Consider the following 144179-nt stretch of genomic DNA (forward strand, 5'->3'; position numbering starts at 1 on the left):
GATTTTGCTATTCATATATTTACCATAATATAAAATAATAGTAAGGAAAGAAATGCTCAGGAACCTACTATACCCACTGTTCCTAATAATTCTTCTGTTCCTTCACCCTCTTACTGACGGGTTTGCTATTTTTCAGAGAGTTGAGTCCAGCACCCGTGGACCCCATGTGCTCTTTTCTCCCTGTTTTTCTCTCTGGAATTACTAGGGAGGGGAACTGAAGAGAATCCATGGACATTGTTAGAGAAATTGACAATAGCAGTAATATTTGACAGCACACTATGTGTCTAATTCTGTTCTGAATGCCTTACATGTATGCCTTTATAAAAGGGGAACATTATTCCTTTAAAATATTTATTTGCACATATAATCTTCCTGATAAATCTTTATATTAAAAAAATGTTTAGCCTAGTGGAGTACTGACCAAGTGAAAAAACACACAGAAACGGTATATATAAATGACTGTGTGCAAAACAAGAAGAATCCTAGTGGCACAGTGGTTAAGCACTCGACTGCTCACAAAAACATCCGTGGTTCAAACCCACACGTCAATCTTCAGGAGAATGATGTGTCTGTCAGCATCCATAATGAATTTGGAAATTCTTTGGGACAGTTCTATCTTGTCTTATTGGGTTGCTATGAGTCAGAATAGACTCAACTGTATTGGGCTTCTAGGGGATAGAAAGGGGATGACGACAAGGAAGCAAGTAATAGAATATCTGTTTTATTAGATTATTTTGTTTGCATTTATCTTTCTCTGTGTAAGGGGGTGGGGAGGGGATAAGAACGTTATACATATCCTCTATTGTGAGAGAATCAAGAGCTACCTGACCATGTAGCTAGAAATTAATTTATAAAAGATAATTATAATACTTGGACATTCTTTACAGTGTATTATGTTACTGATGATAACTCAAACAACAAAAGCATTTGGAAGTGATCTAAACGGTAGACGTTCCTAACCACCAGCCACAGTGTGGGAGGGAGAAAGACGAGGCTACCTCGTCCCTTATCGAACTTTTGTTCTTCTCAGGTTCCTTGAAACCAATTTTGACTTACGGACAACAGAACAAGATATGCTCAAGCCTGTAATATGCTCACAATTGTTGCAATATTTCACCCTAATTTTGCAGCCATGTGTCAATCCATCACATTGAGGGATTTTGTTTCTATGTTTAGCATACCAGTGCTTACTTGACAATGTTACCCGGGACATATAACTAAAAAAAGAAAACCGACCTCCCTGTCATTGAGTCAATTGCGACTCTAGTGACCCCATAGACCAAGGGTGAACCTCCCTGTGGGTTTCTAAGGCTACACATCTTCACTTGATCAGAAAAACTCAACTTTCTTCTATGGAGCAGCTGGTGGATTTGAACCATTGACCTTGCTTTTAGCAGCTCAATGTATAACCACTATGCCACCAAGGCTCCTTCTTATTATCAAAGAAGAAGATATAATAGGAAACATATTATTAGTGGTTCTTTAGGAATACAGAGAACTTCGTCAAAATGGCAGTATGTGTAATTGTTCCAGCCTGATTCACAACAGTCTATTTTGTGATAATTATGGATCTCAGAGTAATTGTGATTCAATCCCTCCCACATTTTCAGTGATATTCTGGAAAATATATTCCATGAATACTCTAAATCTTAAAGGCTCCAACACATTCTGTGTTTAGCCAGTTACTTCTGGCAGCAAAGAAATGTGGTTTCAGACCTCTGCAGGGAATTTTCTTTCTTGGCCAGAACTTAAAAACTAGGTTCCAAAGCAGAAATAAATCAATAAAGCTCTCTACACTAGAATTTCCTTTATAGAAAGAAAATTGTGAAGAAAAATGAGGTGTAGGATTTTATTTCTTCTTTTTTTAGTGTGTCTTTTTAAGTCTAGTTCATGCTTTTGGCCATTTTTTGCTTTCCAAAATGTTCATGTTCTTGGCCCAAACTTCTCCAGATTCATTAGTTCTTGCTTAATCACCCCCTTCTTCAATGTATATCTTCTTTTCACTTCCTATATTCTCTAGAGAATTTGGAGACTAAATGGCTCTGTGTATATATGTAAGCATTCAAACACATGCACACATATTTGCAATTCAGAATGTTTCACATTGTGGAAGTTGGGGCAGAGTAACCAGAGATAGGGAAGCCATACTGTCGAAAAGCCACCATTTACTATTGAACCAGAGATTCAGCAGGGTAAAATCTGCCTTCTGTCATCTCAAGGCTCCACACAGAACCCCCTAAGCATGGGGCTCTTGATGTCAAGGATCTGTCCACTATCCTACGTGCAGGTCCCTTTAAAAAATGTTAGAAAACGTAGTCATAGAAATTCAAGATTAATTTTCTACCCTGCAATTTCCTCCAACACCAATTTGGAGATACCAAATTCTTCTTGAATTTATCTACGGACAAATGAGTTCACAAAGTTTGAAGCACAGAAGAAAAATAAAGAAAAGGAAGTCAACCCTTCAGAAAGGAGTCGGGTGATGTTACCCGAGACTCTCATCCAAAGGTTCAAGGAGTACAGTCAGGCTCGGCGGAGGAATTGCTTGGTTTAGAATTTCTCAGAATTCCTTTAATCTGACTGCTCTGCATCTGCTAGTGATTGAAGGCAAATGGGGAGCTTTGTGCAAGGCCCCTGTTTGAAAAATATAGAGTGCACACGGCTATTGTGAAAGTAAACACCGCAAATCGCAGCCGACCCCGTCTGAATAATAAACGCCGGGAAGTCTCCACCATATGGGAAACTGATGCTTTAATAGACGCAGAAGGAGTTTCCAAAAATGTGCCAGAGAGAAAAATAACGGAAATAACTTATTGCAAAGATGTGTGTATGTTAGTTCCTATGCTATCCTCAATATTTAGTCTGTTACAAAGTACAGAGAAAGCGATATATTTACAATTAAACTCTCTGGAGAACTCCCCCACCATTTCTAGTGCTTTAACTTTCTAAATATTTTTCTGAGGCAGACTGTGTGATGACATAATAGATGTCTGATTATCTTGGAAACCTTTACAAGCATTCAAACCAATATTACTGGCACATCGAATTGGAAAGATTCCCATATGGGCTTGAAATGGGTTTGTGATTAATTTAAAAAAAATAAAATTTGCATAGAATGGATAAAACCAAGGAGTTTTACCCATAAGGAAAAAAAAAAGACAAAGCATGGCTAAACTTTGCACTTATCTTACTAGATTAACCTACAAATTACTGAAAATGATTTTGTCTTTCCTGAAATGTCAATTTTAAAGACACTTGTGCCTGACCTTCAGTGGGGAGTGCAACTGTGAAGGCAGCAGTGGTTTTCATTTTGATCAAGAAGGATTCTTCCAATCCAAAGGTTGAATAAGAATCTTTGATCCAGGCCAAATGTGTCCTAAGCCAGAAAATTTCCGGCTCAATTCAGAACTGTCCTAAGCCAGAAAAAGTCTGGTTCACCTCAAAGCTGTCATGAGTTAGCTTCAAATTTAGACTTGCATGAGAGGGTAGAGAAAAGAACAGAAGAGGAGGCAGAAGGAAAGGGGCAGAGGGAAGATGAGGGAGAAGAGAGTGAAGAGAAGAGAGAGACCATTATGAAAAACAAGTTTAATCTAAAGAGAATGAAGACAGAAAATGTACTATTTGCAATACTCACATGCTTAGAAAAATGAGAGATTAATTATAACATTCATTTTGATATCCTCTCACTCGTGTTTCTTTCTAAATAACCAAGTGCACAATACACTGATATTAACCCACTGAATGTCTTAACGTCAATCACTTCCAACTCTTCCTCCGAGAGTCTGATGGCATTACTAATTCTCTATAATTAATCCTGAAAAGGTGCGCGCGTGTGTGTATGTGTGTGTAAGGAAAAGTGGTTCATCATCAGCTTTACATCGAGTGACCTCCTTCAAAAAACCCAAACAAAATTCACTGCCATCTAATCAATTCTGACTCCAGGACAAGGCAGTACTGCCTCTGTGAGTTTCTGAAGCTGATACTGTTCATAGGAGGAGTAAATCTCATATTCCTGCTGTGGATTCACACTGCCACATGCTAACCTTGGGATTGGCAGCCCCGGTCATAACCAATGCACCCTCTGGGCTCCTGGGGACCTTCTAGAACTGAAATACCTTGCATGATACCATCACTGGAATATATTACATATAATGAATATTGTCAAATCACTTTTCCCCTGGGAACATTTTTACTCTAATGTAAGCTCAAGATAAAATTAATATTTGAAAATTAACTGTTCCAAAATGTAGTTTTCAAATGGATAAAATGGGTCAACCTGAAGGAAAAGGTCAAACTCTTAAACTATTAAAGAATGTTTGGCATTTTTTGGAAAGAATTTAAATAGCTGCATCATGTAAGTGAATAAAGAGTAATAATAAAAGGATTTGTTGCAGTCATGTTCATGTCACATTCAAGAGCCTGTGAAATTGTTTTTCACGGGAATCTAAAATGCTAGACTAATTCTTGGCATAACTCAAAAGCGAGCACTTACTTATGAGTATTCACACTGCTTGGTCTCTTCTAAAAATAACAAAAGCAGCTTTGAAAACTCTTCTGCAAGCAAAATATCTTGGAGGAAATTTTCTCATTTTAATTCTAGCTGTAGGACTTAGATCAGTTTGGAGGAACCTATGCCTATTACAAATGTATTCTCATTTATTAACTACAGATTTCACTTTGAAAAATGAATGAATCACAGAAATGTGTCTTGTTTTCAGAAAAAAGTATTAAAAAACAAAAAAAAATCAAAACCAAGCTCCAGTGTATGGATAATGAAAAGAAAAATCCTTGGAACGGATAAAATAACCCAATTGATATGACCAGTCTTTCTCGTGAGTCTTATGGTTTGCTTTCATTTTTGCTTCCCTTTCTCCCGCTTTGTTACTTCACACCTTATTCACCCCCAAGAAGTCCATCTTCCCCTGCTGGCTTAAAAAAAACTTAAACCATCTTCGCCATCCCCTTAACAAGTGCACCACGTTGGAAAAGTCCAGTATGGAATTTTAAGATTAAGCGCTAAACTAAGTTGACAAAGCTAAAAAGCCATCTTTATTTGTAGGCCTAGGATCACAATTCCCAAGTGAGCTCAGAAAGAAAGATAGTTCTCAGGCTTCATGCTTACGAGAAATGATCCATGTGGGGCAGGCACTCCCCCAAACAGACAGGATAGTCAAATGACATGCAACCGAAAACAGGATAAATGTCAAATCTAGGCCCTGCTTTGGCTTTGCTAACTTCAAAACACATTCCCCTTTAATAGTTAAATATCCCAACATGTTACTGCTTCTCAAAAATGTGTCTTCCCTGTCCTTATAAAGAGTAACAATAAAAAATCTCAGTGTATCCAGTATTATTCTTCTGTTCTCAGCATGATGTAATCTTGGTAGACTAACCCGAGGGTCCAGGTATGATACTTCCCCAACACGCCCTCAGGAAGCTATTCAAATTCGCTTTGATGCCAACAATTTTAACTCTCTCTGAATTTGTATGTCTTTCTATTCACAGAACAACTCACCCTTTGGTATCAACTAACTCACTCTTTGGTATCAACTACAAACACAGTTCTCTTCTTCTGACTCATTTCAGGAGGATATTATATTGAGAATAAAAGTTCTCTAGACTTCCTAGTCTCCCCAAGACTTTAGATGACAGCCGCAAGCCTTGGGAGTCCCCATGATATCCTCACTAATGAATTGTTGGTTATAAACCTATATACCAACCCAAAACTTTGCATTTCTTCCCTCCCCTCACTTGAGGCTTGCTAGTATCCACCTTTGAGTTTGGTAATGCCCAGAAGTTATGATGGTAGCTTTATTATAACAAAAAGAAGAAAAATGAAGAAACCCATAAGGCAAAGTCTACGAGGATTTCAGCACAGTTTTCATATCCCTAAGGACACATTACCTTCTTGTGTGTGATAAACTCTTTCATGGGAAAGTCCTAGAAGTTGAAAATCCAGAGCTTTTATGACTATCCCATAAAGTAGGCAATTCCCCAAGTGGTTGAACTTAAGCTCCAGTGCCTCTTCCTTAGATCAAGCTAAAATCACACAGATCTTTTGGCCTGGCCGGCTCCCACATAAGAATCACTTAATTAACATAAATGTGGGATGGGTTCTGGAGGCTCAAAGGAAACAGATTCTTCTATCACTGAGGAAAACCAAAGTTCTAGAGCAGCGGTTTTCAACCTGTGAGTCGCAACCCTCTGGGAATAGAACCACCCTTTCACAGGGGTCGCCCGATTCATAACAGTAGCAAAATGGCAGTGATGAAGTAGCAACGACAATAACTTTAGGGCTGGGGTCACCAGAACAAGAGGAACTGTCTGAAAGGGTTGCAGAATTAGGAAGGGTGAGAACCGCTGCCCTAGAGGTTCTCTCAGGAAGCATGGGAACTAGTGGCCTAGTGGTTTGCTGACTACAAAGTGAGTGGCTCCCCCCATCATCCTCCCCCCAGCCACTCCTTGGGAAAGATGAGGCTGTCCGCACCTGTAGAGATTTACGTCTCAGAAATCTAAAGAGGCTTGCCTACACTGCCATATCGAGTCGCTTTGAGTCAAAATTGACTCGATGGCAGTGAGTTTGCTCTTCCCTCTGGAAACAAATGCAAAGGTCACATTTTAATAAAGTTCATTGTTAATGTCACGATAGTCTTCATGATGGGAACTTCGAGAAGGAACAGTGAGAGGGAAATGATGGCAATAAAGACAATTTTGGTATACAGCACACATGTTTTTAAAATAATGACGTCATAGCTGGAATTAATAACCTCATTGTCCCATAATTCTTTCTGTATTTCATTTGCCTGTTTCCAGTCATACCTTGGTTGGTTTGAGTTCTTTTTCTGGGGAGATTATTCAAATGCCCTATAAGGGATCTTCCACTGTGATATTCCATAATCTTTAAAAGTCAATGCTGTAATAGGATATGCTTCTATTGCAATGTAGGAATTCTTGCCCTCCAGGCAATTTGGAAAGAATAACCTCAGTGTGCACTGAAATCCTCTTTTTGCTGATTTATTGAGTAGCATGAAGTAGCTGTATGCATAGTGGCACTTTCGTTGGAAACAGTACTGTAGTCCTTGGTGAAATACTTGGTTCTTATTGCTCTAGATGGTTCTAGGCAACAGGTACAGGTGATGTGGAACAAAAATTTGGACATTGACTCATTAACCATGGGAACAAAGAATCCACTCTTGGTTCCGTCCGCTTCATTGCCCAGACCTGTGTTTTCTGGCCATTATTTTGTTCTATACCACACATGACAATCTCTTAAGATTTTCCAGGACATGCAGAAATGCAATCTTTAATAGACCTGTTAATTTCCCTTAAAACCAAGCACTTTATACATAATGATGGATTAGGTGCTTAATAATGTAATAGGTTCATTCATAGAAGCCTGGTGATCTGGTGATTGTAAATAGGAAACCTAAATGAAGTAAGTTACTCATTTCAGAGGAGAATTAGTCCATATAGTCAAACTTGTGGTCCTGGGCATCTGTTCACTGTGAGTCGGAACTTATTGGACAGCACCTACCAATATCATCATCAGATGGCTGATGACTTCATTAAGATATGGACTATAGCAGTATCAAAAGACCACATTGATCCCTGTCGCTAGAAAATGTATCACTTATCCATGATGATAAGTCACTTTGATAAGAGTAAATATATGCTAGTGAGCTCAGACAAAATACTGCCACACACACACACACACACACACACAATCTTATTGCTCATATAGTTCATAATGTCTTTGAAAAAGCACTGACATGGAGGGAGTTTCCTCTTTGGGGAGCAGGTTGCGAAGTCCAGCTAGGTAAATCTTATGCCATCAGTCACAAATCACCCTCCTCGCCCACAGTCTTACTCTTTTTACAAGTAATTATAACTTGTTTCTCCTGTATTGGTGCGTATTAGTGCCTTAAGGCTTTTCTTTAACAATCAAATGGATACGCAGATGGGATTCTTGAAATTATCACCACGGGGAGGGATTTTCTTTCTCGTGTCCTTCAGTTGCACAAGCCTTAACAAACCACATCCGACTGAGGTCCACCTGGAGGGAAACCGTGGCTACCATCCAGATTTTAATGGCTAGTCCTTCAGGTCTACTAGGAAACTGCTAGGGAATCCATTTGTATTGACTGAGGGAAGTGAGCCCAGTCGCACTGATCACATTACTTCTTTATTATAATTTTAAACTATGCTTAAACAACTTTTGTATCTGTTATTGCCAGGTACCGTCCAATTAGTTCCAACTCGTAGTGATCCTAAGTACAGATGACCACATTCCTCTTCCCATGGTCCAGTGGGTCTTAGACTATTTGCTGAGCACACAGACTGAACAGATATGGTGAGAGGATTGGATCCTGGTGCCCACTTTTTCTAATCTTAAACAGTACAGTATTTCCTTACTTCAGCTGAACAACTTGCTTTAGGAACAGCTGCTACAAGATCACCATGAAATGTTCTGGGGTCCTGTTATTAGCAATGCTCAGTTTATTGGGAGCCACATAATCACATGTCTTTGCAAAGTCAATAAGACACAATGAATCCTCTTTTCAGTACTCTCTGCTTTTAGGTAAGACCCTCCAGACGGTAGCAATGACATCCTTTGCTCCATGCCATCTTTTGAAGTCTGCTTCCATTTTTGGCAGCGCCCTGTGGATGTGCTGCTGCCACTATTTTAAAAAATTATCTAAAGAGAAAATTCACTTGCATTAATGCTATTAATGATATTATTTTATAAATTGCACATTCTATTGGGTCGCTTTTCTTTGGACCAGACACAAACAGCTCTCTTTCAGCTGGTGACCAGGTTGCTGCCTTCTACATTTCTTGGCTTGATTAGTGAGTGCTCCCAGCATTGCAAAAGTTGATGTGTTTTGATTAGTGGTCTATAAATTCTTGGAGCCCCAAGTTTCATCAATACCTTCAAGGTAGTGGGCATTGCTTTTTTCAATACTTGATTCTTGGTCATGGTGGACACACACCAGTTCCTCTTTACAGTGTCTCTGTGTACTCTGATCTTATAATATTTTGTCCATAGCATCCTTCAATAGATGTGACTCCAGGGTTTCTTTTCAAAATGTTATTTCTTTAACGTTGGGAAATGCTGAGCTTATGGGTTTAAAGCTTCAAGACTCTGGAAATTTTATTATGATCATTTGCTTTGTCTTCTCAAACTGCCAGGAGCCCTGGTGCTGTGGGTCACTAGCTGGGCTGTTAACCACAAGATCGGCAATTTGGGAACAGCAGACACTCCAGGAGAGAAAAATGAGGCTTTCTAATCCTATAAAGACTTATGGTCTCAGAAAATCACAGGGCAGCTGTCCTACTTTGCTCAACAGGTTGCTATGAGAGGGAATTGCCTCAATAGCAGGGAGTTTTTGGTTATTTCAAGCTGCCCTTTGAAGTTTTCTGTTCAGATATCAACCTGTATGTATCCATTTCAATTTTATATTTCAAATACTCCTAGATTCATACCTCAAACATTCCACATTATAACTGTTAATGTATGTTCAGAGCTTTTTTGTTCTCTCATTTTGAGTTGTAATACATCAGCACACGAAGGTCCCAAGAGATTTGCTCCATCTACAACATGAGTGTATTGAGGCAGCTTTCCCTAATGTCTTTTGAGTGCCTTCCAAGTTGAAGGGCTTATCTTCTGGCACTATGAGACAACATTTCACTGCTAGTTATAAAGTGTTCAATAGCTTCTATTTCTTAAGTGGTTTACCTCTTGCTTCACCTAGAAATTCCTCTTAATGACCTCAGAAAGAGAAGAGCCAGTCAGGGAGCAGTATAGCACCGATGAAACACACAACCTTCCTCAAGTTCTTTAATGTTTACTCCACCCCTGACTACCATGTCCCCAATTCTGTTCTACAAATTTAGCTAGACCAGAACATGTACACTGATACAGATCAGAGCTCACAACAACGGAATCCAGAACAGACAAACCCCTCTGGACCAATAAAGGGAGTAGCAATACTAGGAGGATATGGGTGGGGGGAGGCGAGTAAGGGGGGACGGATCACAATTATCAACATATGGCCCCCATCCTAGGGGGACAGACAGGAGAAAAATGGGTGAAATGAGACAGAAGTTGGTGTAAGACATGACATTTTTAAATAAATTATCAAGGGGGAGGGAAGTGGGGAGGTGGGGAAATGAGGAGCTGATGCCAGGGGCTCAAGTAGAAAGAAAATGTTTTGAAAAAGATGATGACAACATATGCACAGATGTGTCTGACAAAATGGATATATGTATGGGTTGTGATAAGATCTGTAAGAGCCCCCAATTAAAAAAAAGTCTCCACCATGGGTGATCGTGCTGGCATCTGAAATACTGAGAGCCTAGCTTCCAGCATTACAGCAAAATGCATGATAGCAGTGTAACAAACTGACAGACAAATGTGGTAGGCTCTGCCTATAGAGACCTTCAGTGTTCGGCCTTGAGGCTTAAATTGTGTTTCCTGTTAGTTCAGCTTGAGTAAAACCTTTATGTTTTCTAGCTTCAAGTTGCCGCACATGTTATAATTTTTACTTTGTCTTCCCAAGCCACCTTTTGAAAATTTTAATTAAACTCTTTGCATCATCATTTATTCCATTTGCTTTAGTTAATCTACGTTTAAGTGCATTTTCAGAGCCTCTTCTGACATTCAGGTTGTTTTCTTTCCTGTGCTTTAAATGATCTTTTGCTTTCATCATGCATGATATCCCTGATATCATCCCATAATTTGTTGGATTTTTGGTCATTAATATTCAATACATATAATCTCTTTGTAATATGGTCTCAGAATTCAGGTGGATATACTCAGTGCTGGAGTTTGGCTCTGAGGGACTTCTTTTAATTTTATACAGCATCTACTTGAGCTTGCATAAAAGCAATTGATGGTCTCTCTGTTTCTGTCAAGATCGATGTGCATAGTTACCATGTGGGTTGTTGAGAAAAAAAACTATTTTCAATGAATAAGTCATTGGTCTTGACGTCCACTTTGATCTCTTCTTTTACTCCTGTCTTTTAAATGAACATCACTGCACAGCCGGTCACTAGTGTTCAATGGCTCTGATCCATTCTTGATATATTGCCAAATTCATGTAGAATATACTCAAGGTCATATTTTGGCTGTTCTGGACTTGTTTTAATTTTCAACTTCAACTTGAATTTACACATAAGCAAGTGATTATCTGCACTACAGTCAGCCCTTAGCATCATTTTTGCTGCTGATATTGAGATTCTCCACCAGCTCTTCCCATAGGTATGGTCCATTGGAGGTCTGTGTATTCCACGTGGAAAAATCCATGTGTACAGTCACTGTGCATGTTGGGAAAGGTATTTGTAACGAAGAAGTAATTGCTCTTACAAAATTCCATCATGCAATCCCCAGCTTCATTTCCGTCACCAAAGCCATATTCTATAATTACCATTCTTTTCTCTTTGTTTCCAACTTCCAAATCTCAGTTGCCAATAGATATCAATGCATCTTAATTGCATGATTTAGCAATTTCAGATGAAGACTTTGATAGAATCCTTCACTTCTTCATCACTAGCTTTAGTGGTTGATGCATAAATTTTAATGACAGTTGTATTGACAAACTTTCCTTGTATGTGAATAGAAACTATCCTAGCAAAGATAGCACTGTACTTCAAAATGGTTCTTGGATGTTCTTTTGGAAAATGGATAGGACACTATTCCTCTTGAATTTGTCATTCCTGTCACACTAAACCTTCCTTGTCATCAGTTTTCAGTCTGGAAGTTCTACTGGAACCTACTTTCCTTGCTGGAATTTGAAATATCAGTGACTTAGCTTCCAGCTTCACAGCATCTTGCAAGCACAGCAGTACAACAAACTGACAAACAAGTGACAACAGTAATCATACTGGTGCCCAGAATATTCATGACTCTCTAAATACTATAAACATATCAATATAGCTGCTACAGGTTCGTAATATCAGTCTGTCAGATAAAAATGAGGAACTTCTCATACTCCTTGTTATTGATATAAAGAAAAAATATATAAGCTATTTGACAATGCAAAGGCTCTATAACAGTTACCAAGATGTGGTGTGCATATTGACCCTAATTAAGATACCACATATGAAACAACATCTATCATGGAAGCTATCACTGTATTGAACGCATAATAACAACTCTCATAATCCTCAGCTCTCAAAACTCACAGCCAGTAAGTAGATCCCTACTCATAGCGACCCTATAGGTCAGAGTAGAATTGTTTCTGTGGGTTTCTGAGACTTTAACAGTTTAAGGGCGAAGAAAATTCATCATTCTCTCTAGAGAGGCTGCCGGTTTCAAACTGCTGACCTTGTGGATTTCAGTTCAATGCATAACTACTGTGCTTCATTAATTCACAGCAGAACTCCCATTAATTCATAATCCTAGGCCAGCAAATCTTTAGCACAGGTCAACCAATGAGTCAAATGGGGTTATGAAGAAAATCCTTGCTCAGACCTCTTTCAAACAAACTATCTCCAACCTTCAAGTCAGGGCACCGAATCCACAATGTATTTTATGTGCATTAAAAAAAATCATAGAGATGTAAATCATGTCTCTCTTTCACTCCACCCTTTTGCCGATATACAGCAAACTGTCTAATTCCAAGTATGATCTTGTAATTATTTTCTTATTACATTGTGGGATATGAATTTTTTTCATGTATTTCTTTTTCTTTTTAAGATAATTTTATTAGGGGTTCAGACAACTCTCATCAGAATCCATCCATCCATTGTGTCAAGCTCATTTGTACATTTGTTGTCATTATCATTCTCAGAACATTTTCATTCTACTTGAACCCTTGCTATCAGTTCCTTGTTTTTTCCCTCCCCACCACACCCCCCTTTCCTCACGAACCGTTGATAATTTAGAAAGTGTTATTACTTTGTCATGTCCTACACTGTCCGTCTCCCTTCACCCACTTTTCTGTTGTCCGTCCTTCAAGGAGGGGGTTATATGTAGATCACTGTGATCGGTTCCACCTTTCTTCCCCACCTTCCCCGTCCCCTCCTGGTATCACTACTCTCATTATTGGTCCTGAGGGGTTTATCTGTCTTGGATTCCTTGCGTTTCCAGCTCTTATCTGTAGAAGCGTGCATGCTCTGACCTAACCATATTTATAAGGTGGAATTGGTATCATGATAGAAGGGTGGGCGGAAGCATTAAAGAACCGCAGGAAAGTTGTATGTTTCATTGTTGCTATGTTGCGCCATAACTCACTCGACTCCTCCCTGCGACCATTCTATAAAGGGATGTCCAGTTGCCTACAGATGGGCTTTGTGTCTCCACTCCACACACACCCTCATTCACAATGATATGATTTTTTGTTCTTTGATGCCTGATACCTGATCCCATTGACACTCCTTGATCACACAAGCTGGTGTGCTTCTTCCATGTAGGCTTTGTTGCTTCTCAACTAGATGGCCACTTGTTCACTTTGAAACCTTTAAGAGCCCAGATGCTGTATCTTTTGATAGCCGGGCACCATGAGCTTCATCACATTTTCTTATGCATCCACTTTGTCTTCAGAGATTGTGTCGGGAAGGTGAGCATTATGGAAGGCCAATTTCATAGAAAAAGGTGTTGTTGCATTGAGGGTGTACTTGATCAAGCCTTACCAGGCCTCCGACACCCTCCTCATCATCTATTTTGGATCACTTGTTTTTCCCTTATCACAGGGTTTGTTAACACCCACTTCCTTACTCCCACCTCTCCCTCTCCCATGTCCCCCTGGAACCTTCGGTCCCATTGTTTTCTCCTCCAGTTTGTTTATCCCGCCTATCTTATCTAGATAGACCTGCAGAAATAATAATATGCACAAAAAACAAGAAAGAGCAAAGCAAAGCAATAAAAGAAAACAAACCAACAATAAAAACCAATGACAAACTGAACCTAATGGGGTGCCACACCATGACCCAAAGTCTATTTTTGTTATTCCCTTGGAACTTCCTTGCTCTGCTCCCTTTGCTGTTTTGTTGCATGTCCTGAGTGTTTTTCCTCAGTATAGTGGGGTCAGATCAGGCACATTCCTGCACTGTGTCTCCAGTAGCGTTATGGGTCATTGAGGGATGTCATGTCTCATAGCAGGGCTGGCCATATGGTCTTCTCTGTGGCTCTGAGCAGGGATATCATCCTAAAGGCTTGGTGGGCCACGATGTGCTCTACTCTCTTCCTTCCACTCCATTTGCTCCCATGTGCTCTGATCAGACATGTCCCTCTCCCTGAGCTGTAATTTGAGTGCTGTCCTCTGAAGTAAATTCTTCTGTATGTGTGGGGATGGGGGTGGGTGAAGGGGTGGGGCGCTGTCCACATAGTTGGGATTGGGACTTGCCCCTAGATCTCTCCATTGGTTCCCTGCTTCATGCTGGTATATTGCATTCACATCTTGGAGCACCAGGTTGAGGTCTAGTCCCTCTTTCCCTGTGGAGATATAAATAATACTCTCCCTTGGGGTGGGTTAGTGCCCTGTTTCCCTGCTACCCATGTCTTTTCACCCCCTTTTCCCCTCCTTCTTTTTAGTTGGCTACAATATGTATCCCTGAATTTGGTCTTGCCCCTGTCATACTACATGGACCTCACCCCAGGAATGTTTGTATACTGTAGCTTTATTCTCTATGAACTTTTGCATTTTTTAAGCTAACCTCAGCAGACTCATGTTGTACTTGTCTTTTTGTGCTTGGCTTACTCCACTTAGCATAATTTCCTCCAGTTATCCCCATATATCAATGTTCTTCATGCATTCATCACTGCTTTTTAGGGATGTGTAGTACTCCATTGTATGTATGCACCACAGCTTTTTAATCCATTTGTATATTGATGGAAATTTGCATTGAGGGTGTACTTGATCAAGCCCTACCAGGCCTCCGACACCCTCCTCATCATCTATTTTGGATCACTTGTTTTTCCCTTATCACAGGGTTTGTTAACACCCACTTCCAACTTCTTGCAATTGTGAACTGTGCCACTATGAACACTGGAACACCAATGTCTGGCTGTGGTTTGTTTCATGCCTCTTCTGGGTATATGCCCAGTAGGGGGATTGCTGGGTTGTATGGTAACTCGATTTTCATCTGTTTTAGATATAGCCAAATCGATTTCCACAGTGGCTGTACATACCTACAGGTTCGCCAGCATTGGATGAGAGTTCCTGTCTCCCCACAGCCCCTCCAACACTTGTTTTCTGATTTTTTTACTTGGGCTAGCTTTGAGGGTGTTGGGTGGTATCTCATTGTTTTAATTTGCATTTCTCTTATGGCTAATGATCAGGAATATTTTCTCATAGGTTTATTGGCCATTCAGATTTCTGCCCTTGTGAAACTCCTGTTTAGGTCCTTTGCCTACCTCTTCAGTGGGCAATTAGTTTGTTGTTGTTTTTTCTTTTTAGAAGGTAGCAGAGGATAGTAGAGATTTTAGTAATAAGGTCTTTGTCTGATGTGTCATTGCTAGCGATGTTTTCTCAGTCCGTGGGTTCTCTTATTACTATCTTGGTGAATTATTTCGATGTACACAGGTGTTTTATCTTCAGTAGTGGGATATGACATTTATTTTATTTTATTGCTGTTGTTGACAATATATACACAGAAAAACACCCTAAATCAAATGCATATACCCATACAGTTCAGTCATACTGATTACATTTTGTAGTGATTGTTGCCCTTCTTTTCTGAGTGGTTGTTCACCATGAACATAAACTCACTGCCTTCCAAGTTTCTGATCTAACCTTTGGAAATGCTGTTGCAATTTTGATCTCATATAAATAGTTCTTAAGAGAGCATAATGCTCGGGCTAGACATTTTAATAGTTAAGCCAAAGAGTTATTTTGTTTTAAGAAGATTTTACAGGATATTTTTGGCTTCGGGTTTTAATTTTATCACCAGGTCATCTAACCTCCTTGACTCCATAGTCTGGTCCATAAGAGTTTTGAATTCTACCGTTCACACTTCTTCTTTTCATCAGGATCCTTCTCTATGTCCTCTGATCAAAATGTTTAGTGATGGTAATCTGACACCATGCAGTCTTGCTGTGATCATGGAGAGGCAGCTGTTCATGGAGGCCATTAGCCATACATTCCATACATACCCCTAGTCTTCCATCTGCATCCTCCTTTCCTGCTACAGGCAAACACAGACCAATTATTGTACTTAGGATGGCTATTTCCAAGCTTTAAAGGCCCCAGACCATCACTAGGAGGTAGAGCGGAAGCACTAAGCATTTTATTGGGTCCATACTTTAGGGTATCAGTTGAAATTGTGACCCTAAAGCTCCAAAGCAATGAGCCAAATCCCATTAGGATTTTGGTCACACACAATTAGCCTCAGACTCTCCTCTTACCTGATCGGACTTTTGACAAAAGTATGGAATCAATGAAAATAATGGAGGTGGGACATGAGCAGTACTGTCTTATTCTTCAATGATGACCACAGGTAAGGTCAAATTAAGCTATTCCAGAGTCAAAGGCAAAGCTTCAAAAGGGATTGGGTAAGAGATTGTTGTCAAGGAGTAACTGCTTCATGGTATTTTTAGTCATCCAACACTGATTCATATGTTTTTATTCCATTATTTATGTTACACCACATTCTCATATAGTCGATAATCAGTAGTACATGAGAAAAGAGGAGTTAGGAAATTTGTTATTTTTTTTTATTTGTAGCTTAGAGATAAGTGGTAAGAAAAAGACAAAAAAGTTACAGAGAAAGTAATTTCACTGAATGAAAATTTCCTCTTGCTCTCATCAGATTATAAAGTAAACCATTTTTTGTTTGTTTAACTATATGTGGTGGACAAAGCAATTCTACACTGTCTTATAGGGTTGCTAGGAATTGGCTTCGAAGAGATGGAATTGAGTTTGTTTGGGTTTGACAATTTTATGTTTTATTAGATGGAAGACTGATTTACAGAATAGAAGACTTCTGAAAGAAATTAATTGCAAAACGAGATTTAGAAATAAATTTTCAAATTAAATAACCATTCTATAATGACACTAGGGGACTCCAGGGCACGCTTTGCTGGACTATTAATGCATGCCTAGAGGAGGTGAAGGCACCCAAGGCATGCATTAATAGACACTGAAACACACCCTGTCATGCTCGAGTGTTAAATTAATTAAGCAATAACTTGACCTATATGCAGGTCTTTCATGGTCAAGAAATTGCTGAATGAAAGAGATAAAAGTAATTTTCAACACTGTTTGACCAAATAATTGTTTGTTTGCATAAATGAACAGCAAAAATGATTTTTAAGGTGGTTCTACTCCCTGCCACAGTAAAAAGGTAGTTTAAGAAAACTCGTTTCAGTACAAAAAAGGAATATTATTTAGTACTTTGATGCCATAGCTCTCTCAGGTGTTTAAAGTGTTACTTTTAAAGCTTACAAATATAAAAACATACATGGGGATGTTGGCTTCACACACTTGAATTTTTATATGAATATTGTTAGACTGACTAATAAAATATAAATATTTGAGAAAAGCATATTCACAATACCTATGTGTTTGCTGTATAGGAAGCAAGTTACAACTAACTGAGTTCTCCACAAGACTTACAAATGTTCTCCATTCATGTTTATTTTAAATCTAGTTCTGTTGATACGCAATTTTTCTAAATCCAGCTTCAAAATTACTCTTATTGAGAAAAAGCTCTCATATATTTTAAATGATAATTACTTTTTAAATATGGATACCACTCTTCACCTAAAATCAAGATTGTAAAATTACACATTAAGCAATCCATTTAGTTTATAGAAAGACTCATAATTCAGTTTCCCCACAATTTTGGAAGAGGATTATTGTCTGCTTTGTACATTGATGTACCCCAAATTTCTAAATAAAAGTATTTGATATACAAAAGCTTTTCAATAAACATGTATTGAATGAATGTGTAAATAAAAGTATGCTTTGTATGTCCCGAGTATTATAAGTAAATTGAAACAAAAATAGATTATCCTTGCCATCTAATTGCCCACAACCTCTCAAAACTTAATTTTTTAAAGTAATTATGATACAATCTTATCTTTTCTAACCATTTTAATTGTAAAATTCATTTTAAGGACGATTTTGGAAGGATTCATGGTGCCTACCTTGAGCGTGTGCAAGTTTTCAAACAGGCTGGGTATAAAGGTACATTTCAGGCAAAGAAAAGCAAAACGGGACAAAGGAGTGGAAGCTCACAGTGACGGTAGGGTCTGGGCATGAGTGTGGGCATTTAAAAATAAATGTCAGAGTTGAGAACATATTTTAAGTTTCAACTTGGATAGTGGAATGTCCTGAGCATCTGTTATGATTTTTCACAGTAATGTAGTGCTCAGCAGTGCTCGAGGTTGCCTTTGACTTAAAATATGAAGATCAAGAAATATTGGATGACCATTGTAAGAATGTGTTTAATCAACTGGCAGCTAAAACCACAGAACTGAGGAGTAAATAGGATGGCAATGAAAACGTTGAAGAAGTGAAAGGAGGGAGGATCACTCTCCTAATTAAACTAAAATCGTGCCACTATGGTAATCACCTCAGTGCAATATTGAAGAATTGACATGAAGCTCAATTAAGAACCAGGAACGATACTCATGCATCATATTGGAAAGTGATATATGAAGGAGGTCCCATCACAAAGTATTTTGCAAAGCATGAGCCAATCAGTAAGGGATGCTGGAATAACATAAAGCTGCATCCACACTTTACGCATGCACACACACACCAAAACAAGCACACTCAAAACCATTTCAGAGAAATCAGAAACCTGTAACTAAGAAAGAAAACGTTTAGAGTAAAATATCTATTATAGCAGTAGAGAAGATTTCTTACTACTATCCATAAAGCATAAATACCCCTTAAACATTATTTGACACTGAAATTTTGTTTTTAAGTTCATGGCTGAAGACATAATGAACCCAATTTAAAGACAAGTCACATGCAGGATCAAGTTATTTGCAATCCGATATATTCAGAACTAGTCTTAAGACATATAAATAAATCCTTTAAATCAATATAAGTAATCCAACAGGAAATGGAAAATATGTTAAAAAGTATTTATAAAAGAAGAGCTATACATATGCCACTAATTATAAGAAGAATTATTTACCCTCATTGACTCTGCACAAATTTTAAAAAGGAAATACCATTTTATCTGATCTAACTGACAAAGCTAGAATTGTCTGATGGCGATGGGAAATTTAACAATACCTTCAAAATTACATTTGTATAAACCACAATAACCAGCAATTCTGTTTTTTGATATACCATTGTGGGAAACATAATACAAGTATTAAATAAAACATGACAGAAAATTAGAAAGAATATAATTGTTCACTGATGGAGCAATGGGTGAATAAACTGGTGATGATTCCTCATGGAGAATACCTTAAGGTAATGAAAATTTATCACTGGGATAAATATGAAACATGATAGTGAATGAAAAGAGTAATTTATCAAAGACAATGCACAGAATTATAGCATTTATTAAAAATTATAGCTAAATAACAATATTTTTGTGACCACATATACAGCATCATTTCTTGTCTTTGTTTGTCCTACTGTGATGGCCTGTGTTTGCTGTGATGATGGAAACTATGTCACTGGTATTTCAAATGCCACCAAAGTCACCCAAAGTGGTCAGGTTTCAACAGAGCTGTCAAATAAGAACATAATCAAGCTTAGAGTTAGAAAACCAGCAAGGAAGAGCATGCTCAGCATATTTTAAACTGAAAGAACTCAAGAAAATCCAAGTTGCAATATTGAACTATTTTATTGGTAAAATATTTAATAACGCTTAAAGGATTGAAAGGAGAAGGAAAGAACAAAAAGTCACAGTACTAAAAAGAACTCTTCGACATCCCATGATTGTAGGAAGCGCCAATGGTGCTGAAGGAAGAGGTCCAGGCTGAAAGGAAAGTGTCAGCCAAAACAAGCCGCCAGGAGTTGGCTGCTTACAGATTGAAATGTTTCAACAAGCTGATAAGTACTGGCAGCACATACTGGTCGATGCCAGGAGATGTGGAAGACAGCTACTTAGCCAGCTGACTAGATGAAATCCATATTTTTACTCATTCCAAAGAGAGGTGACAGAATGCTCAGAGTATAGGACAATATTGATGGAGCATGCAAATAAAATTTTCCTGAGGGTCATCCAACAACGGGTACCGCACTGCATTGACAGGGAACTACTAGAGGTACAGGTCAGAGTCTGAGGAGAACACGGATCAAGGGATATCATGGCAGATGGCAGATGGATCTTGGTGAAAAGCAGAGAATAACAGAAAGATGTTTACTTTGTTTTGTTGACAATGCCAAGGTATTCGAGTGTGTGGATCATAACAAGCTATAGAAAGCCTTGAGAAGAATGAGAATTCCAGGACACTTCATTGCGCTCTACGTGAACCAAGAAGTTGTGGAAATGTAACAAGAGAGTACTACATGGTTTACTAGCACTAAAACTAAACCAGGAAAAGTGTATGCCAGGGTTGTATTCTGTCATGACACTTATTCAATTTGCATGCTGGAAAAAAATCATTGCAGGATCTGGAGTATATAAAGAAAAATGTGACATCAAATTTCAGGAAGGCATTTGGAGGAAGCCTTACTAATAACCCGAAATATGCGGATGACACAGTTGTGCCTGCTGAAATTGAAGTGAACTTGAATAACTTGCTGAAAAACATCAAGGATTGCACCCTTCAGTATGGATTATAACTCAATGAAAATAAGGCCCAAATCCTCACAAATGGACCAATGGGTAATATGAGAAATGGAGAAAATATTGAAGTTGTCCAGGATTTTGTCTTGCTTGGATCCACAATCAAAGCAGCAGTCCAGAGATCCAAAGATGTATTGCATTAGCTACGTCTGCTGTTCAAGACCTCTCTAGAGGACTGAGGAGCAGGGATGTTACTTTGGGGACTAAGGTGTGACTGACCCAAGCCATGCTATTTTCAATTGTCTCACATGCATGTGAAAGTTAGACGTTAAGTAAGGAAGACTGAAGAAGAATTGATGGATTTGAATTGTGACGCGGGAGAAGAATATTGAAAGTACCATTGACTGCTAAAGGACAAACCAATCTATCTTGGAAAAAGTATAGCCAGAATGTTACTTAGAGACAAAGATGCCAAGACTTTGTCTGAGATACTTTGAACGTGTGGTCAGGAGAGATCAGTCCCTGGAGAAGAAGCGCATCTCGCTTAGTGTAGTAAAGAAGCAGCACAAAAGAGGAAGACCATTCAGGAGGTGGCTTGACAGCGTGGCTGCAACCATGGGCCGACGCACAGAGAGAATAGTGGGGACGGTGCTGGACCAGGCAGTGTTTCATTCTGTTGTGCATAGGGGTGCTATCTATGGGCCAGAGCCAACACCCTGGCACCTAACAACAACAACATATATATGGCAGGATATTATGATGCCTGAGTATAATCTATTCTAGGGCATTTAGGACTTTGGTTAACACTGGAGGGAGGGGTCAGGAATAAAACTGTAAAACAAGTGTTATCAGAAAAGGATCACATTAGAAGTTTCGAGACAGAGTGGGAGTCAGATAGAGACTGGCGGAATCCTAAAGACTATGGCCCTCACTCACCCGTTGTGTCTAGGGTGAGGTCTCATCCTCTACCCCGATAGTCAGCCAAACAATAGACAGGGAACGTGAACACTGATGAGGTACACACATCTCAGAATAACCAGCCACAGGAGATCACAGTGGTGGATTAGGTTAGGTGAGAGTTAGTTAGGTGAGAAAAATGAGTGGAGGCATGAAACACAGAAAAGGGGAGGAAAAAAAGAAGAGGAGGAATGAGGGAATGGCAAAGAATAAGATGAAACAAAATGATATTTTCATTGAAAGTAAAACATGATTTTCTTTACACACCACCACTTAATTTATACTAAAATAAAATTTTAAAATAGAGCTGAGAGACTACCATTTTATGAATTAAACGTATCTAAATGATAATTACATTCTTATATATACCACGAGTTATATGTTATCAATGATAGCATGTCACCATTCAAAGTTATATAAAATAAGGTTGAAAGAAATACATAAAGATTTTGTTACAACACTTTGGGTTAAATAATTTCTAAATCAAAATTTAAGATTATATATAGATAGTGTTTAAAATGATAAATACTTAATCTCTATATCAGCAAAAGCAATTTTTAAAATAAACCCGCCATGATTTATTTAACATTCTAGACCTTATCTATTCAATGAGGCAGAGACCTATTCTCTTAAACTACTGTGTAGATGGTAGTTCTAAGCAATTTAGTAAAATGGCTTAAGTAAAGTAAATATGCCTAATCCACAAGTAATTAGAGAAAAGGCTGTGGATTTCTTTGTTGAACTAATTTTATAATTACAGTTGAATGCGTTTCATGTTCCGGTGACACTTCAAATCCTGAAGATCTAGCTTAAGAAAAAGCAAACAAGACAAAAACGCTTGCCTTCACGAAACTTATATTCTATTCTATTGAAATAGACAGTAAACATATTGAATAAACAAAATTAAGTGATAAGAATTTGCTTGTAAAAGAAAGATACTAAAAAATATGTGAGACTGGTAATGAGACTGAAGGAAAAATGTCGCCAAGCATGTGTTTCCTGGAAGCCAGGGGGCGGACGTCTGTTCCGAAGAATGGTGTGATCCCCTTTGTTCAGTGCTGCTCTCAGCTAGGGGATATGGATTAGCAAACTGAATTTCAAATGATGACCTACACAGGAGCATTTCTCTTCCAGGAACGAGGGAAGAGCCTACACTGAAAAGATGCTAAATAATGAAAACTTTCTGTGGTAGTTAAATGACAACGCTACACTCCTGTCTAAGGGTGGACTCAAACCTGTCAGTCAGATCACAGCCTGATGCTATCTCTTTGCGGGCATGAACTCATCCTCAGGAGGACACTTCACACCTCCTCTCTCTCCCACTGTACTTTCCAGCTTGCTGGCCACCCTTGGAACTCCAGAGTCCTCCCATGTTGCCACCAACCTTGGATCGACACAACTCTGCCCCCACCGGCCTAGGTTCTTCCTGCAGTCTGTCACTGCATGAGCCTGGAGAGGGACTGATGGGCGTGAACTGGTATTGGACTTGCATTGGACTGAACTGGGATGCTCTCTTGATATATAATTATCTCTTGATATAATGCTCTTCCTTATACAGATAAGAATGTTACTGTATTTGTTTCTCTGGTCAGCCTGGCCTACCTAACACACTATCTTGAGAAGCTTTTTGTTTGTTTTGTAAAGGGAAACCCACAAATATGATAGATTGAGAGTCAAGTTCAGTCAAGAGAAGATGATTTTAAAGATGAGAGAATTTATCATTTGCTTCTATGTTCATAGAAATGATGAGAGAAGAGAAACAGAGAATCTAGAGACAGGTTGAGAATGGAGTAACTGGATTACAGCAAGAGTGTTTTATCCATGATAATATGAAAAAAAAAAAAGACAGGCTAAGCATGCACAGGTGTGATTGAAAATAGGGGTAGAGATTGTGGAAGTTCTCTTTCAATTACCTTAATTTTCTTGGTGAGACAAGTAGGTCCTTAGCTGTGAGTAATCACAGAAAATGAAGTCTCGAAAGGAAAAGGTGAAGGGAGATAATATGAATTATTTGTCAAGGTGAGTAGTGGAGTGAATGAACTGGAAATACAGTAAGATTGCTGTGTATTTTACTATATACACTTTACATTAAAAGACCGACTTAAGTTAATAACCATGAAGTTAACATGAAACTAATCAGTATGATTATGTGCTATTTTTCAGGCATGATCTGCATCTCAGATGCAGTAGCAGTTTTATTTAAGACTGATGTTTTGCTGAAAGTTTTGTTTTTAGTCATTTTATTGGACTCATACAACTCATCACAATCCATACATGCATCAGTTGTGTAAAGCACATTTATACATTCATTGCCCTCGTCATTCTCAAAATTTGCTTTCAGCTTGCGTTCCTGGAATCAGCTCCTCATTTTCCTTTTTCCCTTCCCCCTCCCTCCCCACTCCCCCATTCCTCATGAACCCTTAATAATTTATAAATTATTATTTTAATCTTATTTTGCACTGCCCAGCATCTCCCTTCATCCAATTTTCTGTTGCCCACCCCGTAGAAAGGAGGTTATATGTAGATCCTTGTGATTGCTTCCTCCTTTCTATGCCCTCTTCCTTCCTGGTATCGCCACTCTCACCGCAGGTCCTGAGGCGTTCATCTGTCCTGGATTCCCTGTGTTTCTAGTTCCCATCTGTACTGCTGTGCATCCTCTGGTCTAACCAGGTTTGCAAGGTAAAATTGGGACCATGATAGTTGGGAGAGGAAACATTTAAGGACTAGAGAAAGGTTGTGAGTTTCCTTATTGCTACACTGAACCCTGAGTGACTCATTTCCTCCCCACTACCTGTCTGCAAGGGATTTCCAGGTGTCTACAGATGGGTATTGGGTCCCCATCACAGGCTCCCCTCATTCATGATGATATGATTCCCCCCACCCCCACTGCCTTTGGTGCTTGAAAACTGGTCCCCTCGGCCCTTCATGATTACACATGTTGGTTTGCTGCTTCCATGTGGCGTTTGTTGCTTCTGAGCTAGATGGCCGCTTGTTTACTTTCAAGCCTTTAAGACCCCAGACACTATATCTCTAGATAGCCTGGCACCATCAGCCTTCTTCACTACACTTACTTATGCACACATTCGTCTTCAGCGTTTATGTGAGGAAGGTGATCACATAATGATGGTTTTTATCCTTTGGTGTCTGCTACATGATCCCTTCAACACCGTATGTTCATACAGGCTTGTGTGCTTCTTCTCTGTGGGCTTTGTTGCTTCCGAGCTAGATGGCCGCTTGTTTGCCTTCAAGCCTTTCAGAATCTAGATGCTATATATTTTGATAGCCGGGCACCATCAGCTTTCTTCATCACATTTGCTTATGCACATGGCTGTCTTCAGCAATCACGTCGGGAAGGTGGGTATCATGAAATGACTGTGTAGCTGAGCAAAGTGCTCTTGTATTAAAGGAATGCACGTAAAGAGGCCCAACGTCCAGCTGCTACCCTACTACAAAACGTAGAAATATATGCACATAGGTCTATTTCCCCCATAATCATAAATATATTTATTTATGTACATGTCTGTATTTAGGCTTCTATGTATGCCCTTTGCCTCCTACTCCTTTCCTCTATTTCCTTACGCTTTCCTCCTGTCCCACTATCATGTTCAGCCTTCATTCTGGTTTTAGTAATTCCTCTCAGTTACCTTGCCTTTGGTCACTTCCTACCAGTCCTCCCGTCCCCTCCCTCCACTGGTCTTCAACCACTCATTTTTCCCTTGTCCCTTCCCCTGCCTCACACACTCTCATGTCCCTCCGGGACCGTTGGTCCCCTTATTTTTTTCTCACATTGTTTGTCCAACCTATCTTATCTAGGTGGACCTGAAGATAGAGTAATATGTGCATAAAATTGGGGATGGCTTTGACAGCACCAAAGTGGGACATAAGAACATGGCAACAATGGCAGCAACACCGACAAGCTAACAAACAAAAAAGCCACTCACATACAAAATTTAAAAGAAGAGAAAAAAAGAGAAAAACAAAAACAGGGGGGAAAAGCCCATTAGTAGTTCAAGGTCTGTTTGTTGACCTTTAGGAGTGTGTTCATGAAGAGAATAATGGGGTGCCACATCCTGGCCCCAGAGTCCATCTTTTATACTCCCTTGGGACCTCCTTGCTTTGCTTCCCCTGCCACTCCATTGCATGCCCCCAGTGTTTTGCCTGAGTGTGGTGGGGTCAGCTCAGTTACACATCCCCCCACTGTGTCTCAGGTGCTGTCCCGTGTAGGGCCATGGGTCAGTGCAGGATGTCGCATCTGGCCATGGGGCCGGCTATATGGTCCTCTCTGTACCTTAGGCCTTTAGAGCCGGGCTATCGTCTTCTGAGCTTGGTGGGCCCAGGTGTGCTCTGCTCCATTCTTCCTCCTTCCTATGCTTCCGCTTCCTTCTGGGTGTGGTGTGGTAGGTCAGTTCCTTTCCCACACCAGACGATCTATTTTCATTTTCTGTGTTACTCCCTTCCATAGTGGGGGTCGGGCTAATTCTGGTTAGGGCCGGGTATGGTCCAGTCTCTTTGTGGATTCCTCTGGGCATTACATTACCCTCCTAGTTTGGCGTGTCATGGTTGGGTCTGTATGCATGTTCCAGTTCTGTGGGGACACAACCAATACTCTCCCCCGGGTGGGTCAATGCCCTGTTTCCCTGCTGCCCCTGTGCCATCAACTCAGTTTCTCCCAGTCCCGCTTCTCCCTCTACCTGCCCCCCTTCCCCTTCTTTATGTTGGACTCTCATGTACCTCCCTAGGTGTGGCTTGCCCTCCCTCCAACTATCTACGCTTCCACCCATTTATTGCAAAATAGGTGTTTATTCTTCTATTCCTGGCGTGCTGTTTGTACTTACCTCAGAGGAATCATGTTATAACTGTCCTTTTGAGTTTGGTTTACCTCGCTTAACATGATTCCTTCCAGCTCTTCCCACAAAATGACATGTTTCATGTGATCATCCGTGCTTTTCAGTGCTGCATAGTACTCAATTGTGTGAATGTGCCAGAGTTTACTAATCCGAACATCTATAGATAGAAACTTAGACTGTTTCCAAGTCTTTGTGATTGTGAATTGTGCCACAATAAATATTGGAGCACAGATGAATGGTTGTGTCTCATTTGTTGCTTCCACCAGGTATATGCTCAGCAGAGGGATGACTGAGTCATAAAGTAGATCAATTTCCATTTTCTTTAAGTATCTCCAGATTGCTTTCCACAGTGGCTGTACAAATCTCCACGACCACCAGCAGTGGAGGAGGGTTCCTACTTCACCACAGCCACTCCAACAGGTGTTGCTCTCTGATTTGCTGGTTTGGGCTAGGCTCAGGGGTGTTAGGTTGTATTTCATGGATGTTTTGATTTGCATTTCTTTTATGGCTATAACCGGGAACGCTTTTTCATATGCTTTTTGGCCATATGGGTCTCCTCCTTAGTGAATGTTCTTTTTAGTTCTTTTGCCCACTTCCTCAGGGGGTTAACTGTTTTCCTCTTTTTGCAGGTTATGATGGTGTTGTAGATTTTAGTAATGAGCCCTTTGTCCGATTTGTCATTACTAAAAATCCTCTCCCAGTCTGTGAGTTGTCTTGTCACCCTCTTGGTGAAGTCTTTTGAGGTGCACAGGTACTTTATTCTTATCAAATCCCATTTGTCAATTTCCAGTTCACCTGTGTGTGTACCCTTCCCTATTTCAGTGAGCCTATGAGTTCCCTAGGCCAGTGCTCTGAGGTTAGTCCCAATTCCCTCCTTGATGGTCCTGATGGTTTGAGGATTAACTTCTAGGTCTGTGATCCACCTTGAGTTTATTCTTGTGCCTGGGGTGAGGTAAGCGTTTTGTTTCATCTTTCTCCGTGTGGATATCCATTGTTTCCAGCACCTGTTGTTAAAAAGAGCATCTGCTTTTCACTTGATGGTTTTGGACCCTTGTGGAAGATCAATTGTCTATATGCTGATGGTTTTATTCTTGGGCTTTCTAGTCTTTTCACTGGTCTAAGTGTCTGCCGTTGTTTCAGTACCACACTGTTTTGACCACGGTAGCTGTGAAATAGGCATTAAAATTGGGTAAGGTGAGTCCTCCAACTGTGTTCTTCTTAAGGAGTTCTCTGCTAATTCTTGGTTCCTTCCCTCTCCATATGAAATTGGTGGTCAGTTTTTCCAATTCTTTGAAGAAGGTTGATGGTATTTGAATTGGTAAAGCATTGAATTTGTAAAGTGCTTTAGGTAGGATTGTCATCTTTACTATGTTAAGCCTTCCAATTCACGAGCAGGAATGTTCTTCGGGGTCTTATACTTTTCCTTGTATAGGTCTTTAGTTTTTTGGGTTTTTTTGTTAACTATTCTTGTCTTTTCTCCATTGACTATGATGTTGGCCCTTGGTCTTTCATAGATAGCTTGTATGAGCTTGAGGAACTTACTTTCCAATCCTATCTTCCTGAGTGTCTTGATTAGGAATGGGTGCTGGATGTTGTCAAATGCTTTTGCTGCAACTAAGGATATTATCATATGGTTTTATCCTTTTTCTTTACAATGTGGTGTATAATATTAATGGATTTTCGGTTGTTAAACCATCCCAGCATCCCTGGGATGAATCCTACCTGGTCATGGTGCATGATATGTTTTATATACTTTCGTATTCTATTGTGCAATATTTTGTTATGGATGTTTTCATCTGTGTTCATTAGAGATATTGGTCTGTAATTCTCCAAACCTGTGTGGTCTTTGCTCTGTTTGGGTATCAAAGTAATGCTGGCTTCAGAAAATGAACTTGGCAGTTCGCAATCTTCTTCTATGCAATGGAGTACTTTGTGGAGGATCAGTGTCAACTCTTCCCTCAACGCTTTGTAGAATTCTGCTGTGAAGCCATCTGGCCCTGGGGCTTTTTTTGTTAGTAGGTTCTTGATGACCCTCTCTATTTCTTCTTTCAATATGGGTTTGTTGAGGTTCTTGATCTCTGTCTGATATAATCTATGGAGAGTCTGTTTTTCCAAATATTTATCCATGTCTTCCATGTTTCTGAATTCATTAGAATACAGACCTTCATAGTACTTTGTGATTATCCTTTTAATATCATTGGGGTCTGTTGTTATTGCCCGTTTCATCCCTCATCCTGGCTATTGATGTTTGCTCCTTTCTATCCTTGGTAAGCTTTGCCAGAGGACTTTCAATTTTGAAAATTCTTTCATAGAACCAGCTTTTAGCTGCATTTATATTTTACATTGTTCTCTTGTCTTCCCACTGGTTTAACTCTTCCCTGATTTTTATTATTTCTTTTCTCTTGGTTGTTCTGCTGACTCTGCGCTGGTTGTTGGAGGTTTTGTGTTACCACATCTGTATACGCATCTCTTCTTTTTCCATATATGCATTTAATGATTTCAAGCTACCGCTGATAACTGCCTTCGCAGTGTCCCACAAGTTTTGACCCATTGTATTCTCATTCTCGTTAATTTTTAGAAACTTCCTAATAGCCTTTCGAATCTGGGCCTGTACCCCTTCGTGTCACAGCAGATCATTGTTCATCCTCCAATTGGTTGTCCTTGCTTTTCTGGACATCCTCTTATTAATCTCCAGCTTTATGGCATGGTGATCTGAGAAAGATGTCTGGATAATATCTATGTGTTTGAATTTACTCAGGCTGGACTTGTGTCCCAGCATGTGGTCTATTCTTCATAAAGATCCATGGGGACTTGAGAAGAATGTGAAATCCTTTACATTTGGATGGAAAGCTGTATAAATGTCTATCAGGCCCTGTTGCCTAATTACATTGTTTAGCTCTATGGCCTCTTTGCTGAGCTTCTTTCTCAATGATCTGTCGTTCTCTGATCATGGAGTGTTAAAGTCACCTTCTATGATTATTGATTCCTTAATTTCTTTTTCCATCTTTTTAATAGTTTGCTTGACGAAATTCGTCGCACCATTATTTGGAGCATAAATATTCAATATGCTAAGTGCTTCTTTGTATACTGAACCTGTGAGCATTATGTAGTGTCCCTCTTTGTCCCTTTTTATGGTTTGGATCTTGAGGTTCATTTTGTCAGAGATTAAGATAGCCACCCCTGCCTTTTTGAGTTACAAATTGATTGGTAAACTTTCTGCCAACCCTTTATTCTTAGCATATTCTTGTCTGTGCACTTAAGATGTGTCTCCTGCAGGCAGCAGATTGATGGATTATGTTTTCTGAGCCAGTCCTCAAGCTTTTGCTTTTAATGTACAAATTGAGTCCATTGGAAAACAGAGCTATTATTACTATCTGTAGGTTCATAGTTGTCATACCCTGTTTTGTGTTTTGGGTCTTTACCTATCTCACTTCATATTAGGGTGCTGTGTATGAGTGGAGAGTTCCTATCTTGTCTTCTTTTCCATCTGAGACCCTGTTGTCCTGGTAATTGTTGCTGGCATGTTGGCTTCTAGATGGAGATGGGCTATATGGTGGTCTCCTGTTTGTTCTTGGTGGAGATTGATCCTCTGGCCATAGTGAGTCTGCCAGTATCTCTGTGGTGTCAGGTGTCTTGCAACGTATTCTTTGAGTCTTTCCGTGTACTAGAAAATCCTTATTTCACCATCTATCTTAATGGATAATTTGGCAGAGTACAGGATTCTGTGGGAGGTATTTTTTTTCGTTCAGCTTTTGGAAAATGTTGCTCCATTCTATCCTCCTCGTCATGGTATCTGCTGATAGGTCTGAGCAAGTTCTTAACTGCGCTCCTTTGTATGTGACTGTCTTCCTTTCCCTTGCTGCTCATAAAATATTCTCATTTTCCTCAAAGTTGGATATTTTTACTATTATGTGTCTTGGCATATTCTTCTTGGGGTCTACTCTAACTGACGTCCTTTCTGCTTCCTGTATGAGTGCCTGGTTCTCCCTTGTTAGTGTGGGAAAATTTTCTTCCAGAAATTCCTTTGCTATCTTGGCTGTTGAATTGTGTGTTGGGTTTTGCTCCAGTCAACCGTTTATTAGAATATTATTCCTCTTTATAGCATCTGTCATAGATCTCAGGCAGTCTTCTGTTTCTTTAATTTTTCTATCTGACTGTCTTTCTCATTTCCTTAGGTCTGTTTGGGTGTCCTCGAGATCACTGATACGGTTCTCTGCCTCCTCAAGCCTAACCATAATTCTGTGATCTTGTTTGTGGCTTCTGCTACCTCCTCTGTTAGCTCCTACAGTTCCCTTTGGTGGTTGGACTTCATCCCCTCTATTGTGGACTTCATCCCTCTATTGTGGACTTCACCACATCTATCATTACATCCTTATTCTAGGTTGCTTCCCTCAGCTCCTGTATTACTGTGAGTAGACTTCTGAATATTTCCTTCTGTGGCAGATCTGTATCTGTTTCTTCTATGAGAGACGTTAGCTCTGCTAATATGTTTTGTCTCTGTTTTTTTTTTTAATTGGGAGTAATGTGGTCTGTTGATCTTTCCTCAATCCTTTCTTAGGCCTCATGTTTCTGGGAGGCCAGGTAACCTTGTCTGTGTTACTGTTAATGATTCTTTCAGGAAACATCCTATGACCAACTATAAGGATGGGTCAGACTGCTGTGTATGCAGGGTTCCCAGAAGACTTAGTGACCCACAGTGGTGAGGCGTTTCAGCGAATGGAGTTGGGGCTGGAGTCTCGGTGAGTGCTCTCAGGCTTCTTTGACCTTGTCGTTCAGGGTACCCATAGCAGCCCCTTTTTTGGTTAGTAATAAAAAAATTTAAGTTAAAAATTAAAAAATAATTTTTAAAAAATTTGGGGGGAGGAAAAAGAAAAAGATGGAGAGAGAGAAAGAAGGTGATGTTATAAAAGAGGATAGAAAAGAAGCGATAATAGTGAAAATGGTAGGAGAAAAAAAGAGATAGAAGGAAAACCTATAGAAAAGGACATTAGAGAAGTAATAGTAATAGTGAAAAAGGAGGAAGAGAGGAGAGATAAGCAAACACAGAAAGTAAAAGAAAAAAGAGAAAAAACAGCAGTAGATAAATGATTTATATATATAAAATTTCTCCCTTCTTTTTCCCCCAAGATCTAGCGATGCCTAAAGAAGGCGAATGTGGGTGAGGCCTCACTGACACGGGATGTGGTGCTGATCTGGGCTCCGGAGCCGGGCTATGTGGGGGGAAAATGCTCTTCCCAGGTCCCTATAAGCCTGTAGAGTTGAGTGTGGGGAGAGGCTATGCAGGCTGGGGAAGCACCACAGGGGCGAGACAAGGCTGGGGCCACAAGGGTGCTGAGAGCGGCACAGGCCACAGCACCCGCCTCTTATGCTGCCTGGGAAGGACTGGGGCAGGTTTGAAGCTGGTGCTGGGGACCCCTGCAGGGCACTGTGGTGGGGAGAGCTGGCCGGAGTGCACAAACGGCTTTGGCGGAGACCGCAAAGCCTTGTCCTGGGTTCCTAGCAGGCGGGTATTTATTGCTTGTGCTGCCGGCCCTGTGAGTGGCGCAGGCTCCTCAGCAACGTGGTCTGAGCCAGCTCAGACAGTGGCGGTTCTGGTGGGGAAACAGCAGGCAATGGCGCCTGCCCTCCACCCTGGGAGGAATGCGCCCACGGCAGGCTCAGAGCTCAGAGCCTCCGGCCGCTAGACATCCCACAGCGCACCGGGGAGGGCAATGCCGCTCCGGCAAGAGTGCAAAGACCTGTCGCTCACACTCCCAGTAAGTAGGAGCGCCCACTGTTCTGTGGGATGGGCTCCAGCTGCAGGCTGTACTGGCGGGAAGTACACAGCTCAGGGTCCTGGCCCGGAAGTGAAGTGGGAGCTAAACTGATGGGGGCAGGCAGCCAGACAAACAGGATGCCAGTGGAGAGGTCCCAGGCAGCAATGGGGGTGGATGCTCCCCTGGGGTGGATGGTCCCCCGTGGGGGTTTCCCAGGCAGACCCTGGTAGATTGCAGGTCAGTTACACAGGCCTTGGATGAATGGAGGGAGGAATGGGAGCCCAAGGGCAGATCGCTGCCATGTGGGGAGAGGAGAACCACTGGAAAAGGAAGCTTCTCTCCTAGTAGGGTCCTGTGAGTGGGCAACTGCTCTAGGGTCCCGCCACCTCTGTACATGTCTCAGCAGAGCAGGCAAGTGACTCTGGGCGGGGAGTCATGGTCTGGGGATGAAGTGTGGCTATAGTTAGTCATGGCCGCGGTTGCGGCAGCCTACTGACCCGAGATGTCCCACAAATCAGGTCTGGATCACAGATGCCCCGGCTCAGGACAAATGCATGGGGTGGGTGTGGGGTGCTGTCCCAGGGGGATATTTCCCTCACCAAGCTCCTTCCTCTCAGCTACCTGGACAGCAAACCCACTTTGTTTCAAAGATCTCTCAGAGTATGCAGGCGCCCTGGTCTGCCATCTTCCCAGAAGTTGCTAAAAGTTTATGTTAACACAAAAGACAACAAAGAGAATTGTACAATGTTGACAAAGATATAGTTAACATTATTGCCTTTGGAATTTAAGCTGGTTAAGAAAGAGATAGAATCCACAAGAAGGGTGATGGATATTGAAAAGTGATGGTCTGTAAAGATTGGTGGAGTTCAAGGATTCGTGGTACTGGGAAAGTAGGGAGAGAAAAATTGGAGAACTTTGAAAATATACTGTGTTCAGCAAGATATGTATACTTGAGATCCAGATTCTGAGGGGTATCTGTGAGTGGTAATAATACAGCTAAAATATTGACTTGAAGGTGGAGTTTAAAGCTTGAAAATGCAGAAGAAACCCAGTAGCACAGAAGGAGACAAGGTACAGAAAGGTGCGTCTTTTCTTTGACATTTCCCTCTGAGAAGATGCTGTTTTATTCACAACCTCTACCTGAGAAGAGGTAATTCCTTTTCCAACCTCAGCCGACTCATAGTTCTTGTTCGCCGTCATGGAATTGATCACAATTCGTCATGACCTCTAACTGTGCAGGGTAGAACTGCTTCACAGGATTGTAAAGCTGGGATATTTCAGAAGCAGATTACCAAGCTTGTCTTCTGAGGCAACTCTGGAGGGATTCAAGCATCTAAACTTTCTGCCAATAGTCAAGTGCGTACGTTTTTTTAAAAGTCATTTTATTGGGGGCTTATACAACTCATATCACGAGCCATCCATCCATCCATGGTGTCAAGCTCATTTGTATATTTGTTGCAATCATCCTTCTCAAAACAGTTGCTTTGTACTTGAGTCCTTGGTATCAGCTCCGTCTTTTCCCTCCCCCCTCCCCCCCTCCCCCAGGGCATAATTCTTTTATGCCACCTTTGCAGCTATATTCAAACCTTAGATTCTTTCTATTCTCTCACGAATGGAAGAGATCGCAAAACAAGAAAGCAATGGAGAGGAATCTGTGGCACCCCAAAGGAAGCAAAACAAAACACAGCACACGAGTTGTCTATTACATTTGTTCATACTTATTTTCTACTGGCTCCTGCCTTGCTCTTTGAAGCCCTTTCCCTTTTAACCCCACAAATCTAGAAGACTGCAGTTTCAGAATGTATTTCTAGCTTTAGAGTTATTAGAAAAGATTGGTAAAATCCAGCTGAAAGTATAGAGTTTCCCTTTACACATGTCCTTTCAAGCGCACGGATATCTCATAGTGACCCTATAGGACAGAATAGACTTGCTCTGTAAAATTTGCAAGGCTGTAATTCTTACAGGAGGCTGTCACATCTTTTTCCTATGGAGTGAATGGTGCATTTGAACTACCGACCTTTCAGTTAGTAACTTAACACACGACTATTGCATCACAAGAACATCTTCTACCTATTAAAATAGTAAGAAAAAGAAAACAATATTTTTTTTTATTGAGTAAAGACAATCGTGGCACTCATTAAGAAAACATGATTTGAGAATTTCTGTCAAGCTTATTTGGAAATTACACAGCAATACCAAACTTGGAAACAACTCAATTTTAGACTAAAAGTGAAAAATTATTTTGAGGGACATCAACTATTAGATTTTCCATTGACACCACATTTGTAGGAAATCTAATTGATTTTTAAAAGGAGTGGTGAAGAAATCACATTTAATCCAGCAGATTAATCTTTTTTTTCTGTATGAATATTGAGTGTTCCTGAAGTCTCTGAACAGAATATAATCAGTATATTGCCATATAAATTGTGGACCAGCAAAGGGGTTATTATTGACCCAAACAATAAAGATAAGGAATATAAAAAATACAGACTACACTGATTGAGCTCAAAATCTCACAAAGTAGATGAGATTTGCTATCTCTGGAAACTACCAAGAATATTCCCTAACACAAGATTTGGAAATGTTCGAAGGGAAGATTCATGAAAAAATAAGATCATAGAATCATTAAAGTTTCATATATATTCATTGAATTTATAGCACATAATAAAATATTGAATATCTATGTTAATAAAAATATGTTCTGCTGACTAATGGGAAACTCTAAAAAAGAACTGGACAGCACAAATTATTCAACATGCAAGTATCAAGTACTCTGATTCTAAATGATAACTCTTGGGTTTTATGAGAAATATTCCATAAATAGAGGTATAATTTCTCAGTGCCATATTACAGAAGATACTTGGATACAAATAGCCTGTTGAAAACTGACCAAAGTAAATGGGTTCATTTTCTATTATTATATTCTTTATATCTGAGAGTCGTATTCTTGCATAGAAAAATATACGTAAATGCTCCTCTCCAAGCACCTTGGTTCTAGGTTCTTGCTAGGTGCCATCTACTCTGCTCTGATCCATCATGACCTATGCACAACAGAACGATAGACCACCAAGTTCTATACCATCCTCACCATTGTTCCTATGCTGCAGCCTGTTGTTGCAACTACAGTGTCAATCCAGCTCCTTGAAGGGCTTCCTCTCTTTTGCTTCCCCTCTACTTACCAACAGGAAGGTCTTCTCCAGGGACCGGTTTCTCCAGACAACAAGCCTGAAGCAGTGAGATAAAGTTAAAACAAGTTTCAACCCAAACTTGACCTTCATAAAAATATGTATTATTAAGAATGCAATAAAAATAATTATGTAGTATGCCTCATAAACTCAAAGAAATCCCCAAATACCTGTGTTTTCAGAGTCATGAATCAGCTGGCATTCTCATTAGAGTCAGGGGGAAAGTCAACCAACAAGCACTTGGTTTTAGGCTCTTTGAGACTCTTAAGACAGCCTTACTGAGAAGGGCACAGGTGAACAAAACCCTTATATTTTTATAGCCTCTTAATGGAAGTTCTCTTACATAATACTTTTTTTCTCTTACATAATACTTATAACCAATCAGCATCTTGAAATTACAGATTATAGAATGTCTCGGTAGAATAGTATTTCTGACAATTGCTTCTGCTTATAATTCTAGTGTTATTTGTTTGGAAATTGATTATTCCCTAGTTCTTTCTAGTTCTTACATCTTACATCTTCATTGTAAGGTATAAATTTGTTAGCATTGGTTGGCTCTCTCAACCATAGTTAAAATTTTAATTTTACCTTGTGCAAAATTAGTGTTGCATTTCCTATAATTTCTAGATGCATGAGAGATCTTAGACATATATATCCAAAAATATATAGGATATATATTTATATAAATAATATATATTATTTATTTATCTTTTTAAATACTAGTTTTATTGACATATCTTAAAAAATCCATTATATCCATTCACATAAAATTCTGTTGTTCAATCCCATCGAATGGAGCTATACAATCATTAGTGCTATCAGCTCCTTATTCCTCCTCCCCCTGTTCCCCCGCCCACTCTCTCTTCTTATACCCTCAGGGAACCATTCCTCTTGTTACTGTTTCTGCAGGGTACTCTATCTTGGCTTTCATATACCAAATAATCTTAAATATATAAATAAACCCACATCTAACATGATTAATGATGTAAAACAAATAATAGCTTTAATAGTAAGGGAGGAAATATTACTGAATTAGCAGATAACTGTCTCTTTTATCAGTGCCATACTGCACCCTGGATCTATCCTTTCCATGTGCCCTTCTGAGAAGTACTGTCCAATTACCTTGCAGTTGAGTTTTGGGTCTCTATTACATTCATGCCCCTTGACATTCAGTTGGTTGCATGTTTTTGAACTTATGATACCTCTTCCCATTGACACCTTTTGATCACACAGGCTGGTGTTCTTCTATGTGGGCTTTGTTACTTCCCTGTTAGATGACCACTTATTTCATTACAAGCCTTTAAGACCCCAGATGTTATATCTTTGAAAGCTCAGCAACATCAGCTTTCTTCACCACATTTGCTTATCCACCCATTTTGTCTTTGAAGATTTCTGTCAAAAAAGTATCATATAATGCCACATTATTAGAACAAACCATTCCTTTACTGAGGCAGGATTTAAGTAGTAGCCAAAGTCCATCTGCTTCTTTGTTTTATATATCCTCCTACAAACATTCACACTTCAGTCATTCATCTCAGATACAATTCAATTGTTCAAATGTATCAAGCAGAGCTACCCATTCCTCGCCATCAATTTTAGAAAACTTATGAAGGGATGCAAATAAATAAATAGATAGATAGATAGATTAGATAGATAAAAAGAATGTAAAAAAGCTCCGCTGAGTGGGGCTTTTATACTACACATTTTTCTCTTAGGCAAGCATCAAGCAACTCATCCTGAGTTAGTGAACCCAGTGGTGTCACCTGGGAAGGTTCTCTCTGGTTAGAGTGAATTTTTTTCATAAAAAGCAGTTTCACTCGAACCTCATCCTTTTTAAGAGAACAGTGTGAGGCTGTGAAATTTTGTTTTCTGCTCAGTAATTATTGTGATGTTGAACACAGGTTATAAGGGCAGAACTATAGGAAGAACTCAAGTGTATGAATGGTTTTCTCATTTCAAAAAGGTGAAATGTAGATTGATGTCAAACCTCCGTCTGGATGTCTGTTAACTTCCCAAACAGATGAATATGGTGACTAATTGGGATTTTGAAGTTCACTCCACCAGGTTAGACTGTCAATCAAGCGTTCTATTTAGAGGTTCTGAAAAGACAGCTTAACAGTGGGCATCAAAAATGGCCTGATTTGTGGCAATTGGAGAATGGTTTTGTGCACTAGTTTTTGGCAAAAATTAGCATGCCTCTCCTGCCCAGTCGACTTACTCACCTGCCCGTGCTCCATGCAACCTATTTTTGTGTCCATGAATGAAGAAGGACATTAAGGCCAATGATTTGATGTCATCAAAGAAGTGAAGAAAAAAAAAGAGGAAGGTCCTGTCAATCACCCAAACAGATGAGTTTGAAAGATGTTTCCAAGAATGGAATCACAGATTGGACAAATGTTTTAAGTGTAATGGAGAGTACTTTGGAGGTGATAAGGTTGTTTTGGAAAAAATTTAAATACATAGCTTTGAAAAAAATTCATTTTTGGGGGGGTGGTACTCTCTTGTATTCTCTTTTACCCATCTCCTTGTTTTAATTAAGTAGTTTAATTAAGTAGTTCATATTAAATTCTTTTTTCTCAACCCAATATGAAATTATTACCTTTAAACTTGTGAGGTAGCAAATATGTGAGGGAGTCTTCAAAAAGTTCATAAAATACATAATATGATAAAACTATACATGGATTTCAAAAATTTTTTCACTAAATTAACTTGTACTAATTTTTATAACATGTTTTAGTAGGATCTAATCTGAGACACAGAGAAGGATAAGATTTCAGTTTGAAAAGAGCCCTTATATGAACAGCATACATTCTGCTAAAGTTGAAGCAAAATCAAAGTTCAAATTTATGGGAAAACTTGGGTGGAGGAATGGTGAAATTTTTGATGCTTCATGGAAAGTTTATGTGAACCATGTACCAAAACAACAGTTTACAAATTATTAACTGTGTTTAAGAAGAGATGAGACAATATTGAAAATGAAAGCCACAGAGAAAGCCCATCCATATCAATTTGTAAAGAAAAAAAAAGCTTGTTTGTGCCTGTGACAGTTAGATTTTATGTCTACTTGAATTTGTGTGAATCTGTAAGGGCAGAACCCAACCTGATAATACCTTTGTGGAAGAGTAGATACACTGAGCTCTGCCCTTTCTGCTTCTTTGCCTTTCTGCTTGCTGGAGCTGTGCGTGCCTCAAAGGTGGGCCCATGTGGAGCACCCAATCTATAGAGCAGCTCTGTGCTCTGCCATGTTTCCGTCAGACTTGGATTCAAAGAACTCTGCATGCACAGGCTTGTGATCTCCCTGCTTCCTGTTTCACCTGTCAGCATCATGGGCCCGCTGCTATGTGAGTCTGAAGAGGGCGCCACTACCTATGGACTTTAGTTGGATGGGGCTAGGGTGCCTTATTGTAGAGTTGTTCCTTGGTTTTGCTTCTCTGGACGACTCAGTACTCTAATTGAAGAGGACCAGCTCTGGTGGTCTAGTCGTGATGCATGGGGCTACGAACCACAAGGTCAGCCGTTTGAATCATCACATGCTCTTGTAGAGAGTCATAGTCTCAGAAACCCACAGGGACAGTTCTACACTGGCCTCTATGAGTCAGAATCAACCTAATGGCAGAGTTGGGTTATGGTTCTTATGCGGCGATTAAAATCATGCATAATAGTCAACACCACAGATAACTCAAATTGGTTCAATTCAGCAAATTTTCTGCTCAATCGGTGTTCAAACTATTGCACCCATATCAGCTGTGACAAGAGTAGAGGTTTCAATAAAGATATTACAGAAGTGGGATCAAGAACTAGCAGCATATCTTGGAAGAATTATAAGGAGATGAAATGTGACTTTACCAGCATTATATTGAAGATAAAGCACACTCAAAGCCATAGCTAGCAAGATGTGGAAGTGGTCTAGTCAAACAAAATGGACAGGCCAAAAACAAAGGTTGTCAAAATATTTGGGGGTATGCAAGACATTTTGTTTGCCAACTTTCTGTAGAGCAAGAGAAAAATTTTTATTCTAATGGTGAGCGTGTTTTTAAAAATGTAGTCAAACCCTCAGAAAAATCCCAGAAAGGCTTCAAAAGAGAAGCCTTCAAAATGACCCTGCTCTGCTCATTCCGCTCATCAAAAAAGGATAATTTTGCAATGAGAGCTCATTAGGCAGCCATTTTTCAGTCCTGATTTGACTCCCCATGACTGTTTTTTTATTTCCTAATTTTAACAAGTCTTTAAAAAGTACCCATTTTTCATGAGTTAATAATGTAAAAGAGACTCCATTGATATGGATAACATCACAGGATGTTCAGTTCTTTAATGATGAGCTAAATAGCTGCTACCATTGCATAGAAAAGCATTTTTACCTTGATGGCATTCATGCTGAGAAATACAGTTTAGATTCTTTATATTCAACCAATTAAAATCATGAAATTCAATGGCAATTTCAGCAAATATTCTGACATTCCCTTGGGACTTACTTCTTAATTCAGACATACTTTTTAAGAGAGCAGGCCTTTGATATAGATTTGTTTTCAAATGCAAGTTCTACTACATGTGTTATTGTTGGTCAGTGCCATCAAGTTGATTGCAACGCATTGCAACCCTATGCACATAAGAACAAAGCCCTGCCCAGTTCTGTGCCATCCTCCTAATTGTGGTTATGTGTGAGCCCATTATTGCAGCCATGGTGTCAACTCAACTCCCTGAGGGTCTTCCCCTCCTTTGCTTCCCCTCTACTTTACTAAACATGCTGTCCTTCTCCAGGGACTATTCTTTTCTGCCAATATTTCTAAAGTATGTAAGATAAAGTCTTGTCACCCTTGCCTCTAAGGAAAACACTGGACATACTTCTTTCAAGACAGATTTGTTTGTCCTTCTAGTAGTCTATAGTACTTTCAATACTCTTCTCCAGCACCACAAGTCAAGTGCATCAATTCTTCTTTGGTCTTCTTTATTTAATGTTCAACTTTTACATGCATATGAGGCAATTGAAGATACCATGGCTTGGGTAAGGCCTTACTTAATTCTCAAAGTAACTTCCTTTTAATACTCTAAAGAGATCTGGTACAGCAGATTTACCTAATGCAATAGATCCTTTGATCTCTTGACTGCTGTTTCCATGAGCATTGATTGCAGATACAAGTAAGACCAAACTCCTTGACAACTTCAAATGTTTCTTCCTTTATCATGATGTTGCCCTATGAGTGCAACTGTGAAGATTTTGATCTTATTTATATTGGTTGTAATCCATACTGAACACTGCAATCCTTGATCTTCATCAGCAATTGCTTCAAGTCCTTCTCACTTTAAGCAAACAAGGTTGTGTCATCTGTAATTTGAAATTTTCTAATAAGCCTTCCTCCAATCCTGATGCCCCATTCTTCTTCATACAAGCCAGCTTCTCTGATTATTTGATTAACATACCGATTTAATAAGTATGGTGAGAGAATACAACCCCTGAGGAACACCTTTCCTGCTTTTAAACCACGGAGTATTCTCTTGTTCTCTTCACAGAACTCCTTGATTCAGATGCAAGTTCCACATGAACACAATGAAGTGTTCTGGAATTCCCACTGTTCTCAAGATTATCCATAGTTTTTTATGATCCACCCAATTAAATAGTGTGGCGCAATAAACAAAACACAAGTAAACATCTTTTTGCCTTGAGACAAATCCCCTTGACATCAGCAATGACATACCTTGTAACATGTCTTTGTCTGAAAATAGACTGAACCCCTGGCAACTCCCTGTCAATGTACTGCTGCAACCATTTTTGGATTATCTTTATCAAAATTTTACTTGCATGTGATATCAATAATATTTTTCTATAATCGGCATTCTATTGGTCACCTTTCTTTAAAATAGGTACATATAGGCATCTCTTCCAGTTAGTTGGCCAAGGAAATGTTATTCAAATTTCCTGGCCTAGAGAAGTGAGTGCTTCCAGGGCTTCTTCAGCCTTTTGAAATATGTCAGTTGGTATTCTGTCTGTTCCTGGTGCCTTGTTTTAGACTAATGCTTTCAGTGCAGCTTGAACTTCTTCCTTAAGTATTCTTGAAATTGTGGAAAACCTTCTATTCTTTTTGGTTTAGTGACTCTGTGTGTTCTTCCCATCTTTTTTATGTTTCCTACATCATTCAATATTTTGTCCATAGAATCTTTCACTATTTCAACTTGAAACTTGATTTTTTTCTTGAGTTCTTTCAGTTTAAAGTACACTGAGCAGGATCCTCTCTTTTGGTCTTCTAGAGAGAGGTCTTTGCACATTATAATAGTTGGCTTTGTATTCTTTTATGTCCTTTGAAATTTTCTATTCAGCTCTTTGACTTCATCATTATTCCATCTGTTTTAGCTACTTCAAGATGAAGAACACCTTTCAGATTCTCTTCTGACATTGACCCCCTTGATCTTTTCTTCCTTTCCTATATTTTTAATGATGTCTAGCTTTCTTCATGAATGATGTTCTTGATAGTCTTTCTATAGCCTATCAATCTTTCTATCATTAATGCTCAATCGGTCAAATCTGTTCTTGAAATATTCTTGAAATTCAGGTGGGATAGACTCAAAGTCATATTTTGGTTCTGGTGAGCTTGCTTTCATTTTCTTGAACTATGAGCAATTGGCGATCTGTTCCCCAGATTACCCCACACCAACCCTGGCCCAGTTTTAGCTTCTCCAGTGACTCTTCCTACAGATGTAATCAATTTGATTTTTTTTAAAACTCATTTTATTGGGGGCTTGTACAACTCATATCACAATCCACATATACATCCATTGTGTAAAGCACATTTGTACATTTGTTGCCATCATAATTCTCAAAACATTTGCTTTCTACTTGAGTCCTTGGTATTAGCTCCTCATTTCCCCTTCTCCCTCCCTGCTCCCCCCTCCCCCATGAACCCTTGACAGTTTATAAATTACTATTATTCTGTCATATCTTACACCATCCAAAGACTCCCTTCACCCACTTTTCTGTTGTCCGTCCCCAGGGAGGAGATTATATGTAGATCCTTGTAATTGGTTCTCTCTTTCTCCCTCCCTTCCCTCCACCCTCCCAGTATCACCCATCCTCATCACTGATCCTGAGGGGTTCATCTGTCCTGGATTCCCTGTGTTTCCAGTTCTCACCTGTACCAGTGTACAACCTCCAGTCCGGCTGGATTTGTAAGGTAGAATTGGGATCATGATAGTGAGGGGGAGGAAACATTCAAGAACTAGAGGAAAATTGTTATGTTTCATCCTTACTACCCTGCACCCTGACTGGCTCATCTCCTCCCCACAAACCTTCAGTAAGGGGTGTTCAGTTGGCTATTAATGGGTGTTGAGTTTCAACTCTGCACTCACCCACATTTACAATGATATGCTTTTTTTGGTTCCTTGATGCTTGATATCTGACCACAGCTCATGGTCACACAGACTGGTGTGTTTTTTCCATGTGGGCTTTGTTGCTTCTGAACTAGATGACCACTTGCTTATCTTAGAGTCTTTAAGACCCCAGATGCTATATCTTTTGATAGCCGGGCACCATCAGCTTTATTCACCACATTTGCTTATGCACACATTTTTCTTCAGTGATTGTATTGGGATAGGCTGGTGTGCTTCTTCCATGTGGAGAAGTTCATGTGTATAGTCACCTTTTTGCGATTTTTAAAAATGTACTTACTAGTAGCACATCATAGGTTTTGCAAAATTCTCTCATAGTATAATTCCACATGTAAACTTTATGAATAATGAGAACTTTGATAATCTCTCCAAATGTCATTGTTCCTCCATGATCCTCAAATTCATACATGATTCCAAATAGTTAATATTTATCTTTGACTTTGAAATGATATTCTCAATTATTTGTTTTATTGGTGTTAGTGGCCACCAAAAATCTTCTTAAATAACAAATATTCTGTGATTGGGGAGGAAAGTGCCATTTCATTTGCAGACTTCTTACTTTCTGTGTGGGAGACCAAGTTTACTTTCTTACCAATGCACCTCAGGAACAGTTACTATCCAGCTCTAGGTGGAGGGTTAGTGTTTTGTTATGCTGCTTACCAGGATTCAGCTATTTTGAAAATAAAATTGTGGGGACTGTACAAGGCAGTTTACCAATGTAATTCTGAAAACACTGTTTCGGTTTCATAAGGATTTTTTTGCAAGCAAGCAAAGGGATGGCACAGGATTGGACAACTTTCAATGAGTGGTGCATGAGGTCACGATGAGTCCAGGGCCATCATGACTAACAACTTGACTAGTAGCTAACAACACCATCTTTTGATTCAGCCCCTCATAATTTATCTCTTGGTATAATGAGTCTGTCTTGAAGTAATTTTTATAAAGGTTTAAGAAGGTGGCTCTTTGTTTAAAACAAGATAGGTTTAAAATTATTTAATGCGATCTACAGGACAATAAAAACCAATAGTTAGAAATGTAATTGTTGTGATACATTATCACATACCTCTCTTTATGATACATTGAGTTTTCATAAAGTAACAACAAAAATCTACTTGCTAGGCTGATATCTGTAAATGTTAATTGTCTCCCATTATGCTATATGTTGTAACTTGTTATCACTGGCTAGATAAAAGTTTTCCCAGATAAAAATGTGCTTTGTCTTTTAGTTAATCCGGCTGAAAGTATCATTAACATTTTAAATCAGAATGGTCAGATCTTTTAGCAATATGATAATTTTTCTTCAATTATATTTGTGCTTTTTGTTTCTTACTCATCTTATTCTTGCCCATCTTACTCTTATTTAAGAACACCCCAAAATTTGCAGGCGGTTTTAAATATCTTGTGGTTTCCATGTCTGCCCTATCTGAGAATATTGTAGAGAGATAATTTTTTTCTTCATGTTGACTTGATTTTTCTATAGTCTATTCAGCTTTTCATTTACTCAGGGCAGATTTGACTTATTCTCCAGATTTTTACATGTGTGCAATCTTTCTGTCTCATATTCAGCTCCTTTCAAATCTATGTACTTTGTCTCTGCACCTTGCTGTCTATTTCCTTGGAGTTCTATCTCCTTGTTGTATAGGAAGTTTCCCTTCCAATATATAGTTGGATAATTTTCTATAATTATTATTTTTGGCTTTATTGAGTATAAAATTATATTCAGAGACCTAGTCTTCCTTTGAATCATTGGAATGGCTTATTCAGATGTGCGGGCCAGTAATATTTTTTTCTCATTGATTTACTATTAGTTTATTTTACTCATCTTCATTTAGAAGAAGTTATGATGCCCAGTGTTTACTAGCACTCAGAGAACTTTTATTACCCACGAGTCTTGACTGTGTTAGGTATTGAAATCCATTTTTTTTTTTGGTCTTAGTTAAGCAGTATTCTGAAATATGTCATTCTTTCCGGTGTTTGACAGAGAGCCATCAATTCACCTAGGCACCATTGAGCTATTACATCTTTAAATGGTTGTACTCTCTAGTTCATTGATAACTAGAGTCCTGTCCCTGTGTGTTAGAACTGGCTCTTTATGCGATGTTTTGTCTCAGGCTTTGTCAGGATCCTATACTCTACCACTTCTATCCTTTCTCGATTCACTTTTCAATTTTCTGAAATACTTGAAAATACTTGGAAATGTTGAAAAAGTTGGGGAAAAGTAACACTACACTGAAGCGTGACCAGGCATTTGATATAGGATAAGGATATCCACTGTACTTTGTCATTGGATAGCCTCTAGGACTTTAAACCAGAGAGAAAAATTGGAGAAAGAATTGTAAAATTCTAAGTTCTTTCCAGTGTTTTTGCAGAAATGTGGGTTGTGCTGCATTATAAAGCAAAACATGAGTTAGTAACTGATGGTTTTGTTAATCTAGCTCTAACACTTCCGTGGTTAGTGAAAATTCTTTCAGGGTCCAGGAAATAGTTTGCTGTCCATTGTTGTTTGGGGTTTATTGAGAGTTTGTCTGTTTCTCTTAGTATCTTAGTGAGATATTAGGAGATAGAATGGATTAAAGTTATCCTGTGAAATGTTACTTACACCAAAAGTATCTATGTCTGCTTCTCTGTTATTCAGCCCAACCATTCCCTGAACTATTTTAAGAACCACGTAAGTAGATCCACAGCCCCACATTCCTTCCAGCTCACTCCTACTGCACTCCCACCAGGCAGATTCCAAAAGAACAACTGTAGCAGCCCAATCCAATCTGTCTTTTCACTTTCAGATACTACTAGAAAACCCTAATCTTCTCAGATTGAAATATAAAATCAATCAGACCAGAGCCATGCATGGTCTATAACAACATGAATTGTCAAACCATTGTCCACATAGTCATATCCCTTGTCCCCTCCTTTCTGGCGTCATTGAGAGTTTTAATAGTCTGCAGACACTGAAGCTCTTTCATCACACCGCCTCTTTTCACAATATTCTTCCTGATTTGAATGTCTTCAATTAGCAAATTGCTCTCTCTCCCTTAAAGCCCACCACAAGTATCATATTTATATTAAGTTATAAGTACAACATATTTTTTCCAGTTTAATTTCACATGAGAATAATATTTACTCAGCCAACTCTTGTATGACTAATGCTCTATAAGAACCAATTTAGGGGGAATAGTATTGACATTTGGGCTGGATAATTCTTTGTTGCAGGGGGCCTATTCCTTTAAATATTAACAAGAACACCACCACTCCTGATTTTGACAACGGAAAATGTCTCCGCATATTGTCCATATCCCCTGGGAGGCAAAATCACCACAGGCTGAGAATTCCTGGTTTACATGAAAGCAATTTATATGTTCTAAAGAAGTATGAAACTTTGAAATGATATTTTTAATTCATGGCTTGCTTGGGGACAAACATGCATAGATTCATTTTAATTAATTTACTATAAGGCTAGAAACTACTTAGTAAGAGAGTAATTAGTAAAATGAATACACATATGGCTATTTCCAATTTTTGGGTGCTGTAGTTAGATGTCATTGAGCCAGCACCCACTCACGGTGACATTGTGTCCAAGAGAAGGAAACTGCTCAGGACTACACCTACCCTCCCAGTTATTTTTATATTTGAGCCCACTGTTACACCCACTGTGTAAATCCATCTCAGTGGGCTATTTCTCTTTCTCACTTACCCTATATTTTATTTAGCATGATGTACTTTTCCAGAGACTGCTCTCTCCTGATAGTATATCCAAAGTCCATGTAGCATTCTACTTGTACTTCTTTCAAGATCTATTTCATTGTTATTCTGGAAGTCCATGGCTTATTTCATAATCTTCACCAAAATTATCATTTCAATCCATCAATTATTTTAAAGTCTTCCTTACTCATTGTTTGGCTTTTACTTATATAAGAGGAGATCGAAAATATCATGGCTTGGGTCAGTTCTACCTTAGTCCTACAAATGATATTTCTGCCATTTAACACTTTAAAAGGTTCTTGGGCAGCAGGTCTACCCAATGCACTGTGCCATTTGACTTTTTAACATTTTCTTCCATGAGTGTTGGCTGTGGATCAAGTAAAATTGAGTCCTAGACAACTTCAATCTCTTCTCTGTTTATCATGATGCTATTTGTTAGTTCAGTTGTGAGGATCTTAGTTTGCTTTACATTTATTTGCAACATATCCTGAAAGTTGTGGTCTTTGATCTTCATCAGTATGTATTTCAATGGTCCTTGATTTCAACAAGCCGGGCTGCGTCAGCTTGCATAGTCTACCGAATGTCTGCCCCCAGCGTTGATGCTGAGTTATTCACATCTTCCCGCTGCTCAAAAGGTTTGTTCAGCCTACAGCGTGAATAAATATGGAGAAACTATACAACCTTCACACACATCTTTCCTGAGTTTAAAACATGAATTACCTTAAGTACTATTCAAACAAATGGCTCTTTGTCGAGGTACGTATTACTGAGCAGAGTTACGTGTTCTGGAATTCCCATTCTGCACAATGTTTGTCACGTCGCACACAATCAAAGGCGTTTGCACAGTCAGTAAACTGCAAGTAAACATCTTTCGAGTATTTTCTCTTCTTAGGCGAGACTCATCTGGCGTGAGCGAGGAAAGCCCCTGCTGCCAGGTCCTCTTCTTGGTCCAGCGGGAACCTCAGGCAGCCCTTGTCTATGGATTTTGTTTTCATTTCCTCTCAACATCGTTTGATTTGAGTGTGAGATCAATAACATTGTCGGATAATTTCTGCACTGTTTGGGTTCATCTTTCTTCAGCACAAGCACAGGTACAGATCTCCTCCACTGTTTCCCAGGTAATTGTTTCTCAAATTTCCTGCCAGAGCTCATGGGTACTTCCAGTGCCCCATAAGTGTGTTGAAACATTTCAGTTAGTATTCTTTGGATTCCTGGAGCTTTGGGTTTGTTTGTTTGTTTGTTTGTTTGTTTGTTTGACTAATGCATTCATTACAGCTCACACTTCTTCCTGTCACATGGTCTTGATCATATATGACATCTTTGAATGGTGAATTGCTTTGGTGCAATTACTGTCACTTCCTGCAGCTTTTGTTGATGCCTCCTGGATTGTTCGATATTTTGCCCACAGAATTTTTCAATATTGCTATTCAAAGTTGAATTTTTTTTCTTCAATTGTTTCCGTTTGAGTTATGCTGAACCTATTCTTATCAGTCAGTTTCCTAACTTCAGGTCTTTCACATTTCATTATGAAGACTTACATTGCCTTCTAGAGCTGGTCTTTGCACTCTTCTCTTCTGCTCTTTTACTACACCATTTTCCCGTTCACTTTAGCTACTCTTTAGTCAAGAACAAGTCAAGAGTCTCATCTCCCATATATTTTGGTATTTTATTTTGCAAACTGCGATCAGCTAAATTTAGAAATTCTAGACAAAACACATTTATTTATATGTTTCATGGATTTATTTTGGCTTAAAGAAGAAATTTTCAGTCCTACCAATATCTTCAAAAATCTTGTTGTAGAAGTCAGGATAAGTAAAGTGTGTGTGTGGTTTGTTTGTTTTTTGCTATAAAAAGGACTCCAAATAATCGTGGTTTAACTCAAAACATAACAAATGTTTATGTTTCTCAAGCACAAATACTGCATCAACTTTCAAGATCAACTGTCCTCTTTCAGCAATTGAAAGATTTTATAATATTTTTATTCCATGATTTCCATCTGAAACTTCCTTACTCAAGACAGCAAGGAGAGAGATATTTGGCAGTTTGAATGCAACAGCCTGCCTATCCATAGCCCTCTGGCCAGAATAAATTGCATAACTCTATCAAGAGCAAGAGAGATAGGAATTGTAACAGCCAGAATAATATTGCATTTGCTATACTTGGGATGTGTATCCTGTGAATCACTTAAGAGTAAAAAAAAAAAACCACAAAAACCTAAACCTCTGCCTTTATATTAAATATTTATATAATTATGCTATGGTTGAAAATTGCTGTTATTTTCCTGAATGTCCAATAAGCTATTATCAAAGATACAGCTTTTCTGGACAGGTTTGATTTAATTCTGCTCTGGAATGGTAACATATATGTTTTGGGTATGGGTGGTATCTCCCAGAAACCTCCCTTCCCAAATAAAGGCCCTAGTTCTCCCAATTCTGGGAATGATGTTGCTAAGGTTACAAGTAAGGCCCTCGCCAGGATTGCTTTCTCTCCAAGAGAAATGCACCCCCCATTCATCCCTGAGTCCAAGAAACATGCCCCCTGCATTCATCAAAGGAAGCCTAGCTTCCTGTGGATCAACTGAGGGGCCAGCTGCAGCTTTCTTGCAGTTTAGCCCCTGCCTCTCTACAATGCTAGCTTCCTGCAGTTCACCAAGTGTTGCTGAAGACAGTCTCCAAAGAGCTTCCTTTTGAAAATGTCTGTCTCAGGGTCTCTTCCCTCTTTAATACCATTTTGTACTTTTATTTACCCCATGTACCTCTCCATATAATCTCCACACAAATTATTGACAAAATGCAAAGAATCGTTTGAAAGCATTAATGGCAAAGATAAAAGAAAGCTGGGGTAGGGCCAAATAGAAAAACAAAATAATGCATTTTGTAAAATACTGGAAATGAGAAGAAAAATGATACAATATTTCAAAGGCAACTAACACTACCTGGGTGCTCTTGCTTGCAATAGATGGAAGAGTGAGTTGTGGGTGGAGGGGTCTAAAGAGAAGTGAGCAGGAGAGTTGGCATCATGAAGGTTTATCTGAAAGGACAATGGTGGAAGCTGTGAGAATGCAGTAGGAAACCTGATCAGAGGAGTAGGCTCCTATTAGGGGACACTCAGGTGGCAAATTAAGAGACGTTCAGTCAAAAAGCTTCTAGTTGTTCCTCCACAGTATAGTCAGCCTAGATGTGAACTGATAGAACCTGGTGCTGTATCCTCTGGACTGAGCCATACCATACCTCATCAATGGTATCTCCATTCCCTTTCTTCCCTCGGCCAGACATTAAGAACTTGAGAAGAAAGCGTGCCATTGTACAGCGTATTTTGCTCAGAGAGAAAGATGCTTCCCAGGACTACAAAAGCTCTCTAATGAAACTTTAATTAAACTTTGCTTTAGTGTGGATCTCAATGAAGAAAATAAAGGTCTCTTTGACTCACCAAAAAATGGAAAGTGTCAGTGTCTCACGCAAATAAATTGCTGCCACTTAAATCTCTTGAAATTGTTTCGCACATTGAGCTGCACTGATACCTGCCAATCATAACAAAGCTAAAGGTTTGCCATATGGATCTACAAATAGCTATATCTCTAGGAGATATATATATATATATATATATATATATATATTTTTTGCATGCATTCTGAGTTGCTAATAGCAAAACTGATCATTATTGGAAACAAAAGCCGGGGCACTGCAATTTGGAGGAGGCCATTGGCTTACTGAAACTATCATCGACATCATTTAACTCTTTACAAAGAAGCAGCCAAATCACAACAGGAAACTATTTTTCAGAACAATTCTTAGGTGAAAAATGTTTTTTTTCTAGTTATCTATAAAGAACACATATTTTCAAATGTCATCTTCAGAGAAGATTCAAGCGCAGCATGTGAATGTGTCGTGTTTAGAATCTATTTATTTCATAGCCAATGTTCTTTCTGTCAAAACTAGTATCTGTTACCTCTCTACAGAGAGGCAGTCCATATGTCTCTGATTTGCCCTTGATCTTGCACACTTGGTAAGAAGTGACAGGAAAATTTGTTCTCATTTGTACAAAGCAGAAGAAAGTCCTTTACCCTCTCTCATTTTGTTTGGTTTTTCCCAAGAAACCTTCAATAATTGCTACATACTGAACAATATGCATGTGTGGTTACAGAGGGGATCTAACGAGACAACCTGGCTCTTGAATTAAGAAATGGTGATAATGAGTTTCCTTTCTCCACTCACACCTTTACGAAACATTTTTCTCTGGCATGACAAATGTTAGAAAAGGACTATTTTCTTTCTTTGAGCTTTTTATTATGATTTGCATGAAGAGATGCGAACAAATTCTTTCTCATTCAAGTGTTTATGCACATTAAGTGTACATTAACTGTAACCTCATCAATGGAATCACACTCTTGCCACTTCTTCCCTAGGCTCCCCATTCCCATTTGCCCTTTTTGCGTGCCACTGTCTGTCTTTGAACGGTCTTTTGTACAAAGGCTGACCTCGTCGTCTTGATGGCTGATGGTTTGAGTAGGATGCTGCTTCCAGGAGGAAAAGAGCTGTAACCTTCAAAACGATATCATGCCCTGATTTATCAACTAAAGGTTTGTTGTAATAGATATGGATTTGTTTATTTGTCATCTGTGGCAGCTTTTTTTGCTATAAATTCAACATTGAATAATTACATGGATACCAAGGTCTACAAGACCTAAAATATTTACTTATGCCATTTGCAGGAGAAAAAAATCGAACACTTAGACTGGAGGAGGAAAAGCGCTATTAAAAACAGATCCTATCTTCATGGAGCACAAGATCCAGGGTTAGCAGCAAAGCAACATCATAAGCACAGATGCTATTAAAAGGCTTATGCACATATTGCACATGGTTCACTTCAAATTTACCAAATATTCTAATACATAATAATTCCTAAAGAGACATAGCCCATTAAATGATATTGCTATATATATGAATACATTTTTTAAATTCATGTGAAATTGTGATTACAAGGTAAGTGTAAAGAGATATTTCTCAACATATGTTCCATCAAGATCCAGATGTTTATTACCAATACTGGCCCTAAAGAACTGAGGATTGAAGGCATCGAATCCTGTCAGTGCAGTCTGTTAAACATAACCAACTAAAGGAAAAGGGCATCGCTTACAGGTTTCCGAAGGGTAGGACATAAAGGTCAGTCACAGGGGCCAACGACGGAACTCAAGGAGGTTGTCTGATGATTTCCCAGGCAATTCAATTGGTGTTTAGCCCATTGCTGAAGCCTCAGTTTTCAATGTTGCCTTCAGTACGGCCTTGTCTTCTTCCTTCAGGAGGACCCTCCATTCTTGGTCGTATACTAGTTAAAGTAGTGGAATGTCTACCAGTTCTTTTGGCACGGTGACTCTATGACTCTGTGGATTCACTCATTACATTGAGTCAATTGCAACTAACCGTTAGCGGAGAGCATGGAGTAGACCTGCTCCTGTGGGTTTCTGAATAGATGAGTCACGATGGGAGCACACTGCGTGATCTTTCTCCTGCTGAGGGGCCGATGAGTCCACACAGCTGACCTTGTGGTTAGCAGCCCAACGAGCATGCCACCATGCCACCGTGAATCCTTCCAAAATAATTTGGAAAATAGCTACCCGGCTAACTGACTAGAAGTAATCCATATTTGTGCCTTCTCAAAGAAAGGTGACCCAACGTTATGGGGAAATTATTGAATAATATCCTTAATATGACATGCAAGTGTAATTTAGCTGAAGATTATTCAAAAACAGTTGCAGCAGTACAGTCACAGGAGCTACCAGAAACTCAAGCAGGGCTTAGAAGAGGACATGACATTACGGATGTCATTGCTGGCAGCAGATGCATCTTTCCTGAAAGCAGAGAGTACCGGAAAGATGTTTACTTGTATCTCACTAACTAAGCAAAGGCGTTTGACTCTGGGATTACAATAAAGTATGACTGACATATAGAAGAACAGAAATTCCAGAGCACTTCACTGTGTTCACATGAGACCTGTCTGTGGACCAGAAGGCAGTTGTTTAACCAGAACAAGGGAATACTACATGGTTTTAAACCAGGAAATGTGTTCATTGAGATTTTTTTTCACCACACCTATTCAAACTGTATGCTAAGCAAATAATCCGAGAAGCTGGATTATGTGAAGAATGAAGTATCTTATCGGGACTGGAGGAAGACTTTTCAACAGCTTGTAACATGCAAACAACACAACCTTACTTGCTGAAAGCAAGGAGGACTTGCTTTTTGGTGAAGACCCAGTACTGTGGCCTTCAGTGTGCATGGCAACTTTATTTAAAGAAAAATCCCAATATTCACAACTGGACCAATTGACAAGATCCTTCATGAAAAACAGAAATAACATTGAGATAGTCAAGGATTTAATTTTGCTTGGATTCATAATCTGTGCTCATGGAAGTAATACTCAAGAGATCAAATGCTTTATTTCACTGGGTAAATCTGTTGCTCAAGACTTCTTCAAAGTGTTAAGGATCAGCAGTGTCACTAAGGTGTGCCTGACTCCTCATGGCATTCTCAATGCTCTGACATGCCTGTGAATACAGAATAGTACAGTAGCACCGATGCATCGGAATTGTGGTGTTGATGACGAAGTACCATGACTGCCAAAAGTGCAAACAAACGTGTCTTGGTAGAAGTATAGCCAGAATGCTCCTTAGAAGCCAGGATAGTGAAACTTTGTCTCACATACTTTGGAGATATTCTAGGGAGAATCTCAAACTCAAATTCACTTTCATCAGGTCAATTCTAAGGAATAGTGACCCCACAGAGCAGGGTAGCCCTGCCCTTGTGGATTTCTGACATTGTAATTCTTTACTGAGGTAAAAAGACCTGTCTCACTCCTGGAAAGCAGCTGGTGGTTTTGAACTGCTGACCTCTGAGTGGCAACCCAATGCATAACCAGAATGCAACCAGACCTCCTTGGGAGAGCCTAAACCCTGGGAATGGACATCGTGGAGGGCAAAGTTGAAGGGACATGAAAAAGAAAATGAGGAAGACCCTTAGTAGCAGGGTTGAAACAGGGGCTGCCACATGGACTCAAAACATAATTGTGAGCACGGGCTACACGAGCAGGCAGTGCTGCGTTTGGTTGTACTTATGGCTGCAATGAGTTGTAGTCAACTCCATGGCACCTAACAATAACAACGGGATAGTTATAACGTGCAGTGGAATTACTGAAATACCACCATAGTGTAGCCATGCTATACGTTTACCACACATCCTACGTACTCCCTCTCAAAGGTCATATGCCATCCTTCTTCTCAACCTTAAGTAATTTGTTGAGCTTCAATAAAATGAATATCTGGCAGCAGGGGAAAGTAAAAAGAAGCTTAAAATATCAGAACACAAAGTGGTCCAGGGTTAGAGATCTTTTACTCAAAATTCAGAATCTGTTCATACATGTTAGCCTGAGTTCCCAGAAATTCCCAATCATGGTCTTTACTTTGCATGTTTTCTACCCTTTGAACAGTTCAAGAGCTTTCACGGCTATTGTGATGAGACTAAGTCCAGGGAAATGTAACGTTATATTCCTAGTGGATTAAGGGTTGGACTGTTGGCTGCAATGTCAACATAGTCCAAACCCACCAACCACTCTACAAATGGACAATGAGGCCGTCATCACCTGGAAAGCCTTAGACTCCCTGAAGTCCTGAGGAGTCGTTCTCATCTGTCTGTAGGTAACATTAAGCGAGAAGTGGCTCAATGGTAGTGGGTTCGAACCTTATCAATATCTGAGAAATCCCTTTTGCTAGGCAGCATATTCATAGTTCTGGGAACTAGAGTGGGGGCATCCTTGAAGGTCCGGTTTTCTGCTTATCAGAACAACTGTAACAAACCAACACAAGGCTTAGATTGAGCTGTAGGAATCACTGCACCCAGCATTTCACAAATACTCTCTGGAATCTGAGACTCACTTTTCTCATCTAGAATTTCTTACCTAGACTCTCCCGTGTAGTAGGAAAACCACCACCAGCGCTCAGCTTACACAAATCCCATGTTGAGGGCTTATGAGATAAACATGGAAATCATGTTTTCAGTTATACTCCCAGCAGGACGTCATTTCCTAGCAAAACATCCATCTTTTCACCACAGGCCTAGAAACAGCAGAACTGGATCTCTGATAGTAGAGCAAAAATTTCTTAGAGGCTAGCAATTGGAAGAGCACAGCAAAGTGGAGTACATGTAGTTTGAATGAAACAGAAAATGATATTCATTTAATACCCACAGAAACCTGGGAAATAAGGCTTAAGACAAGCTCTTCCTGTACTGATACCAAATAATTTTTTTAAAGTGTATTTCAAGCTCAAGTTTGTTTGATTTGTTCTTAGTTTGGGAATGTACTACATTTTGGAATCCCAAATATCTATGACTATAAAACAGAACCACTGTCATGGGGTAAATTCTGAGCATTTCCAAGACAAAGTCATCTTCCTTCCATGGTACAACTCATGAGTTTGAACCATCTTGCCTTTGGCCAGTCGACCTGTGTTTTTCCTGAACAACTTCCATTTTTTAGCTAGACATCACTTAGATTGTGCTATGTCCTCAGGATTTCACTGGTAAAGTCACTTTTCGTCCCTGATTACAATCCTTACAAGAAATGCTCAGGTTCTCGATTAGACATCTTTAAAATGTCCAAAGGAAGTCCTGTCCTTATTTGTCTTCAGCTGACCTGGGTGCAATAGCTTCGGCATCCAGTGAGCAGAAAGTTTACACAACTTTAATTTTGGAGTCAGAATTGTACTAGTTGAACCAATTGACATATCCATGGTTTGGGCTACTGTTTTGACGGCTAATTGTTGAGCCTCTTCAATTAGACCAGGAACAAGAATAGTTTGTTGTGCAAATCGAAATTGATGTTCTGACACTTTGAGATACATTGTTGTTGTTTTTTGTGTGGATCCTTAAAATGCACTATCAATTTGTCAAGTTCTCATTCCTTTAGGGGCATTGTCTCAATCAAATCTCAGAAGGCATAAGTAACTCACTATTTGTATACCCAAACATGACAATATAGTTGATCTTTGCTATTGCTTCGATTTTAGCAATATATATTTAGGGTATCCCCAAAACTTCTGGGAAAAATTCTATCTTATTAAATCACTGTCCCAGGAATGTTTTAGAATACCCTCCTGTGGGTATTATGCATATATAGTTATATGATTTATCATACTTCTTCATATTTTGTTATATATATGTACTCCTCTTAATTTGTTAAAACAAAAGTAGGATAGTTCCAGGCTGGGCTTAGATTCTTTGAAGGTAGAGTTTATTTCTATGTTTTTGTTTTTAGTTTCCCGAGAGTTTTGACTTGGGGTTCAAGCTTCTTCTCCTAAAATTCCTCTCAGAACACATCTCTGCAGATAACAGTATCACGTAAAAGTCAATTTTTCTTTTATTTTTCACAAGTGCAAAAAATCTTTCCATTGTTTTTTAGTATGGCAATGGACCAGAATTATTTTCCATGATCATATGTAGGCCAAAAATTGTCGAGGGAATTTGGTTTAGATCAATGAATATTCTGCCCTAAGCCTGTGGCCCCAGAAGTAGACAGACACTTTTAGACTGATGAACAAAATTCAGTGTCTATCAGTACAAAATAATGAGTAAAGTATTACTGAATATATAATTACCTGCAAAGAAGGAAGTATTTATGTTTATCAAATAGTTCATGTGTAATACAAGATAGGAAAATATTGGCTTAGAAACAGACAACAATAGTAGTAATCAATCAGTCGCCCAGCATTTCTAATGTGTTGGAAGAGTGCAAGCCTTAGTCTTCAATGAAAGACAAAGTCTTACCTTTTTAAACAGTGAAAAGAACAAAACACAGACCCAAGAAGTGCTTAGAGCAAGAAGTGAGCACCTCAGGAGTTTCTAGATTCCCTCCACTCCTTTAAGTGTGTGGGGTTGTTTGCTCGCTACCCACTCAGTCAGTGAAACCAGTCCAAAGCGAGACACCATCACTGCCTTCTGTATCATGTTCATTTCCCACATCAACCCACCTGCTGTCTTGTGTACCGTGCTTCTGAAAAGCATGCCCAAACCATCCCTAGCTTTCAATCTGCATGGGAAAACTTCTCTTGGAGGATGGATTGCAGTTTTACCAAAATAATGTAAATTATTATAATTTGTGCTAACTGTTCAACATTATCATATGTTAGTGTTACATGCACAATGTGTTTTTACATGTGTGCATTGTATGTGAAAACTAAGCTACTCTTATTGTCTCCTAACTGGTTTCTACTCCTACTCTTGGCCCTAAATTCAATTCTCCACATATCAGTCAAGGAGATTTTTTCACAATCCAAATTAGGTTAAGCATCTAGTTACTTTAACTGTTGGTAAATGCATAAAGAACGCCAGATGGTAAGATTCCAAAGTATAGAAATAGTATCTGTTTTATCCATTATTTTAAAACAAGAACCAAAGCAGTGCCTCACTCTTATAGATAGATAGATAGATAGATAGATAGATAGATAGATAAAGAGAATATAATAATGAAAACAATAGAGAGTTAGATAGAGTGAATTGAACAGAGACGATAATACGAAGATAGAACTACAATTTTCAACTGATTTAGGAAAACATATTTCTGGTGGGAAATTATATATGTTATAATTTGCCCTTATAACCTACTAGTGGGGTGGCTTTTTTGACACTCATATTCCTTAGCTATCTGACTGCAGATATTTTTAGTTTGTTCCGTATTTGCATTATAAAGGCATATGTCCTTAACTGTGTATTTTTCATCTATCTCTGAATTTCAAGTTTTACCATTGTAAAATTTACTCAGTCTAGAATTAAAAAAGAAAAGACTACATTCGGTGTTATAGTTTTCTCAGTAATTTTCCAGAAACGATTATTTTCTATGTCAACAGAAGTTACGATGAAAAAATATAAAGTATATGTAAAACACCTAATCATTTAAATGAAATTTCTGACATGCCTGAGACTGCATTGCAATCCATTTCAGATTCCAAATGGTACCTTTCAAATGAAATCGAAAACCTCATTCCATTCCACAGACTCCCTTTGCAGCACTTGCAGCAGAATGAGTTACGGACCAGCTGAAAAATTCAGAAGCCTAGTGCTTGTGTGTGCTTGTGACACATTGGGTGTGTGAGAATCTGGCCTAAATGATGGTTTTCTCTAGGTTTGAAGCATCCCTCTTTGGGGAGTGATGGCGGAGTGAAGTGTGACTCTACTCAAGCACAGCAGTATCCTAGCAGGAGAGCTGCTGAGGACACATGGCGGCACCTGTTGATACCCTGGGCATCTTGCCCACATCCATTCCAGAAGCTGATTTTGGTCCCTTTTCTCACAAGCTGAATGCTGGAACAAGGACAGGTGCAAGGGTATATCCGGCTGCAGAGGGTCTGACTGTTTGTAAGGCTGGGACTTTCTACCTGACAGGATTTACCCAGCCATGATGGATGGTGGCTAGAAAACAGGAAAGAAACAGGGAAGTGAGAAAGGAAACTAACTGTATTACACCACGGGGGTCTGTAAAATGCCCACCTATGAAATGATCTGAGGAGCTCAATATCTGACAAGAGTTGAGGGGACTAAGAATAATTTGATTACAGGTGCTCAACTGGCAGTCATTGTCCTCTGATTATCCAGACCCTCCCCTGGAGAGAGAGCACTAGCCTTCAAAAGGAGCACATGAGTGGCTCGATTAAAAGCGCTGGAGTTTGTTCATGGCTCTGTAGCATCTGACCATTTTGTGAACCCAGTGGAATTGTAAATACGAAACAGAAGAGAGGGAATGTCTTCTTCAAACAGTGTACAGATGACTATATCTGTCTGTAGTGATTTGTAATCCTGAACGAGAGTTCACGCAGGGAGAAAGTGATGTGGAACCCTGGTGATACAGGCTCCCGTCCCTTTGTACCCCGCCCTCGAGATCCCTTAAAGGCCAACCCTTCGTTAATTCTACACAGTGCCAAACTGTGATGGATTCTTTCACTAAAAAGAGCTACCTAAACGACAAAGTACTTATTTTAAAGAATTTGCTGTTGATGTTTTATCTTTTTAGCTCAATTTAATCTCAGTTGGAAATAAATCCCTGGGTAGTTTTTTTATCTATGTTCACACACAATTTCTGTAATAGTAATGGATATGAATGGAAACTATCTCAACTAAGGAACTCATAAATAAATAAACCTCATTAGTTTACCTCTATTGAAACCACATTACAACACCAACCTTTCTTTCCTTAGACTCTAAATTTTAGAGAGAAGCGGGATGAATGAAATACATTTAAAACTAGCAGTGGGACAAGAGGAAAGGACAAGGAAATATAGAAAAGAACTAGGAGGTAAAGGGCATTTATAGATGTCTAAATACAAGCATATATGTGTGTTAATATATTTATATAATGATAGGGAAATAGATCTATGTACACATATTTATATGTTAAGTAGCGAGGTAGCAGATAGACATTGGGCCTCTACTCAAGTCCTCCCTCAATGCAAGAACACTTTGTTCTAATAGCCTGGCACTCTGTGATGTTCACCTTCCTGACGTGATTGCTGAAGACAAAATGGGTGAATAAGCACATGTGGTGAAGAAAGCGGATGGTGCCTCGCTATCAAAAGATATAGTGTCTGGGGTCTTAAAGACTTGTAGATAAACAAGCAGTCATCTAGCTAAGAAGGAACAAAGACCCCCTGTGTGATTATGAGGTGTTGACGGGATCAGGTATAAGACCTCCAAGACCCAGAACAAAAAATCATATCAATTTAAATGAGGAGGAGGGCAGAGTGGAGACACAAAGCCCATCTGAAGACAATTGGACATCCCCTTTGAGTTAGTTTACTGTGCCAAACTGGGCAATAAGCACATGTGGGGTTAATTGAAGGTCAGAGGGATAAATGGCTCGGTGAGCCTCGCCTTCCTACTTCTCAGGTCTCTTGCTTTCTGATGGTCCCATCAGGGTGCAGCTGCCTTATCAGTTCCCTGCTTCAGCTTGCAAGACTGACTTCCTGCAAGACATCACCATCCCCCCAAGGAGAAGCCACATGGACTTACCCTGATGCAGCCCTGGGTTCTGGAGCACCTGTGTGGAGACCCCTGCCAGCGCCGAGATGCTTACACATTCACTGACTTGGCTCCTCCTGCAGTAAGCATCGTTATGTCTGCTTTGTGAGATGGAGGAAAACTTTGTGGACTGGTGTTGGATATATGGGTTAATGAGTTAATGTTGAACTTGTGGGCTTGGGCAGCCCTGGGTTGGGATGTTTTCTTGATGCACACTTAAACTTTATATAAAACTCTTGCTTATACATGAGTTCCTGTGGATTTGTTTCTCTAAAGTACCCAGACTAATACACCCTTATATAAGGGTCACAAGGAATAGACAAGCCAGTCAGGGTGCAATATAGCACCAATGAAACATACAGCTTTCCTCTAGTTCTTTAATGCATTCTATCCCCCCACTATCATGACCCCAATTCTACCTTACAATTCTGGCTAGACCAGAGCATGTACACTGGTACAGATAAGAGCTGGGAGTACAGGGAATCCAGGACAGATAAACTCCTCAGGACTAATAATGAGAGTAGCAATCCCAGGAGGTTAAAGGGATGGTGGGTGGCGGGGGGAAGGGGGGTTTGATCACAATGATTTATATATAACCCCTTCCCAGGGGTATGGACAACAGAAAAAAGGGAGAAGGGAGACATTGGTCAGTGTAAGGCATGGGGAAAAAAAAGATAAATTATCAAGGATTCATAAGTTAGGGAGAGTGGGGTAGAGCGTTGATATCAAGAGCTCACATAGAAAGAAAATGTTTTGAAAATGATGATGGTCATGGTACAAATGTCCTTGATACAATGGAAGGATGTATGGATTGTGATAAGAACTGTATGAGCCCCCAATGAAAAGTTTTTAAAAATAAATAAATAAAATTGTGTGTCTAATATTGGTATTATTCTCACATTTAATTTTTATTTTCAAAATCAATAAAGTAATGCTTCATTGGTGCTGTGTCTCAGATCATAGATTGGTTCTGGTCCATCAATGAAGAATATGTATCTATTCTACCTTCTTAACTACTGAAGTAAAACTAATAGAAGTCTGAAAGTTTTCAGTTTGATTAAAATACATTAAATGTACACTAATTACGAAGTAGTACATAGATCTATAAACTATCAAATATGTTCTAAACACATGCACTTATATAAGCTCACTGCTTATATCAAGGTCAATTCTAACTCATAGCAACCTTAAATGACACAGTAGAACCACTCCAGAGGGCGTCCAAGGCTGTGGTTACCGAAGCACATGGGTTCCAACCAAATGCCTGGCAGTTAGCAGTTCAGCATTTAGCAGTCCACTCTGTCACCAGAACTCCTCCGTGTGTCCCCAGTTTAGGTTACAGCTTCACCCCAAAGACTTCTGTGAGACAGTTCTCCTGTCATTTGACGCCTGGCTTTCTGTTTTTCACTTTTCATTATTATTGCCTTTTATTATCCATATCTATAAATCTTAGAGAAAAATCAGTCAGGAAAATCATAATAGACATATCTTTTGGAACTTAGTATTATGTATTTAAAAGTCCTGGGCACTCACTGTTTATGAGCTCAGCAGCTGCAAACTATGGCCAGTTAGAACCTACCAGAAATATGGCAGTGTGCTTCCATAAAAATGTCTAGTCTTGGAAAACTTAGGGGGCTGTTCCACTCTGTCCTGTAGGGTCTCTAGGAGTAAGAACTTGTCTCAACAAAAATTGGTTTGTTTTCTCTGGCTATTGTATACTCCACACTCTTTTTCTAGGAAAAAAGTCAATTAAAGTAGGCAAGTAGCCTACATACAAGCATCGAGGAGATGTACACATCAAGATAGCTAGATAGATGATAGATAGAAAGATAGATAGATAGACAATAGATACATGATAGAAAGATAGAGAGAAATAGATATAGAAAGTTCCATAGTATTTAATGGAAAAAAATCTAAATTTAAAGGATTTACAAAAAAAATTGCTTAAAAGATTAACACATTGAAAGAAATATTTATTGTTCAATAAATGCCCATTTTCTTTCTAAAATATCCTATCTCTCTAAAAATTATGTGGGTTCTTATAATTAGATTTAGTGAGCTATGCTCAGATGTGATGAAAGTAGCTTTGAATGAAGTCTGAAGTTTCACGTGAATTCCTCAGCACTCTCTTCCTCAGCAAAAGCCACTGTTAACCTTCCAGGAGCCAGAGCCTAGCCATTCTGAACTCCTTAGCGACCAATGGAAACGATGTCGTCATGATAGAAGCATTGGATTTGTAGCACGAGTGAGAAACTGCCATCGCCTGCTCCAGGAATTATTTGTTACTATAACTAATGTTCACTTATCCTGACGGCATAAAGTTTAATTTCCCCCAAAGATGTTTTGAAATTATACCTCTTTCTGTGACTGTGACCTTGTTTGGAAATAAGCTCTTTCTTGACAATGTCATCAGTTACATTCACAAAGCCATACTTGAGTGTGTTCTGATCCCTTCTAATGATGCCTTCTAAAACGAGAGAGCTAACACCGAGCTAGAATCACATCGGGAAATTTGAAATACATGTGAAAATATATCTGCACGCCAAAAAAATGCTAAGAAACATCTGGAGCTACCCCAAATTGGAGAGAAACAGATGGCCTTTGCCTTCGAGCAAACAGAGGAACCATGGCCAGGCCTCAGCTCTGAATTTGGACTACCGGCCAACTGTTAGCATTCAACATTGTTAGAACAGTTTCCTGTTTGCTGAAACCACCCACTTGGTGGTATTTCGTTACAGAAGCTGGAGGAAATAAAGACACCTGGCTAATACAAACACCTTTATAGTTACAGACCTTAAAGAAACATGAGTCATCACTGCTTTGGAAAATCTTCCTCAAGCTCATTCCAAATAAATTCATTCCTTTCTGCGTGGTATATGCTAAACTGTTTAAATGAACTGTGCGCCCAAATCAAACCGTGCGTTTCTCAGCATGTTCTGGATCGCCACGGCGCTGTTAGTGCTGCCTGGTGCAGTGCTGTGGGTTGTTACTCATAGCAACCCTGGGTACAAGAAGAAAAACTGCCCAGTCCTGACGCATCACCACAATTGCTCCATTCACGTGTCGATCCATCGCATTGAGCGTCACCCTCTTTTTCCCAGACACTGGACTTCGCCAAGCGGGGTGTCCAGGCTTTGACTGAAAGTATAGATAAGACAAAGTCTTGGAATCCTCCCTTTAAGGAGTAGAAAATTCTGGTTGCACTTCTTCCGATGCAGACATAATTGATTCAAATGTATAGATTCTTCTGCAGTCTTCTGTATTCATACTCCAACTTTCAGATGCTTATGTGATTATTGAAAATACCCTGCCTTACGTCAGACGCACCTTAGTTCTAAAGTGACATATTTGTTTTTCAACACTTTAAATAATTTTGATATATCAGATTTGTCCAACATATTAAGTAATTTGAGTTCAGAACCATTGCTTCCTTGGACATTGTGGATCCAAGCAAAATGAAATTTTTGACAACATTAGTATTTTCTGTTTGCATGTAACCTAATTTTGCTTGCATTTGGTATTAGCAATATACAACAGAATGAAGCACTGACCAGTTCCATGTCATTCTCACAATTGTTATGCTTCAGCCCATTGTAGCAGCCACTCCACCAATCCATTTTTTGAAATTATTCCTCTCTCTCACTGCACCTACTATAATTTTTCAAGCATGATAGCCTTTTCTAGGGACCTGTCTCTCCTCATAACCTGTTCAAAATATGTGATATGAGGGCTCATCATTTTTAGCAAGGAACATTCTGGCTGTACTTCTTCAAAGGCAAATTTGTTTACACCTGTAATAGTCCATGGATGGTGAACAAGTACCATAATCCGAATTCTACCTTGCAAGTCGGGATAGAGCAGAGGATGTACACTGGTGCATATAGGAGCTGGAGGCACAGGGAATCCAGGGTGGATGATACCTTCAGGACCAGGGGTGTGAGGGCCGATACTGGGAGAGTAGAGGGGGAGTGGGTTGGAAAGGGGGAACCAATTACAAGGATCTACATGTGACCTCCTCCCTGGGGAACAGACAACAGAAAAGGGGGTGAAGGGAGACACCGGATAGGGCAAGATATGACAAAATAATAATCTATAAATTATCAAGGGCTCATGAGGGAAGGGGGAGCAGGGGGGGAGGACCTGATGCGAAGGGCTTAAGTGGAGAGCAAAAGCTTTGAAAATGATGAGGGCAAAGAATGTACAGATGTGCTTTTTACAATTGATGTATGTATATGTATGGATTGTGATAAGAGTTATATGAGCCCCTAATAAAATGTTAAAAAAAATAGTCCATGGATACTTTCAACAGTCTTCAACAGCACCATAATTCCAAATCTTTGATTCTTCTTCGGTCTTCCTTTGTCGGTGTCCAACTTGCACATATATGTCAGGCAATGAAAATTCCTTAGTTGGGTCATGCTTTGAAGAAGTCTTGAGCAACAGATTTACCCCCTTAACTGTGGTTTCCATGAGCATTAATTGTTGTTCCACACAACATGAAATCCTTGAGATATATAATGATGTTACTTATTGGTCCACTTGTTAAGATTTTGACTTTCCTTACATTAATTTGCAATCCTTTCGCAGGCTGTAATCTGGATCTTAATCAACAAGAGTTTGAAGTCCTCCTCACATTCAGTATGCATTTCATAGGTTGTTCATAAAACTTCCTCCAGTCTTCGAAGCCTTGTTCTTCTTTATACAGTGCAATTTCTATGATTATTTGCTCAGCATATGTAAGTATGGTGAAAGGTTACCACATGGATTCATGCATGCCTCGTCTGATTTTAATCCATGCAGCATTCCCTAGTTCTGTTCTTCAAACTGCCCCTTGTTCCAAGTATAGGTTCCACATGAGCACATGCAGTCCTCTGGGATTCCCATTATTCTCAGTGTTATCCGGAGGTCCACACCGTGGAAGGCCTTTGCATAGTCAATACAGCACAAGTAGATGTCTTCCTGGTGTTCTCTGCATCCGCTAAAGTCCATTTCATGTCAGAAATGAGATTCCTTGTTCCAAGTCCTCTTTTGAAACTGGCCTGGATCTTTGGCAGCTCCTTGTCAATGCATTGCTGTATCTGGTGTTGAATGATCTTTAGGGGGTTGGGGGGAAATGGAACAATAGAACCTATGGCCTTGATAATAGAAATGAAGCTGATGATTGCATGATAGAATTTTGTAAGACCAATGATTTCTTCATTTCAAAACCGTTTTCAAAAGCACAAACAAGGACTATACATGTGGACTTCTCCAGATGAAATACACAGAAATCAAATCGACTATATTTATAAGAAGAGACGATGACAAAAATTCAACAACCACAGCTACCACGTGATCAGGGCCAACTATTGAGCAGATTAATTGCTCATATGTAATTTCAAGGTGAAGCTGTAGAAAATGAAAACAGGTTCACAAAGTCAACATACAACATTGAATATTCACAACTTTAATTTCTAGAATATCTCAAGAACAGATTTGGTACCTTGAACATTCAACACAAATGATATTATACACTGTGAGATGACATGAAGAACAACATAAAATAACAATGCTAAACGTCACGAACAGCCTCATTAGCTGGCAGAGACCATTGTAATATTGATAATGCTGGATTGAATGAGATACTTGGCCAGTTAACCTCCCTGTAGACATGACCTAAATTTGTTCTGGCTTCAGGCATCTGTTAGGTGTTCCATGACACAAATTTCTTCCCTGACTTTTTGAATATTGGTGGGGTCTTCTCCCTCTCATGCATTATTTGTATTTTTGTATCTTTATAATCTATGATATTATTCTTACCACCTTAGTGTGATTTGTTTTTCATTGTTTTTTGTTGGGTTTCCCAAGTGTGAAGCAGAGGAGGAGTGGATGCATAATGATAATAACTGATACAAGGTGTTATAGGGAATACAGGGTTGGGGAATGGCTGAAAGGGAGAGAAAGGGGATTTGGGGAGTAAATAAAAAAGTCAGGAGAGGGAAGGGAGCACTATAATTGATCATGATTGCACAACTCATTGTCAAGGCCATTTAACCATGGGGGCTAGGGGTAGGGAGAAACGTACGAAGATAGATGTGGTGGTAATTGTGCAATTCCCCTTTGTGTTAGACAGGGTTCTCTAGAGAGATAAAACCAGATTGCTGATAATTACATATATACAGATTAGATATAGAGATACATATAGGTATAGATAGATAGATAATGCAAGAAATGAACAGTTAAATTACAAACAGATTGATACATAATATAAGAAATGAACAGTTAAATTATAAAGCAGTACAAATGGCTCAGTGCGACTCACTCCCGTGAGAGAGTTGTGAGACACTGGCAGTCCTTCAAGTCTTGAGGTCTGTCAGGTAGTCCTCTGTAGAGAGAGCTAGGCTATCCCAGCACAGGCAGCAAACAACAAGGCAGGTCACCAACCACCAGCCAGGTCACTAACTGTCAGTCCTCAGCTCGGAGATGTAAGTTTCATTCGTGTGGTCTTAAAGGGACCTCAACTTAAAGCTACACAGTGCACAGGCAAATCATCCCACAGGTAGTGTACCCTTTAAATTGAGGCACAGAACAAGCAAGGCAGCCGCACACTGGTCCAATGATTAAAGAGCAAGAGACAAGAAAGGCGAGGCTCACTGAGCCAGATATCTCTCCGCCCTTCAATTAATCCCACTGGCGTTTATCGGCCAGGCTGGCACAATAAACTATCTCACCCTTGATATGACTGAATGATGAAGTATTCAATTTTATGACGTGTAAATTATGTGCCAATAAAATTGGTGGGAGAAAAAAAAAGACATGAAAGAAAAGAAAGATCAAACTGGATATTAGGAAAAATTCTGAAACATGATCTTCATCATAGAGTAGCTAAGGCAAATGCAAGAAATGAGGAAGTAAGTCAAAGAGCTGAATAGAACATTTGAAAGGGAAATTCAAGAACACAAAATATTATAATGAAATGTACAAACCTCTGGCGTTAGAAAACCAAAAAGGAAAACCATACACTGCATGTCTTAAAGAGTTGAAATAAAAATTCAAGTCCCAGGTTACAATATTGAAAGATACTATGGGAAAAATATTAAATGATGCAGGGAGCATTAAAAGAACATGGAAAGAATACACAGTCACCCTAGTCAAGATTTAATAATTTCAAGAGGTAGTAAGATAAAAAATTAATGGTGCTGATAAAGAATCCAAGTTGCCCTTGAAGGCATTAGCCCAAAAAATGGTTCCAGAAAATGATGGAACATCGATTGAGATGTTTCAGCAAGCTTATGAAGCAGTAGAAGCACTTACCTATCTATTCCAAGAAATTTAGAGGACAACTACAAGGTCAACTTACTGTAAGACATCGATATTCGTACCCATTCAAAAGAAAGGTGACTCAACCGAACTCCCACATTATAGAACAATATTATTGATATCATATGCAAGTAAAATTTTGCTGAAGATTTTTTACCAATGACTGCAGCAGTATGTTAACAGGTGGTTGCCAGAATGGTCTGATTCAGAAGAGGATGTGGACCAAGGGAATATTATTGCTCACATCAGGTGGATGTTGACTGAAAGCAGAGAATACCAGAAATAGGTTTACTTTTGTTGTATGCCTGATGCAAATACTTTTGACTGTGTGGAATTCTAGAACACTTCATTGTCCTCATTCAGAACTTGCACATGTATCAAGTGGCAGTTATGGGAATAGAACAAGGGCTAACTGCATGGTTTAAAACTAAGAAAAGTGGTATATCTAGGTCGTATGCTTTCACCATACTTACTCTAAACTAGACAATGGTGCGATTCAGCTAGTTTGTACCAGTTGAGCAGAACAGATACCTCATTGGTGGCTGAGTTGGGTGCACAGTTGTTAAAATGGCACTTGTAATCAAGATTTCCTTTTAAGGTGGGCAACTAAATGTGGACATCACAAAGTTACATTCCTTGCTCTTCTGCAACAGCATATTCTAAGCATATGTAGCCATGTGCATTCTGTGCATAGGTATAACAAATTAGACGTAACTCTTCTTGTAATATTTATTCCTTTCATAAAACTCGCTATACTTTTGGGGAAATACTACATTTTTATTCCCATGTTTGCTACTTCAGTTAACAAACATAACATAAAGATGAAAAGTGGTAAGCAGCCAGAGTGACATGCTGTCATTTGTTTCAGCTTTGTGTTATGACCCAAATTCCCATGAGATATTATGGGAGACTTAGGCAATGAAGAATTTCAAAACAAAAGTTTCCAATGGAAATACTACTTCAGAAGTGAATAGATTGAGATGGAGGACATGTCTAAAATGAAGAGTTTAGCATTTTTTAATTTTTGTTTAATAAAGATTTTTGATTTAGCAGCAGTCTTTTTTATTTAACTTCATATCATATTTTTAAAGTTTATTCACTCACCTACTCACATGGATCACTAATTCATATACTCTCCCTTCACTTCTCACCTCCAAAATTTCCTTCTGTCCTTAAACAGGGTGAAGACCCCACTTTTGTCTCACCAAAAATATTAGGCAGTTAAATGGGAATTTCCAAAATCTCTATCCTAAAACTGTACTAGATTCTGTACATAGCCCTTTTTCCTGGATTCATATTATGATATTTGTCATTGTACTGAATGGGGAAAAAACGCAGCAACTCTGATTATAATTGTGGCTTAGATTAAAATGCAAACATTATCAATTTTGATCATGTAGAGGATTATGAGAAATCACAATTGACCGGAGGTACAGAGGAAGTAAGGAAACACTATCAGAAATTGTAGAACAAGCAGCCTAATACATCATACATAAAAAGTACAAACAAAACATGCATCTATCAAATGAAGGAGCATCTAACATTTGTGGGAATATTCCATTCTCTTTTTGTCCCATTTTTTCCATGAACTTTTTAAGGCCTCCATGTAGAAAAGATATGAAAGTATTTAAGGGAATGGAATTCTTCAATTTGACATTGTATAATCATTTTTCAAACTAATAAATTATAATAATTTGCACCTTATTTCAAATGGTGGCGGTATTCTGAAGCACTGCAAGCAGAGATGGTTAAAATTGATTTTTTTTTCCTGAGGAATATACTAGGCTTCTGTCGTGATTCTTTTCTTTCATTTTATAGCCCTTTTGCATAGTTTTTAAACAATGTACGCCAGGTGTCATGTGCAGCACACGTTATTTTTATTAATAAAAACAAAAATAATCTTAAACATCAATGATTCTGACAGGTACCCCTGGATAAGGAATACTTCTCATCTCAAGAGGATATATATAGAAACAGTTAATAATAAATTGAACTGTATTTCACAATCGACACGTGCCAAGATTCTCTAAGAATTTTGGGTCTCTCTCAATTTTTCTATTTTATATCAAAAGAAATGATAGCGCAAATAAGACCATGCAAATGGTAAACCAAGGACTCTAGAACAGATTTCCTAACCTGCTAACTGTGCTCATTCTATGTAGAAATGCGTATATTTTTAAATATCCCAGATTGTCTCTATATTAAGAAAGAAAACCTATTATTGGTAAAGTTGTTGGTTTAGATGGAACCTTGGAAACTTGGAAAATGATTCTGGAAGTTGGAGTAAGTGGACGAGAAGGATACGACAATGAGCAAAATAAAGTCAATGAGAGCTGGGATATACGACTTCATCCCAGGAATCATGAAAAAGGCCTTCCAGAAATGTGTGCCTGGAGAACAGGGACCTGAACCGTGTACATGCCTCATTGTTTGATGGTTCTTGTGGGGGCACTTAGCTCCCTTATATCTCTGGTTACACTTTCATGCTCTAGTGCCTGCACAGAAGGCTCTGGATTGAAAACTAGGACTAAAGGCTAAAGAGCTGTATGCAATACAGTTAAAAAAAAAAAAGAAGTCTTAATTTACACTGAATAGTAGGCTACAATCAGAGTGGCGGAGGGGATGTGGGCGACAGGGAGCAACAGAAGCAAGCTGTAGAGCATCCTAGTAAATATAGCAACTTGTTATTGGAATGATTTAGAGTCACCTATCTATTCCAACATGTATATTACAGAATAATTTTTAAGAATCATGTCATGTTTTTTGCACAAGTACTTCATTATATACAAAAGAACCCGTTTTATGTTCGTGTATAGGATATTTTTAATTCTATTGAGATATTATTTTTCAATATATATTGTAAACTGATTTCACACTCAAGCCTATGGAAGACATGGTAATCCTGAAGACAAGCACAAAAGTTGGACAGGTCTTCATTTTGCTGTTTTTAACACTTTACTCTTCCCACAACTGTGTTCATCTAATAGTAAAACAAATAGTGCTTTACTAAATGCTATTCACACTGCTTATGTAACTACCCATGGATTGACATTTGATTTACAGTTTTCATACCTTTTTTATTCATTGATGAAACTTCATTCAGATACACGCATCGTATATTTTTAGAAGATAGTTTAATTTGCCTGCATATACAAAAGTTAAACCAAGATCCAAATGGATAAAAGGTTATATCATCAGGGAACTTCAAAAAGTTCATGAAAAAATGGAATTGAGAGAAAATGAAAATTGTCCATAAACTTAACATATACTCCAGAATTTTTAAAAATAAAATTTGGAAGTGAGTGTGCTTTTATTAAAGGAAATTACTATTTAAGGACTAGTACTTTTCATTAATATACCTGTGTTAAAATAATTTCTATGTGAGAGGGGATGAAAAAGGTTCCATAATTGTTGCATCTTAGAAATTTAGGTACCATGAAAACCTACTTTTCTGTATGCATGAACATGAGGTTGTTCCTAGGTTTTGCTATGCTTTGTTTCTTTTTTTTAGTTTCTAGTGACATGGTGGATTACTTGTTCGGCAATTGACATACGGTCAGTGGTTCAAAACCACCAGTGTCTCCAGAGTTAAAGTTGGAGCTTTTATCGCCCATGAAGAGTTAGAGTCAGTTGCCCAGGACTGTGGTCATCCTGAATGCTGCATGAGATCACTCTGTAGGCTCACCTCTCTGCGGCCATTTGGCAGTTCTGCCTTCAACGCTGGTGATATTTTGGAGACAAGTGCTGAAATAAACATGCTGGGGCAAGGCTAGCATGTGGGAAACACCTGCAACCTCAGCAAAGGCCCCCAGGTAGTAATAGATGTGCATAGAATGTCCCATTGTCATCCAGCTATCCAAATCTATGGATGCCACAATAAGGGAGCAACAAGATCAAGTGAAGCCACCATGAACTCTCAGAACACATCTGTATGACCTAGTGATGATGAGCAGAAAGATGAAAAGAAACATTTGGAATTAACTGTGAAATATATGGAGGTTTGTGAGTCTTTGGGCCAGCGGATATTTTCTGTTTACCTATCAATGAAAGAAAAACTTAATATTTCAGGTGACTAGCTGAAATAATTGACAATGACATAAAACATATTAGTAAGGTTTCGCTATGGGATAACATTACATTTCGCTGAAGATTGTTCCACAATGGTTGCAGCAATTCATTGACAAGGAGCAGCCAGATTCAGAAGAGGGTACTGAATAAAATATATGTCCGATGGATTTTGGCTAAAAGCAAAGAGTATTAGCAAAATATTTACTTGTGTTTCATTGACTATGGCAAGACATTTAACTGTTTCATAACAAACTAACGAACTATGGATAACCATGAGAAGAATGTAAATTCCAGAACACTTCATTGTGCTCATGTGGAGCATGTGCATTGATCAAGACACCACTGTGCAAACAGAACAAGGGAAAACTGCAAGGTTTAAAAATGGGAAGATTGTGTGACAGGGGTGTGTCATCTCACCATACTAATTCAATCTGTGTCCTGACCAAGTAATCATAGAAGTTGATTTACATGAAGAAGCGATGCAGCATCTGGATTGGATTAAGGCTTATTAACAACCTGCTATATGCAGATGGCACAACCTGGCTTGTTGAAAGTGAGGAAACACTTACTGACAAAGATCAAGGATCTAAACTTTTAAAAAGGATCACAACTCAAAGAAGGCCAAAATCCACACAACTGGTACAGTAGGTGGCATTATGCTAAATGGAGAAAAGGTTGGATATGTCAAAGATTTTGTCTTGCTTGAATCCAGAATCAATGCTCATGGAACCAGCAGTCAAGACTTCCAAAGCCATGCTGCATCGGTAAATCTACTGCACAAGAACTCTTTATTGTATTGAAACACAAGGATGTTACTTTGAGGACTAAGGTGCGCCTTACCTTAGCCATGGTATTTTCAGCTGCCTCATATGGATGTTAAAGTGTGGCACTGAATAAGCAAGATAAAAAAAGACTTGATGCATTCTGAATTGTGGTGCTGAAAAGAACATTGAAAGTACCGTAGACTACTTGGATGTATGGCCAGGGTGCTCTGTAAAGGCAAGGAGGACAAAACTTCATCTTACATACTTGTGACACCATGTCAGAAGAGACAAATCCTGGAAAAAGACATAAATTTTAGTAAAGTAGAAGGGCAGTGAAAAAGAGTGACACTTTCAAAGAGATGGATTAATACAATGACCACAACAACAGGCTCACACATCAACAATTGTGAAGATGGTGCAGGACCGGACGGTGTTTTGTTCCATTGTATATAAAATTACTTTGGGTTGTAACTGACTAGATGTCACCTAACAACAACCATCTGATAAAGAAAAAGATGAGAAACTTTTTAGAAGAATTTAGAAAATCAATAATAGAACAAAATAAGGAATGTAACAAAGAGATAAAAATCCTAAATAGAATGCAACTAGAAAATCAATAGCTTAATAAAAAAGAAATAAACATTTGTAGAAAAACACAGAAATCGACACAATGGAAGGAAGAATGAGCTAAATAGAAGAGAAAGCCTCAGATTGTTCAGTTTGGAAAACCAATGGGGAAAACAGTGAACAGAAAAAGGCTCTGTTGGACAATGTCAAAAGAAATCATAAACGTATAAAAGGATTTCTAGAAAAAGAAGAGAGAAAATGAAGTACTGAAGAAATTTTTGAAAAATAATGGTAGGGAGTTTCCCAAATATGGAATATGAGATATTCATTCAAGATGCTCAATGAACTACATACAGGTTAAACCCTAAATGAGGAATCCCAAGGTATATTATAATTGACCTTTCAGATACAATGATAAAAGAAGAATTTTGAGAGGAACATGAGATAAGAGAATTGTACTTACAAAGGTACCTCAATAAGATAACCATATATACTCGAGTATAAGCAGACCCAAATATCAGTGAGGCACCTAGTTTTGCTGCAAAACCTTTATAAAAAATGTGTTGAAAAACTCAGCTGATACAAAAGTATATATGGAAGTACTGATTTGCTGCCAAAACTGCATGCAATAAAGCAATAGACAGAAATACACAGAATTGAAATACAATAACTGTCAATTAAAAATAAAATACCCTGCAAAACTGTCATAAAATGTGGGGAAAAGTAGAATTCTCCCAGGTAATCATGAATTAAAGGAATTTGTAACCAACCAACCATCCCTGCAAGAAATATTAAAGTGAGGTCTCTAGAAATAAATTAATGTTGCCAGCCGAAAAATTAAAGTGTTGACCCTGAACAGCTACTCTAAATCATACGATGCTAAAAATAAATTTACCATGAGATTAGAAGGAATCTGAGCTATGAAAAGGAATTGATGGAAAAGTGAAAAATGTTAAAGTGTGATCATAGTTAGAGATTTTTCACATGTTGAAAAAGGGAATCTAAAGTGACTCAGTAATAAAAAATAAATAAAAATAAAAGGAAAGAAAACAATCTTTAAGAGTTTAGCTTTGAAGGCAGAGGGCAAAGAAGCCATTAGATTCTCTAAGAAAAAAATCACATATAACAGAATGTTTTAAGTAAATACTTCATTACCAGTAATTCATTACAGTGAATATAAATGGATTGAATGTTTTAGTTTAGGAAGAGTAGTAGATTTCACTGAACTATAACACTTTCCGTTTTCTACACGAGGCCCACCATAGACTAGATGCACAAATATATTAGAAGTTAGGAGAAGGGGCACAACATACCAAGTGAGCAGTCATACAAAGAGAACAGGAGTGGCAGGATTAAAATCTGACAATAATTTAAAATAACATTTTATTATGAGATATAAAGGACATTATATGCACCATTTTTGATGATAAATGGAATAACTTAACAAGTGAATAAGGAACATAATATTTGAGAACCATTAACCATTTGAACCTACCAAATAAAAAGCACACTATTCTTCATAAGCATAGAACATACTCTACATTGCACATGTGTCTAGTATAGACTATTTTAGGACATACATCACATTACAATAAGTTTTAAACACTTAAAACCACATAAAACATCAAATCAGACTACAATCAAATGATGCTGGAAACCAATAACAAGAAGAATAAGGAAAGCTAAGTAAAATTGTGTAGCCTTGGTACGTGTTGTGGTTACAAATTGAGTTATGATCCTCAAGGTCTATAGTTTGAAATCACCAAGTGCTCCTCTGAAGCAACATGGGAGTTTCTACTCCCATAGAGAGTTATAGTCTTGGAGACCTGCAGGGGCAGATCTACCATGTCCTACAGAATCCCCACAAGTCAATGATAATGAGGTATTTTTGGTTTTGTTTTTAATAACACTATTAAAATTAAAAATCCAGTGGGTTATTGAAGAAATCAAAAGTGAAATTTAAAAGATACTTAGACTCTTAAGAATGCAGTCAAAGGGTAAAAATTATTCATTTTATTGTCTTGATCCTAGATTAAAACATATTTCAGTAGCCTATGTGACAAAATGGGGGGGGGAATTTAATGCACTTTGCTGCAGATCCAAATATGATGGCTTAATTGCAGAAATGATTGAGTTGTGAATTGGCCTCCCACTTTTTGGACACATCATTTTTTTTGAAAAATTACTAACAAACAGGTGATAACTATTAAAAACTGAGCATGTGGTAGACATTTTCTCATATAAATTATGCCTGTTACTTCAAAGAAATGACAGTATTTGTTGCCATGACTAAATGTAAGTTATTGTGCAGAAATTAGTATTATAGAGAACACTTACCTGCCAGCAGCTTCTCTTTGAGGAGATAGGTGCTAACATTAACACATGTGGAATTTTAAAACATTTTATAAAGTAAGTTGTATATCATTTCAAATGCATCAGCTCTTCTTCAGATTTTCTTATTCATTATCCAGCTTTCATATGCATATGAGATGATTGAAAACACCATGGCTTAAGTCAGACAGACTCTAGGTAGCCCTTCAGGTTACATCTTTGCTTTGATGCATTTTAGTGGTTGTATTGGCAAAGCATATCAAATATACCATGAAGTTCCAAAGGAGTAGACAAATTTATCTTGGAAAAAGTACAGCTAGAATATCCCTTAGAAGCAAATATGATGAGACTTCATCATATATATTTTGGACATGTTATCCAGAGGGATCAGTCCCTGGAAAAGAATATCAGGCTTGATAAAGTAGAAAATCCTTTAAAAAAGAGGAAGCAGATCAATGAGACAGATGACACAGTGTCTCCAATAATGAGCTGAAATAGATCCATGATTTTGAGGATGGTGCAGGATGGGTAGTGTTTCGTTCTGTTGGACACAGAGCTGCTATAAGTTGTCAACAACGCAGTAGTACATATCATTCAGGGAACACACACTCCCACACTCTCTGACCATAAATCACTTGGAATGTTTTCCGGAATCCCTGTTAGAGAGTGTTGGACAGGCAGCTCCAACTACATCATCTCCTAGAGTACACAGAGCAATTACAGGTGTCCATACAGCTGCATATGCTTTTGAAACTGCTGGACTATCTTCTGCCAGTGACTATAAATCTAATGAGAACACCTGCTGCCCTTGTGCTTACTGAATTCACAGTGATCTGCTTGAACTAAAAGAAATTTCAGAAAAGCCTCTCTTCTCCAGTAATAAATCTGCCATCTATACTGTGGCCTGTAAAATCCTGGATAACTGTAATATTATACTTATGCAACAAACTGAAGAAAGTGGACACTTTTAGCCTCTCTGAATATTATTTAGACTAAGGGAAAAGAAATAACCAGTAAGATCCAATAAAATAACCCTGTACATAACTTTCTATAAGATAAATACATTGATTTTCACTCATATATGATGTTACCCAAGTCATTTTTGATATGTTAGGTAATATAACAAGAATAATATGAAATTATAATAAAAGATAGGTAATTGTCATAATCACACTTAACACCACTTCATTTCTGATAAAACTTTCCTTGAGTGGAATGTTGAGGCTAAGTGCCACTAGCAAGCACTATTCATACGATACATTTGTGGATCTAAACTTGTGTTCTTATAAAGTTTAAGGGCAATTTGAGTCTACTGCATGTATATTATGCTGTGTAGGATATTTGTATGTTTTATGTAGGATGCTTTTTATAATCATGCTTCTCCTTTTAACAGATTCTTGTTAATTTTGAAGATAAAACTAAAAGAATGAAGTATATATTACTTTTCATCTTTTTAAGATAAATGTTATTGAAATAAAATTTTAAAAAATCTAAAATGTATACATTGTATATTTTGATGAGCTTTGGTAGAAAATAGCCACTATCAATTCATAAATAAAATATTTTTACCACCACTAAAAGTTTACTTCTGCTCCATTCAACTACCTACTTCCTATCACAGTGGTTCAGAAAGTTATCTGCTTTCTGTATTTATAATTTAATTTTGTCTGCTCTAGAATTTTACCTAATTTTACCTAAATGAAATCATATGGTATTTATTTTTGGTTTGGAATTTGTCTCAAAAATATGTTGTTGAGATTTTTCTGTGTTGTTCATTGTATAAATACTTCATTCTTTCTTATTGCTGAATCAGATCCAACTAGAAGGCCAATAACTACATCAGTACTCTAGTGTGTGGATAGATTATAGTCTGTCTCTCCATTCATATATTGACAGATAATTATGCTGTTTCCTGTTTGGAGTTATTATTAATAAAGTTGCAATGAACAGTTTATTTGGTTAAGCTATTTATTTATTTTTAATAGGAAACTAGGAACTCATTTCCAAAGCGCTGTACCACCAGCACTATATATCAATTTTCGTTGTTGCAGAGTGTCTCCAACATTTGATAGTGTCTTTCAAAAATATTTTTAAGCTGCGAAGACACTCAGAAGGACTAAGTGCTTGACATAAGCAAACAAGTCTGCAAAATATGCAGGCCACACTCTTTTTTCCCCTGTTCTATGTTTCTTCTGAGCTTATCTACAAAAGTCAGCTAGTCAGTAAACTTCAGGAGGCCTGCAGATTTCCATTTGGCTCCCACCTTGCATGTCCTCAGGAAGAGCATTTACTCAGTATGTCTCTCCAAATACACGTATATTAAGATGCGCAATGATGAAAACCTTACAATGAGCAAAATAAGATTTAAGAGTTGTCTTGTTTCTGTTGCAGTCTGATTTTGGAAATGTCAGTGAAATATAATTTTTTAATTAAAAAAAGAATTCTTCCCCCCAAATTTTATTAGGAGCTAATACAATTATCATATCATTTCATAGGCCACTCAAATCAAGCAGTATTGTATAATTGCTAGCAAAGTCCATTCAAAATATCCTCTTCCTTCTTGAACTCCTTGACATCAACCTCCTTTAATCGTCCCCCTCCACCCCCGTACCCTTAAGAACACTAATTCTAATTGCTGTCACTACAGGCTCATCAATCCTGGGTTTCATCGACGGAAAAACAGATTACAGAAATTCAAGGGGCTCACTTCCAATCACACAATACATCTGAGATAAACCCCAACATGAGCTAACAAACAAAACACCGAAAATGTTGAAAATCTGATTTGGTTCAACAAGCACGAGAGGGGGGCATCCACTTTCAAGGTTTTAACTGTCCAAGTCAAGTTGATCCTTTTGATCTCCTATAGCCATCCCTCCAATGCACTCTGTCTGGCAACCAGTTGTTTCTTCCCTTCTGTCTAGTATAGATAGAGGGGAATCATCAGAGGCATGCTTCCTATATATCTCACAAATGTAATTTTATCAAATCTCTATAAACAATTCCTTTTGCTGAAGTATTTTGGTGAATCCTCATGAAGAGTTACCCAATTCTGGATAATATTGTTCTTTCAATAAACTCTTCATTTTTACCAGAAGCTCCAGGTTGCTTTTAACACATTTTGTCGTCCAACATAGGTATTTCAAATAAGCCTTATCTTTAGCAGCCCTGAAAGGACAGAGTTCTGGCACCAATTCAAGCCCATTGATGTCAATCCACTTGCATAGATTCTCAGGCTTCACCGAGGCAACCCCCCTCCTGAATCCTGGGTCTTAATTTCTTGTGCTGAGCTCTTTCAGACTTTTTTGAAGAATCCTAGTTTTGCTTTGTCCCTATCTCTTTGGCTGTTATTGCTAGTAGTGTAGGGTTCTAGGCAACTACTTAGAAGTTTTCAAGTTTATAGAATCTCAGGTTCTACATGCTATAAAGGGAAAAGGACGTCAGTACATTATGGAAGGATGTATGCCAGCCATGAAAGACAGGTAAAAACTCCTGTTTCAGAACAAATTGGTTCATGATATAAGCCATAGAAGTGGACTCTCCACAGACAATGCCACATAACAACGGATACAATGGCACCAAAAGCCAAACACAATGTTCATATTCTGGAACAATTCCCATGAAGATTTTTGTTCAGTGTCAGAGCCTTAAAATTTGAAAAACTTCAAACATTCTTTGAAGATAAATGATGGCATATCTGGTAGAATTATCATCTGGAATTTGTGTCTAATATATGGAAGAATACCAAGACTATGCTATCTGTTTGTACCTATGTACTTGGAATTTTGTCACTAATAGTATGGAAAAGATATGGCTACATTTGTTTTTCTGCACTCTCAATTAGATGACAAGAATGATTTCAAAATTTTAAATTAGAAATAGGACTATTTCACATTTGGGTTTTTGAAGCTGCTGGAAGACATGATGAGAGTAAAATTGATTCTCTACAGGTTACTGTTGCAAAATTAATGGTTTGAAAATGGAATTTTTGGAACTCCTTTAGGCATTTTAACCCAGAAGCACAGAGAACACAGAGACAACAAGGTTACTGTAGCTTTAGCTTGTCCTTATAGGCCAGGGGATTCTTCTCCACCTCATGCATGTTGTTGTTATCACTACATTAGTAACATCACTGCACATATAGTGTGAGGAAAATGGTTAAATGTTTATGTCCTCCATTCATTATCTGCTGTCTTAAACTATTCTTGGACCCAACATTTCTTGTGATGGTTAAATGTTATGTCAACTAGATGTACTTGGATGAAGGTAAGATTGGAACTCAATCTATCAATCACCCCCTTTTGAGCACAAGCAAACTCTCTTGTCCTTTAACCTTCTGCATCCTGTGTCTGGTTCATTGATTTCCTCTTGTGTCACCTATTGATCCCAGAAGTCTTCACCAGATCGCTGACTTTGAATTCATCCAGCCAACTTTGGATTCATTCGACTCGATATTATATGCACCATATTGCACAATATTGTGGCCCCATTGCTCTGTCTTCATGCTTCCTATTCATCAGTTTCCCTGGAAACCTAAGTCAGGAGACCCTGCCAGTGGACCAATAGACTTGAGCAGGACTGAACTTAACCTTCTACAACTATTGTGCCATTTTGTCACACAATTCTCTTCCTGTAAATACACCTGTACAAAAGTTATTGGCTTTTCTTCTACAAGGAACTGGATCTAGCACATCTCTCTTCCAGTTGACCGACTTCCCATGAAGTGCACCTCCTGACTGCACTTAGCATTCTATTGCATGCTGTGCCTTGTTTAGATTCTACCACTCTCCTTCTAGAAATTGACAATAATGATAATCCAGACCATGATTGTCTAAACGAAACTGAATGATTTTTAACTACCAAAAATATATGAGATACTTCATTGAGAAATTCTCATTGTATTCTGTATGTTAGTGGTACTGATTTGAAGCCTGATCCTGCTAAGTTTTGCTATTAACAAGAGATGGCACCAAGACCTTCACTAAGATTTTGAAAATTAAGTCCTGCCCCAAAGCTACCTTGACCCGACAATCTCAAATAGTTGCTCATGCGACACCTGCAAATTCGCTAAACAGCTGTGAATATTTAGACAGATTCTACTATTCCTTGGTGTGACTCATTATTTTTTCATGTTATCTGCTCCCATAAATATTTGCAGCCTCTGAACCCTTATGCAGGACCACTGTAAATTGAACCTCAGGGTAACTGAATGGAAATACAGATTATTCCTAACCTCTTCTCAACCTGCTATAAAATGGGACTTTAGCAGCAGACTCATTAAATCCTTTACTACTCTCTTCTGTAATAAAAATACAGATTCATGAGCCTAAACAAGTCCCACCACTGTAGTGCAGAGGAAATTATTTTGCTGGTAAAGCAGCCAAATAATTTCCCTTTCAAGTTTCAGAGCCACTTAAAGAAAACATAAAAGTGAGACTGTCTTGACTTGCTCATAAACAACTATAATCTTAACAAATTAGCTTTAGGAAAAATGATAAAAATAGTTAAGATTGAGGAATTTGAAAAAAAATATGAGCAGATTCCTCTCAGGATATGTAACCAAATTATGTTTAGTGAACAAACAGAAGTTTGTCTTACATAAATATGGTTTCATGTCCTCATGTTAAAACCCATTATATGAGATTACCTTTAAGAAAAGAAATATTAGTTAAAATTTTAAAGAAATAATTGTGGTGATAATTTTTTTAAATCACTGAACATATTGCTTTTCACTGTTCGCTTGGTTCCTACAATAACTCAAGTAAAATTTTTCAAGTTACATCTGGAAAATATCATTCCCTTCAGAACATATGCTTCAATTGAAATTAAATTTTATCCATCTCTAACCTTTAAATCGTTACAAGTATGGATAGGTGGTTGTTTACAGATTTGTGTATTAGATAAAGGCCACTACTAAAAACTGGCATGCTGCTATGACTTTTGTAACCATGAAATCTCTTAAAAACATAATTTCTGCTTGGCGAGTAACAACCTCTTTTTCTTCAGTGACAGGAGAACCCATTTTACTGGACTTATGATTAAATAAATATGTAGGATTTCCCCTAATTATCTGTGACTTTATTGCCCTTAAAATCTAGAATCTTTTTGGCTGGCAGAAAGAACTAATGGCATAATAAAAACCCAATTATCCAAATTTTTGAGTTTTAAGCTAATGCTAGACTAAAATCCTTTACTTGGTTCTTCTAAATTTAAAGTCCACTCTGCTTAGGCCATGTAAATTAACTGCATTTTAAAATTATTATTGGAAGGCCTATGACGCTCCACTATATTTCAGCTTATTCTGTTTCCCATTGAATTGAAACAGAATTACTATAATATTCTCTTATATTGCATATATTGGTATTGTGGATTAGGTGCTGTGTTACAAGAATCTACCAGTTGCTCAAGGAGAGAAAGATGAGGGTTTCTGTCCAGTAACGATTCGCAGTCTCTGAAACTCAAAGGGGGAGTTCTACTTTGTCCTATAGAATTGCCAGGAGTACCAGCAACTCAAGGGCAGTGAGGTTGATTTAGCACTCTAAAGAGCATCGTTCACATGTCAAAGAAGCTTTTGGCAGGTGACAGTTTTTGTAGTTGTAGTGCTGATTCAGTTCCAATTCATACCAACCATAGGTACAACAGAAAGAAACACTGTGCATACTGTACCATCCTGAAAGTTGTCCTTGTATTTGAGCCCACTGTTGCAGCCACTGTATAAATCCATCTCATTGAAGATCTTCCACTTTTTCACTGAGTCTTTATTTGCCAAACACGATGTCCTCTCTCAGGGACGATCTCTCTTGATAGCATGTTCAATGGACATGAGATGAAGCTTTCCAAACATCCTTTCCGCTAAGGAGCACTCTGGCTGTCCTTCTCCCCCCAAAAGATATCTTTTTTCTTCTGGAAATTTATGGTACTTTCAATAGTTTTCAACTGAATTATAATGCAAATTCCTTACTGCTTCGCTGGTAGTCCTTATCCTTCACATATATACTAGACAATTGAAAATGCCATGGCTTCAGTCAGGTTCAAGTAGTCAAGTAACATCCTTGCTCTTCAACACTTTAAAGAGGTCTTTCTTTAACAGGTTTCACCAATAGAATCTCTCATTTTATTTCTGGACTATTTTGTCCATGTGCATTGAATGTGGATCTAAGTAAAATGCCATCCTTGTCAACTTCAAACTTTGTTCCACTTACAATAATATTTTATGGTTTATTTGCCAGAATATTTCTTATCTTTACATTGAGATATAACCATATTGAAATCCGTAGACTTTGATCTTCATCACAACTCAATACAATTCAGGTTCACTTTCATCTAGCAATGTTCTATCACCTACATATTGAAAGTAGGTAATGATGCTTTTTATCAATCCTAATACCATGTCCTTCTTCCTATAGTCCAGCTTCTTGAATTATTGGCTCAGTATAAGGTTGACTATTGTAATAGTCTAGATGTACTGCATAAAAATGACTAACACTCATATATGTATAATGCCAACTTTATATCAAGAATGAAATTCTTATCAAGGAAGAAGCCAAAACAATTCAACTCAAGTCCATGGGTCAGATGCTAGCTAGAAACACCATCTGACTCACCTAGTTCATGGCAGATAAAGCAGGAAGGCCAGGGGGGAAATTTGGAAGTCACAGGTTGGGGAATGCAAGAGTCATAGAGACCCATGACTGACAGGATGATGGGAGAGCACCAACAGCTCCTAGGGTCCTCAGGCCACATGGGCCCTGGGGCTCAGAACCAGGTGTAAGAGCCAATCAAGCAGGAAGAAGACAGATAAGAAAGGGATAGCAGTTCTTCATACTGTCTCTTATAAGTAGGCCACCCCCGTAAGGATATGATTTAAATGATAAGTTTAACTCCACCACAATATATTTTAGTACATTTACTTCTTCTTATTCTTCTTCTTTTTGTTGTTGTTGCTTATTTTCATCAGCTCCTCCAGTAACCTCCTCGGTCATACCCCCAAGACCATAAATGCAGTAACTGTCTCCATAACTCTACTCATCCTGGATTTCACAAACGGAAAAACATACAAAACAAAATAGAGAAAACAAACAAAAAATAAAACATCACCATGTGCAGTAGCAAGGTTATTCACACCCATCGTCTATGATGGTCAGAAAGGATTCGCTGGAGCTGTATTCCAAGCTTAGACCCTACAAATGGATTTTGGACTCCCACTATTACCCATAGCTTTCTGAAAACTTGGTGTTTACAATTTAAGCTCTGATATCATTCTCTCCATCAGATTTGTATTTTATCATTCACAACTCTGTGATCGTACAGGCTGGCATGCTTCTTCCACATGGGCCCAGTTGACACCTCACTGAGATGGCTGTTTGTGTGGAGACAAGCCATTGAGACCTCATATGCTACTTTTCCTAATAGCCAGGCACCATCTAGTTTCTTTATCACACGTTGCTAAAGCACCTATATCTTCAGTGATCTCTTCACAAGGGCAATTATCAAGCACAGCCATGTCACAATAATAAATTGTGAGTCCCCAAACTCTTCATATGTTACAGCTTACATGTCTCTGCTTCACTTTAAAGATACCATTATCATTTTATATTAGAGAACATTATAACCTGGAAAGATGTATGTGTAGCACTGAAAACCTAAAGATCTGTAATTGAGTGAATCCCATCTCATAATAACCCTATTTAGGGTTTCAAAGACTATAAATCTTTACAGGAGCAGAGAACCTTAACTCTCTTCTTTGGAGCAACTGGTGATTTTGAATTGCTGACCTTACAGCTAGCAGTCCAGTGCTTAACAGGTGGTAGCCCCAGGCTTCTTTCCAAACCAAACTCACTGCCATTGAGTTGATGTCAACTCATAGTGACTCTACAGGACAATATAGAACTGCCGCCTGTGCATTTCAGAGGCTGTCCCTGTTACCAAGAGAAAGCCCTCTTTCTACCTCGGAGTAGCAATGGTTTCGCATGCCAACCTTGTGGAATGTCACAACACAAGGAGCAAACACTATGCCACCAGAGCTCCAGTCAGGCCTCAATAATCACCATTTATGTGTTGAAAATTGTTATTTGCATTAAAGAAATCATTGGTATTGTGAATTCTAGCCTATGATCTCCAACTTCGTTTCTATCGCCAAGGCAGTATTTCCCAACTACTGATCCACCCTTTTTGTTGTCAGTTTTTATATTCCAGTAATCAGAAATTATCAATGCATCATGATATTACGTTTGGTCAATTTCAGACAAAGATGTGGGTAGACTTCTAAATATATTCATCATTGTCTTTATTGTTTGGTATGTGAATATTAATAATAATCATATTAATGGGTATTCCCTTTAGGTGTATGTATATTACTCTAACCTAGTCAACATTGTACTTCAAGAGACTTGAAACGATCTTTTTGTTAATGCACATTATGCCATTTCTCTTTAATTCTTCATTCCCAGTATAGTAAACCACAGGTTTTTCTGATTAAAATGACCAATATTAGTCCATTCAGTTTTACTAATGCTTAGAATAGCAGTGTTTACACAGTATGCTTTTCATTTCTGAAGACTTACAATTTCACTAGATTTATAGTTTGTACCATCCAAGTACTATTGGGTATTTTCAGCTGTTTCTACTCATCTTGAATCTTACTCAATCAATAAATAAAGGTCTTGAAAGCTTTGCTCCATCCACATTACTAAGTTCAATCCTTCTCCAGTCATATTTTGAGCATCTTTCAATCTAAGAATTTCATTTTCTGGCACTGAATTAGACAAGGTGACACTGCTATTTATTACTTTAATTGACTAATCCCAAGAAATGAACCACCTATTCCTTCTTCTTAGTCTGTGCTTAGTCTGGAAGGTCCACTAAAACCTGTGCATCATGAGGGACCATGTCATTGTTTGAAATATAGCATCACAGTGACACCCAAGCTAACACACTATAGAAAACCTGCAGACAAGTTGTGACTGACTACTATATCTTCATCAATTCACCTCCAATTCCTTGGGATATTTTACAAATATCTAAAGCTCCTCATTTAATATCATTTAAAAAGAGGCAAGAGGTAATGGACAGGAGTGATTAAAGGCATAGATGAAATTTCCCTAGCTTCAATTCCTGTGTTCCTTATGAATAGAGTAAGGATGGGCCACTTCTGTCAGGTTTATGTTCTAGTTCATCATCTTTACTATGGGGATTCATGATAATACCTATTTCATGAATTGTTTGTATACTCTATTGCTACTGATATGTTCTATTTACAACATGCTTATCACTAATTTTCTAAGTTAAATGAGATAGAGTGCAAGGAGAACTGTGGAATAAATCCAAATCAAGCCAATCCAAATATTAAATGTGTCTGGGTTTATTTTAGTTTTTTTGGTAAATTTCTCCTCAATCTCAACCAATTACCAGTTAATAGTCAAGATTCCACAACTCTTTCCCAGATATGACGGTTAGATTTTGTGTAAATTTGTCTGGGTCAAGATTCTCGCATGTTATTATCTAATAAAGTGTGATCAACTCCATCACAGGATCTTCTGTGGAATAGCTAAGCATTTGTGGGAAGAATAGGGCAGAGTGTCACTTCTTTTATCTGGTCACAGTCTTCATACAATTGAGTGAGGTTTCATTATGGGGGTGGCCTATTCTTAGTGTAGATTTTCACTGTGAATTAGGTTGTCCTTCATCTTCAGGTTCTTTATCCAGATTCTGATTTGTCAACCTCCTGTCATATTGCCTACCAATCCTAGAAGTCACCAACAGACTACTGGCATTGGATTGACTCTGATCACTTCAGATTCACCAGCAGCCTATGGTCTTCCTTCTTTACTTTCCTGGTTTCTGGTTTGTCCACCAGTAACTACATACATTAGAAGAAGCCTCCAGCTTAACATCTGACCCATGGCTTGAAGTAGAATAGATTAATACTCATATAAGCATCAGTGATTTTGCTTCTCTAGAGCATCCAGACTAACACTTTTGGAACCAGTAGTGGTTCTAGAAAAAAAATAGAAAAGTTGAGTTTTCTAAAATCATTTAAAAGTCTATTTATGCCTTAAGGCACCGAGCACAACCAAGCAATAATAGAAAATAAAACAATAGCAAGGCAACAACCACAAACAAGAAACGCCTATAAATAGTTCAAGGTCTTTTTGTTGTCCTTTACAAGTGTTTTCCAGTTGAGTCTGATGGGATGCAACACTCTGGTCCCACAGTCTATTTTTGTGTTCACTGGGGACTTCATTGTTCTGCTTGCTGCTCTGTTTGTTGCACATCCCCAGCATCTCACCTCGGTGCGGTGGGGCCAGGGGAAGCACAATTCCCGCCATATGTCTCCAGTGTTGAAGATAAACAAGCAGCCATCCCGCTGAGAAACAACAAAGGCCACATGGAAGAAACACCCCAGCCTGTGTGATCATGAGGTGTCGATGAGATCAGGTATCAGGCATCAAAACCAGAGCAAAAAGATCATAATGTGAATGAATGGGGCAGTGTGGATTGGAGGCACAAAGCCAATCTGTAAGCAATTGGACAACCCCTTACAAAAGGGTTGTGGGGAGAAGAGGAGCCAGTCATGATGCAGTATAGCACCAATGAAACATACAGCTTTCCTCTGGTTTTTTAATGCCCGCCCCCCACTATAATGACCCTAATTCTACCTTATAAATCTGGCTATACCAGAGCATGTACCTGGGTACAGATAAGAGCTGGAAACACTGGAAATATAGGACAGATAAACTCATCTGGACCAATATTGAGAGTAGCCTTAACAGAAGGGTAAGGGGAAGGTGGGGAGAGAAGAGGAGGAACCGATCACAATGACCTACCTATAACCCCCTCCCAGGGGGATGGATAACAGACAAGGGGTTAAAGGGAGGCATCGGGCAGTGCAAGACATGAAAAAAAATTTATAAATTAATCAATTGTTCATGAAGGAGGGAGAGAGGATGAGGGAGAAAAAAAAATGAGGATCTGATACCCGGGGCTCAAGTAGAAAGAAAATGCTTTCAAAACGATGATGGCAGCATATGTACAAATGTGCTTGAGACAATGGATGGATGGCTTGTGATAAGAGTTGTATGAGCCCCCAATAAAATGATTTAAAAAAACTAGTCAATATACAACCATTTCAAAAGGTGACATATGATCAAGAACAAATGGTACTGGAGGAAAAGTTCAAGTTCCACTGGAGCATTCGCCAAAAACAAGGCTCTAAGAGTAGTTGGTGCACAAATTGAAATGTTTCAACAGCTGATGAAGCAGGGGAAGCACTCACTGGTCTATGTCAGGAAGTTTAGAAGACAGCTCCTTGGCCAACTGACTGGAAGAAATCAATATTTGTACCCATTCCAAAGCAAGATGACCCAAGAGAATGCTCAAATATACAACAGTATCACTGATAACACATTCAAGTAAAATTTTACTGAAGGTTATCCAACCACAATTTCAGCAGTACACGCACAGGGAGCTGTCAGAGGTCAGGCCAATTTTCAACTGACACAAGAAACATAGGATATGATGGCTGATGTCAGATAAATCTTGTCTGAAAGCAGAACACACCAGAAAAAATGTTTACTTATGTTAAGGCATCTGTCTGTGTGGGCCTTAACAAACTGGATGATCTTAAAAAGAATGGGAATCCTAGAATGCCACATTGTGCTTAAGAGGAACTTGTACATAGATCCAGGAGAAGTTGCATGAATAGAACAAGGGCATATTGTATGGTTTAAGATCATGAGGGGTCTATGTCAGGATTGTATGCCCTGACCATACTCACTCAGTCTGGATGCTGAGCAAATCATGAGGCTGGCGGGATTCTCTGAAGAAGATTGTAGACTCGGAATGGGAGGAAGGCCTCCCATGGGAACAAACATCAATATATAGATGATACAACCTTGCTTGTGAAAGTGAGGAGGACTTGCAGATGAAAAGCAAAGCTTTCCACCTACAGTAAGGACTGTAATTCAATATAAAGAAAACAAAAATTTTCAAAATGGGGCCAGAGGAAAGTGTGAAGTTGTCCAGGATTTCATCTTGCTTGGATCCACATCAATGCTCATGGAAGCAGCAGTCCATTGATCAAACACCATTTTGCATTAGCTAAGTCTACTGCACAAGACCTCTTTAAAGTGTTGAAAAGCAAGGCTGTCACTTTCAGCACCAAGGGATGCCTGCCACAAGTCATGGCATTTTAAATAGGCTCCCACACCGATGAAATTTGGACCTGGAATAAACAGGACCAGTTAAAAATGGACGGTTATGAATCATGGTGCTGGCAAAGAATATTGAAAATACTACAGACTGCCAAAGAACAAACAGATCGTTTTTGGAAGAAGTACAGCCAAAAGGCACCTTAAAATAAAAGATGGCAAGACTTTGTCTTGCATCCTTTGGACTTGTTATCAGCATTCCCAAATTGTTCTTATGCTTGAGCCGTCCAAGGCATATTCTGTGTCAGTCCATCTACTTGAAGGTCTTCCTCACTTGTGCTGCCTCACTACTTCACCGAGCATGATGGCCTTCTCCAGCCTAGTCTCTCCTGACAACATGTCCGAAGCACGTAAAGAAATCTCACTGTCTGCCTAGTTCTGTTCTTATTCCAAGCAGATTTACTTGTTCTTTTTGACAATACATGATACTTTCAGTATTCTTCATGAGCACCATAATCCAGAACCATCAATTATTATTTGATCCTCCTTATCCAATGTCTAACTTTCACATGTGTAACTGAGGCAATTGAAAATACTATGCGTTGGGTCAAGTACACCTCAGTCCTCAAAGTAACTCCTTGTTTTGAACATTTTGAAGAGGTTTCAGGCACCCGATTTACCCAAAGCTCTAGGCAGTCTGATTTTGTGACTGCTGGTTCTTCCTTGAGCATTGAATGTGGATGCAAGCAAGACAAAATATTCGACAACTTCAACTTATTCTCCATTTATCATGTTTCCACCTGGTCCAGCTGTGAGGATGCTGCTCTTCTTTATAGTGAGTTGTAAACCATACCAAGGTTGTAATCTGTGATCTTCATCAGCACGTGCTTTAAATCATCCTCACTTTCAGCAAGCAAGGTGTGCCATGTGCGTCTCACAGGTTGGTAATAAGCCTTTCTCCAATCCTGATGCTGCATAATTCATAAAATCCACGCCATCGGATCATTCGATTAGCATACGATTGAATAGAAATGGTGAGTGGACACAACTTATCTAATGTTAGCCATAACACCCTTGTTCCAGGTCCTATTAATTTTTGTCAGTGCCCTTTCAATGTACTGTTGCAACCCCCATTGGATTATTTTCAGCAAAATGTATTTACATGTATTATCAGTGATAATGTTCTATATTTTTCTCCTAGTTAACCATACACCTGTCTTATTCAAAATGACCACACCAGTCCATTTCAGCTCATTAATGCCTAAGATATTGATCTTTATGCGTTCTCCTTCACTTTTGATCATTTTCTAGATTCATGCTTCATACATTCCAAATTTCCAGTATTAATAGATATGTGCAGCTTTTTCTTTTCATTTCTGAATCATGCCTCCTCATCAAATGTACTACATCCAGGCCATTAGTGTCTGTTATACTTTGAGAAGGCAGTTCTTCCTCCGTTATATTTTGGATGCCTTGGGATCGATGGTGCTCATCCTCTGGCACTGTACCTGGCAATGGTCATCTACTGAGAAGGTTCTGTTGCGAGTCATATGGATTTCAGTGGTCACTTCCTCAGAAATGGCCAGCCTATTCCTCCTTTGTAGTTAGCTTTAGGCTGGAAACTTTGCTGAAACTTGTTTCCTTGGGCTGACCCTACTGGTATTTGAATTATCAGTAATATAACTCTTGTATCACACCAACACATAAACCACCACAGTATGACAAACTGATAGACAAATGATATTAAACATGCCTAATATTCACTGATTAAACCTCTAATTATTTAATATTTTATATATGACAATAATATAAAATCAGCAACCCAACTATTTTTCACATTAAAGAAATAAATTTGGCAGTGATGAAGTCAGATCTTTAAGGTTATGTACATGATTTTCAGTAGTTTAGTAGTTATGCAGTGGTGTGAATTATTAGTTATTAATTAAGTAGTGATTCTCCATTTTGTATTTGGATGCAGTTACCCTCAATTTTCACATATTTTTTATTTTTTTATAATGATGTGGTTTTTCTAATTTTAGTCATGGTTATAAGTGGGAAAAGGGTATATTCTTTACTGGAGAGAATTATATACCAAAGTGTTTTTTTATGAGTATAAAACTAAAACTTCATTCTTGTTACTCAGTATTTTAAAAAGCCTAACTTTTCAAAAATATTAAATATTAATTTCCATGGTGCAAATGAAACAATCATAAAAGTAAATTAGAAATAACTATAGTAAAGAAGCAGTATTTATGTAGATGAATTTTTCTTCAACAAATGTGAATTCTGTGGATTATATAAAATATTCATCCATTACAAATCTAGAATCTATGTACCAGTCTGGAAGACATTAAAAATGGTCTTTTAAGTCTTCTGAACAAATGCTTACTAGAGATAGCTAACCTGCTAAACCTGTGAGTAAACATTTCTTTGGTAGCACATGGTGGTATTCACACAACAATTAGACCATAAAATCTGTTTCTTCACCATTATGTAAAAAACATTCAGTTTGTGAAATGAACAACAATAGTGCCCACAATGAAAGGAAAGCAGAATCGTCAACAATGAGAAATCCTGTCTCCTAGCAACCAAGTTTCAATTACTCTTTGTTTGCTAACAAGCATTGAGATATTTTATGCTGGTAGCTTTATTCTGGAAAGCAAAGCATTATCAAAGACCACGAGGGAAAGCTCCTGTTTTAACTGGTTCTGGTTCCCAATCAAATATCTTGCAATTAATTTTATTAGTGTTTTAGACCTAATTTACTTTGAATAAGCCATAACTATGATTTGTTATTGTCATGTTCTAAAAGGAATTGTAATGTGAAATAATTATTTGTTTAAATAATGGAATCATTGGCATACTGATGATACTCCAACAAAGTAAAAATTTATTATCATTAATAATAAGATTAAACAAAATCATATCCTAGAATAGATCCCAGGAGGACCCTTGAGCAATTTTAGTTAAACTAGAAATAATACTACTAATTAACATAGAGCGCTGGCTGTCATAGCAGTAGTCACAAAGACCATTTACTAGTGCTTCATAAAAACCTTCTACACAAACTTGGAAAATTATGAAAGCATAGCCTTCATTATAATCAATCTGAATTATGAACATTACATATTATACTTTGAAATAATCTTATTCAAGTCACCTCTATTAATTTTTTATATTACATACATTTATGAATTAACCATTAATATTGAACTGTTTCTGTATCTCCTCAGGAATTGGTGGGTGGAACATTTACCTTATATTCCTATTCTGTGTAGAAACAGTTTAGAGGGATGAGCTCGTCAGAAGATTAGTTATTGTAGGACTATGGCTGCAGTTGCTACGTCTGGAAGATTTTGTCTCCTCCGGTTCAATTTCACCAACCCATGCCATGTGAACTTACTGAAGAGATAAGGCTCGTGAGAAAATTTTATAAACAAAATTCTCAAGACTTGTAGCACTGTGTTTTCAATTGTAGACACACACACACACACACGATCAGAGGCCAAGATAATGATTAGCGCAAGGTTTTCTTTTTCCCCTCAAAGTGATCAAGGCTGAATGGAAAAGCAAAATATATCACACACATGTAATAGATTCCTACACAGCCATAAAGAGAAATTAAGTCCTGAAAAAACTACAAAATGGATGGACTTTGAAGACATGCTACATGAAATGTAAGTCTGACCAGAGAACAGATATTGTATGATCCCACTTATATAAATATCTAGAATAACTAAATGAGTCTATTTCTGGTTATTGGGAGTGGGAGGGATAAAGGAAGGTCAAGCTAATGAGACACTCGAGCTTTGCTAAGACTGATGAAAATAAGTAGAAACAGGTAAGTATGGTCACTGAAGAGTAAGAGGAACGGACACAGTCAGTATCACAGAACTGTAAATGCCAGGAAAGATGAAAGGGCAAATGTTTTGTTATATGAGGGAAAGTAAAGACATATCTTGCTACTCGGGTTCCTGTTCATACTCACGAGAATGTCTTTCAAACAAACCGTGCCGAAGCATGTCTCTGTGATGAGTGTATGTACGCGTACACAGCAAGTTCTTTCAATGACACACTTGTCTTAGTCTCCTTAAAGTACCCATAACAATGGTATGCACAACAGAACAAAACAACTGCCCAGCCCTACATAACCCTTGCCAAAGGTCGAGACTTGAGCCCATTGTTGAAGCCATGGCGTCTCCCAATCCTTGAGAGCCTTCTTCTTTTCCATGGTGCCTCCACTATAACAAACACAATGTCCTTCTCCAGGGACTGTTCTCTCTTGACAATATGTTCAGTGTATAATACAAAATCTCTCCATCCTTGCCTCCAATGAGAAAGCTGGCTGAACTTCTTCCAAGACTGATTCATTAATCCTTTTTGTAGTTCATGAGACTTTCAATACTCTTCTCAACTCCATAATTCAAATGCATCAATTCTTCTTTATTTTTTATTCAATGTCCAACTTTGAAATGCATTTGAGGCCATTGAAAAATCCCATGGCTTGGGTTAGATGCACCTTAGTCTTCAAAGTAATCTCCTTGCTTATCAGTACTCGAAAGATGTCTGCTACTGCAGATTTACTTAATGCAACAGAGCATGTGATCTCTTGACTGCTGCCTCCGTGAGAATTGATTGTGGATCCAAGCAAGACAAATCCTTGACAGCTTTAACCTTTTCTCCACTTATCACGATATTATTGATTGTTCCAATGAGTATTTTGGTCTTCATTACATTGAGTTATTTAACCCACACTGAAGGCTACAAGACTTGAACTTCATAAGCAATTGCTTCAAGTTGTCCTCCCTTTCAGGAAGCAAAGTTGTGCCATATGCATATCGGAAGTTGTTAAAAGCCTTCCTCCAGTCCTGAAATCACATTCCTCTTCAAATAAGCTAATTTCTCGGATGATTTGCTCAGTATACAGACTAAATAAATGTGGTGGAGGACACAGCAATGACCCACACTATTCCTGATTTTTGAACCATGAAATAATTTCTTGTTCCATCCCCACAACTCACTCATGATCTCTGTGTAAGCTCCACATGTGCACAATGAAGTGTTCTGGAATTCCCGTTCTTATCAAGGTTATCCTTTGCTTTATTTTTATGATCCACACATTCTAACACCTTGGCATTGTCAATAAAACATAAGTAAACATTTTTCTGGTATCCTTTGCTTTCATCTAAGATCGCTCTGATCTCGGCAATGACATCCCATATCTTCTTCTGAGCCTGGCCGGTACCTCTGGCAGCTCCTTGTCTGTACTCCTTTAACTTTTGTTGGATGAGCTTCAATAATATTTTATTTCCACGTGATATCAATGATATTGTTATATAATTTGAGCAATCTCTTGGGTCACCTTTCTTTGAAAGGGGTGTAAATGTGGATCTCTTCCTCTCAGTTGACCAAGTAGACGTCTTCCAAATGTCAGGCATAGACGAATAAGTGCTCCAGCTTGTAGAAACATTGCAATTAGTATTTCATCTTTTCCTGGATCCTTGTTTTTGGCTAATGCTTTCAGTGCAACTTGAACTTCTTTCAGCACCATTGGTTTTTGCTTATATGCTACTTTCTGAAATTTTGGAATGTCAACTAATACTTTTTGGTATAGTAACTCTGTGTATTATTTCCATCTTCTTTTAATGCTTCTTGCATTATTCAATATTTGTCCATAGACTATATTGCAAGACAATAACTCTCAAGATTGATTTTTTTCTTGAGTTCTTTTAGTTTAAGATAGGTTGAACATGTTCTTCCCTTTTGGTTTCTAATTCTAGGTCTTCATATATTTTATTATAATATTTTATTTTGTTTTCTTGAGCTTCCTTTGATATTTTCAATTTAGCTCCTTGACTTCATCCTTCCTTCCATTTGCGTTTAGCTATTCTATGATTTACAGCAGCGGTTCTCAACCTTCCTAATGCCATGGTCCCTTAATACAGTTGCTCATGTTGTGGTGACCCCCAACCATAAAATTACTTTCATTGCTACTTCATAACTGTGATTTTGCTAGTGTTATGAATTGGTGACCACTGTGAAAGGGTTGTATGACCCCCAAAGGGGTTGTGACCCACAGGTTGAGAACCACTGATTTAGAGCAAGTTTCAGTGTCACTTCTGACATCCACTTTGATCTTTTGCTAACTTAATGAATTATGTTCTTGATGTCTTCCCACAGTTTATCAAGTCTTCTGTCATTAGGGTTCAATTCATCAAATTTATTCTTGAGATGTTCTTGAAATTCATGTGGGGTAGATACTAGCTTATATTTCAGCTCTCTTGGATATGTTATAATTTTCTTCAGCCTTAGCTTGAACTTCATATGAGCAATTGATGGTCAATTCCCAAAGTCAGCCTAGTGCTTGGTTTTAGCTGTTGATATTGAACTTCTTTATCATGTCTTCCCACAAATATAGTCAAATTTATTTCTGTATATTCCATCTGGAGAAGTCCCTGTGTAGAATCTATATTTGTGTGTTGTTGAAAAAAAAAGAGAACAAATCATAGACTTTGAAAAATTCTGTGATCTCCAGCTTTATCTGTATAACCAGGTCCATATTGTCCAATCATATGTTTCCTTCCTCTTTGTTTCCAACTTTTGCATTCCAATTGCCAACAATTATCAATGCATCTTGATTGCATGCTTGATCCATTTAAAACTGAAGTTATTGGCAAAATTCTTTGATTTCTTCATGACTAAGTTGTTTTGTAGTCTGTGTATAAATTTGAATAATATTTTATTGGTTGGATTTCTTTGAAGATGGATATGTACACAGTCTTATCACAAAGTATTACACTTTATGATAGATTTTCCAATGTCCTTTTTGACAATGAATGACACATCTTGCCAGTCATTCCTTTGATTGTTATACCCAACATAGTACATTGTATCATTTTTTCCTGATTCAAAATGGCCCATACCAGTCCATTACAGCCAACGAATGCGTAGGCTATAGATCTTTACACATTCCATTTCATTTTGGGGACTTCCAATTTTACTAGATTCATACTTTGCATATTCCCAAAACAGATATTTGCAGTTATTTTTTCTTTCCTTGAGTGGTTCCCCATCATCAAATGTAGATCCAGAAGTCTTTACCCCACTCATGGCACCATGGTCGAGTCCACTCTGAGAGATCAGCTCCTTCTCAATCACATTTTAAGTGCCCTTGAGCCTGAGGGGCCCTTCATCCAGTGCTATGTGGGACAATATTCTGTGTCTATTCTTTAGGCCTTCAGTATCTGCCAGCGTTTTGAAATTGTACATCAGATTTTCAGTGGCTCCTTCCTCCAATTTGGGGAGTTGAGTTTTTCTTCCTGGTCTGTTCTTAGCCTGGAAACTCTTCTGAACCTTGTTCACTTCGGGCGACCTTGCAGGTATTTGAAATGCGAGTGACATGGCTACCAGCGTCACAGCAACACACAAGCCACCAAAGTATGAGAAGCTGACACATAAGAGGAGATGGGGATGGGTTAAGGAGATGAAAGCACGGTCTTCAGAGAGCAAAGGCCTCGAGGAAGGATGTAAAAAGAAACAATGCTCCACATTTTAATGTATCATTTTATAAATATTTCAAAACATTAGAGTACTTCTTAACTTACATACACAAATGCAGACATACACACACACTCCTTCATAAAGTTCATGGCAAACTCCCATTATATTTTAGCTTCATTTTACCAAAAACATTTTGAAGACTCCTACTATCTATCTTACCCCAGCAAGTAAAAGAGTTATCTCTATATAACCACTCAAAAACTGTCTTCAAGCTGGTTTTCTTTGATATAGTTCTGTATAACCGATGTCCCTGTTCTGTTTTGTCGAGTTTGATTGAAGAGAAGAGACCTGATAGGAGAGACAAGAACTTCCCCACAACATTGGCAGGCCAAAATCATTCTACTGTGTAGCTTTTGGTTACCATCTGAGCAATTAACCACTGTAACCAGTGCTGCTTGTGTACATGAGAGTTCACTTTTAATTAGTGATATTGATACTATATAGAAAATTATGTTCTTGCATCTAGACTTGACTCTGTAGCCATTGTAATAGAACATTTTTATAGATATTTAGAAGTAGTCATTTTCCCAACTATTATTTGAGATTTAGTGATTAAAGGTGAATTATGGGTGCTCTAATTCACAACCCACAAAGCATAAGTCAAATATATTTCCCCAACAGAAAATGTAACTATTTTGCTTTTAATTTATATCCCTAATTATTTAAAACATCTTCAATATCTTTTCTTCTTCTTTTTATAGTTGTATTCTTTGGCTAAAATGTCAAAATCTCGACTTTTTTTCAGAATCAAAATAAATGCATCCAATAATATTTTAACAATTTCTGTATTGTTATTTCCCTCTATAGGCAATTTCCTTTAAAGAGAAGTAATAAATCATTGATTTTATGAACCTTTTAGCTTACTTCTAGCATTAAGTTGCATGTTTCACTGTGGCAAGACAGACCTATTGCATTTAAATATTCACATAAACACAAACAAATTGAGTTAAATGTAGAAAATAATGAAATTGCAAAACTACTAGAAAATCTGCTAATTTTAAAAATTATTATGGAATGCACTATACAAAGAACATAAGTTCAAAAATATATTATTCAAGAAATTGTAATAATTTCTTTCTGTCTTAATGAGTTAATCAACCTAAAAACAAGAATTTCAATAAATTGTCATTTACAGAAGAATGTGGTGATTTAAGTGTTTATTCAAAGGTTATGGGTTCAGGGAATGATGAGGAAAGATTGAAGACAGCAGTGTGCTTTCAGACAGAGTTAGAGTGAGATTTTGAGAGGGCAAACATTATCTTTCAGATAACCCAATAGTCACCACCACTTTTATAGTTTCAATGTGAAATTGCAAAAACACCTGACTGTGACAAAATCAAAATAATCTGAGATGGTAACTAAGTAGAAAAATATTTTTAAATACATAACACAAGAAATGCTAAAGACAAGAAGAATCCTGAGATGTGTATTCTAAACCCATTAGAAATAGATCTGAAATAAATCCATTTTCACATCTGTAATGCATGTATGCCTTTATTTATAACTAGATTTTCCCCCAAAATAATCTATTTAATTTCTCGAACACCTGAAACTGTTCTCTGAGGAAAGGGGGAGGGGTGTAATGTCACGCCAGTGGATTCTGCCTATTCTGTCGACACCCGGTGCTGTGTGCATGTGTCCCTGAGGAAGAGAGAAATACCTTCATGGATCATCATTTCTTTCCGTTTGGGAATTCTGGTAACTCTGGCAGTCCTGATAGAGGTCTTTTACAGCCAAGAACATCCTTTTCTCTCTAGTCTGTACTAAACGGTTCCTAGCTGCACACATTTATACATGGCTATGTGCACAGGCCAGAATGCAAAATGAGTTTCCTGCTAGAGAATCAGCCACTGAGGGGAGGCTAGAGCACATCATGTTCTTCCCAGAGCCCCGCTGCTTTGCTTTGGAGCCATTACCAATGCCTTTCAGCAGCACTGTCAGCAGAGCTCCATAGGGTCTTGAACTCCAGAGAGTGAATGAGATATGCCAAATGAAGCATAATTACTTTATTGACGTCATTCAGCTTTCAAGTCACATTTAATGGGGACGCTTCCACTGCTGGTAACAGTAGGCTGGTTGTAGCACATTATGCAAATTATAAGACTAATCTTTTGCATTATACATAAGAGCTGCTTATTGTGCATTAACTAATTTATCTGACTATGCAGGGGCTATGAATGCTGATTTTTATTAAGCTCTTCATTAAGTGAAAATGGAGGCATGGCAAGTGCATATATTAGCATGGGCCTGTCTTGTGTAGAAGAATAAATACATACACATATCCAGTTACCGAGTGACATTCATTGGGGGGTAGATATCAGTCCCCCAGCCCCCTGAGTCATAGCAGCAAGATGAGGGAGTAAGAATTAAATAACCAGAGGATAAGACTTCTACACTCTTAAAATTCATCACATTTCTTTTTCATAATGGCCATGAAATTGCTTTTTTAAGAAACAGAATATATAGTCTAAAGTGAATAGTTAAAATCTTATGTGTCACTCTTCGTCTACTGGTAACTAATTTTTGCCATTACTATAAAGAGCAAATGAATAACAATAAAATACAATTTCTAATTAAGTCAGTTACTTTCATTTTACAGGAAGCTTTAATTGATTTGAGTAGAATGAAAAAGGGAGCAAAATGATGTCCTGTTAAATAGACACTGCATACTCTGGTTCAAATCTGGGCATAGGCAAGTATAGATGGTCATGTAAATGTTTTATGTAATGATGGCTTAATTAGCACACTTTATTAAAGCACCTGTTTGAAACCAACACAGCCATTTCAGAAGACAAAACTCGCTTATTTAAGAGAACCATTTAGAATTTCATCACCAAAAGTTTTGCAGAATTCTGGTTTGCCTACACCTCTGCTTTTTGTAACAGTTATGCCAAAGATAATGTATGTTGTATTTGCTTGATGAAATTGCTATCGGTTTTATTTCTTTTAATCAGCCAATGTATATGGCAAGGCTTCTGTCTGCAGTTATTATGAGTATTTTCAGCTTATTATTTTAAGTAATATTTTGACTGCAGCTAACAGTTCCCTAATCGGAATTGAGTCAATGATTGCTTTTATTACCGGTTTCACCATGAATGAGTTGGGAGAAATTAAGTGAGCCTCTTTGTTTAAAGATACTTAATCTCAACAATGTACCCTACTTTCCATTAGGAAGGGACAGAGATGCCTGGTACAGTCTTCTGACTTCAAATCTGAGTTCCCAGTTTCAGTTCATTAAAATTAATGACCAACTCCCACGCATCATGCATGAGAACAGCGCTTTCCATTATCAGCCAGGTAAACTAAAGCACATATTACTATACATGACACGACACCCAGCCCGGGATTTGGCTATGAGCCAAGCTTAACTGCAGAATGTGTATTAAATTATTAAAATTTATAGGTTGATAGCACTCTCAAGCTATTTATTATAGCAGTAAACCATTTTTAGTTTTAAAAACACAATAAAGTTGATTTAATAATCCCCCTAATCTTATATACAACTTCCTCCAGAATTTTCTTCAATTACTCCTCATAAATTACCATCTATTGTATATTACAGAAACACTGAAAAACAAATACTTCATACGAATTTCATCAGATTCATCTACGTTGAAACATTTGCCAGGAAGCACAGCAAATTCACATGTGACCTTTGCACTCTGAAGAGCTGAAGTTCAAGTCAAAGCCACAATGAAGAGTTTCTTTGCCAAGGATCATAACTAAAATCTCCCCTTAACTTCAGCCAGGAATTCATCTCTAATGAATGCAGAGGGGACAGGTCACATAAGGATAGAGGCAGTTCTAGGACAACTCTCTCCACTCCTTAAAGACAGTTTGAATTGCACAGCACAGGTAGTCAGCACCACCTCTCTGTAAGACTCATTGCAGAGCAAGCAACTGAACAGAAGCATCACAAAGAGCAGGTGATTCTAAGCACACCATGGCCTTTCTTCTGGGTCAATAGATCATTAGCGCAAGCACATTTACATAGACTTCACACACGTTTAATTGAATATCCCATACTTCTAAAAATCGAGTTTAGAACTTGGAATCCTATTTGAAGAATAATCCCCAATGGTATGATAATCCTAGGTACAGCCTACTCCTAGACAGTACACTAGTCCTGAATCTCATAAGATTTTGTCTTCATAACTGAGATACATTTGTTTTCCTTTTTTGAGTGTCAGGAATTCCTGGAATAGAACAAAAAGGTAGTATAGACAGAATAGATTTACAGACTAGATGGGAGCGGAGTAGGACTTGAAATTATATCCTGAGAAAAGTCTATATGAGGCTATGTGTAGTGAGAAGAGATACTGCATCTTCATTCCTTCTACATTCCAAGTTTGGCCCTAGTGTTCATTGGAGAGAGCTTGTGGCTGAAATCTCTTTTCAAGCACACCTATCATTGATTCTAATTATGCTCAGTCTGCAGCTGATGATTTCCTGGGCTCACCGCACCAAACGATGGAGCTGGTTTTGGGAAAACGTCCAAGGCACAGAGAATTTCTTCCATGATGAGATTTCTTCTTCTGTGACCTCCACACAAGTTCGATCATGCTTACAATGAAAAGGACCCCCCTCATGACTAAGACCACAGTAGACTTCCTAGTGTCGGTTCAACGTCAAAACTCCAAAGGAGAAAATGTGGGGCTCTGTTTACTTCTTTTCACATATTTCTTCTGTTTTTGATTCTTTGTGCATTAAATATCTGACTGTGAGAGTATAGGTGCGTGAACAATGAGTTTGTGCTTTCCTAAACATCTGAATCCTCTCTAAACCACAGGGGCATTTCTACTCTCCCCCATGGCATCACTGTAAGTAGGAATAGACTCAATGGCAGATTTTTTGAGGGACTTGATTTTATAATTGTTGATATCTGAGTGTATCCATATGTTATAGATTGTTATATGTTATATATATAAAACATATGTTATAGTGCATCTATATTTTATAGATAGATATATGTTGTAGGCACCCACAATGTTACAGATGATCAGTGTCCTAGAAGAGATATATTCAAGTCCTAATCCCTAGTTAATAAAGTAGACCCTAATCCAATATACTTTGTGTCTTTATAAAAAGAAAGACATGTACAAGAAAGATATTCATATATTTACAGAAGCAGATACTGGAATGATACATTTATAAGGCAAAGAATGCTATGGATTACAAGGAACCACCAGAAGCTAGGAGAGAGGCCAGGAATAAATTCATAGTCTTCCAAAAGAAAACTACTTTGTTGATACCTTAAATTGAATTTCTAGACTCTAGAATTTTAATAGAATAATTTCTAATGTTGTAAGCTACCCAGCCTGTGTTACTTTAGATTCTCAAATGATGCAAAACCAGTGACACTTGTATGTGTTTGTATATAGAAAAAGATTATATCGATTAATGGCTTACACAGATGTAGACATAGGTAAATCCAGTATGGTTCAAGCAAGGCTTCTCTTGACTCGTGGAAGCTGATGAACAAGAAGCAGGATGAGGAAGCAGAGGCCGAAGGGCCACAGGCCTTGCTACAACACAATCAGGTACACTAAGTCCATTGGAATAAATTCCTTAAACCGTGAGCTAAATGAATACAGACAGCGGAGCGGAAACCTCCTGAAGACCAAGGACTGAGTTCCTTTTTTTATGGTAACCATGATGACTTAGAAGGAGCCCTGGTGGCATAGAGGGCTATGAGCTGTGTTGTTGACTACAAAGTTGGCGGTTCAAAATTTTTAGGACGACGTTGTGAATGTAAGTGAATAGAAGCGCACAGTTCATAGGAAAAGAATCTTGGGACAAAATTACAGAGCTAAGCAGGGGTGGTGGAAAATGAGCTAGAGAGAGAAAGAGACTTGTTTATTTCTATGAGTTCAATGTATGTTTTAACTCTTTGCTCTATTTTATTCTCCTGTTGCATAAATTCTATTTTAATTTAAACTAGTTTCTCGGGCCTTTTATTTTGAATAAAATAACTTTGAGTGTAGGACAGAGAAGCTGAAGTTCTCGTCTTCTCTCTCTTTGCAAACTAATCCAAGTATTAACAGCAATGAAAACTCTGTGCACAAGCACCATCTGAAGGAAGCATGTTGAATTCTCAACCCCTGTGCTCACTCTAAGAAGTAGCAGGCCACACGACTGCATCCAGCACAAGAGACGTCCTGAATTCTCAATGGAGCACATCCTTCCCGCCCTGACTTCGCCCTGACAGCCACAAATGGTAGCTTTGCTAGTCTCACTTCCAAGTTCTTAGAACATTCAATAGAGAGTTGAGTCATATTTAAAATTTGCCTACTCAGAAGTATAATGCGATCTCTTTTATCGAAGAAGATCAAGTTTTTGGATTGTTCAGAACTTAGCAATAAGTTTGGAGCATGCTATAGAATGTTTTAAGTGATAAAATATGTACGATAACATACTTTTAAATTGAAAGAATACATATATGTAACATTAATATTAATTTGTTTGAATCTGAGAGATATCATCCGTGGCTAAACGAACACATAAGCTTCAGCTATGACGAAATAACACAGATCAGAGTTCCGCATAAAGTAAACAAACAAATATAGACTCAATATATAAACCAATGACTTTAGAACACTGGATTCTAGGCAGCACAGAACAGATATATCTGTGGGAGAGAAACTACAAGGTGAAGCCATAATTGCTGGAGCTGATTGCCTGGAGAAATCTTCCCAGTCACAACACAGGGAGATTTAACCAAAGAGCCCTCTGCTCTCCCATAGAGAAAAGAAGGAAATTAAAATGTGGAGAGGTCGTCATGTCTTCAGTTCTTAGCGCAGTGTACAATAAAAGACAGACCTGGACCTAACTCTCTAGACTTTGCAAAGGCTTCATCTTATTTCTTATCATGTTCCAGTAAGTACATTACTAAGAGGGAATTTTCTTAGCCTGGAGAAAGAGTCACCAGAAAAGAGCAGGTAGAAAACTCTCAAAGATCAAACAAAACTAAGCCTAGTCCATATTCCCATCAGCCAGAGTGGCAAAATTTTGTAATATGTGGATCATTAAGGAGGTTATTTCAGAAATTATTGTCTCAGAAGTGTGGCAAAATTAGCCCTAGCATGAAGCTGCTCTGAACTTATCTAACAAAGCTCCAAGGTGCATAGTCTAAAGTTACCACGTTTGTCAAATTGTACTAAAAAAAGACAACTCTATGCTGCTTATAAGAACATATATAAAAATGCAAATAGAATATAGATAAATATATAATGTGATATAAATATACAAAAAGTAAATGTAAAAGGATGGGAAACAGTATACACGCTAATACTACTAAAAGGAAATCTAGAGTACCTAAATCAGCCCGGCAAGTCCTGGTGCCATAAAGGTTGCCATTGCAAGGTCCGTCTGCCATTCAAAACCACCAGCCATTTCAGGGGAGGATGGGACTTTCTACTCCCGTAACAACTTTCACTCCACTCAGCGGCAGTGAAGTGAGAAGAGATATTAATTGAATTAATCCACAGATTAAAGAGGATTAAAATCACATTCACTATTATTTTTGAACTGTAGGGGAATTAAATAGGAAAATAATAAGAGAGATCTATGGGAAATTCTCAAGTACTTAGAAACTAAGTAGCATGCTTCCGAATAATTGAAATTTTAAATAAATAGGAAAAGTAGAACATCTTTTCAACTTATTGGAAATGAAAACATTGTATGTCCAAATTAATGCTATTTCTTGCCATATATATATATATATAAACAATTCTTAGAAGAATGTGGTAGTGGTAAATAACTATCTATATTTAGATGGGCAAAATTCCAAATCTTATTTTTTCCAGTGTTTACCTTAAGAAACTAGAAAAAGGAAATGAAAATAATCTAAAGAGAGGAAACATACTAAAATTAAAATCTGAAATAGAGAAAATCAATTATCAAACATAAAAATGAGTTCTTTGTTGAGTAATTGTTTCTTAATGAGTAACAATAAGTTTTTACCCAGGCAAATGAGAGAGAAAGCCACATGTCACTAATGTCAACAATAAAGATGTGTTCAACTAAAAATCCTAGTTGTTAAAATAATTATAAGGCAATACGGTGAAATTTGTCATATCACTAAATTTAACAACTTACATATTCTTAAGTTTCTTCAAAAGCATAAGTTACCAAAACCCAATACAAAAGGAATGGATATTCTTGAAAACTTCCTATTCCTTCTGGGGAATTTCCCTTTGATCTACTAAAAGAACAGGGTGCTTGGCAGGGACCAGGGAGAGCTGGTGTTGTTGGGTGCGGTCCGGTCTGTCTGACAGCATAGTCACTCTGTGAACAGCAGCGTGGACCACCGCCTGATCCTGCAGCCCCATCACAGCTGCTCTCATGGTGGAGTCCATCTTTGCAGCCCCTGTGTTCCTCCATCTTTACAAGGGCTCCATCATGTTGGCTGCCCCTCTCTTTTACCAGGCATGGTATTCTTCAGGATTGGATCCCTCCTGACAACATGTCCAATGGACATGAGACAAAGTTTGCCATCCTTGCTTCTAAGGAGCACTTGAGATGTATTTTTTCCAAGACAGATTTATTTATTCACATTTTATTAGGGGCTCATACAACTCTTATCACAATCCTTGCATATACATATATCAATTGTATAAAGCACATCTGTACATTCTTTGCCCTCATCATTTTCAAAGCATTTGCTCTCCACTTAAGCCCTTTGCATCAGGTCCTCTTTTTCCCCCCTCCCACCCCGCTCCCCCTTCCCTCATGAGCCCTTGATAATTTATAAATCATTATTTTGTCATATCTTGCTCTATCCGGTGTCTCCCTTCGCCCCCCCCCCTTTTCTGTTGTCCGTCCCCCAGGGAGGAGGTCACATGTAGATTCTTGTAATTGGTTCCCCCTTTCCAACCCACTCCCACTCTATTCTCCCAGGATCGCCCCTCACACCCCCTGGTCCTGAAGGTATCATCCACCCTGGATTCCCTGTGCCTCCAGCTCCTATATGCACCAGTGTACAACCTCTGCTCTATCTAGACTTGCAAGGTAGAATTGGGATCATGGTAGTGGGGGGTGGGGGATGGAAGCATTTTGGAACTGGAGGAAAGTTGTTTTCTTCATCAGTGCTATGTCACACCCTGACTGGCTCATCTCCTCCCCTAGACCCCTCTGGGAGGGGCTCTCCATTGGCCAACAAATGGGCTTTGGGTCTCCACTCTTCACTTCCCCCTTCATTTACTATGGTAAGATTTTTTTTTCTGATGATGCCTTATACCTGATCCCTTTGACACCTCGTGATTGCAAAGGTTGGTGTGCTTCTTCCATGTGGGCCTTGTTGCTTCTGAGCTAGATGGCCGCTTGTTCACCTTCAAGCCTTTAAGACCCCAGACACTATCTCTTGATAGCCGGGCACCATCAGCTTTCTTCACCACATTTGCTTATGCACCCGTTTGTCCTTGGCAATTATATCATGAAGGTGTGCAGCCAATGATATAAATTTTGTTCTTTGATGCCTGATAACTGATTCCTTTGGAACCACGTGATAACACAGGCTGGTGTGTTCTTCCATGTGGGCTTTGTTGCTTCTGAGCTAGATGGCCGCTTGTTCATCTTCAAGCTTTCAAGACACCAGATGCTATCTCTTTTGATAGCCGGGCATCATCAGCTTTCTTCACCACATTTACTTGTTCAACTGCTTTGGCTTCAGCAGTTGTGTCGGGAGGGTGAGCATCATAGAGTGCAAATTTAATAAAAGAAAGTATTCATGCATTGAGGGAGTGCTTGAGTAGAGGCCCAAGGTCCTTCCGCCACCTTAAACTAAACCTATAAATATAGACACATAGATCTATTTCCCCATCCATATATATATATATATATGGATGGGGAAATAGATCTATATATATATATATATATATATATATATTTGCATGTACATATCTTTGTCTAGACCTCTATAAATGTCCTTTGCCTCCTAGCTCTTTCCTGTATTTCCCTTGATTTCCTCCTGCCCCACTATCATGCTCTGTCCCACCTGGGTTTTAGCTATAACTCTTCTTTAGGTTACCTTACCCTTGATCATTCCCTACCAGGCCTGCCACTCCCCCCTCACCATCATTTTGGATCACGTTGTTCCCTTGCCCCTGGATTAGTTAACACCACTTCCTTACCCTCCACGCCTGCCACTCCCCACTCACCATCATTTTGGATCACGTTGTTCCCTTGCCCCTGGATTAGTTAACACCACTTCCTTACCCCCCACCTCCCACTATCCCAAATCCCCCCGGAACTGTCGGTCCCGTTGTTTGTCCTACAGATAGTTCATCCATCCTATTTTATTTAGACAGACCTGTGGTATAATAACATGCACGAAAACAAGACAGAGGAAAACAAAGCAACAGTATACAACAAAACAACAACAACAAACCACTGACAAAGAACAAAACAAAACACATCAAGAAAGAAAAGCTTGTAGTTAGTTCAAGGATCATTTGTTGGCCTTTAGGAGTGTTTTCCAGTCCAGTCTGTTGGGGCACCATGCCCTGGCCCCAAAATTCACTTTCAGCATTCCCTGGGAACCTTGCCTCTCCATTCCCTTGCTGTTCCGCTGCACTCCCCCAGTGCTTTGCCTAGGTGTGGAGGGATCAGGTCAGGCGCAATTCCCACACTGTGTCTCCGGTGCTGTCCCCTATAGTGCCATGGGTCAGTGAGGGGCATCATGTCTCATAGTGGGGCCAGCCATGTTGTCCTCTCTGTGGACTGGCTGCTCTAATCAGGAACATCATCCTCATGGCCTGGTGGGCCAGGCTATGCTCCACTCTCTCCTCCTCCCCCTTCATCTGCTTCCGTGTTTTTGCATCAGATATGTCCTCCTCCCGGAGCTGCAGAATCAATGTTGTCCTTTGAAACAAATTCTTCTGGGGGGAGGGGCAGGAATCCACTTAATTTTTGTTACTGGGGCCAGCCTTCCAGACCTCTCCACTGGTTCCCTACTCCATTCCGGAATGTTGCATTCACACCTGAGGCACTGGGTTGAAGTCTGGTCACCCTTGGGTGAGTTAGTGCCCCATGCCCCCACTCCCTTTTTCTTCCTTATATTCATCCTTTTATTTTCCTTTCCCTTTTAGGCAGTCTGTGTGACTTTCAATATTCTTTGGCAGCATCCTAATTCAAAAACATCAATTCTTCTTATGTATTCCTTAATCAGTGTCCAAATTTCACAAGCATATGAGGCAATTGAAAATATCATGGCTCGGGTCAGGTGCACCTTAGTCCTCAAAGTAACATCCTTTTATTTCTCAACACTTTACAGAATACATGGCATTTAATAAGCACTTAATATTTGCTATTTACAAGTGGCACTGTCTGAATGTTGGGATGCTAACCTCAAGGTGGGTATTCAAACACACAAGCCACTCAGAGATAAAGATGAAGAGACTTTCTACAATAAGATGTACAGCCTCAGAAATTTTACATAGCAGTAGTTCTCAACCTGTGGCTCGCGAGCCCTTTTGGGGGGGGAGTCAAACAACCCTTTCACAGAGGTTGCCAGATTCATAACAGTAGCAAAATTACAGTTATGAAGTAGCAAATAAAATAGTTTTATAGTTGGGGGAGGGTCACCACAACACGAGGAACTGTATTAAAGGGTCACAGCATTAGGCAGGTTGAGAACCACTGCTCTATAAGATCATTATGAATCAGAATTGACTTAATGGCAATGGCTTTTTGGTTTCATTTATATTTTTGTTGTTAAGAGACAACTGGGCAATCCATATGTTTACTGCAGAAATGATTAGCCAACTATATTTTAGAATGATATGAAAACCAGCTGATGAAGATCAAGCAAAGCAGTCTGGTTTGGATGATAACTCAATGGAGATAAAACCCCAAATCCTCACAACTGGGACAATAGGTAACATGCTGGTAAACAGAGAAAGACTAGAATTGTCAAGGATTTCACCTCATTTGGATTCACAATCTATGCTCATGGAAGCAGCAGTCAAGAGATCAAATAATATATTGCATCAGGTAGATGTGCTGCACAAGACCTTCTTAAAGCATTGAAAGACCAGGATGTCACTCTCAGCACAAAGGTGTGCCTGACCCAAGCCAGGGTATTTTCAATGGCCTTAAATGTGTGTGAACATTGGACATTGAATAAGGAAGACAGGAGATGCATTGCTGCGTTTGAATTATGGTGATGGCAAATAGTGTTGAAAGTACCGTGGACAGCCAACAGAACAAACAAGCTTGTCTTGGAAGAAGTACAGCCAGAATGCTCCTTAGAAGTAAGGATGGCAAGGCTTTGTCTCTTGTCATTTGGACTTGTCAACAGAGACCAGTTTTGGAAAGATCATCATTCTTGGTAAAGCAGGTGGGGAGTGCAAAAGAGGAGAGCCTTCGACAAGGATTGACACAGTGGCTGCAACCATGTCCTTGACCATAAGTACATAGGTGAGGAGGTCACAGGACTGGGCAGCGTGTGCTTCTGTTGCCCATAGGGTAACGGCGAGTCAGAACCGACTTGAGAGTACCTGACAATAAATATAAGTAAAAGTATTGTACTGGTGTTTCTCCTAAGAAATTCTATAGTATATTTTGAGCATATCACCAGTATGTTCAGATACAAGGTGTTGCAAAAGGAGATTATTTGTAGTTGCAGACTTCAAGAAAGACAATGTCCGATGAGATCCATTTTCTCAAACACTGTAAAAATGCAAAGGAAGCAATTCTTCCTCTCCCGACATGCAAGCCCCAAAGCAGTGCTGCCTTTTATCTTCAGCACTTTCAGAAGTCTTGGGGGATAATTGGTATGCAATGTGTTACAGCTGCTTGCTAGGTAATTTACTCAGCTGCTACCACCTGGGGAGATTAGATGGGATTTCCCCTCATGACACTGGGTCTCTGGAATTTACAGTCTTCCCCCCTTCTCTTCTCTGGCACTGCTGTCTCCCTCAGCGTGCACTAGATAGTCAGCCATTTTTTAAGTACACCAGTAGATTGCTCACAGGAGGACGTATCAGCAAACAAATGGAACGCAGCCTGGTAAACTTCCGAGCACTGTCCCAGACTCCACCATCTGCACAGGAGGCCTCTCAACTCTTTATGGACCATGGCTCCCTTTGGAAGTGTGTGAAGCATCTAAACCCTTTCTCAAAATAATAATTTTTTAAATACACAAAGTATGTAAAACAACAAAGGAAACCAACTATATGGACTTTTTCCATTGTGAATATCTGCAACGTGGAATTTTAAATTGCTTATTATAATTTTTATAGTGCCATGCCCAATAGAAATCACAAATACGTTCATATTACATTAGAGGTGGTGCTAAACCAAAACTCAAACCCACTTCCATGTAATTGATTCTGACTCCCAGTGATCCTGCTGCCTCTTGTAAGGGTTCTCAGCCTGGGGGAGCACATTGATTGCACCGGCATTGATTGTGACTTCAAGGAAAATGAAACCCTTGTCAGTCTCGAACTATTCTTCGTGTATCATGATGAACTTTATCGGACCAGTAAGGCTTTTTGTCTTCTTTAGATTGAGATGCAATCGCCCTGAAGGCTGCAGTGTTGTATGTTCATCAGTAAATGCTTCGAGTCTTCACATTCACCAAGAAAGGCTGTATCTTTGCATATGACAGGTTGTTAATGAGTCTTCCTCCAAACCTGATTCCTGGATTCACCTTTATGCAGTCCAGATTCTCGGCATGCAGATTGGATACATATGGTAAAAGATGCAGCCCTGATGCACACGTTTCCTGATTTTATACCACTCGGTGTTTCCTTGTTTCATTCAAATTACTTCCATTTGGTCTAGGTTCAGGTTCTGTGTCAACATAACTAAGTTTCCTGGTATAGCAATCTTCATCATGTTTGCCATAAACTGTTATGATCCAGACAATGTATGCATTTGCTTGACACAGGATACCTAATTAACTACTTCACCCTCTCTCTCCGTCTCCTCAACTTGCTCATTTCTGGGAATCCCGACCCCGTTAAGGGAGGTACTTACAATGCAATTACAAGTATGTATAATAGCTATGCCCTTACCTTTCCAGGGAGGGAGCATGGACATTTACCAGAGAAATGTACATCTTGCTAGAGAAAAATAATTTTGTTCTGAAACCAATGAAAATGGAGAATGCCCTGACTTTTTTAAGGGTTATTAAATACAATCTAAACTAACACTGATAGCAGAAATCTCAAAATCTTATTATAGCCTTCCTGTCACAAAGGAGTCAAAGTCCAACACAATCTCACAGTGGCTACAGAATATTTGTCAATCTACACTGCATGTATAAATGTTATAGACATAAGGAAGGCTTCTGAAAGTTCTTAGAGAAATTTCCATGATTTTTTCACTCTACTTTTTTACAAACTTTTTGAAGATCGTTCGTGGCAGTTGGCAAAACCCTGGCATTGACTTCAGAGATGCTGTCAATTAAGACCCCTGTAAATGGTTCCTCATCGCTATCTGGAAGAAGTTGTATGTTAGAGAAGCAGTACTGCGTGTAAGGAGGTTAGTAGACATTAGTGCTATCTTCAAAGACAGGAATTTTGTAGGAAGGACGGTTTCTCCACTCCTCATGTTTAAGTCAATGGTGCACCTCAATTCCTCCTGTGGTTTAATGAGGAATTGTCTAGGACTTGCCGATGGAGGGAGAAGACAAATTCAGGAATTAATTGTGCATCCATTAGCTGGATATGCTTGTGCAACCTAAAAATGGAAAACTATGAAATTATAGCCCCATTCAGAGAAATATCTGGAAAAAACAAAACAAAAGGAAATCTTCTCAATGGACAGAGATTTTAGTAATACACTTGCTCATTAACTTGGTGTATAAGGAGACAAGATCTGAGATAAAGACATACATAAACACTTAGGGGATGACAAGTAGCTATGGTCATAAGCTCAGGATGAAGAAAACTGGAAAATTAGAAACCAAAAGTCTTGGGGGAAAGCCTGTTGATCAATCTATGGGAATGAGAGCTAAGTTTGTTGATATGTGTGTGCCTTGCCAAGTCTCACCAGATAACCTCCCTAAAAGCCCCTTTAGGAGACATAGACTTGATGGTTCATTGAGTACATCTGGTCATCTTTAACCTGACTTTTACTACTGCAGAGACTAAGCACAATGGTAGAGATGCAAACTACAAGTGGACAGAAATAGCACCATGGGCTCCTTTCAGCAAGACTGACCTAAATGTCTCACATGCCTCCAGTAGAGAGCAATCACGAGTCTGGTTTTTTTTCCACTCAGTAAGCCGACCAACAAGCCCCTTGAATGACAAGTTGTTCCGAACAAATCCATCGCTCAGAGGCCAATGATTAAGATGCATTCCAAGTTTGTGTCTTCCATCTCTGGTAACAGTGCCTCACACCAGCACCACTAGTGTGACAGCACAGACTCCCATAAAAAATTCCCTCAGCTCCTCCGGGTTCTATATACCATATGGGATATGGTCTGCCACAGACACTATTGTATCTTCTGTGTCTGGCAGAATTCTAAGTGCTAAGTTGGTATTCACTTAATATGTTTTTTAATAATGAAAATATTATGAACAGGATCTAGCCACAAGGTTATTTGAAATATATTTCAGGCTTTCCCCTAGGAACTGACTATATATATATTTTAAAAAGTTTGTTGGAAATTGAATTAAAAGATCATGGAATTTTCCCATAAACTCATTTGAAATCCCCTTGTATTCTTTGAGTGGCAAACCCACCACATCTTTCAGGAATTTTCCCCCCAAGAAATAATAAAAAAGAAATGTTAGTGGAAAATATTAGATGTATGAGTAGAAGTTATATGAAAGTTTTTTTTTTAAACAAGTACAAGTTATAGAAAAGCTTTTGTTTGTGGTTAAGGGAGGTAGAGTAATTCAGCTATAAGATTTTTACTTAAGAGAGGGAAAATACTATCTTTAATCTTACCTTCTTGATTACACAATTCTTAGATGAATAATTCAAAAAATTGTGTGCTGGTGTTAAGCTTAAGCAAAGAATCCAGCACAAGTATGCCATAATGGGGCGTACTGCGAGGTCTCATTAGTTTTTCATTCAAAAAAGTTACATAGGAATTAAATTCCATTTAAGCAAAACAATGTGAAACCTTAAATCATTTTGCTACACACACATTCAAGAAAGTGCAAATGATGAGAAAAATCTTCTGTTATGGTAATGATAAAAAAATGGTGTTTGTTGATTACCCTCAGAAAGATTTATAAAATCTGAACATGTGGACTTCTGAGAGAAATATAATCTGTTATTTTGAATTCCATAATAAAACAATTGAGCATTAGTGGTATGCTGTCACAAGCTTTATTTTTTCCTTGTAGGTTCATTATCCTTCATCTGCACGTCCAAAGATCACGATGACATGTTCACATTGGCTGAAAACAGAAACACACGCGGACAGAGAGGCAGTATACAAAGTGAATAATAAATGATTCTAAAACTCAATTTTAAAATTGAGTACGTGCTATGTCAGTGACACTGAGTCAATTCTGGCTCATAAAGATGCTGCAGGACAGGGCAGGGCCGTTCCTGGGGACTTCAGGCACTGTTGATCTTTATGCGAGTAGAAAGACTTCTCTTTCTCCTGTGGGGTAGCTGGGGGTTTCTACCGGCTTATCTACTGGTTGCTACACCACCGGGGCTCACACATATAAATATGCAGAGGCAAGCATGTAAACTGTATTCTATAAATATTGCACTAAAACATTTACAGTGAAAAGAAGGTAATTCGTATTATTAGAACACAACCCTTGTCGAGATGGATTGACACCATGGCTGCCCAAAATGGATTCAAACCTAACAGTTGTGAAGACGGTGCTGGATCAGGAAGTACTTGTTTCTGTTGTACATTGGGTCACTGTAAGTCAAAATGACACAACCGCACCTAACAACAACAAAAATAACAAACAGTTAGTTGGTGTTCTAATTCTCTGCATTTAAGGAATTCCTCCTAAGAGTCTTATTTTCTTTCTTATTTGACTAAATTCTGTGGTTGGTAGGTGCTCTCACGTTAGTTGCAACTCACTGAGCCCTCACAGACAGCAGAACACGCATTGGCCTGCACTGTGCCAGTCTCCCATTTGGGAGGCGTGAGCCCGCAGTGGAAGCCACTGTGTCAATCCACCGAGTTAAGGGTCTTCGTTCTTGAAACCTTCTATTTTTTCAAGTACAAAGGCCATTTGCAAGGTCTCTGCTGATAAAACGTAAAATACGGGGATGCAATTTCAGCATCCTCTCTTCTAAGGAACATTCTGGCTGTGTTTTGTCAAGACGGATTTGTTTATATTTCTGGCAGTTCACGGTACTTTCAATATTCTTTGCAAACACTATCATTCAAATGCACCAATTCTTCTGCAGTGTTTCTTATTCGTTGTCTGAGGTTTGTGTTTCTATGAGTTTGGGCCAGGCCAACGTTAGTCATCAAAGTGAAAATTTTGTTTTAAACACTGTAAAGATGCCTAGTGCCGCCGATTTGCCCAGTGCAATATGTCGTTTGATTTCTTGACTGTTATTTCCATGTGTATTGGTTACAAATCCAAGTAAATTGAACGGATGACAATTTCAATGTTTTCTTCATTAATCATGATGTTTTCTAAGGTTCTAGTGTAGGGATTTTTGTTACTTTACATTGAGTTGCAATTCACATCAGAGGCTGCAGGCTTTCATTTTCATCAGCAAGTACTTCAAATCCTCCTTGATTTCAACAGTCGAGATAGCATGCACATTCCCATATCGCTCTTCATATTGTACAGCTCTCAGGTTATTTGCTCAGCATATAGGTTGAATAGCCACGATCAAAGGAAGTAGCCTTGACACACACGTTTCCTGGTTTTCAACCCTGTAGTGTTGCCTTGTTTGGTCTTAACAGCTGTCTCCTGGTCTATGGACACGTTGTACACGAGCACAGAGACATGCTCCAGAATTCCTCTTATCATCATAGTTTGTTATGAGATACACAGTTAAATACCTTTGTGCAGTCAATAAAATGCAAATGGTTACATGTTAGGCTGCTACCCACAAGGTTGGGAGTTCAAAAAATCCACCAATATGAGGCTTTCTTCTCCCCTGACCCAACAGAGTTCCTACTCTCCAAAGCTCACGAGGGTAAGTCTACCCTATGCTCTAGCACCACTGTGAATCAAAATAGTGTTGGTGGCAGTGAATTTGGTTTTGAGTTTTTACAAGCATCTTTATCGTATTCTCTTTTAGCTAAGAATCTTCTGAAATCAGCAACAATATCCCTTGTGCCGCTTCCTCTTGTGAATCCAGCTTGAATTTCTGCTAACTCTGAGTTTGTACTGTTATAGCTGTTTTTTAAATATTTTCAGCTAAATATTCCTTACATGGAATATTGCCTGATAATTCCTGCATTCTGTTAAGTCACCTTTCTTTGGAATGCAGCTCTTTGTTGTTGTCGTTGTTGTTTTTCCTCACTTTGAGTCATGCCCCACCAGCCAGCAAATAAAGGTTGTTAAAGTTTTACCACCACCACCACCCCCATACCATTAAGTTCGCATCTACATTGATGTGGCAGTGTTTCCCTAGTCATATTCTTTCTCCTGTTTGTTCTCCGTGGGTAAGCGCCGGGCTGGTGAAATCTGATCACCACGGATGACACTGCTGCTATTTGAAATGCAGTGGTGTAACTTCGAGCATCACAACATACAAACCAGGATAATATGATAAACTGATGGTGGAGCCTACATCCTATGGTCCATCAGTTCTATAGCTCCCTCACCCTTGGTTATGCTCACCTATAAAATATCAACCATAAGGAATTCTTTGTGCATCATTGTCTGTTCCGACATCAATTCTGAGTGATGTAGGAAGGAGAGGGAATCATATGACCAGGTATAATTTTATGTCCTTTAGCCTCAAATGAGGCATTCATGCTACCAGATTTCCTCCAAGATTCTTTATTCCAGTTTGCTGCTCCTCCTCATGCTGGCTATTTCACATAAACTTCATTCTTTTCAAATTCCCATACCATCTCCTCTGTCTTCACTCTGAGCAAGCAACTTTGCCTTCTGCTTAACACAGATAATTAAGGTTGAGGGGTGAAGGGAAGAAGGCCAAATTTCTGGAATCTTCCTTAATCCCCTATCATTTCTACCCATCCACTGCATGAAAGAAATCCTCCTTATGCATTATTGATGATGTAATGGACATAGGGCTACATTGCAGTATTTCCAATAATTATAATATTCTATGTTTGACTCAGCCATTATGTGCTTAGAAAATCATTTCAAGAAAAATTAATCAGAGTGAAAATATAATTATTTTTAGGTTTCTTTAAGGGTAAAATGAAAAGCTTTCTATGTGTTTATATATAAGGTTTTTATTAAGCATCAGGAAACTAAGAAATTTGCTGGAAATTGGAAATAAAGATAATGGAATTTTCCCACAAACTTTAAAAATCCACTTTCTGTTGCCTATAATAGAATACCATAAACATTATGAATACTTTAAAACAAAAACAAAATAAGTCAAAGCAAAAGTCGCTCTCTTTTCTTAACATGGAGAGATATTTATCCATGGTAAAAGTTTTAAAGGCAAAAATAAATTGTTTACATAAGATCTTTATCGAGGATCTTCTCATCTTCCTGCCCATTAAATTAATACCATCTTTCATCTACATCTTTTTATCTTGTAGGATAACAAAAAAATGACTGTAGTAAAAGGAAGATTGTTCAAGGAAATGGATTGACACTGTGGCTGCATCAATGGGATAAAACATAGCAATTGTGAGGATAGCAGAAGACCAGACAGTGTTTCCTTCTACTTTACATTAGGTAGTTGTGGATTATAACTCTGGATTAAGAATTTACTATAGAATAAGTCAAAACCTAGAATTTAATCTTGACTCCATAACATGCTTATTAGGGAACCCATGAAATTATTTCTATTTCTTTAGCGTTTGTTTCCCTTTAATAAAATTAGAAAGTAATCAGTTTTTTTGTTTTGTAAGGTTAATGTGAGCACTTTGGTACTACATCAAACATAGACAAACATGAATGTCACATAATAAATATTTCATAGTAGGTAGCAGAAATTGCTCCAAGAAGCTAGACTACATGAAGAAGACCACTGTATCAGGACGGACAGTAGGATGATTTATTAATATGCACACTTGGATATGCAGATGACACAACGCTACTTGCTGAATTAGGACTTGATACACTTGCTGATGGAGATGAAGAACTGTAGCTTTCACTATGGGTTGCCACTCAATGTAAAAAATACTAAAATTCTTACAACTGGACCAATAAACAGCATCATGATAAATGAAGGAAAGATGGAAGTTGTCATGGATTAGATTTTGCTTAGATCCACAATCAATATTCATGGGAGTAGCAGTCAAGTAATCAAAGCAAGTATTGCATTGGGCAAATCTGTTGCACAAGACCTCTAAAGAGGTGCAGAACATAGATGTCACTTTGAGGACTAAGGTACACCTGACCAAGCCATAGTATTTTAAACCTCATATTCATTGTGAAAGCTACACAGTGAATCAAGGGAGACCACAGAAGAATTGATGCATTTGATGTGGTCTTGACAAAGAATATTGAAAGTACTATGTATGAACTACTAGAAGAAAAAAGAAATCTGTATTGGAAGAAGTACAGCCAAAATCTATTTATATGTGATGGGTAAATAGATCCATGTACATATATTAATAGATTTAGTATAAAGATAGCAGGTGGACATTGGGCCTCCACTCAAGTACTCCCTGAATGCAAGAACACTTTGTTCTATGATGCTAACCTTGCTGACACGATCGTTGAAGACAAACGTGTGCATAAACAAATGTGGTACAGAAAGCTGATGGTGCTTGGCTATCAAAAGATATAGCATCTAGAGTCTTAAAGTCTTTAAGATTAAACAAGCGGCCATCTAGATCAGAAGCAACAAAGCCCATGTGGAGGAAGCACACCAGCCTGTGTGATCATGAGGTGTCGAAGGGATCAGGTTTCAGGCATCAAAGAACAAAAATCATATCATTGTAAAGGAGGGGGAGTGCAGATTGGAGACCCAAAGTAAAGGGTCACAGGTAGGAGATGAGCCAGTAAGGGTACAGGGTAGCAATGATGATACATACAACTTTCTTCTAATTCTTAAATGCTCCCCCCACCCCCAACTATCATGATCCCAATTCTACCTTACAAATCCAGCTAGACCAGAGGATGTACACTGGTACAGGTAGGAACTGGAAACACAGGGACTCCAGGACACCTGATCCCTTCAGGACCAGTGGTGAGAGTGGAGATACAAAGAGGGTGAACGAAGGTGGGGTAGCAAGGGGTAACTGATTACAGAGATCTATGTACAACTTCCTTCCTGGGGAACATACAACAGAAAAGTGAGTGAAGGGAGATGTTGGACAGTGTAAGGTATAGCAAAATAATAATAATAATTTATAAATTGTTAAGGGTTCATGAGGGAGGGATGGCGGCGAGGGAGGGAAAAAATGAGGAGGTGATACCAAGGGCTCAAGTAGAAAGCAAATGTTTTGAGAATGATGAGGGCAACAAATGTACAAATATGCTTGACACCCAATGCATGTATGTACAGGTTGTGATAAGAGTTGCATGAGCCCCAATAAAATAATTTTTTTAAGTAAGGATTACGACACTTTTCTACATTCTTTGGACAATTTATCAGAAGGGACTAGTCCCTGGAAAAGGACATTGTGCTTGGTAAAATAGAAGGACAACAAAAAAGAGGAAGACTATCAAGGATATGGATTGACACAGTGGCCGCAACAATGAGCTACAGCATAGGAACAATTGTGAGGATGGCAGAGGACCAGGCTGTGCTGCCTTCTATTGGCTATAGGGTAATTACGGATCATAACTGACTGGACCACACCTAAAACAACAGTAGCTGCATTTATTCTGATTTTATCATCTCTCTTGGGATATTGTCTATTACTTAGCCATGACAGATAAATGACCACCCTTCTCCTCTTATGTCAAACTCTCTCCTGAAGTCTCATCTAGACGATTAGATAGTTGTACTAGATACCATCTAGCAGTCAAAATCACCATCCAATATGATTTCAGTTATTTCTCTGCTATTCCTCCCCCAAAGCTGTGTGTCTTCCTCTGAATGGATGCCATCACACTCATTTCTTTCTCCAACATGGAATACTTGGGTCTATCTTTGACATTATTTTTTCATTTCTTTATATAGCTAGTCAATAAATTCTGTTGCTCCTCTCTCAAATTATTTTAGAATTTATTAACTTTTGGCTTTTCTTTCAATAACATGTTTTATTTCATGACAATGTTATGTCTGACTTAAATAATTACAAGCAGTATGAATTGAACTCCATGGCTCATATTTTTGCAAGTGCTGTTTTTCTTCCATCTTTTTATTTCATCATCTATGCCCACATTTCAGTAGTTATGATTTATATGTGCTTAAATATATTTATAATGTTTGACTTCATCTGTCACCAAAACCATAAGTTCTAGGCACCTCACTGCCATACTTGACCTGTGCATTATTTTTACAAAGAATCACTAAATTCCTCAAACAAAATATGTATCTCTAGCCCACAAAACACTGCCTCTCCAATGACTACTGTACTTCTTTTCTGATCAAATTGTGGTATCCTTTAGCTGTCACCTCCTCTAAGGTAATATCTTTCCCCCACAAACTTTGCCTCCCTGTTCGTAAAAAGCTGTTTGCTCCTTAGGCAAATAGGACAAGACAACTACCTTCCATGGGTTCATGACCCATGGGAGAGTGCTGCTGGCTCAGCCACAGGAGCTGATGAAGCCATGGCTGGCCTTTCTCTCCATCTGAGAGAAGCTGACACTTACCTCCTTCTCCCTGACTAAAGCTGCAGAAGGCAGCAGTCTCTCTGCGAACTTATCAGTATCTTCATGTTCCCAGCCTCATCCTCCCACCCTGTCTGTTAATAACTTGCCTGATGGGTTAATGCTTCTTTCTAAACCTTCAAATTGTCAAAATGTCCTTTTTGTAAAACCTGTCATGTATCACACACCATGTGTAGGGAGTGTGTTTAAGGCTGTCCTTAATAACGTAGTGGGCGCTGGAGTGTCTATGCCCTAATTTTGGCTATCCCCTTTGAATATGTTTCTCCTACAGAACGCAGCCTCTCAACCCTGTTTGAAATGTAAGACAAACACCAGTCTCTACAGTATCTTATAGCTGCTCACATTCCTTCTCCCCCATTTATCAAAGTACTATTGCAGGAAATGTAATTTGCTGTTTTCAAATTTGTCTGATCCTCTGGACCAATATTTCCCAAGTCATGGGAAATATTTTTTTCTCTGAAAAATTGTCTTCTCTGAATCGATTTTCTCAAACAAATGTAAAATGGCAGCACCTGGAATTCTTACTAATTACCAGTGTTCCTAGTTCCCACTTCCTGTTACAAGCCTCAAAGGAATCATGTGTGCTCATCTTTTCTTCTGCCACAAAATCCAATAAAGTGCTGATAAAAGAACTAAACTATAATTGCAAGTATTACATTATTAGTTTGGAGTTAATATAATAGTTAAAATTGGAAATAAAATAATCACGGAATAAAAGTGATGGTGGATTTATTTCCATCATTTTAAAAGATGGGATGCAAACGGTACTGTGATAGCTATGTAAATAGAGTGGAAGATTTTAAAATGATAACTAGCTGCAGAAGGGGATACATCATGAGAACCAATTTCCTCTGAAGACCTGCCTGATCAGTTGAGCATATTGGAGTATGAGTTTATTACATAACACTGGCCTGAAAAGAGATAGTATTTCAAGCATACATACAGTTGAATAATTCAAGTCTTTGTACCTTCGTCACCTCCACTTGCAACTAGATAAAGCACTGAGTTTTTGCACCCATTCCACACACTCTTCTTGGATGTTAGAATTATATATTAGAGAAACAGAAAACGAGAGACTCAAATGCAGAATCCTCACATACTTAGTAAAGAGTCTGGCATGGGGACAAAACCAGCGATTACATCAACATCTACACAGTGTGCTATGAAAGCAGTCAGACGATTTCCCTCAATATGTGCTCAGAATGCCTGGAGCAATGCATATATCAACCACCATGCTCTAATTCCAATTAAGCTCTAGCTCTTCCCACCCTACCCAAAATTGTAAAACCCTTATTTTCTTTCTTATATTCAGGGTCTGCTGGCGCACCACACACGCATGCCCATTGGCTCACAAATCTCATCCATAGTCAATGATGCTCAAATTCCCTCTTTGATATAAATGACTATCAATAATCTACAAACATTTACGGGATGACTTCAACAGAACCAAGAAACCAAAACAAACAGAGATGTAAAGCCCAGAGGATATAATGAAGGACACAGGGGGGAGGGGGGGCAGGGAATGTTGCTGTTGTTTATAAAATGAATAGTTATCAGCCTTTAAGAGAAGACAAATGCATTTATAAAGCAATGATATCAAAGGATTTAAAAAATTATGACTCAAATTTTAACAGCATAGCAGATGCGAGAACATAGTAGAATAGTGCTTTTTAAATTGTGATAGAAAATTCTTGGCAACTGAAAATGCTATATACCAAGTTATACTTTTGCTACGGTGTTAAGGGAGAATAATGATGTTTTCAAACACACAAGGACTACTTTCTCAGGAATAAATACTCTTGTTAAACCAATTTACAAACCAAGAAATGGAATGTCCAGCAAACCAGGATTTGGCATATGCAAGACAAGCATGGTGCAAGGATGTCACGAAAGAACAGCCTCGACTGGGCTCCAGGCCTAGCTTGCCACAAAAAGAGGGCCACTGAAGGAAGCAGACCGTCAGTGCTCGAAAATAAAATTGCTAAATTAGGTGAAAATATTATTTCTACGATTTTCTCGATCTGAAAAGAATTTCACAATATGAGTGACAGGAATGCGGAAGCTAACCAAACAGAACAAAGAAGCCAGTTAGGAATGATAGATAATATTGACAGTTGGAGAGATAAAACTCCAAAGAAATAATAAAGGGAGCGGTTAGTAGTTATTCCTGGGCTCACACTCTAAGGAATAGGGAAGGGTGGAATCAGAAATTTTTGTTATTCAATAGAATTATACAAGTAAAATTTGATCTTTTAATCTGGGTGGCTATTAATTAAAGATAAAAATCAATAGATTATGAATCTAGGTGAAAATGTGATACAGGATAATGTTGGTGGTTATTTATTTATAAGATTGTATTATTATTTAGGAAAGAAATTGTTGTCTGAGTTAGTCTGAATGGAATAGAGAAACAAACCTATAGATACACAAATGTGTATAAGAAAGAGATTTATATACAAGAGCAAATGAACATTGAGAAAACATTCCAGCCCAGTCCAGATCAGGTCCATAAGTCCAATATTAGCCCATATGTCTGATGTCAACCTATAAAGTCTTCTTCAGACTCATGAAACACATGCAATGCCGCCGAATTTTAAAGATCACAGGCCAGTGGGTAGAAAGCCTTTGGATCCAGTGGCACTGGAAAAATCTCAGCACTGGCAGGGGGTCTCTGCATGGCTTCTCCAGCTTCAGAGGTCTGGTTGCACCAGGGTAGGTCCATGTGGCTTCTCCTCTCAGGGCACTAATGCAGTTCCATAAGTCTTGTCAGCTTCAACGTCTCCCAGAAAATGGCCAAGAGAGAAAGTGTCTCCCGCCTATAAGGAGGAAAATCAGGATTTCCCAGAATCCTTAAAGGAAGGCCATGCCCACACAGAGATCTCATTGGCCATATCCTGATTGACAGCCTAGACTCCAACCCTACACTCTTAATCCTCACACTGACACTAGATTATGTAACTAGTACATTGTCTCTAAATCTTTCTGAGGCTCTCATGATGCATATTAAACCAAGGGAGCAAATGATTTACTATTCTGCCAATGCTATGATGATTCCATGACTCTCACAGTCACTTACAATGGATACATCGTTTGTCAGTAGATCATTTGGGCCTTTCTTCCAAGGCACTCTGGATGGATCTGAACAGCTAACCTTGGTCACGAATGTCCATATTATCTATTCTTCTTAGCATATGTTTTTAAAATCATTTTATTGGGGGCTCATACAACTCTTACCACAATCCGTACAGATATGTTTGTACATATGTTCAATTGAATCACACATGTTTGTACATATGCTGCCCTCACTCTCTTCTAGACACTTACTTTCTGTTGATCCCTCAGTACCAGCTCTTTTTTCCCTTCCCCCTCCCCCCAGCCCTCATAGTCCCCTGATAGATTGTACATTGTTATTATTTTCATCTCTCACATCGACTGCTGTCTCCCTTCCCCCGTGTTTTCTGTTGTTCTTCACCCTGTATAGGGATGTATAGTTATGTGTCAATCGTTGTAATCAGTTCCCCCTTTGTCCCTTTCCCCTACCCCACCGGCATCGCCATTCCCACACCTGGATTCTGTGTGTTGTGAGCTCCCATCCCTTTCTATGCCTATGTACATGTTCCGGTCTAGTCTGGACTGGGAAGCCGAACTGGCAGCATGGTAGTGGGGGAGGGGGATGAGGAAGCTTCAAGGAACCAGAGGAATATAGTGTGTTCATAGATGCTTTACTGCACACTGGTGACTCATCCCCCACTGTGTCCCCTCTGTGGGGAGATTGTTCCACTATCTACAGATGGGCTTTGGATCTCTGCTCCAGCCCAACTTATTCTCAACAATACGTTTTTGCTTTTTATGTGTCTGCTGATGCCTATTATTCAGTCCCTATGACTCCCCATGATCACACCCGCAGTGTGCTTCATCCATGTGGACTTGTTTCTTCACTGCTGAATGGCAGCTTGTGTAACTTCAAGCCTGTAAGACCCCAGATGCTATGTCTTTAAATAGCTGGGCACCATCCACCCTCTTCACATTTGCTTAGTCACCTGTTTTGTTTTCAGCGATTGTGTGGGGAGGATGAACATCTCAGACTGCTGATTGATTAGAACAAAGTGTTCTTGTATTGAGGGAGGGTATGGGCAGAGGCCCAAAGTCCATCCCCTACCTCAGTGTATTGCCGTATAAATATATGCACATGGGCTAATACCTCTATTTTGTGGATTAATGTATATATATGTATATGTGTGTGTGTGTATACACTGCCATTAAAAGCCTTTTCTGGACTTTCCTTGAACTTTCATGACTCTTTAAAAAAACATTTACATGGAATGTTTCTTATACTAACTCCTGGGACAATTATTTATTTTACTTGAGAATAGGAATTAAGAACTGAAAAAAAATCATATTTTAATACTTAGCTAGAAAACATTTACCATGGACTACTAAAAGGTCAACGCAACCCGTAATGGAAGATGTAAGGCCAGAGTGCTCCTTAGAGGCAAGGATGGCAAGACTGCATCTTACCTATTGTGGACATGTTGTCACGTTTGGTAAGGTGGAGGGTCATCGAGAAAGAAGAAGACCCTCACAGTGGCTGCATCAATGGGCTCAGGGACAGGAACAATGGTGAGAAGGCCGCAGGACCTGACAGCGTTTCTTTCTGTTGTGCATGGGGCCGCCATGGGTCAGAGCAGACTTGATGACACCTAACAATCACAAGACATTTGACATATGTGAAGATAATGTTTTTAATCCAACTGTTCTTAATCTGCATGTGAGTAGGTTTAGATTTATTGTGGATGACAAAATTCACCTGCAAAACCATAAATTCTCAATAAAAAATCAGTTGTTTCTAGCAGAGAGTTTGGAGAGAATTAAAAGCTTACAGGCAAAATCAGGGGCTAAAATATTAATGTATTACCTATGGATGAAAATGATTAGCATTAGTAGCTGAAAACGGATAATGCAGGCTAATAGCTAGTGGTTTTTGCAAGTCTGATGATGAAGTGAAGTTCCACTGCAGTATGTGGGGTTTGCATGAGTCAGAACCAACTCTACAACAACTGGTTGGTATCCTATCACACAATTGTTAGGAAGAATAAATAAAATGTCTGGAATATGGACAAAATGAGGTATATGTCAATCAACTACCTGCAATATCATACAATAAAAGCAACAGTGAAAAGCATCCAACTGGATCAAATTAAAAACACTTACTCATACATAGCATTTGAGACTACCTGGTCCCCCAATTCTTTTGTTAGCCTCCCTTGATTGAATGCAACAGAAACCAGAAAAACAGTGATTTAAATAAAGCAAAGGTAAAAATAATGTACAACTCAGTCACTTATTCAAAAAATATCCCCTGAGTAGCCCTATCGGCTAGACACTGTACTAGGCTGTAGAAGCTCACTGTAATAAAGCAGACATATGCTTTGTATTAATGTCATTCACAGAACATCAAAGGAAGGACAAATCCAGTTCCAGGTAGGACCTAGTATGGGCTTAGAGGCAGCAGTTAAGCAATACATGGGACTCTGGCATGTTCTCTTAGTTGGCTGTCCTCTTTATGTGTCTTCTTTAACCTGAATTCACTCTGTAAATCGTCTCCATCCTCCACTATATATCATAGAATATAACTATTTCACAGCTTATTAATAGCTATCTATTTCCTCTTTCAATCTTTCTCACACTCATGCTTTGTCTCAATAGCAGATTCCTGGCAGAATCTGAGAGGCTTGGTCTGGGTCAAAAATGAACGTCTACTCCAATTACTCGTAAAAATGTGACTTGTGGTTATGGTTCACAATTGAGAGCAGATCCACTTCTGTGGTTTTGAGATTGTGCGTATGAAGAGGAAGAAGTTCTCTTCTATGTGGGCTAACTGGGCAAAACCACATCATTTTGGAGGAACGAACTTGAATCTCCATATGGCAAGTAACTTGCTTAAGATCATACAATTTGATAGTGGCAGTGCCAGAGCAGGGAGACGTGTTCTTTGATTTTTAATTCAGACCTGTTTTCTCTTTGGCCAGACTCAGAACAAAGAATGCCATCCTGCTGGATAGGCAGTGTTACCATGTAAATAACACTAGCCTGATCATAAATATTGGGTTAGCTGCAAAAGAGTTTTGAAGCACGATGTATATTCAGATATGAGTAAGGTTTATTCAGCAGTGAAGTTTGACTTTTGTCACATTTATTTCATCAAAAAGTTTACTGTATCCTGGATGGTATTTTAGGCCAAATTCAGTAAAACAAACAAACAAAAAATTCTGAACTCACCACCACCCATTCAATTATGATTTATGATGACCGTATACTTCCACTGTAATACAGTTGGTGGGTTCTGATTGTGGATATTTCAGTTAGTAGCCCAGCGCATGATCACTATATCATCACGGCTCCAAGGGAGAATATACCGTAATTAAACTTAATTTTAAAAGCACTTAGCTTACTGAAAGGAAAATGATCATGATCCAAAATAATTACGAACCAAACAAAGTAACCTTTGAGTTTAGAAGTGTGGATAAATCTGGTAGTGAAGAAGATCGAGGGCAAAAGGAAGCTTCTAGAACAGTAGTGCAGTGATAAGCATGCAGATACTCTGGTATTATGGCATGAGAATTTATTGGGGTTAGGGTTGATACAGTATGGTTATACTCAGAATCTTTTTACTTTAAGTTAACAGAATTTAAATTTAAGAAATAGATTATCTCTTTATTGCTGTCTCTTCACCCATCCCCATCACTCCCTCCCCCCTCTGTCACACACACACACGCACACACACACATATGCTTTAGATTTCAGGGTGTTTAGTTAAACCATATTGCAGTCAAGTTATGATGACATGTGTTTTTTGCCAGTTCTTTGTGGTTTTCCTAAAATTTTGTACGGATTAAGAGCTCAAAGTGTTCTGAACGCTCCAAGGTGCTATGGGAAACATATGGTAATATGAAAGGGCAGGAGCTGCAAAGGGTGTTACCCTTTTCAATCTATTTATGCTTTAAAAATAGCAGAAACTGATTTTCAGACAAAGCAATAATCCTGACCATGAAAGTAAGAAGGAGTGACCATGTCCTTATATGCCAGCTGTGTAAATCATTACTGTTAAGATAGACCTTCATTCTTGGACAGGAGGGAAAAATCAATATTAATCCACTTATTCTTGTAATGGAAGGATGTGGTCATATAAAGTATTACTGGCTAGTGCAGGATCACAGCCTGAATTTGAAGACAGATGCTATATGTTCGCTATGGAAACAATAGACCGTAACATTGTATTTGATATGGAAAAATCAATCAGAATGTTACCAGCTAGAAACTGCTTCACTTTGAGGTAAGAATACAAAGTACTTCAAGCTCTTCTGGTTAAACAGCAGAGGCTTCATGATTATTTAATCGCCAGAGAGGCCAAAGCAATTAAAATGTCATCTGTCAATACTTTCTCTAGGAATTGCTTTCAAGAGCAATAAACGTTTTTTTCTGCATCTATTGTCTTGACCTAAATTATGACAATAGGAAAACAAAAACCATCAGGATCAGTTGCATATTTTCCAGTAGGAAGTGGTTTAAAATTTCCGCAGGAAATGGAGAATGCCAGTTCCCTCAGGCATTTCTCTGGAATCTATTAGGAGCCATGGTGGCACTGTGGGGTGAACTATGGATTGTTAGCTACAAGATTCGAGATTCCAACCTATCAGCTCTCAGAGGAGAAAGGTACAGCTGTCTGCTGTTGTGAAGATTTAATCTCTGTTATTTGGGGTCAGTATGAGTCTGAATCAACTCCATTGGCTTTGGTACAAGATAATCCAATGCTTACAAAGGCTTGCTGTTTGGATCTGAGTCACTAAATAAGAAAGTAAGAATTCTTGGGGTTTTAGGATTCTGGCATGAATTTATCTCTAGCTGTTTTTACATATATGTGCTGATGTGATACCTCACTGAAAGGATTCATTTAATTCCAATGGCTCCTAGAAATCCCACGGAACATTTTCAGCATGTTTGGAAAACGGGAATTTAAACAAGGCAGTGGGTGCTTAGGTTAGAGAGATAGAGGCATAAAAACTAAAATCAGAGGCAAAGCAGGATTTCCTAAAGCTTAAGCCATTAAAATAATGAAATCAAATATGTATTTTAAAAATAATATAAATGATGGGTTATAGAAGGAAGATTCTAGAGATAGGAATCATGTTGAAGATTGGAGCAATTTGCAAAGACTGACTTTCTGCTAGTATAAACAGAAGAAAGTAAAGTTGGAAGTAGGGAAGAAAAGTTAGAATTCATGGAGGATAAAGGATGACAAATTGAAAAAGTCATTAAGTTCTTTCTTTGTAAGCTTAGTTTATAATAAGGTCTTTATATATTTGGGGAGGCAGGATAATGAGAATAATTGCAAACAAATCTTAAATTTTCAGGATTACAATTTAGCTAAAATAATGCAAATCAATGAACTAAAATATAATACGAAGGAGGAAGATGAGTGGTAAGGTTCATTTGAATTTTGTTTTGAATTCTTTCTTAATCATTAACTTGCTTCAGACCTTAGGAATATTATTTAAAATGATAGAGCACTATTCCTCATCAATTTATTTATTTATTTGTTAAACCAAAAGATACTTTAACCCCAAGGATTCAAGGTAATAGTTCCCGAGGGGATAAGCCACAGTGAACAGTGGCCTGGGCTTGGGCTACCAAAGAATAGTGCCTGCACTTCGTGGCCAGGTGACCCTGGGCTATTACATTACGTCCCTGAACCCGAGTGTCTCTTCCACAAGAGTAGAATGACCATCGCCCTGGATTTTGAGAAATACAGTCACACATCCACATAACACTTTCAACTAGATGCCAGAAACCCACTGCCTGGTGGACTCGTGCTAGGTGACCCTGTGCGTATCAAGAGCCCAACTGCACTCCGTGGGTTTTCAGTGGTGGCTTTCTTGGAGAGTGGAACACCAGGCCTTTCTTCCAAGGTACCTGTGGGTGGACTCAAACCTCCAGCCTTTTGGTTAGAAGCGAAATATGTTAACCGTTAGCACCACACAGACTCCCAACAAATGTTAGCTGCTTTTACATACCTGGAGTCCTCACACATGGAATGTTTAGCATGTTCTGTTCAGCACATTAAATGGCCTTTGGTAAGTGTTCTCTTGGCTCCGGAAACCCGAGCTTCCCCTGTCCAAGCCAATTCCTTCCAATACATCAAGACAGTTGTCCTAAATTGGCCATTCTATTGCTTGTCCGGTGGCTATAATCTGCATAACTGAATAAGAAAAGCCATTTTGGCTTTTTTTCCTTCTTCTTCTTTTTCCTCTCCTTCCAACAAGACCCAAGAGTTTAGTCTTCAAACTTGATGGACTTGGAAACAGTCCTGTCAATATAAAACTTTCTTTGGAGCATTGGAGAAGCTGAGGGCAGCTCTGGGGAGTGGGGCTGGATGTGAACAGAGGCAGCAGGTTCTGAAAGCCACCCATCAATATAAGAAACTTCAGTTTCTGGTCTCCATGACCAAAACCAGCACTATCCCACTGGCCAAATGTGGTTCCTGTCATCATCTTGGTTTCGGAAGCTTCTGTCTTGCCAGACTCCCAGTCTATCTCTTCTTTGCCTCAACTGGTAGATGTGCACCTTGTCCGTGCTGCCCTTCTTTTCCAGAACCACTTCCAAGTCTAGGCCTGCTTCCTCCCCGCCATGTGTTCCTGTGTCCTTGCTCAATTTCCACTACTGCTGATTCTTCCTCTTTAGCATCGGCTCCTAAATGCCTGCCTCTGCCTGCTGCTTAGACTTGGTTTCCTTCTTCACGGCAGACTGGGGCCCTCTCCTACTGGGATGTAGAACAGCCACTTTGGCTAGCTTCCTTTTACTTCTTTTCCTAGAGCTGCTCTTTCCGAACCTGAGACTTCGGATTGGTCTAGGGACAGATCTCCATGCAGGTAGATTTTCTTTTTACTTCTTCACCTTGAGGTGGCCCACCTGATTCCACTTCTGCCTGGGGGCCTCCAGCTCCTCCACAACTTTTCTCCCTGCACAGGTGCAGAGTGCAGCGCTAGCCTCCCACAGCCAACAGCCCTGGGCGGAGAAGGCCTCGGGTCCTGAGCCCTTTTCTTCTTGTGCTTTTTGCGCATCTTGACAACTCTGGGTCCCTCCACCCCGAGTCTTGTGTGACTGAAGAGCTCCACCACCAGGCGGCGGGGCAGGCCCAGGATGGCCACAGAACACTTCTCTTTCTCCCCCTCTCCCTCCTTCCCCTTCCCTTCCCCCTCCTCCTCCTTCTTCTCTTCTTCCTTCTTCCTTCTTCTCCCCACTGTGGAGCGCTGCAACCCTCAGGGCCTGCTTCCCCGGGCTGCGGGGCGACCTGGCTGCGCGCCGGGCCAGGGACACAGTCTTGGGCTCTAGGTGGTCCGCACCAGGACTTTCCTCGTCTTCACTAGCGGCGTCTTGGGTGTCTGGACTGCCCTCTTCGAGCGGGAGGAGGTTCTGTGAGGAAAAACCTGGATGCAACAATCTTCTTTGAAAACGGAATACTGGAGGCCACACTCTTGGCTTTCTTTTTCTTTGTCTCGCGAAGCCCAACGCCCACGTCCATTCGCTGGGTCTTGGTGATTCTTTGGACACAGCTGCCACGCGGAAGGCTGCCCTTCTCCTGGGATCCACCAGCGCCATGACAGCAGCCCTGTCCTTCTTAGACTTGGCGCATGGACACCGCTCTCCCCGGAGCACGGACTCGAATCCCCACCCGCAGTGCTCCCCTGTCCCTTGTCTCGGCCTGTCCCTGTCGGCCAAACCTCCCCACTTCACGTAAGCGCCCACTGGACCGCGACCCGGAAGCTCAGCTCCAATCGCTGCTCCTGCCCCACCCCCAGTCCGACTACTTCCGGGTGGTGGCTGCCAGCAAGGCCTGTTGCTGTGGAAACCGCGGCCCTTGGGGATCTGCTCCTGGAGCCATCTTGCCATCAGGCAAGGATCCCTGAGAGAAGTCCAGCCGGCTCTCCCAGGCCATCGGCCATCGTGCCGCCCCTGCAGAGTCGCCGGGCAAGAACCTGTGGGAGCATACCTGCCTCTCATTTTAAAAAGTAGAAAAGTCGTATTTGATATTATCATGCATTCAAGGGACATCGTTAGTTATATGGATTATATTGCGATAGAAGCTAATTAAATTATACTTTTACTACACAACGTGTACTTTCAAGACATCAAATTAGAAAAGTAAGAAGTGGGTTTGAGGCAGTTTAAAAATATGCACATGATTTTCAATACCTCTGCCAATTTCAAGTAAATAGAATGATTTTGATCATTTAGTTTATGAAAAATAATTTTTACTCCCGAGTTGGATAAAATGTTTTAAAAGAATAATGTCTCCGTAGTTATTTTCACTAGCATATATGTAGGTTGAAAATGCAACTCTCTTACTGTGTGTGAAACTTAAAATATGTAATATGGTTTTCTTTCCCTCCTAAGAGCCTTATCCTTCAGAATAGATGTCCAAAGTCTTATGGAAGCAATAATGCTCTACCACTGAAGAATGTTCAGAAATCACAGAAAAAATTCTCATGTTATCTCCCTTATTTCTTGTTCATGCTTTAGAGTTTAGCGCACGTGCCTGCGCGCGCGCGCGCGCGCACACACACACACACACACACACACACACACACATCAAAGGCAATTGTAGTTTCCCTCTCTTCAAGTAACTCCACCACTCTATAGGTGTTTGTCCTAGGAACGTCATTGTCCACTCTCACAGGTAAAAGAACAGTCATCAGCCACCACAGGTGGTGTAGAAGAGAGATTTCACAGCTATTTTCCAGTTAGCTCTCTTGTTTGCTAGCTGTTCTTTTTTTCCTTATTTGGATTTTTCTTCTACTTGCACTGGCTTGAAAGAATGTTCCCATGTTCTATTTCTCACCATGCAACACACAGGGAATTTCTATTTAACATTTCAATGCTGCATCTACTAAAATCTAATATGCCCAGTCAAATAGTTTAAAAAATGAATTTAGCATTCTTCATTCTTCCAAAATCCATCTAGCGCTACATTAGCATATATCACAAAATTTTAAATTACAGTGCTGACCCATGTATCATAAAATGTTTGACTCATAATACTACGTAGGCATTCAGAAAGGTCTTCCTTGACTCCATGGATGAATCATAAATATTGTATTTGCTTTGTAAATAATTGTTAGAAGAATATTAAATAATCAATGTCCCGGTATAATCCTGTATTAGGTATTTACCCATCTTACATAATTTTTCTGGTCCATAAAATGTTGTTGCTGTTTCTAGGTGTCATTGAGTCAGCCCACTATAGTGACCTTCTCGCCCAGTGGATGAACACTGCACCATCCTCACAATTGTCCTGTTTAAGCACAGTGTTGCAACCACTATGTTAATCCATGTCTTTGAGGGCCTGCCTTTTCTCCACTGCCTCTCTACTTTTCCACGGGATATAATGAAATTCTGTAAAGTAAATGCACATCACCTGATACCTGCTTAATAAGAGCTAACTTTTATTATTGTCTAGATCAATACTGTCCAGTAGAGAGATAACACATAAGCCACATATATGATTTTAAAATGTCTAGTAGTTACCTGAAAAAAGTAAAACAGGCAAAATTAATATTAGCAATATAATTACTAATGTATCAAAGATATTTTATCAACATAAAATCAATATGAAATTTATTAATGAGGTATTTGATATTCCCTTTCATAAATCTTTAAAATGTCGTATATATACTTAGAGCCACATATATCAATGAGGACTAACTTCATTTCACAAACTCACTTGCTAAACATGGGTAACGGTTACTAATTTAGACAGCACAGATCTGAATACTCACTAAGTTTTTCCTATGGGTGATACTTGCTTCTGGATGAGACCGCTAGGTCTTTTACAAGTGGGTGCAAAGCAACTCCAAGAAAAGAAAAAAAAAATTCTCCAGGAAAGTTATCAGTGCCAGAGTTCTGCAAACTGTCTTCCAAAAAAATGGAAGGGGTACCATTACTTAGTAGTACATTTTAATGCCATTAATATATTAGAAGGCAATACATTGCTTTTAAAACTTGTTATAAAACATTTTGAAATTGATAAACATACAACATACAGAGAATTTCAGAAATAACTTACTCCCATGAAAGCAAAAATAGACCAATACAGTATACAAACTATTCTTAAAATGTTGTAAAGAATATTTTCAGTTCTTAAAAGCACAACACCTCTCCAAGATTTGTCAGCTCAATGCAACCTCTTTGTCAGTTAACAAGAAAAAAGATCTACTCTCCCTATTCGCTCCCTTACTCCACACGCTGATTTCTCCAGCACTTTACATGCTTTATTTACTATTCATTTTCATTCTTGGGAGCAAAACCTGAAATATTTATTCTCGGGATATTATTCTTTTAAACCATTTTCGTAAACCCGGGGTAAGGTAAATGATGAAGGAAGGCATTTGCAGCCGTCAGTGTAATTATCATCTCTGAAATTGCATTTTAAAATATTTTCATAATTAAAGTAGCTTTGTCCAAACCCAGGCAGAGGCCTAAGGGAAGGAGGAGGCTCCAGCATCCAGGAGAAGTAAGCTTGCTAGGCTGCATCTATACGCAAACATTAAGTCTTACCTAAAGCCCAACATTAATCATGCCTGCAAAATGATAACCCGAAGGACGACTCGCGCTCCGCTGTCCCCGGTACAAGGAAGCTGTTTCTGGCCATAACCCACCTCTATGAGCGAACAACTAACGGGCTGCGGTCCTTTTGTCAAATTCTGACAAGCGAATCAATAAAACAACACAGCAAAAGTTCAATCAGAACAGACACCACTAATATGGCTGGCCTTTGGGGACCCCCAGAAGCGTGGGACTGCTTTTCCATGTTAATTTCTCTTCTCTTCCCTGGGGGTTATCACCTTCTCTGGCCTCTGTTAATTAAAAACTGCTTCTTACTAAAGTTCCTTGGCAGGCATTTCCCTCGTGTCAACCTATTCTGCTGACTAAGAAGAGAAGAAATAGAGGAAAGAAATGTTCCGAACCTGAAAATGTCATGATGGCCACACTCTGCTCCCATCCTACAAAAAGACTGCGTAGTTTAATTTTTTCCCCTCACTCTCCAACACAGGTTCTCTAATATTATAATTGTGCACTAACGAAAACACAAACAATAAAAACATCAAGACACATGCATCTGTTCTCAGGTCATTTAATTATTTAACGAAGTCCCCCAAACAATGTGGTGGTGGGTTTGTCTAATGCTTGCCCTCCATTTATCACACTCCCTTTTTGCACCTGTAAAAACTCTTCTTCAGAGGAAGCCTCCTTGCAGCTGAGTCAATGCTTGCTTATTTGTTAAATGTATATGGGAGAGGGGCGGGAACAAATAGACCCTGCCATATAGCACTGTCCCATGACCACTTCAAATTAATAGGCATTCCTATGCTGATAATTAGTGAAGTTGAATGGGTGGGAGTGGGGTGTAGGTGTATCTCTGAGAAGGTGATTTTATACCTGTTGTGAGTAAAACTAAGGAGGGTCAGTCTGTCCTTGGAAACAACTAAATATTTCTTATATAGACTCCTAACAAAGAATTTGCCCAATATTATCTTCCTAATCATGCCTTGTTATAAAAACAAGTTTCTTTTAGCCATTATTGACCATGGCTGAGTGCTTTAGGCTACTTGAATTTTAGAATTTGCCTTCTCGAGGTGTACAACAATCTTGTAGGATGACATCAGAATTCTGTGATTTGGAAACACCACTATGGGAATTGGACTTTACCTTAACATACCTGTTGCAGAAAAAGGAACGGACATACTCTCCTGGACTGAAAGCTAAACTCCCCAGTGTTAGAAGTGGGCAGCTATCCCAAGACGGCTTAAAAGTCATCGGAGAGTTTTCAAATCTCTTCAGTTTCAAGTTGCCCAATATCTGGCAAATTAAAATTACCATATACTTAGTATTTTTATATTTCCTTTTATTTTAATGAAATTTTTAGTCCATGAGTTATTGTTTTGCTTTAGTGAATGAGTATGATTGAAATGTTTGCCTTGTGTCTAACCCTCATTACTTTCTTTTTCTTTCTTTTTAAAATCATTTTATTAGGGGCTCATCCAACTCTTATCACAATACATACATACATCAATTGTGTCCATCACATTTGTACATTCATTGCCTTCCTTAAATAGTTAACTTAAGTTCAGTAACTTAAGTTTTTAACCTATATCAGTGAATATCATATGTACTTTAGTCTAAAATCTTCCCTATATATGTATATATTTTTTTCAATAGTCCTTTGAAATTTATACCATTGATTAGATTAATGATATCATTACTGAAATTGCCAAATGTCTCATGGAGATTCTTAAGTTATTCCTCAACAAGTGGATAATGCTTCCTCTAAAATAGACCAAGGGAATATATATATATATATACACACATATATACATAAACATATATATATATACATACATACTTTATGCACTTTAGATATATGAATGGATTTTGAGCTTGCACTTAGTTGTAAACCCTAATCTAAAAACAATTTGTTCTTATGATGTAGCTCTGCTCAATTCTTGCTCTCAGTAAGTGATTGCTGAAGCCAAAATGTGTTGAAGAAATCAGATGGTAATCAGCTATCAGAAAGAATAGCATCTTGGGTCATAAAATTTTGTTTTAAAACAAGCAGCCATCTAAGTGATGCACCAGCTAAGTTTACACTGAAAGAGCACACTAGTATGTGTGATCTAAGAATCATAAATAATAAAACTGAAGATCAGAGGAGGGAATGGAACTGGAGCTTAAATCCTGAGAACTGAGTTTGCAGAACACTATGGATGACAATGAGTGCCTAAAAACCAATTTCAGAGTCTCCCACAGGAGTTAATTCTCCATTGAACTCCTTGAGACCATTGCGTAGTGATGTGAGTAGATTTGTCCTCAGGAAGAGTGCATTGGAAAAGAAGAGTAATGTAGATAAATTTAGGTTAAAATTTAACATATTATCACTTGTTTTTTAATCCATCTTTTAAAATTTGTTCTAGTTTCTATTATCTTATGCTTTCTTTTAGATTGAGGTTTCTCTGTTATATTTTGTTGTTTTGGGAACATTTTACAGGATTTTCTTTATATGAAACCCAAGATAGGTAAACCATAAAGATAGTAACTAGATTACTAGTTCTTTGGGTCATGTCAGGGGAGATTAGGGATGAAAGAGAGCTAATAAAAATGGGTTCAAGAATGAAGAAATCGTTCTAAAATTGATTGTGGTGATTATTACACAACCCTTTTAAATATATTTAACCTTTGCATTGTTTGGTATGTGAATTAAATGCCAATAAAACTATTAAAAAACAAAACAACCCCCTAAACAACTAAAGGTAACAATATATTCAAGGCACACAAACTGTGAAATTAGGTAGTTTAATTAGCTAGGCAAATAAAGATGATAGATAGTCTTGGTACACTATTTTTTTTTCTTTTTGTTTAGTGGTATTTTGGAATTTTTTTATTTTAAGGTATTTTAATAATGTATCCATTTACATTTGTTAATTCACTCTAGTATCCAGTATTTACACTCTTTATCTTTCCTATAAACCAAAACCAAACTCACTGTTATCTATTGGATTCTGATTCTTAGTATGTTATGTCAAATTGGAATTGTGTAGGAGTGGAAACCAACCTGTCAATAAGAACACAGCAAATTCCATCTCATTCTGCACCTTCCTATTCCTGCTTGCTGGGCCTTTTCTTATCTCCAGGGCTAGCCCATGGGGTATCATGTGAGCTGTCAATGCCCTGCTATGTTTCCACTGATCTTGGACCCACATGACTACACTCCTGGCCTGTGATCTTCATGTATCACCTTGCTGCATCATTTGCCTGCAGCAAGGTGAGTTTAATTAGCATGAACTTAAGTTGGACTGGGCTGTAATGCCTTCATGATATAAGATTAATTCTTGTATATAAATCTCTTTCTGATATATTTGTGAATGTCACGGGCTTTATTTTTTTAGGCAACCCCGCCTAATACACATTGTGTTCCTGTAGACAGAATAGAACTGCTCCATAGGCTATCTGAAGCTATAATTTTTTACAGAAGCACATTGCTTCATTTTTCTCTGAACAACAGACTTTTTGTTAGCAAACACTTAATCCAGTTTACCACCAGGGATCCTTTATTTTCTCACAGCCAAGTAAGATTTTCTCTTACCTGTTGACAGTTTTTATTGTTGTCAGGTACTATCCAGTCAGTTCTGACTCATAACAACCTTGTGTGTATCAGAACAAAACATTGCCCACTCCTGCACCAACTTTAAAATTGTTATTATATTTGAGCCCATTGTTGAAAGCACTGTATCAATACATCTTATCAAGATTCATCTTTTTTTTTTTTGCTGCCCCTCACTTTAACAAACATGGTGTATTTCTCCAGGCACTAATCTCTCTTGACAAAAAAAAGTACAGAGAAATGCCATCTACTCCGCCTACATACTCATCACTTAACTGTCAGTTTTTCCTAACATCATCGTTCATGTGTTGCTGTGATGCTTGATGTTATGTCACAGGTATTTCAAAGAGCAATAGGGTCCTTCAAAGTGAACATGCTTCAGTGGAGCTTTCAGACAAAGAACAAGCAATGAAGAAGAACTGAGCCCCCACTGCAAAGGAAGGAGATGTGAAAATATTATGCATAGCTTTGAAACATTGTCAGAGACTGAATGCTTAAAGAATAGAAGCAGAACATTCTCAGAGATAGTGCTAGAAGATGGGCCCTTTGAATTGGAAGACATTTGATTTGTGACTGAGAATGAGCTGATTTCTTGGAGTGGAGTTGGCCACAGTGAGCAGAGAAAAGTAAACTCCTTCTGAATCTTCATTTGCTGCTGAGGCACAAGTCAAGGTGAAGAGAATGGGTACAAATATGCTAATGATCAGAGCTTGGAATGTGCAAAATATGAATCTAGGAAAATTGGAAGTAGTCGAAAATGAAATAGAATGCATAAACATCAATATCCTAGGCATGAGGGGTTGACATGTACTGGAATTGGCCATTTGGAATTAGAAAATCTAGTGATTTACTATGTCAAGCATAACAATCATAAGGAATGGCATGGTGTTCATTGTCAAATAGGATATTGCCAAATAAATCATGAAGTACAATTTTGCCTCGATATCTACCTTCAAGGAAATCAGTCATTCAAATGTTATTCAAATTTATGCAACAACAAAAAATGTAGTGATGGGGAAACGGAAGAATTCTACCAATGATGTCAAACATAAAGTGATCAAACAAGCAATCAAGATACATTGATAAGTATTGGCACTTGGAATGCAAAAGTTGGAAACAATGAGTAATGAACAGTGGTTAGAAAATATACACTTGATGACAAAAGAAGTGAAGATTGCATGATAGAATTTTGCAAAATCAACATCTTGTTCACAAAAAGTACCTTTTTAAACAACACATCAGGTGACTACACTCGTGGACTTATCCAGATGGAATACACAGAAATCAAATTGACTGCATCTGTGGGAAGAGGCAATGGATACTGTCCCTATCGGCAGCTAAAACCAGGCCTGGAACTGTCTGTGGACAAGTTCAAGAGAGACATGGACAAGTTCAAGAGAGACAAGTTCAAGAGAGACAATATGACATTGGGTCTATCCCACCTGAATTTTGAGAACATCTCAAGAAAAGATTTGATGCATTGAACATTAATGACAAAAGACCTGATGAACTGTGGGAAGACATCAATAAAATCATTCATGAAGATAGCAAATGTTCATTAAAAAGAGAGGAAAGAAAGAAAAGATCAAGGTGGATGTTAGAAGTGACTCTGAAACTTGCACTTAATTGTAGAATACCTAAGGCAAATTGAAGAAAACAATGAAGTCAAAAAGCTGAACAGAACACTTCAAAGGGCAACTTGATAAGACAAAGTCATCTATTATAAATAAATGCGCAAAGACCGAGAATTAGAAAACCAAAGGGAAAGAGAATGTTCAGCATATCTTAAATGGAAAGAACTCAAGAAGAAATCCAACCCTTGAGTTTTAATCTTGAAAGAGTATATGGGCAAAATTTTGAATGATGAAGGAAGCATCAAAAGAAGATGTAAAGAGTACACAGTCCTGTACCAAAATAACTAGTCAACATTCAACCATTTCAAGACATAGCATATGAGCACGAACCAGTGGTACTGAAGGAAGAAGTGCAAGCTGTACTGAAAGCATTTTCCAAAAATAAGTCACCAGGAATTTATGGAATAGCAATTGAAATGTTTCAACAAGCTGATGAAGCATTTGAAATACTCACTTGTCCATGGTAAGAAATTTGGAAGACCTGGTCAACTGGCTGGAAGAGATCTATATTTGTATTCATTCCAAAGAAGGGTGATCCAACAAAGTAGCCAAATTACAGAAGAATATTACTGATATCACATCAGTAACATTTTGCTGAAATCATCCAACAATGGTTGTAGCAGTACATTTACAGTTAGCTAACAGAGTTTCAGGTTGGATTCAGAAGAGGACTTGGAACAAGGGATATAATGGCCGATGACAGATGGATATTGGCTCAATGCAGAGAATTCCAGAAAGATGTTTACTTATGCTTTATTGACAATGTCAAGGCATTCAACTATGTGGATCATAACAAACCATGGATAACCTTCAGAAGAACAGGGATTCCAGAACACTCCTAGATCTTTGCACATTTCACTACAATATTTTTCACTGCCTGTTGAGGCACTCTTTGAAATTTTTGTTTCATCTTTCACTGTAGCATTTCTTCCGTTTGTCTTAGCCACTCTGATTTACAGCAAGTTCCAGAGTCTCTCCTGACATTCACTTCGATCTTTTCTTTCTTTCCTGTCATTTGTAATGATTTTTTGCTTTCTTTATGTATGATATTATCGATGTTATTCCACAGCTCATTAAGTCTTCTGTCTTTGGTATTTAGTGGGTCAGATCTGTTCTTGAGATGTTCTCAAACTTTAAGTGGGATAGATAGACTCAAGGTTGTATTTTAGCTCTAAGAAACTTGTTTTATTTTTCTTCATCTTCAATCTGAACTTTCATGGTCTGTTCTATTGTCAGCCCCTGGCCTGGTTTTTGCAGCTGATACTGAGCTTCTTCAAAGTCTCTTCCTACATGTGGTAGTTACATAAGCTGCTGTCAATTTGAGACTATAAGAGTGAAGGGGTGGAGTCTAGCCTATCAATCAGGTCGCTGCTTGATAACCTCATTTGGAGGCACTAAAGAGATAAATAGCTTGCTGGAGGTAGGAAATACGTTCACTCCTTGTGAGACATTCCTGTGGACAACACAAGCTACACAAGAGCCCAGGAGCGGAAGGAGCCATATGGAGACCCTTGACAGCATTGAGATGTTTCCAATGCCGCTGGATCCACAAGACTTTCCACCCACAGGCCTGTGATCTTTCTTCACTTAGTGTCATTGCATTTGTTTTGTGAGTCTGAAAGGACTTTATAGATTGGTATTGGACATATGGACCAATATCAGACTTATGGACTTGATCTTGACTGGGGTGGAATGTTCTCTCAATATTCAATTGCTCTTGTGTATAAAGTTCTTTGTTGTATCCATACGAGTCTACCTGGATTTGTTTCTCTAGTGTACCTGACTGACACACTATAGGAGTGGTCAATTTGATTTCTATGTGCTCTTTCTGGAGAATTCCATATTCACAGTTGCCATTTGTGTTATTGGAAAAAAGTATTTGCTATGAACAAGTTGTTGGATTTGCAAAATCTATCATTTGATCTTCACCTTTGTTTCTATCTCCAACACAATATTTTCTCCTCCATGTTTGTTTTCAAGTTTACATTCCAATTGCCAGTAATCATCAATGCATCTTGATTGCATGTGTGTTCTATACAAACTGGAGATGTTGGTAAAATTCTTCAATTTCTTCCTCACTTTAGTGGTTAGACCATATATTTGAATAATAATTGCATTGACTGGATTTTCTTCTATGTATGCAGGTATTTTCCTAACATAGACAGCATTGTACTTTAAGATATCTTGGAATATCCTTTTTGACAGAGAACATGAACACCATTCATTACTCTCAGTTGTTCTTTTCTCTGCATAGTAAATCATATGATAGTCTGATTCAATATGGCCAATATCAGTCAACTTCAGTTCACTGTGCCTAGGATACTGATCATTTAATTTTTGATGACTTCCAAATTTTCTAGATTCATACTTTGTATATTCCAAGGTTAAATATTAAATGATAGTTGCACTGTTTCTTCTATTTTGAAGCTCACACCATCAGCATATGAATGTCCCAAAGGCTTTCCCCCATCCATATCATTATATTTGACTCAACTTTGGAATTCCATCATTTTTGAAGACATATATTGAGGGTCTTCCTGTGTGAGGAAACCATATTCTGGGACTATATCTGATAATGTCCTGCTCATTTTCATAAGGTTTTGAATTATTGGAGAATTCCTAATTAATATAAGGATAGATTATAAAGACTGAATTACTTTGTGTCTGTATCTTTAAGGAGAAAATGTTAGATTTTAAAATGATTATTAAAGATATATTCAACTATATCAATTACAAATGTGATTTTTTGCATAGTTAGTGGTCAAGATTACTTTAAATAAGTAAACAACATGCTAGTACAGTCAATGCACAAGGGCATATAATAAAAAATAAACATCTCAAGGTTCACAAATACAATCCTAATTCCTGTCCCATTATTTTTAATAAATATGTTTTAGAATTTTCATTCACTTGCATGAATATATAGATCATAGAATATTATTATTTAAATCATTGATTAGTGTTAGCAAATAGTAATGTATAGTTTGCTCATTAGTTTTCTAATTAGGAATATGTTTGCCAGTTGTTTCCATGTAGACTTCTTGATTTTGAAGTGAAAAGTAATATTCATTATATATGTTCACAAAAAAGAGCCTTAGTAACATAAGAGCTAAGTACTCATGTGCTAGCCAAGTTTGTACACATCACAGACTCCTCCAGGAGAGAAAGATGGAGAAGTCTGAGCCCACAAAGAATTCAGCCTTGGAAGCTCTGTGGGTCTCTTCTACTTTGTCCTATTGGGTGATTATGCATGAAAATCAGCGTTGCGTTTGGCGGTATTCACAAACACAACAATTCACTTAACATACATATATTTTTCATATTAAATAATAGCTTCATAAATATTTATCCATATCTCTTTGTGTATAATGCCACGTATTTATTTCCAAAGATGGACTTTCTAGGTAGAAATGCATATAATTCAATACTTGCTAAATATTACAAAATTATTCTCCAGAAAATCTCACCAATTCCATTTCAATTAATAGTATGTGAAGTCACTCATTCCCTCATACCTACTCAGAGCTGCCCATTAGTATTCATTTTGATAGTCTGTTGATTGTATTTGGCAGGACTTTACTTAATACTCATATACTATTTAGACTGAATCATATACTCTTAGCATGTAATATCTACAATAGATGTTATTATTGTTAGTTGTGATCAAGTTGATTCTGATTTATAGCAACACGATGTAAAGGAGAATTAAATTGCTGTCTGATCCTGCATCAACCTCATAATTGATGTCATGTTTGAGCCCATTGTTGCAGCACGTGTTAGTCTGAGTTGACTAGAGAAACAAATCCAGGATCATTCATATATCTGTATGAGAAAGATCTATATTGAAGAGCAATTTTATATTGAGAAAACATCCCAACCCAGTCCAGATCAAGTCCATAAGACCATTATTAGCCCATACAAATGTATTACTAATCCATACATTTCTCTTCAGACTCACACAACATATGCAATGATGCCAAATACAGGAATACCAGGCCAGTGGGTGAAAAGTCTTGCCGATCCAGTGGTGGTGGAAACATCTCAGCACTGGCGTGGGTCTCAGTGTGGTTCTGGCAGGTCTTCAAGTGACTCAACATCAGGAAGGTGAAACAGAGAGAGTGTTCTCTCTCAGATCTCATCAAGTCTACTCATGGCCTGTCAATAGGAAGATGAAGACAGAGAGAGAAATAGAGGAAGCTACCAGAATCCTCATGAGAAGGCCATGCACACAAGGAGGTATCATCAAGCTGTGACCTGATTAACAGGCTAGCCTCCACCCTTTCATTCTTAATACCCTCAAGTTGACAGGAGATTATGTAACTACTGCCCAGCCACTATGTCCATCACCATGAGGAGATTCCTCTTTTACGCTGCCCTTCTATGTTACTAAGCATAATGTCTTTGTCCAGGGGCTGGTGTCTCCTGATAACTTGTCTAACGTCTTCAAGATAAAGTTTGCCATCCTGCCATCAAAGGAGAATTCTGGTTGTACTCCTTTTAAGACAGATTTGTTTCTTCTACTGGAAGTCCACGATACTTTCAGTATTTTAATTTTATATCATTTTATTGGGGCTCATACAACTCATCAATTCATATATACATCAATTGTGTAAAGCACACTTATACATTCATTGTCCTCATCATTCTCAAAATTTGCTTTCCGCTCGGGTACCTGGAATCAGTTCCTCATTTTCCTTCCCTCCACCTCCCTCCCCACTCCCCCCTCCCTCATGAACCCTTAATAAATTATAAATTATTATTTTATCTTATCTTACACTGCCCGTTGTCTCCCTTCACCCACTTTTCTGCTGCCCATCCCCAAGAGAGGAGGTTGTATGTAGATCCTTGTGATCGGTTCCCCCTTTCTACCCACTCTTCCCCCTCGGTACTTCTACTCTCAATGCAGGTCCTGAGGGGTTCATCTGTCCTGGATTCCCTGTGTTTCCAGTTCCTATCTGTACACCTGTGTATTCTCTGGTCTAGCCAGGTTTGCAAGGTAGAATTGGGACCATGATAGTTTGGGGGAGGAAGCGTTTAAGAACTAGAGGAAGGTTGTGAGTTTCCTTATTGCTACACTGAACCCTGAGTGACTCGTCTCCTCCCCACTACCCCTCTGCAAGGGATATCCAGTTGTCTACAGATGGGCATTGGGTCCCCATCGTGTGCTCCCCTCATTCATGATGATATGATTCCCTGCCCCCCCCCGTGTTACTTGAAAAATGTTCTCCTCGGCCCTTCATGATCACACATGTTGGTGTGCTGCTTCCATGTGGGCTTTGTTGCTTCTCAGCTAGATGGCCACTTGTTTACTTTCAAGCCTTTAAGATCCCAGATGCTATATCTTTTGATAGCCAGGCACCATCTGCCTTCTTCATCACACTTACTTATGCACACATTCATCTTCGGCATTTATGTGGGGAAGGTGATCACATAATGATGGTTTTTGTTCTTTGGTGTCTGCTACCTGATCCCTTCAACACCTCGTGTTCACACAGGTCTGTGTGCTTCTGATCTGTGGGCTTTGTTGCTTCTGAGCTAGATGTCTACTTGTTACCTTCAAGCCCTTAAGGCCCCAGATGCTATATCTTTTGATAGCCAGGCACCATCAGCTTTCTTCACCACATTTGCTTATGCACACATCTGTCTTCCGCGATCATGTATCATGATCAGGTAACATGAAATGATAAGCTGAAGAAGGTGCTCTTGTAATAAGGGAGTGTGCGTGAGGAGGCCCAATGTCCAACTACTACCCTAGTACTAAACTTATAAATATATGCACATAGGTCTATTTCCCCGCTAATCATAAATATATTTACATTTTTACATGTCTATATTTAGGCTTCTGGAGGACTATGCAGCACTGAAAAGTACAGATGATCACATGAAACACATGGTTTCATGGGAAGAGCTGGAAGGAATCATGTTAAGCAAGGTAAGCCAAACTCAAAAGGACAGGCATAACATGAGTCCTCTGAAATTAGTACAATCAGCATGCCAAGAGTATAAGAATAAACACCTATCTCACAATAAACAGGTGGAAGCATAGATAGTTGGAGGGAGGGTAAGCACACCTAGGGAGGTACATGAGAGTCCAACATAAAGAAGGGGAAGGGGGCAGGTGGAGGGAGAAGCGGGGCTGGGAGAAACTGAGTTGATGGCATGGGGGAAACAGGGCACTAACCCATCCAGATGGAGAGTATTGGTTGTGTCCCCACAGAACTTGACCGTGCATACAGACCCCACCATGACACGCCAAACCAGGAGGGCAACATAACGCGCGAAGGAATCCATAAAGAGACTGGACCAATCGCAGGCCCTAACCAGAATTAGCCTGACCCCCACGATGGAAGGAAGTACCACAGAAAATGAAAATAGATCATCTGGTGCGGGAAAGGAACTGACCTACCACACCACACCCAGAATGAGGCTGAAGCATAGGAAGGAGGAAGAACGGAGAAGAGCACACCTGGGCCCACCAAGCTCAGAGGACAATAGCTCGGCTTGGAGGCCCAATGTACAGAGAGGACCATATAGCTGGCCCCATGGAGAGATGCGACATCCTGCACGGACCCATGGCCCTACACAGGACAGTACTGGAGACACAGTGTGGGATGTGTGACTGAGCTGACCCCACCACACTGAGGCAAAACAATGGGGGCGTGCAATGGAGCGGCAGGGGAAGCAGAACAAGGAGGTCCCAGGGGAATATGAAGGTTGGACTCTGGGGCCAGGATGTGGCACACCATCAGATTCATCCTGAAAACACTCCTAAAGGTCAATAAACAGACCTTGGACTACTAACAGGCATGTTTTTTCTCTTTTTGTTTTTTTTTTCTTTTTTTCTCTTCTTTTAAATTTTGTATGTCAGTGGCTTTTTTGTTTGTTAGCTTGTCAGTGTTGCTGCTGTCATTGCCATGTTCTTATGTGCCACTTGGTGCTGTCAAAGCCATCCCCAATTTTATGTACATATTACTATATCTGCAGGTCCACCTAGGTAATATAGCCTGGACAAACAATGTGAGAAGAAAATAACGGGACCAACGGTCCTGGAGGGACATGAGAGTGTGGAAGGTGGGGGAAGGGAGGACGTGTTGGCCAAACCAGGGACAAGGGAATAATGAGTGGTTCACAACCAGTGGAGGGAGGGGATGGGAGGACTGGTAGGGAGTGACCAAGGGCAAGGTAACTGAGAGGAATTACTGAAGCCAGAATGAAGGCTGGACATGGTAGGGGGACAGGAGGAAA

The 144179-nt window shown here is 38.7% G+C and overlaps 1 pseudogene; it reads right to left on the reverse strand.

Annotated features, from left to right (window-relative positions):
- Nucleotides 1-127297: 127297 nt before the first annotated feature.
- Nucleotides 127298-128206, reverse strand: LOC142440093 (lysine-rich nucleolar protein 1-like; annotated as a pseudogene).
- Between the last annotated feature and the right edge of the window lie 15973 nt (nt 128207-144179).

This window comes from Tenrec ecaudatus, chromosome 2, assembly GCF_050624435.1.
Source record: "Tenrec ecaudatus isolate mTenEca1 chromosome 2, mTenEca1.hap1, whole genome shotgun sequence".
NCBI lineage: Eukaryota > Metazoa > Chordata > Mammalia > Afrosoricida > Tenrecidae > Tenrec > Tenrec ecaudatus.